The sequence below is a fragment of the Brienomyrus brachyistius genome, unplaced genomic scaffold (genome assembly GCF_023856365.1).
Source record: "Brienomyrus brachyistius isolate T26 unplaced genomic scaffold, BBRACH_0.4 scaffold69, whole genome shotgun sequence".
Taxonomy (NCBI): domain Eukaryota; kingdom Metazoa; phylum Chordata; class Actinopteri; order Osteoglossiformes; family Mormyridae; genus Brienomyrus; species Brienomyrus brachyistius.
The window spans coordinates 511498-642500 of NW_026042344.1; the positions used below are offsets into that span (position 1 = coordinate 511498).

The following is a 131003-nucleotide window of genomic DNA, read 5'->3' on the forward strand; positions in this document are numbered from 1 at the left end:
CCTCGTCCCTTTGTTCCTCCCATCTCGGCTCCTCCTCCCCCAGTGTTCCCTCCGTTTCCCTGTTTCTCATCTGTCTGTCTGCCTTCCCTGTCCTATGTCAGGTCCTGTCCTGGTTTCTTCCCTTGTGCCAGTTTTGTCTTTCTGTTTTGTTCCCTGTACTTCGTTAATGGTTTTGTTCTTCTTTTCCAGGTCCCGTATCCCTCGTCTCGTCCGTCGCCTCCCCTGAGGCGCACCTGGAGAGCGCGCCTTTGGGAGGGGGTTCTGTCATGCCCGGCTCGTACAATCCTCGTGTGTGCCACGCCCCCTGATTATCCACGTGTGCTTCCCTGATTGTACCCAGCTGTACCCTGTTGTCTTGCGTATTTCAGCCCATGTCTTGCCTTAGTTCTTTGTCCGTCATTGATGTTTGTTTGCGTCAGTGCTAGTGTTCCATTCTGCCCTGCCCGTACCTTTAATAAACCCCCGTTTTCCCCGTATTCCGCCTGCCTGCCTACTTCTTGCCCGTCTACTTGCTCATGCGATCACCCGTTTAACCAGCGATTGTGACAGTCATTCCCTTTGCATTGTTACTCTGACAATTATAAAACAAATATGAGAAAACATCATATATACACTGCGTTCCAAATTATTATGTTTAGGAGTGATAAGGTAAGAATTTTTTTTGTTTGTCAGTTGAACTCATGGATGGTGATATGTGTCGGGGCTCTTTATATCACTGAAAGCAGTTGCAGACACCTGTGCTACTTAGTTTGGCAGGTGTGTCCAATTAAAGGCAACACTACTTAAGAAGGCTGTCCCACATTATTAAGCAGCCTACATTTTCAACCAAAATGGGAAAGAAAAAGGACCTGTCGGCTGCTGAGAAGCAACAAATTGTTGAGTGTTTAGGTCAAGGCATGACACCAATCAACATCGCCAAGACACTTCATCGCGATCATCGCACAATCAAGAAGTATGTAGCTGATTCAGAGCACTCACATGTGTGTGCTGATAAGGGAAGATCCAGGACTCTTTCCAACAGGCAATTACATCGGGTTAAAAGAGCAGCTGCAAAAATGCCTTGTCTTAGCAGCAGACAAGTTTTTGAAGCTGCTGGTGCCTCCAACGTGCCCCGAACAACAAGATGCAGGGTCCTCCAGAGGTTTGCAGCTGTGCGTAAGCCATCCTTTCGACCTCCCCTATCCACTGCACACAAGCAGAAACAACTGCAGTGGGCCAAACAATACACGAAGACTGACTTCAGAACTGTTTTGTTCACCGATGAGTGCCGTGCAGCCCTCGATGGTCCAGATGGATGGAGTGGTGGATGGCTGGTTGATGGCCACCCCATGCAAACAAGGTTACGGCGCCAACAAGGAGGAGGTGGAGTAATGTTTTGGGCTGGAATCATGGGGAGAGAGATTTCCGGCCCCTTTAGGATCCCTGATGGGGTAAAAATGACATCCATAAAGTATGTGGAGTTTCTCAAAGCGCAGTTCCTGCCATGGTTCAAAAAGAAGAACCGCAGCAAGATGATTTTCATGCATGATAATGCACCGTCTCATGCTGCAAAGAACACATCTGCATCTCTGGCTGCTATGGGCATAAAAGGGGACAAACTTATGGCGTGGCCCCCATCCTCCCTTGACCTCAACCCTATTGAGAACCTCTGGAGCATCATCAAAAGGAGTGTCTATGATGGTGGGAGGCAGTTCACATCTAAGAAACAGCTCTGGGAGGCTATTCTGTCCTCATGCAAAACAATTGAAGCAGATACCATCCAAAACCTGACAAATTCAATGGATGGGAGAGTTCAGAAGCTCCTTTTGAACAAGGGGTCCTATGTGCAACTGTAACATCACCTATAATAAAGTTTTGACTTGAATACTGTTTGATTTCAGTTTGTAATAACCTGCTAATGCTTATAATTTCACAAATGACCATTTTTTGTTCTTTATAAAAATGAAAAGTTTGGAAACTCTGTTGTGCATAATAATTTGGAACATGCATTTGAGTGCATTTTGAGTGTTTTATTTTTTAAAAATATACTGTTATCATTGGCCAGTTTGTTCAAAAACCTTTCAATTGTACTCTAATAGTTGATGACTGGAAAATTACAATGACTGCAATTCATATAGGTAATTTGGAAAATCAAAAAAAAAAATGTTTTGCATAATAATTTGGAACGCAGTGTAATGTTTTTTAAATCTTTTTGAAATAGAACCACCGATACCCTAGCAATAAAAGTGAATTTAATATATTCTAAAATATTTCTTTTAATTTATATAAAGGCACAGGTGTCATGAACTGGTATTTGGGCAAACAAGCAGGAAGCGGGGAAGCAGGTACACGATCCTGTACAAGCGTCATAACACTACAATGACAGAACTGGGGAAACAAACTCTGATGTGGACTTAAATACACCGAACTAAAGTGGACATTTCAAAACAACTGGTCAATATGGGGAATCCACACAGGGTTAAAGAGGGGGGCATGGCACAAAGGAGGACCAGACAAGCGGGTCATGACAGAACCCCCCTCCAAAGGCGCGTACACGGGGCATGCCCCATGGAAGCGAAGAACGAGACGGGACCGGAACAGTACCTGGGGAAAACAGAACACAGGGAACAAGATCAACACACAAAACAGGCAGAAAGACACCAACTCAAACAAGAAACTACAGTACAAACCACAGGGAATGCAGACAGACACAGGGGCACCAAAAACGGGAACACAGAACCCAAGGAAGGAGACAATGATGGGACAAAAGGGCCGAGAGGGAACGGAGGAACAAAAGGACCAGGGGTGAACACAGGAGGGGCAGAGGGACGAGGAGCAGAGACAGGAGGGACAAAACGGGGAGTCTAGATGAGAAAGGAAGGGGGACAATAGGGAGCCTGATGGAGCTGCAGCTGGTAGAAGACGGCAGCCACAGGGGCAGCAGGTGACCGCAAGGCCAGAGCAGGGGGGGGACCTCAGAGGGAACGAGGAGGAGGACGGAGGGACAGACAGAGGCGGCGAGGAGAAAGTCGGAGGAGATTCCAGGTGAAGGCGAGGAGGGAGGGGAAGCCGCAGCAGGTGACGGCACAGCCACAGCCAACGAAGGCGGTGTTGATTGACGAGCCACAGTGGGGGAACCTGCAGGTGACCGACGAGGCAACGGAGGCGGGGCTGAAGGCGGCCGACGACCCACTGAAGGGGGGCTTGCAGGTGACCGCCGAGCAGGAGCCGGAGAATGCGCAGGCGCCCCTGGAGCCACAGCCAGGGAGACTGAGGGAGAACCAGGGGGCAGGGCAGGCAGGACGTGACCCCTGTGCCAGTGTCCTCTCCCCTTCTGGGAGACTGACAGGTCGGACCCTATTCAGGGTCTCCCCTGCAGAGAAAGAGAAGTCAGAGGGGATATCAGGGATATCCCTGAGGGGTCCCATTTGAGCTCCTCCTTCTCCACTAAGGGAGCAGGAGCGACCGTCCGGCAGTCAGGGACTTCCTTGGGGACAGAGGGCATGGGAGCAGGGTCAGGAACTGGGATGGTTGGAACCTGGGCTGGGAACTCAAGTGTGGCGGAGCCTGAGCCAGAGCGTGAGGCACAGGTGAGCAGGAGCCTTGAGAGGAGCATCAGGGACAGCGGAGCAGGCAGAGCAGGAGCCTGGGGAGGAACCGGGATAGGCCATGGGTAGAGTCGGGATTGGTATGAATGGGCGGAGCCAGGACCGGCAGAGCAGGCGCCTCAGGTACGGGCTTCCACTGGAGCAGCTTCCTCAGGGTCTCCTCCGCACTGATCAGCTGCTGGAGTGGGGACTCGGGAATAATGGCAGCGAACTCCCTCCACAGCTGTTCTAGGACCAAAGCTGCCTCTGGGGAGTCTCGCACCGCTGGCTCGTCCATTATTCGCCAGAATAGACCCTGGAGGGCAAAAAAATGCTTATCCAGGGTCTCAGGTACAAGCGGAGCTGAAGCAGGAGGCGTAGGAACCACGAGGGGCGCTGTAAAAGGCACAGGAACCATGAGGGGCGCTGCAGAAGGCACAGGAACCACGGGGGGCACTGCAGGAGGCACAGGAACCACAGGGGGTGCTGTAGGGGATTGCGCCTTGGCCGTGGGCATTATCTTTTTAAAAAGTTTGAGGACCTGCGGAATGGCGTCTGCAAGCGCCCTTGCCCCTTTAAGGGCGCTGCAGGGGATTGCGCTTTTGCCACAGGCATTACCCTTTTAAAAAGCTTGGGGACCTGCGGAATGGCGTCTGCAGGCGCCCTTGCCCCTTTAAGGGTCAGGTGTGTTCCCACGAATGGGCAAGCTACTAATGCTAGCAGCAGACCGGTAGGCGGACTAGCCTTGGGCTTCCGCTCAGGCGTGATGATGGCGATGACATCCGGAACAAACACCGCCGGATTAAGCACCGGGAGGGATTCCTCCCAACACATAGCAGGGCCAGCTGCGGAGACCGAGACGGCTCTAATGAAGAGCGGGTCTGGTCCGTCCTCCAGTCTGTTCCCCCATGTCCTTCTCCTTCTGTGCGCTGGCGCTGCGAGGCCAGGCAGCTCGGGAGCCGGCATCGGTCTCCAGTTAGCATCCGGCAAGTACAGGCTGGGGTAGCAGAATATGCAGTTATCAGTGATTATCCTTGGGACCCTGGGAAGATCCTCTGACAGCTGGTGCGCTGGCGAAGTGCTTGGTCTCGGTCTATTGAGTTCTGTCATTCTGTCATGAACTGGTATTCGGGAAAACAAGCAGGAAGCGGGGAAGCAGGATCAGGTAGCTGGTATTCCAAATATACAGAGTTTTAATAAGAAAGCATGGACAAAAGGGACAGCACAATACAAGCGTCATAACACTACAATGACAGAACTGGGGGAACAAACTCTGACGTGGACTTAACTACACCGAACTAAAGAGGACAATTCAAAACAGCTGGTCAACATGGGGAATCCACATGGGGTTAACGAGAGGGGCATGGCACACAGGAGGACCGGATGAGCCGGTCATGAGAACACGACGTATTAAACCTCCCAAAACCTGAAAAAAGTGATGCGGTGATATATTACGGGTACCATCCAAAGAGTGAGAAATACCATTTTTTAGGTCATTTTGCCCACCCCTACTCTCTAATTACGTTTTATTTTTTATGTCTGCCCCAGCTGGTACTTCTCACCAAAGTGGAAGAGGCATGTAAACTTGTAGGAGGGAGCGTGATGGACATGTAACACAGTTGCTCTATTTAAAGGAAGGTGAGCTCTGTTTTATGACATTAATTTAACGGATTATTTTTGTCTTAGCTATTGTGGAATGAACATTGTATTTCCTCTAGTGTAAGGATACAGATGACAGGGTGAAAATCAGGTTTCAGCTTACAGCCTTCATGTCTCAAGGTGTTGCTGTAGGTAACTCATGTTCAGCAAGTACACAGATCATTTCAGATTTTTTTAAAGAAGTGTTATTAAATGATGACACATTCCTTGGTTTGCAAACAAGTTGTACATCCCATCTTAGAGATCTAAATTTGCAGTCGACAGGTAATTTTTATTAATGGTACCCCACAGGTCCAGAAGGTAAGTGCTCTTCTGGCAATATGTGTGATCTGAGTGGTTCCAGAAGAACTGCAGTGAAGAACTGCTCCCACGAGCTGGAGCAGAAGTGTGACATCCTTCTGCTCAGCATGGTATAGCAAATACTAAGCTATCCAAAGAATTGTTCTGATGAAATGTGCTGACCAAATGAGAAACAGAGATTGGTGTGGTGAAATCATGTAATATAATCTCTTTCCAGACAAGTACAGCATTATTTACAGAAACGCTTAGTGTTTCTTATGCATAGTAACATTAGCTTTAGTTTACACAACCTTTAAGACATTCAGGCCAAGCATGAGAGACAGAATGAAGATGTTTGCAGCAAGAATGACCTTGGCTCTAAGGCAGGTGCAAAGCCATTGTTTTGCAAATCATTGTTGCTGTTACAGAATGTCGTGCTCAGCAAAGGTTCTACTTATAAAACAGACTCCAACTCTCAATCAGTCATGCTCAGTCCGAGGTTAGGTATCAAACACGAGTCACCCCAAGATGTCTGGATTCCTTCTGGCCCAACCATTGTCTTAATCGAGGTCAAATCATTATGATATGACTTGGATATTCGGGGAACCAGGATTTTTTGCATCGTCTAACCACTGTTACTGAGAAATCAGAACACCAATATAGAGCATCGGTGAAATCTTTTATTTGAATAACAGTTGAGCATTATTTTCGATGATCATGATTATTGAAGGTTAATCATATTTATAATTCCTCAATTGACCCTCCGGTCACCAGTCACTTCTGCTGCAGCCATGGATGGAGCTGAATCTGCTCCAACGTCAACCTATCTGCCGCCTTACGCCTCAGGCACCGGCGAATTAGACTGCAGCAGCCTGTTAGAGAATAGAGTGGCAGAGTCAGATAGTTAGTCAGAAAAAGAATACTCCCTGTCAGGAGACTCTAGTCATAGGAGAAAAAGTAAGCTACTCACCAGGAGAGACCCATCCATCCATCCATCCATCCATTATCTTCCGCTGGATCCGAGGTTGGGTTGTGGGGGTAGCAGTTTCAGCAGGGAAAACCAGACTTCCCTCTCCCCGGCCACTTCATCCAGCTCCTCCGGGGGAATCCCGAGGCGTTCCCAGGCCAGCTGAGAGACATAGTCCCTCCAGCGTGTCCTGGGTCTTCCCGGGCCCTTCTCCCAGTGGGACATGCCCGGAACACCTCACCAGGGAGGCATCCAGGAGGCATCCTCAAATTCAAATTCAAATTTTATTTGTCACATACACAGTCATACACAGTACGATATGTAGTGAAATGCTTACATGACCGCCAGTGACCTTAAAAGAGAATTAAGCTTGTCGTAAGAAATAAATATGAATAGAAGAAATACGATAGAAAAATTAAAACTTAACTAGAATAAGTAGAAATAGAAATAAAAATATAAATAGAAGTATACTGTACATAAAATAGAAGTAAAAATATAAATAGAAGTATACTGTAAATAAAAATAGAAATATACTGTACAATAGAAATTCTTTTAAATTGAAATTAGGTGGAGGAAGTATGGTGTGCAAGTATGCATGGAAAAAGTGTCTTAAGATGCCTTATTAAAGTGTCTTTGTGCAAAGGTTCAGAATGTAAACATAACCATGTGAGTTCAGATGTGAGTGTAGATGTGCATGAGAGTGTCCATAGTGTCCATTGACGTTAACAGGTTGTATTAGTTCTGTGTTTGTGTGTTGTTGAGAGACCTTATCGCCTGCGGGTAGAAGCTCCTCCTCAGTCTCTCTGTGTTGGCCTTCAGGGAGCGGAAGCGCTTCCCTGACTGTAACAGAGAGAACAGTACATTGTTGGGATGGCTGAGGTCCTTCGCGATCTTCCTGGCCTTGGTCCAGCACCGCTTGGTGTAGATTGAGTGCAGGTCAGGGAGCTTGGTGCGGATGATGCGCTCAGCTGAACGCACCACCCTCTGTATAGCTCGCCTGTCCTGCATGGTGCTGTTCCCGAACCAGGTCGTGATGTTTCCCGTCAGGATGCTCTCAATGGTGCAGGAGTAGAAATTCCTGAGCACCTTGGAGGGCAGTCTGAAGTCTCTCAAACGTCTGAGGTGGTACAGACGCTGCCGGGCCTTTTTCACCACGGTGTTGATGTGACAGGACCATGCCAGGTCCTGCGTGATGTGAACACCGAGGTATCTGAAGCTGTCCACTCTCTCCACTGGGCTCCTGTTGATGACGGGGGTCTGGTAGTTCCTCTCCTGCTTTGTACTAAAGTCCACTATCAGCTCCTTTGTCTTGCTGACGTTCAGGAGGAGATTGTTCCTCTGGCACCAGTTCTCCAGATTTCCAATCTCCCCCAGGTAGGCCGTCTCATCGTTGTTCGTGATCAGGCCGACCACGACAGTGTCGTCAGCAAACTTGATGACGGTGGTGGAGTTGGTAGTGGGCACGCAGTCGTAGGTGTATAGAGAGTACAGGAGGAGTACATTATAGAGAGTACTTCAATAATCATGATCATCCTAATCAGATGCCCAAGCCACCTCATCTGGCTCCTCTCAATGCGGAGGAGCAGCGGCTCTACTCTGAGTCCCTCCCGAATGACTGAGCTCCTCACCCTATCTCTAAGGGAGAGCCCAGCCACCCTGCGGAGGAAACTCATTTCGGCTGCTTGCACTCACGATCTCGTTCTTTCGGTCACTACCCATAGCTCATGACTATAGGTGAGGGTAGGAACGTAGATCGACTGGTAAATCGAGAGCTTTTCCTTTTGGCTCAGCTCCTTTTTCACCATGACAGACCGATGCAGAGCCCGCATCACTGCTGACACCGCACCGATCCACCTGTCGATCTTCCGCTCCATCCTTCCCTCACTCGTGAACAAGATACCGAGATACTTAAACTCCTCCACTTGGGGAAGGACCCCCTCCCCGACCCGGAGAGAGCACTCCACCCTTTTCTGGCTGAGGACCATGGTCTCGGATTTGGAGGTGCTGATTTTTATCCCAGCCGCTTTACATTCAGCTACAAACTGCTCCAGTGAGAGCCGAAGGTCACGGTCTGATGAGTCCAACAGCAGAGTCTGCAAAAAGCAGAGACCTAATCCTGAGGTCACCAAGCCGGACACCCTCAACGCCCTGGCTGCGTCTAGAAATTCTGTCCATAAAAGCTATGAACAGAATCGGTGACAAAGGGCAGCCCTGGTGGAGTCCAACCCTCACCGGGAACGAGTCCGACTTATTGCCGACAATTCGGACCAAGCTCTGGCACCGGTCGTATAGGGACCGAAGAGCCCTTATAAGGCAGCCCGGCACCCCATACTACCGGAGCACTCCCCACAGGACTCCCTGAGGGACGCGGTCGAATGCCTTCTCCAAGTCCACAAAACACATGTAGACTGGTTGGGCAAACTCCCATGAACCCTCCAAAACCCTGCTGAGAGTATTGAGCTGGTCCACTGTTCCAAGGCCAGGGCGAAAACCACATTGCTCCTCCTGAATCTGAGGTTCGACTATCTGATGGACCCTCCTTTCCAGCACCCCTGAATAAACCTTCCCAGGGAGGCTGAGTAGTGTGATCCCCCTATAGTTGGAACACACCCTCCGGTCCTCCTTCTTGAGGAGGGGGACCACCACCCCGGTCTGCCAATCCAGAGGCACCGCCCCCGATGTCCATGCATTGCCGCAGATGCGCGTCAACCAAGACAGCCCCGTGACATCCAGAGCCTTAAGAAACTCCAGGCGGATCTCATGCTTGAGGAACTCCCAGCCACCGAGGAGCTTTTTAACCATGTCAGCGACCTCTGTCCTAGAGATAGGTGAGTCCACCCCCAAGTCCCCAGACTCTGCTTCCTCATTGGAAGGCGTGTCGGTGGGATTGAGGAGGTCTTCTTATTATTCCTTCCACTGACCCACAACATCTCAAGCTGAGGTCAGCAGCGCACCATCCCCACTATAAACAGTGTTGATGCTGTACCGCTTTCCCAACCTGAGCCGCCGGATGGTGGACCAGAATCTCCTCAAAGCCGTCCGGAAGTCATTCTCCGTGGCCACGCCATACTCCTCCCATACCCGAGTTTTTGCCTCAGCAACCACCGAAGCCGCGTTCCGCTTGGCCCGCCAGTACCTATCAGCTGCCTCCGGAGTCCCCCAGGCCAAAAAGGCCCAATAGGACTCCAGGAGAGACCCATGAGGGGAATATCAAGCAACCTGAGATGGTTGCCCTCTTGTCGCGGAAGGGCATGTAACCGCACACTAGCTCATAAAGTGTCAGACCTACTGACCAGACCATGGTGGGGCCAGCTAGGTACTCCCCACTCAGGAAGTCCTCTGTCCCTGAAACAACAATGCAAATAATTTACTGCAATGAATTAGGTTAGGACTGAAGAATACACATCCAACTCCACTGCAGGGAGTTATCACAGGTCCAGGTTACCCGCTACTTGCTGTTGAAACAGGGGTTAGTTTGACAGATTTTAATTAGCCTCCCTTACTGACCTGAATATTCCATATAGGGGGTATCTTTCCATTTATCACCACAGCAAAAATCGTTCAGCTTCACCTCCAAAGTGTCTGTCCTGATCAACAGATTCTCTGCTTTGAGGTAGCGATGGAAGACGTCTGAATCCTGGCAGTGATGCAAGGCCCAGAGCACCTGCACCAGCATGTGCCTTGCAACATCTTCTGAGAGGAACCCCTTTGCTATGGCAAAATTGATATAGATCCTGACATGCATCTGGTCTTTCCAGGATCATAATATAGTCTTGTGGTCCATTGAACCAGTCCATGAGCTTCAGCACATTAGCACAAGATGACTCATGGCTGACGAGCATCATTAGCGCCCCATCCAGTGGGATGGGACCGTCAAGTCCAGGCTATGAATGGGAGGGCAGGGTGTACATATATTAAGGCAGAAATTATTGCAAATAAACCAAGGTCCATGAATGAAAACACTTACCAGTTCTAGCTCCTCATCATCCTTTTGGGCATATTTGATGGCCACCTAGAGGGAAAAAAATCACAAATTTAGTGTAATCTGTATTGAGAAAGCATAGGCTTTTACAGGTGCATGTAACAGGTATAATGAAAGGGATCTCTGGAGAGATATAACTATGCATGTCACGACTTCACCATTTGGAGACTTACTGGGAAGACATTGGCCTTGCGAGTACCGGCATAAACGGCTCCATAACCACCTTCTCCGAGTAGCTCCCTCTGGTGGTACAAGTTCTACAACATTAAGCATGTTCATTTCAGAAAAAGAGCCCACACAGCATTTTCTACACGATAACACAGTTTCAAAAACTTCACTATTAACATTAAATACCATGCATTAATATTTATTTACTGCATGCCTCCCCTGAACTTGGTCCTTTCATTCAGTATTATCTTTAGTTTGCCTATTACATGCTACAGTCAGAATAAGCTCAGGTTCAGAATAAAAGCAGCCACAATATTAAATCAATTTGGGTACATGTTTGTTTTCAAAACATTCAGTGGTAGTTTTTATCAAGCAATGAATTAATTATTGCATTTATTTATTTGTTTAATCTATAAGCCAAGCACACTGTTCACATCTGTTCTTGCAGCAAGCCTTATTAAAGAGATTCACATGGCTTTCTTAATAATAAATAAGTTATGTATAATTTTCATGAACTATCAAAGCCAATCGTCCAACCATTGCGGGACCCCTTAAACCACAATTCACCAAAATTCACCGGATAGGTGAGCATCATTCGAATATTGTAGAATCTAGAACCACGGACGTCATCATGCACGGGTTTTCCTGGGCTGAACCCCAGAGCCCCCCCCCCCCCTTGCAAAATGGAAAAAAAGATGTTTCAAAATATTATTTAGCAGAAATATAATTTGTTGTAAATTTGCATATTCTCCCCTGTCTTTGTGGTCTTTTTTTCCGGGTTCTCCGGTTTCCCCATAATCCAAAAACACGCTGTCATGCCAAATTGTCTGTCGGGATGATTGTGGATTGTGTGTATAAAAGGTGTGTGTGCCCTGTGATGAGTTTGCATTCCGTCTTAGATTATACTTTGCCATGCGCCCGTTGCTTCCGGGTCAGGCTGTGGAGCCCCGGATGGATGGATAATTGTTAGTTATCTGTTCTCTAATAAGCCGTGGTTCATTCATTCTAAAGCTAAATGTATCTCCAACTAGTACACTAGAAATCATGAAGTGACATGGAATCTGCCATTGCAGTTCTGTCCAGCTACAAGTGTCAGGGTCAGCCCCAATTGTTCCACTCTATGTCCATTCCCCGTTTGGCCAGCAAGCATTGCTGGTCATCCTGTCCCTTGTGTTGTCAGTCTTTGTGTTTTCCCCTGTTTCATCTCAGCCAGATGGCTCGACTTGTTGAGCATGTGGTTCTCTGTATCCCTTTGCCGTGTGTTCAAATCCCACTTCCTCTGTTTTTGTATTTTACTCCTTAGTATTTCATTTGTAAGAGTTTTTCTAGTTCTTGTGTCTGGTGATTTTATATTTGGTTTTACTTTCGTTCCTTGTGCCCCTTCTTGTGTTTTTACCTGTCTAATTCCCCAGTTTTAGATTCTGTTTCCCTGTTTCTTGCTTAGTTTTTAGTTTCCCTGTTTTAGTTCCTTACACTTAATAAGTTTCATCTGTGCCCTGTTTTCCCAGTCTTTGTTAATCAGCCTCACCTGTCCAGTGTTAGTCTCATTACCCCTTGGTATTTTAGTCCCTGTTTCGGTTCAGTTCCCGAGTGGTTCGTTGCTTGTGGATGTTCTGTTGATAGTGTAGTTTTGAATATTTAGTTTGTAGCCTACCTGTCTTGACCCTTTGTAAATTTAGTCTTTGTTTGTCCCCTTTTGTTTTTGACTCCTCGTGGTCCTTTGGTTTTTGTAGTGTTCTTAGTGTTTTCTATTTTGTTAAATAAACCTCTGTCTAGTGAGCCACAAGTGGGTCGTCCACCATTTGTGCCTGCGCCGTGCCTGCGCCATGCCTCGTTCCCACTGAAAAGCCGCCCGGATCCATGACAAAAAGCAGCCTAACGTTTCTGGTTCAGTCATAAACAGTGTAGCTGGTTTGGCAGAAAGTTTTACAAAAAAGATTAAGGAGGAAAAAAGTGAACAGGAGTAGATCACCGAAAGCCAGTCGTATTCCTCTGAATGGAAATACACCGGAAACCACTTGTAATGATCACATTTGTCCAGGTGAAATTGATCATTATACTGCATGAGGCTGGTTTTTAGTACCGTCTTTTACCATCTAATTCCATTTGTATATTTATTACATGAATATAAGGACAGCGTCGCTATTTACTTAATTTTATTGACAATTTCAAAATACAAATGTTTCAAACGCTTTTCAAATTACAGTACGATACAAATTAAATTACTGAACTGTGTATAATTCAAAACTGCTATAATACTATACTGTACATAAAATTCAGTCTTATGTTACAGCGCATTTTCACAACTTTACATTCTCAAAAACCACTTGTAGTTTCACTGCTGCATCTCGATGGCTTGTTTTTGGTGGTTTATCATCAGCTTTCTTGAGTCTTTGTCATTGAGAGAAAATGAGATTCTTTTTTGCCATCATGTTTTCTGTGGGTGCCACATTACCCTTAGGTAGGTAGCCAGAAGCAGAAGGGTTACAGCAAGGCAAAGGGATGATCAAAATAAAGTTTAAAAAAAAAGAATTATCACAGTTATGGGAAAAGATGAAGAATATAAGCAGACTGCTTGATTACTATAAGCCAATTATTTAAACAGTATTAGTACAGGAATGATTCTGTCCCAAGCTTCTTGATCCATATAAGCAGTTGATCACTATAACCGTGATCAGTATACGAGTGTTCCACTATATTTAAAAAGTATTTGTATAGAAATTATTCTGTCCAAAGCTTTTTTTTTTATCCGTATAAGCGGTTGATTAGTATAATATGATCATTGATGGACGTGATCATTACAGGCACACCTGTGTTCGTCCCCAAATCATTATGTTCATAGCCGATAAAGTTTTATATGTTTGTAATATTAACATTTTCAATTGACTTTCCCTTCAAATGTTCAATGTTTTAGCATGCTTAATTTGAAAAGGGCAAATTTCGGCTCGCAGCAGGACCAGTGCTTAATACGGGATGAAATTATTTTTAAACAATGTAAAGTTTTGTGTAGAAAGTGTTCTTAACTTTAAGGGAAGAGGTATTAATTTAAACTCCTCACAGTTATGATTATTTGTGGCTTGATTTTTTTTTATTTTTTTTAAATATATAGTCGGGTCACTAAAGACCTGAGGTATATAATGGGGCTTCCTGAATGTTCTATATATACAAGGGGCAATATAAAGTATGTGTGGCTTAAGCAGTGTCAGGTTACGGGCAAGAAGGGAGACAAAGGCAGATGTGGGGAAAACCGAAAAGCAAGGCTAAAGGAAAAATGGGGAAGGGAGAATCAGGGAGACCAGAGGACTCAGGGCAGACTGGGGAGCACATGCAGGCAGCAACATCAATTACTGGACTGGGGAGCTCAAGACGGGGAGACACTACTGTATATACACCACTGACGAGGAAGCGGGGAAAAACGGGGCGGGAGGTGATACAGGGTGTAACATGCAATATTTTCATGCCTGCTTTTGTAGGCTTTTGCAAATAGGTCCTATGATTGTTTTCAAATTGAGTTTGTCCTCGGTCATTCTATAAGTCCCACAGTGTTGAAATAGGATGGATGGATGGCATGTTTCATGCTGCTTGTAAAAAGATTCTTGCTGTTGTCAGGCTTGTCATTATACTATATTTACCTTTGTCTCTTTGACAAACCATACATATTTTGTTTTAGGTTTTGTAATGGTTTAACTACTTAAGTCTGGTAGTGGTCCATGCAGCAATGCCTAATTAAAAACATATGCTTTGATACAGCATACTTTGTCTCACATAATTTCAGATTGAAGTTTCACCAACTAATTACCATAATTCAACTTTGAGAATAGTGAGATAGTATCCAATCAGAATAATCCATAAAAATAATCTGCCAGAATTATCCATGGGATAAAAAGTGAGATTCATGAGTGTCACTTATCAGCAGTGTTCACAGTGAACTAGGCCGAGGACAGAAGGGATGATAATCTTCAAAATTCATTACAAGCATCCATAGAATAATCCACTAAAAATGGCAAGACTATCTGAGGCTACATCACACAATTCAAACCTTTGGCCACAAAATTATGAAACATGAGACTAGCTCACACAATGATTGCATCCAATAAAATGACGCACAAGATTAAAAACACTAGAAACGCACAACTTTTTTTTCCCACAGTAAGGCGACTGTTTTTTCAGTTAAATGTTTTCTGTGGTCCCAGAAATCTTGGATATGCAGAAATTTAAATCACCTATGTGGTAGAAATATTTTAAATATAACACTTAGAATAAAAGTCGGACCTCTCAGTTTGAGGTAAAGAAAATCTCTTTTATTCCAGCATTCCAACGAAGCACTCTCATCACACTCTGGCACTTGGTACCAAGTCGCACGGAGCACACAGAGCAACCAGTTGATAAACCATAACTCCCAATTCCCAATAAGGACCTCTAAATCCTGATTGGTCACGAAACACCAACCAACCAAGCTCAAACGTATAACAAACACAATTCTCCTGCTCTATTGGTTTACCTTGGTGACAAGGTAAAATCTACCCATCTAGCTCAGTTTACCAGAATCTGTCTCGGCTTCTAGACTCTACTTGAGATATGTATATAGATATTGATCATATGACATTGAATCACTATTAATGGTTGGGTGTTCTATTGATTAATGATTAACATATTGACGTCCTTGTCATTAAATCACTGCAAATACATGGTTAGCATGATTAGTATGATTAACATAATCACTTATACATTTGCACTACCGCATAGCTTGCTATTTATTGTCTGCCACAACTATTTTATGAAGCTATAACTCACTGTGCTGTAAACCTTGGCAGCTTCAGCCTGTTGCACATTGTCTAACTAGAAGGTTGATAATATATTTTCCCTTTAACATAGTGATAAAATAAACGCTAATAAAATTGGATATTCATAGATTCAGGGCCAACATACTGTAAAGTAGCTACTCAATTGATTACATGGTATTGAGTACATGTAATGATTACATCATGGATATTTGGCATACTTTTCAATATCATAATACTTATATTCTACATTATATAGTGCTAAATAATATTCCATACAATGTCCCATTTGAAAGAAACTCAGAACGTGTCAAAGAACTCAGATGCCAACACGTCCAGGTGAGTTTGACCAATACAGCACACGCAGACATTTACTCTTTCCACAACATAGTAAATTATGCAATTTGTGACTTTGTGTGTTCTTAGATTTACTGAAGAGTTATGGAGCTTGAGGCGAGTGAGACTGAGCATATGTTCATCTTTCTGGATGAGGCTGGCTTCATTTTAGCAAAATACCGCCGCCGTGGAAGAAATGTGATAGGAAGAAGAGACACCATTGATGCTCCAGGTCAGCAGATTCTGCAGAAGGACTGCACCTGCACAGGGCTGTAATTGGCCTATACAACACAGCCCTCCTGGTTACTTTTCTTCATGAACTGTGGGGAAAAAATGTATTATCCCAAGAGATCAAGAAATGCAAAATTTACCAACATATGCGATTTGTATTGGACAATGTGGCCTTTCGCCACTCTTGACAGGTCACTGCATGGTTTACAGACCACCTAAGGATGAGGCCATTATTCCTGCCACTCTACTCACCTTTCTTCAATCAATGAGGAATTTTTTTCTATATGTAGTGTACATGGAAAGCGTATGACCACCGCCCACATGATCATATGTCATTACTAGATGCAATGGTGGCTGGGTGTATGGACATAACTGCAGAGGACATCCAGGGTTGGATGAGACACTCTAAGAGATTCTGTATTAAGTTAATGACAGAGCACATCATCCGATGTGATGCTGATGAAAATCTATGGCCAAATGCTGAGGATTTCAAAAAAGGGGATAGAAGTAATTTGTCTAACTATAGGCCAATCAGTCTAACTTGTATAACTGGTAAAGTTATGGAGGCTTTAATCAAAGAGAAAATGATAGATTACCTGGACTCCAATAACATTTTGCGGGATAGCCAGCATGGATTTAGGAGAGGTAGATCCTGTTTAACAAATCTGTTGGAGTTTTTTGAGGAAGCTACTCAGGAAGTTGATGATAAGAAGGCCTATGATGTCATCTACTTAGATTTCCAAAAGGCTTTTGATGTTGTCCCCCACAAGAGGCTCCTACTTAAACTCAAAGCGACTGGTATTTTAGGTACCGTAGCGACCTGGATTGATAACTGGTTAACAGATAGGAAACAGCGAGTAGTTATAAGAGGCACAATGTCACAGTGGGCTTGCGTTCATAGTGGGGTACCGCAGGGTTCGATTTTAGGACCACTATTGTTCCTAATTTACATAAATGATATGGATACCAATATATACAGTAAACTGGTGAAATTTGCAGATGACACCAAGGTGGGTGGTGTAGCAGATACTGAATTAGTGGCTCAGCAGCTACAGCGGGATCTTGATTTAATTAGTGACTGGGCCGATACCTGGCAGATGAAATTTAACGTCGATAAATGTAAGGTACTCCATCTAGGGAGCAGAAATATAAAGTACAGGTATTTCATGGGTGTCACTGAAATAAAGGTAGCTGATCATGAGAAAGACCTTGGTGTGTATGTTGATGCTTCCATGTCCCATTCTCGCCAGTGTGGGGAAGCAATATAAAAGGCCAATAGAATGTTGGGGTATATCTCCAGGTGTGTGGAGTTTAAGTCAAGGGAGGTAATGCTAAGATTATACAATTCCTTGGTGAGACCTCACCTAGAATATTGTGTGCAGGTTTGGTCACCATATCTTAAAAAGGACATTGTGGCCTTAGAAAAGGTGCAGCGTAGGGCCACAAAAATGATTCCTGGTCTTTGAGGAATGTCATACGAGGAACGGTTACTTGAGCTAAATCTGTTCAGTCTCAAGCAAAGGAGACTGAGGGGGGACATGATCCAGGTATATAAGATTCTAACAGGTTTGGATGCTGTTCAACCAAATAGTTACTTCAGAATTAGTTTAAATACACGAACTCGTGGCCATAGGTGGAAATTAGCGGGAGAACATTTCAAGCTGGATTTAAGGAAGCACTTCTTTACGCAGCGTGTAGTCAGAGTATGGAATAGCCTTCCTGATAATGTAGTGCAAGCTGAATCCTTGGGTTCCTTTAAATCAGAGCTAGATAAGATTTTAACGACTCTGAGCTATTAGTTTAGTTCTCCCCAAGCGAGCTTGATGGGCCGAATGGCCTCCTCTCGTTTGTATAGTTCTTATGTTCTTATAGAATGGATTAGACCAGTCCAACAGTTCTACATTCTGTGCAAGGTAGAGCAGGGTGTGAAGAATATCCACTTTTAAGGCCAAGACCTTACCTTAGGAGGACAGAGACCTGGACTTCCACAGTCCGATCTTCCGCCTGGCGATCGCCAACCGCTCCTCCCAGTTCAAACAGGCGGCACTATCCGAGAGGAAGTTGACCCCCAACACTTTGAGAGGTCCGTCACAGAAGATGAGACCACCTGCGACATCCTCCCTCACCTTCCAACTGCCTCCTTCTAATACTTGGCCACCGACTTACTGAGGTTGAGCGTCGCGCCAGAGGCCCTACCGAACGCATGAACGAGGCTCAAGACATGACCAAGAGACTGATCCAAGCAGACGAAAAGCATGGTGTCGTCTACAAACTGGGTCAGTTTAACACTAGGTTTGCCAAATCTTCGGGTATTTGCGTAAATTCCCTGGGCCTAACACCTACTAGCATCCCTGCTGAGAGTTTCACGGGCCATTGTCCTCCTGCTTTTGTTGTGCAAACACACCCATTACCTGTGAGGCCTGGCACATTTGCATTTTTTTACTCAGAGTAGCTAAAATCCAAGGCAGGCTAAACCTCTGTGTGTGACATGGAAACCTTCACAAAAGTCTGCCATATCTATACCAAATATCCCACACACTGACTGACCTGCAAATATGAAAGACACACATTCTCAAAATATATGGAAGCGCAAGTCTGTTTTATGAAAAAATTGAGTGTTTCAAACTTTGCAGTGTTTGCAGACCCAGTGACCATCATCCCTGCATTTGTCGCAAGTGAATTTGTAACACTTTGCACTGGTAAACCTGCTGCGGTTTCTGTTACAGTTCTCCTGTACCTGCCACTTAGTTGTCCATACAAGTCCTGGCACAGCAGCAGCCTTCCTCTGTCCCCATTGCCTTTTGTGGCATGAATTGGCAATGGAGTTCCTTGGCTAGATGACTCAAAAAAAAAATCTTCTTTAGCTTTCCCACCCTGTACATGCCTTGTACAGAACGTAGGAATTTGCCACCACCAGGTCAAGCATGTTGTAAAATACAGCTACTGGCCACCTGCATGTTGCTGCTCTTATGGAATACATGCGCGCCATTTGGTCCAACACATTTACACCACACTATAACAGCAGAGAGAGAGAGAGTCATGAGTGTATTAGAGGGGACATCCCTGCCTTACTCCACTCAGCTGGGGAACCAAGTCACTCAGGAAGCCATTGATAACGACATGGCTCCCAACTTCGTTATACAAAGTGTGTAACCACCCCAGGTAATTGGGCCCGAAGCCAAACTTACCCAATACTTGAAACAGGAAGCGGTGATCTACCCGGTCGAAGGCTTTCACCTGGTCCAAGCTGACCAGCAGGAGAAGGAGGTTTCTATCCTCTACCCAGGCAATGGCGTCGTGGATGAGATGGAGATTCCACGTCGCCGATCGACCCGGTACTCCACACGTCTGGTCGCTGTGAACCAGATGAGCCATGGCCTTCTTCAGGCGTTCGGTAAGGGTCTTTGCGATGAGCTTTGTGTCTACACAAAGCATGGTCAGGGGCCTCCAGTTGCCAAGGTCGGCTGATCGCTGTTCTTGTTCAACAATGAGAGGACCCTCGACCTCATGCTCCTAGTGAACAAACCCCGGCACTGAACGGCCTCTACAGCCTGCAGTAATTCCGGCCCAAGGACATCCCAAAAAGTGGAATAAAATTCCACCGGAAGCCCACCAAGGCCAGGTACCTTGCGGCGGTTCATCTTGCCAAGCACTGCGGTCAGCTTGGCGAAGGTGATGGGGGCTTCTAAGCCGTCCCGGATGTCACTGGGAAGACAAGGTGAGATGTTATCTAGGAAGCGCACCCCAGCAACCGGGTCCGTGTCCCTAACATTAAAAAGGTTAAGGTAAAACAATTTAGCAACCTCCAGCATGTCTGATGTATCCGTGACTATATTGCCATTTGAGGCACGGAGAGAGCTAAAGCTCTTCTCCTCCCGGGCTTCCCTGGCTCTGTGGAAAAAGAGAGTTGCACTTTTCATTGTTTTCCAAATGAAATATTCTGTCGCGGAGCATTTGGGCCGAGGCAGCCTGTTCATGCAGGTGCCTCAGCTCACCCTTTATGTCAAGCAGCCGCTCGTGGTTGATGGTGCCCCCGTTGTTGTGAGCGGCGTATTCATCCCGCAGCCTTCTCTCCAGCTGCAGAATGGAGAACTTCTTCTCCATCCTGCGCTGCTTGCTGTACTGCATGGAGAAGGTTGGGATCCTGTCCTTCACACTCTCCCACCATTCGGCCATGGAGGGGAAGTTAGGCTTGTCCTTCTGCCACTCGGAGGAGTGATCTAAAAAAGGTGTCTAAAGTCGCTCTCCTCCTGAATCTGCAGGTTCATTTTCCAATAGTTGTTCCCATATACAACGGCGTCTATGGAAACAGTGGCCTCCACTGCCAGATGGTCAGTGGGCCACTGTGGGGAGAAGGACACCTTTTTAAAAGCAACGGGGGGTGAAGCTAAAATGTAGTCGATGCGGCTGCTGGCTCCGCGACTATTATGCCAGGTGAAGCCTGGCATCCTGGGGTTGCATGTTTTAAAACCATCAATAAGTTTAGAGGAACGAATAAAATGGCGAAAATGCCCTGAGCTGACATCCTGTCTACCCTCCAACGAGATGTTAAAGTCCCCTCCTAAAATCAAGTGTCGATCTGTGACACAGAACGGGGACAACTCTTCAAAGAGAGTTATACGGGACGAGGCCTCCACTGGAGCGTAGACACATATGGCCCAGAGGCGCTGTCCCCTCCATATGGCATCCACTCCCAAAACCCTGCCCTGAAGGACGGTAAACGCACTTACTACTTCAAAGACGCGGTCACCAAAAAGGAACCCGACGCCTGAGGAGTGGACACCACCTACGCTCCAGTAGGATCTACTCCGCTTCCAATGTCGTGAAAAGAGAGCCTCGTCCCGCTGGTACCGGAGGTGGACTGCCAGCTGATTAAAAACGGATGTGCGTTTTAAAACGTTCCTCAGACCCCTTACATTCAAGGTGACAATTTTAAAATTGGCCATAGAATGTTAAAATAATAAAATACAGTTTAAAACAACAAACTAACATAATAAAAGCCAGCCATTAAAAACAATACTGTCCTACTGCCCCCCACTCAGTCAGCCTCAAAAGGTCAGTCAATTCCAGCCACCCCAGATACTCCTGTTCATTAGCTGTGTCCTGTTGACCACTGTACTACTGGGGGGGGGGTGCAGGGGACTGTCCTATGTCCCACACCAGGCAGGGGGCCTCTAATATCGGGGAGGGGGGACAATGTTGGCCACTGCTGGCGAGGTGGCAGCCGGAGGGCTGGATGCGTCGGGTTGCGCCTCCCTTCTGCTCTTCTTCCTGCCCCGGGGGGATGCACCGCTCTTCTTTCTCCTGCTGCTGACGCCTGGAGCCAGGGCGAGCTGCTCCACCTTGTTCGGAGACCCCTCCTGCATAGATGTCGCCATCAAAGGGGCCTCCTCCACCTTGACCTGGGCTTCTACTCCTGTCCCCGTCGCCGGCTGTTCCTGCCCTGTTGTGGGGGCTTCAGCTCCCCCACCACTCTCCGTGCCGACTGCTCTGTTGCCCGACAGAGCGTCGGCATATGTGGTCTTTCTCTGCGGGCAGGAACGAGCCAGATGGTCCTCGCCGTTGCAGTGTATGCAGCGACGGGGGCCCTTGCAGTCCCTGGCTATGTGCCCCGACTCCAGGCAATTGCAGCAGCGCAATTCCCTCCAGGGTGTGTCCAAAGCTGTGGCACTGACGGCAGAAGGGAGGTTGTCCAGAATAAAAAAGGTAAGCCCTGCAAATTAAAATAGGCTGGGGGGTGGCTAAAACCGCCTGCCCCATTACCGTCTGGGCGCAGGCGGGCCTGGAACTGGCATCAGCTCGTCCAGATCCCCAGCTCATCCCGGATGTCCCTGTGGCCAGGAAGAAGGTCAACATACTTCTTTAAAAACAGGCAGACGGACTAGGCGGTAACATGCGGGTTAAAACAGTGGACAGTAATAACCTGCTTGTCGGGCCACCACAGCAGCTCGATGGTATACCGTCTAAGGAGAGGGTGCTGGGCCCTCTCCTTGCTCCGCTCCAGGACCTTGTTATAACTCTCGTCGGTGGACAAGGTGACCTCAAAGAAGCGGAAGGGCCTATTCTGCTGTACGCAGAGAATGCCCTCCATGCGAAGGCCCAACGCTTCAAAGGCCACCTCCCGAACGAAGGCCAGCCAGTCGGGGAAGGTGCCCACCTCCTCCTCAGCCCTCCAGCAGCAATGCAATGCAATTTTATTTATATAGCGCATTATCACAACATTACATTGTCTCAATGCGCTTTACATTTCTGCCACGTAAAGACCCCCCAGTGAGTAAGCCAAAGGCAACGGTGGCAAGGAAAAACTCCCTAAGAGGAAGAAACCTTGGGAGGAACCAGACCCATAGGGGGGGCCCATCCTCCAGGGGCCGGCAGAAGAGTCAAACAAAACAAGATTATATAATTTAAGCTAATACAGGGCTTGAAATTTCAGTCTCGATGCAGGGGCAGACCGGTGCAGGCACGGGGTGCTTAATGCATGATGGCAAGATCAACAGTGGCACAGCAGCAGGGGAGGAAGGAGAGGCATCCGTGAGCCAAGGGCAGGCAGGCTGGAGGGTAGTTGCCGGAAGTGGAGGTAGTGGTCTTGCAGGCAGCAGAAGCATAAATTCCTCGATGTTATGGTTCTCCAGGCAGCACACCCCAGAAGGGGTGGGGGAGGAAGTAAGAAAATAGTGTATTAGCCAGACTTGAGGAAACTAGAGGCAGTGCAAGCAAAATGATTGAGTGCAATATTCATCTAGGCTCCGGCAGATCTGGCTATAGCAGCATGAGAAAGAGGGAGAGACAGGCGGGAACACAGGCATGGGGACTCCCTGAACATCAGCACTCTAGTGTACGGCCAGAGTGACAGCACTGACGCATCAGTTTATCCAAAGCCAAGGACACCGATCCCCACCCAGCTCTTCACCTCATACTGTTAGTCTAACTGGGAGTGAGCGACTAGCTGGAACTAGAACTAGAACTAGGTTTCCTATACGCTAAACTATACAAGTGCGTTTTTAATCTAGACTTGAATAGCGAGAGTGTGCCTGAATCCCGCACATCCGCCGGGAGACCATTCCACAGCTGCGGAGCTCTGTAAGAGAATGCTCTGCAGCCTGCCGTAGTCCTGTCTACTCTAGGAACTAATAGATATCCTGCTCCTTGTGATCGAAGCAGGCGAGAAGGGTTGTAAGGGACCAGAAGATCATTAAGATATTGTGGTGCAAGGCCATTCAGAGCTTTGTAGGTTAATAGCAGTATTTTGTAGTCAATCCTAGATTTGACTGGTAGCCAGTGCAGGGAGGACAGGATAGGGCTAATGTGATCAAATTTTTTAGTCTTGTGAGAACTCTGGCTGCTGCATTTTGTACTAACTGAAGTTTATGTAGGGATCCAGATGGACAACCTGAAAGGAGGGCATTACAGTAGTCCAATCTGGAAGTTATAAAGGCATGTATTAGTTTCTCTGCATCTTGAAAGGAAAGCATCTTCCGAAGCTTGGCTATGTTCCGTAGATGGTAGAATGCTGTACTGGTAATGCCATTTATGTGAGCACTGAAGCAGAGGTCGGAGTCTACCAGGACACCAAGATCTCTGACCACTGTTTTAAACTGAGTAGGGAGGCCGCTAGGGTTGGGGTTTACAAACTTATTACGAGCATCCTTAGGACCGATTAAAAGAACCTCAGTTTTTTCTGTATTTAACATGAGGAAATTCCTTGCCATCCAACAACGAATGTCTAGCAGACAGTCGGCTAAAGAAGAGAGCTGGGATGCGTCGCTAGGTTTGACAGATACAATTGTATCTATCATCAGCATAACAATGAAAATTAATACCGTAATTTCTAATAATGTTACCAAGTGGTAGCATATATAGATTGAACAGTAGTGGGCCCAACACTGATCCCTGTGGGACACCATATCTTACTTTAGTGGCTTTGGATGACTCATTGTTTACATGGACAAACTGGTAACGATCAGTTAAATAGGAATGAAACCACAGGAGTGCTGTCCCTTTAATGCCAATCAATGTTTCCAGCCGGTCCAGAAGAATATTATGGTCTACAGAATGCTGCAGTTAGATCCAGTAAGAATAATAGCGATATACAGCCACGGTCGGAAGCCATAAGCAAGTCGTTCATGACTTTGACTAAGGCCGTTTCTGTGCTATGATTGGGTCTGAAACCAGACTGATATAGTTCGTTAACATTATTTTTTTGAAGAAAGGAAGACAGCTGGTGAGCAACAACTTTCTCCAGAATTTTAGAAATGAAGGGAAGATTTGAGAGGGGTCTATAGTGTCCTAAGTCACTAGGTTCAAGATTTGGCTTCTTTAGGATAGGTCTATTAACAGCCATTTTAAAAGATATAGGAACATATCCAAGCCTAAGAGATGAGTTTAACAATGTAGTGCTAATCAGTGGTGCGATTTCCTTAAGTAGATTGGTGGGTATTGGGTCAACAAGGCTAGTAGTGGGTTTGCCAGAGGAAATTAACTTAAGGAGTTCTGTCCGCACTACAGGAGAGAAACATTCAAAGGTGTTATCATTAGTACCAATAGCACTAGCACTAACAGAAGATTGGTGGTTGTGTGCAGCTGTGGGCGTGCTAGTGATGGTATGTCTAATAGTAGTTATTTTATTATTAAAAAACGCAATAAAGTCATCACTCTTAAGAGCATCTGGGACTTGTGAGTTTAACAATGAAGGATTCTTTGTTAACCTAGATACAGATTCAAACAGGAATTTAGGATTGGTTTTGTTCTCTTCTATTAGTTTAGAGAGATACATAGACCTAGCAGTCACTAGTGCTTGTCTATACTTAGACAGGCTCTCTTTCCAGGCAGATCTAAAAACTTGTTGACTGCCATTTGCATTCTAGCTTGCGTGAAGCTTGTTTAAGTTCCTGTGTACGGTCAGAGTACCAGGGGGCAGGTTTCTTATCTCTGTTTTATTTTCTTGAGTGGTGCTACATGATCAAGAGTGGTACGAAATGATCCCACCATGTTCACGGATACCTGTTCAAGTTCATTTACACTTGACGCTTCAGAGGTAAGGTTGAAGGACTGTGGGAGCTGATCGAGAAAAGTTGCGGCGGATAATGAGGCTATGGAACGTCTAGTATTGTACCTCTGACCTGGGGCCTTAGGGGGGTTATGTTGTATTTGAAATGTTAAAAGGTAATGATCCGAAAGTAGAGGATTCTGAGGGATAATTGATATGTGTTCTACCATGACACCATGACTAAGTCCAGGGTGTGGTTACAGGCATGAGTCGGCCCAGTTACATTCTGATGTACACCGGCAGTGTCAAGAATGGTAGTAAATGCTTTTGTTAATGGATCACTATCATTTTCCATATGAATATTAAAATCACCAACAATCACGGCCTTGTCGGTAGTAACCACCAAGTTTGTTAGGAAATCTGCAAATTCCTTAAGAAAATTGCTATAGGGGCCAGGCGGTCTATACACAATAGCAATGATGATTGGAGGTGTAGAACTACACTTAGATATGCTAGCAAGACTAAGAATAATAATTTCAAACGTGCTAAAGCTATAACCACTATTTTCATGCACTCCTAGGTCGGTCTTAAATATTGCAGCAACCCCGCCACCTTTGCCATTGGGTCGAGGATTATGCTTATAGCTATATTCAGCTGGAGTGGATTCATTTAGTGCCAAGAACTCGTTTGGTTTAAGCCAAGTCTCAGTAAGACATAGGGCACCAAGATTAAAATCAGTAATGATTTCATTTACGAGCAATGTCTTAGGAGCCAGCGATCTAATGTTCAGGAGTCCAAGTTTTAGGTTTACATTACACCTACTATCCAGAAGTGAATTAGGTCTAATTTCTCTAAGGTTTTTAAGACATGCACTATGGTGGAATGAACCCCCACGATTAAAACCGCGGGGAACAGACACAGTCTCAATAATATGAACCCTGGGTGACGACTTTAAGCGACTAGCAGGCAGTCGGTTAAGCCGGTTTGCCTGCCGCCTTGGCTTGGCTCTGGTTAGTCAACGATCTGCCTTAAGACTATGAGCTATGCTTTTTGACAGGAGATCGGCGCCAGCCCACGAGGGGTGAATACCGTCCCTCTTCAAAAGCCCAGGCCTACCCCAGAACGTCCGCCAATGGTCTATATAACCCACACCATTTATCGGGCACCATTCCGACAGCCAGCGATGCAGCGACGATAATCTGCTGTACATTTCGTCGCCACGTCTAGCAGGGATGGGGCCAGAGCATGTTACTGACGCGGACACCTTCTTCGCAAGGCTGCACACCTTCATGAAATTTGCTTTAGTGATCTCCGAGAATCTGTTGGAAACGTGAATGGGTGAATGGTGCCGGTGTGAGTCCTGTTTGGACTTGCGGCTATGCCGCCGGGTCGTCACCCACTCGCCTTGCTGCGAAGGCCCTGCGGCTGGAGCGGGGGGAGACTGGCTCACTATAGCGGACATATCCGGAGCCGCTAACACTGCGTCAATAAAACTCTCACTCTCCTGAATGTCCCGTAACGTCCGGATACGTCCCTCTAAGTCTGCGATCTTCTCCGTCAGCCTGGAAACTAGCTGACACTTATCGCAGACAAACGTACCACTAATGACGGGAGAAGAATAACTAAACATACTGCACTCGGAGCAAACGACAGGAGCCATAGTGATATACTTACGTTTAGCGGGGAAAAACTCTGGGGGCGGAGGCGATTAATCCGTCGTGGTTTGGAAGATTATCAGGAGACTACTAAGCTTGCCAAGATTTTTCTGATTGCTTAATTCTAATTATTATTTAGGTAATAGCTATGGTTTAAAAGTTCGCGCGGTAGCAACCAGTTTCGCTCATGCAGGAAACAGCACACGTGGCTCATGGAAAAGTGTATGACCACCGCCCACATGATCATATGTCATTACTAGATGCAATGGTGGCTGAGTGTATGGACATAACTGCAGAGGACATCCAGGGCTGGATGAGACACTCAAAGAGATTCTGTATTAAGTTAATGGCAGAGCACATCATCCGATGTGATGCTGATGAAAATCTAAGGCCAAATGCTGAGGATAGAATGGATTAGACCAGTCCAACAGTTCTACATTCTGTGCAAGGTAGAGCAGGGTGGGAAGAATATCCACTTTTAAGGCCAAGACCTTACCTTAGGAGGACAGAGACCTGGACTTCCACAGTCCGATCTTCCGCCTGGCGATCGCCAACCGCTCCTCCCAGTTCAAACGGGCGGCACCATCCGAGAGGAAGTTGACCCCCAACACTTTGAGAGGTCCGTCACAGAAGATGAGACCACCTGCGACGTCCTCCCTCACCTTCCAGCTGCCTCCTTCTAATACTTGGCCACCGACTTACTGAGGTTGAGGGTCGCGCCAGAGGCCCTACCGAACGCATGAACGAGGCTCAAGACATGACCGAGAGACTGATCCAAGCAGACGAAAAGTGTGGTGTCGTCTACAAACTGGGTCAGTTTAACAGTTGTCCCCCGCCTTCCTGGGATAAGAAGGCCATCAACCCCGGAGTGGCTGCGAATGGCGCACGCCAGTGGCTCTACATAGAGCGCGTAGAGGAGGGGGGAGAGGGGACATCCCTGCCTTACTCCACTCAGCTGGGGCACCAAGTCACTCAGGAAGCCATTGATAACGACATGGCTCCCAACTTCGTTATACAAAGTGTGTAACCACCCCAGGTAATTGGGTCTGACCCAATACTTTGAACAGGAAGCGGTGATCTACCCGGTCGAAGGCTTTCTCCTGGTCCAAGCTGACCAGCAGGAGAGGGAGGTTTCTATCCTCCACCCAGGCGATGGCGTCGCGGATGAGACGGAGATTCCACGTTGCTGATCGACACGGTACTCCACACGTCTCCTTGGAAACTCGATGAGCCCATTTGACCGAGGTCCATGGAAGGAATGTCATCTTCTCCTGGACTGTGAGTGCTAATGTCTTGAACAAGATGCTTTTGTCCATCAATTACATAGATCCATTCATGGTAGTTTTGGTGGCTTGCATATAATTGGCTGAGCTTCCATTGAGAACCAAGTGTCCCGGTCATAAGCACAGGTCTGCTGGTTGCCCCAGTGGCCTAAAGCCTAACGCCCTGACCTTCTGAGCTGAATATCGTGTGTTTAAATTCCATCTGGGGTCTTACTTTTCCCTGCTGCCTACCACTTTGGTCTCAGAACAAATATTGCAATAAGACCAAGTGATGAAAAGCTTCATCCTCATACCAGGACTGAGACTTGGAATGGCCTTGTTCTCACTTTGTCCATGGCCAGCAGCTTTTACCTGCATGTCATGCTTAAAGGTAACATCTATTAAAATCTAAGCAATTTATCCATCCATCCATCATCTTCCGCTTAATCCAGGGTCGGGTCGCGGGGGCAGCAGTCTCAGCAAGGAAGCCCTCTCCCCGGCCACTTCATCCAGCTCTTCTGGGGGGATCCCGAGACGTTCCCAGGCCAGCCAAGAGACAGTCTCTCCAGCATGTCCTGGGTCTTCCCCGGGGTCTCCTCCCAGTGGCACATGCGCGGAACACCTCCCCAGGGAGGCGTCCCGGAGGCATCCTAATCAGATGCCCGAGCCACCTCATCTGGCTCCTCTCAATGTGGAGGAGCAGCGGCTCCACTCTGAGTCCCTCCCGAATGACTGAGCTCCTCACCCTATCTCTAAGGGAGAGCCCAGCCACCCTGCGGAGGAAACTCATTTCGGCTGCTTGCACCCACGATCTCGTTCTTTCAGTCACTACCCATAGCTCATGACCATAGGTGAGGGTAGGAACGTAGATCGACTGGTAAATCGAGAGCTTTGCCTTTTGGCTCAGCTCACTCTTCACCATGACAAACCGATGCAGCGCCTGCATGACTGCTGACGCCGCACCGATCCGCCTGTCGACCTCCCGTTCCATCCTTCCCTCACTCGTGAACAAGATCCCGAGATACTTAAACTCCTCCACTTGGGGGAGGACCCTATCCCCAACCCGGAGAGAGCATTCTACCCTTTTCCGGCAATTTAAAAACACAAAAACATTGAAAATACATGAGATGTTTTCGCATATATGGCATGCTTACCTCAATACTTTCATAAACAGACATTAAAACGACTGAGAAACAATCTAGCTATAAAGAAGCGGGTGACGTCATGATTTCAAATCAGTGGGCAACATGGGGGAACATAAGGGAGCTGAATTTCCCAGAACACTCTACGGTACTGGACCCCCTCAAACTGTGCGTCTGAGGCATGAATGCATCCATGTATTTGGCTAATTCTTGAGCCAGAGGAAACACAAACTGTAACACATGATCTTATTTCTGATTTTTTTTTTAGCTCTAACTCCCTGTTTCCTCCTCTGTCACGGGCTCCAGTAAACCAAGATGGCAAGCTCTGCTTCATTTTGGTTTGTACTAGCTGTCAGTCTGTTCCTCTTCAGTCCATCTTCAAACATGTAAAACACAGACAGTATGCTTAAGGTGCAGTTAAACTTATGCGCACACACACACACAGCCAGAGAGAGAGAGACCTACAGTATATTCATATTTTTCTGGCGACTATCCATTCATTTGTATGGGAAAAACCAAAATGCAAAAATAAGAACCTTAACCCCATACCCAGCCCTAATCTTAACCATAAGTAATGAAGCAAAATACAAGTTTCTTGGCATTTTTAGTTTTTTGAGTGCAGAATTTTATAAAACGGAGGTTTATCCTCATAGAGACTGGAAAAATGGTGCCCACAATGTCAAAATTACAGGCATTTATCATGTTGTGCGGACATTTGGTCCCCACAACTTAAGGTATAGCTAGATACCCCCCCCAACACACACACACACACACACACACACACACACACACACACACACAGGGGTTGGACAATGAAACTGAAACTCTGGTCAATAATGTTTGAGGTTTCACACCTATATATGCATGGCCTGGGGGCCAATCACTGACTGTAAGAGCAGAGTATGAAGGTTGAATTAGCAGAGCAAAAGCACAGCAGTACATACAATATTGCAGTCCACACAAATGGTGATATAACAGAGTTCAAATGAAGACAAATTGTTCATGAGTCTCTCAATGGCGCATCTTTAACCAGGACAGCAAATCTTTGTAGTGCATTGAGAGCCATGGTATTCAGGGTAATTTCGGGATACCACCACAAAGGATGGACCAGAAATAAGAGAGGCTGTTACAGTAGATTCCATGATCAGTCAGGAAATGGTGTTTACTTTTTCACCTTTCCAATGTGTATGAAAACAGAAGGGCAGCAGGCAGAAAACAATTCTTATGTTCATCAATTTTATAATGTCTGAATATGCACAACAAACCAATAAAAATCATGGTATTATTGATCAGAACTGAAAAAATGTGGATCAGTCCATCCCAACAGCTCTCATTTATTTCTGGTTTTTATAATTCAGTCCAATTTAGTAATCTTTTGACCTATAATTGATCTTTGGGCACAAACATAACACTTAAATTATTCAATGTAATTATGTGAAATCTTATAACTTCTGGAATACCCAAATTATCCAGTCACAACTTTTAAAAAAAAATATTCTGCAGGCATCAATTTCAGAAAAAAAACATCCTAAAAAGCATGTATACCAGCCATGTGCACTGGTGTGTTGGCTAAAAAAACAATGCAAAACATCAAAAACTATTACACATATGTACTGAAAGTTTTATTTTACGTTGTAAAATGTAAATCGCTAAATCTTACATAGAAAAAATACATACCTAACAAGTTAGCTGTACAGTAGTCACCCGTACCCGAGATTTACCTCGCTCCCAAAAAAAGTGAAACGTGTACGGTTTTTTTCCCTTATTCCTTCGTCATTTGAATGAAATGTATAAAATGTCTGATTTTCATAGCTGTCATCCCTTGATACAAGATATTCTTCATTGCTCTATTATCTCTTCCTAAAACGTCACAATCTCTTTCGTTCGTTCGAGAAAATAAAGTTGTACAATACTGTATAATGATTCATGTATTTTATTAGTTTGTTTAATGTTGATAATGCCGTAATGGGCTGAATTTATCGATTACCATATGTAGGTACACAATACTCACGTTATATATGGGGTCTATGGATGGTTAGCTTTATCCGCGGCTTCTGCCATCTGCAGTAGGTCTTGTAACGTATCAACAGCAGATTCGGGAGATTCGCAGATTACTAATGTAATTATTTATTACTTAATACTACGGGAAAACTCATTCCCAAAATAAGTCGCATACAGAGCATTTAACTGACAAAAACAAATGTTTTCTATAGCTTAACCTGCTAACTACTTACATTAAAAGGAGTGAACGCTGGCGCGTTTTTGCTGCCGCTGCTCACCGGTATTCTTATTTTTAATTTTATTTTTAAATATTTTTAGTAAACACCTTTTATCTATTTATATTTTCTGACACTACTGGCGGATTTTGCAAGAGTTTGAGTATTGGGCCTAGTTTAACCTACCGGTTTGTTTTGGCTGCGGTCTCCCACGGACTACAATATCTGACGGATTCATTTTACCTGGCTGCCTGGTTTTCCGGCGTCTTCCCCTGTGATGTTGTCTGGTAGGACCTGTGTACTGTTCGTGTTTGCCTGGACTCTCATGTCGTTGGTCCATCGACCTGGTTTTGGCCTTTACCAGTATACAGCTGATGCGCTCCTCCGACTTCGCTTTCACCTGGCTGCTCTACCGCCGGCTGTGCTTCATCCTTACACGGACATCGCATTTTTCCCTCGCCGAAAGTATATTCATCGGGGCTCTCGCCGGAACTTTCATTATGACAACGCCAAGCCAATACAATCTTTCTGGTCCACTTCTCGTTGTTCTCCACTGAACTCTGACCGGGCTGTTAACCACAGTGTATTAGCCAGCCTGGCCAGGTCGGCTAACACTTTCGCCAAATCTGATAGCACCTGTGTCAACTTCGGTCTGCTTAACATCCGCTCGCTTACGAGCAAGGGACATCTCGTTCAAGACCTCCTCACCGACCGTAAGTTTGATTTTTTCTGTTTGACTGAAACGTGGCAGCAGCCCAAAGATTTCTCCCAGCTCAACGACTCCACTCCCCCGGGGTTTGTTTACACCTGTCAACCTCGGGAGTCCGGCCGTGGTGGAGGTCTTGCGGTAATCTATCGTGAGAATTGGAAAGTTCGGTCGTTGTCGGTACCTATCTTTAGTTCTTTTGAATCCGTTGTTTGTCAACTCTCGGGACCTGTTCCAACTGTTGTAGTTGCTATCTACCGTCCTCCAAAGCCAAATTCTGATTTCATAAGTGACTTTGCCGATCTGTTGACCCACTTGGCTACTATTTCTCCTAATATAATACTCCTGGGTGATTTCAACATACATATGGACAACAGTAATCATCCTCTCACCATAAACTTTTCATCCTGCCTCGACAGTTTTGGTTTCAATCAATATATAAACTTTCCCACTCATACTAAGGGCCATACTTTGGACTTAGTTTGCTGCTCTGGATTAACTCCTTTCAACTGTAAGGCTGACGAACTGCCAATCACTGATCATCTGTTACTCTCTTTTAATGTTAAAATGACCCTTTCTGTATTAAAGAATCCTCGCACCATTTCTTACCGTAACATCAAACAAATTAATTCTGACACCCTTTCTGTTGCTTTTTCAAGTATTTTGCATTTCAATAACTTGCTCACTTTAGATGATCTGGTTTCTCATTATAACAGTAGTCTTAATAGTATTTTAAATTCTGTTGCTCCTATAAAAATCAAATCTGTATTATTTTCTCAGTCAGCACCCTGGTATACAGCTGAACTCAGGCTTATGAAAGCAAAGGGTCGACAGCTTGAACGTCTGTATAAAAGAACTGGTCTCACAATCCATAAAGAAATGTATAATAATCATATTTCATATTATAAGGAATGCATTAATCAAACCAAATCTACTTATTTTACTAACATTGTCTGTTCAAATGAAGATTCTACTAAATCACTGTTTTCACTGCTTAACTCTACTTTCAAGCCACCAGATTCTCTACCTATTCACCTCTATTCATCTTCCTTTTGTGACTCTCTAATGTTATTTTTCATTAACAAAATTCACAAAATCCATCAAGACTTGGTTCCTGATGTTTTTTGTAGTACCTCTCCTGAAATTATGTTGCCATTACATTGTTTTTCTGCTTTTCAGCTTCCCTCTGTTTCTGATATTTCAGATCTTATCTGTAAGTCAAAATCCTCCACCTGTCAGTTAGACCCCATTCCTACACCTCTAGTCAAAGCCTGTCTACCCTCTCTGCTTCCCCTTATTTTTGCAATCATTCATTCTTCACTAACCACTGGAACCGTTCCTGTTTCTTTCAAAACTTCTGCTATCACCCCAGTATTGAAAAAAACAGGTCTTGATCCTAATCATTTTGATAATCTCCGCCCTATCTCAAATTTACCATTCCTTTCAAAAATTCTTGAAAAAATAGTTGCAACCCAGATTCATTCTCACTTAACTAATAACAATTTATATGAACAGTTTCAGTCCGGTTTTCGCCCTCTTCATAGCACTGAAACAGCACTCATAAAAATAACCAATGACCTTCTTATGGCAGCTGACTCTGGGTTTCTTACCATTCTTATTCTCCTTGATCTGAGCGCAGCCTTTGACACTATCTCTCACTCTGTTCTTCTTAGTAGGTTAATCTCCATTGGTCTCTCCCATACACCATTAGATTGGTTTAAATCATATTTGTCTGACCGCACTCAGTTTATCCAGCTTAAATCTTTCACTTCTCAGCCTTCCCCTGTTGCCACTGGTGTCCCCCAGGGATCTGTTCTGGGGCCCCTCCTCTTCATTATTTACCTTCTTCCTCTTGGTCATATCTTCCGTAAATATAATATTCATTTTCACTGCTATGCCGACGACACCCAGCTTTATTTGTCTACTAAACCTGATTCCACTCTTCCTCCACCTTCCCTTAGCCTCTGTTTAGCTGAACGTAAATCATGGTTTTCTTCAAACTTTCTTAAACTTAATAGTACTAAAACAGAGTTTCTTCTAGTAGGCTCCAAATCAACAATATCCAAAACTAATTGTTTTCCCATTGCCATAGATGACTCTTTGGTTTCCCCGTCCCCATATGTGAAAAGCCTTGGTGTCATACTAGATAGCACTTTATCTTTTAATTCACATATCAATAATATCACTCGGTCTGCATATTTTCATCTGCGCAACATTAATCGTCTCCGTTCTTCTCTCACCCCACACGCCACCGCCATTCTTGTCCATAGTCTTGTCACTTCCCGTATCGATTACTGTAATTCACTCTTATTTGGTCTTACTCAAAAATCCATCAATAAGCTCCAACTTGTCCAGAACTCTGCTGCTCGCATTATCACCAGGACCCCTTCTATCCACCGCATCACTCCTGTTCTGCAGCAGCTTCACTGGCTACCAGTTAAATATCGCATCAATTTCAAAATCCTCCTGTATACATTTAAGGCCATACACCACCTCTCCCCTCCATATTTGTCTGATTTGGTTCAGGTCGCCATTCCATCTCGCTGCCTCAGATCCTCTTCCTCTCTTCTTCTCTCTGTCCCTTCCCACCGTCTTGCCACTATGGGGAGCAGGGCTTTCTGCTGCTCTGCTCCCCGGCTCTGGAATTCGCTTCCTCCCGACATTACTAACATTACTTCTCTTCCTCTGTTTAAATCTAGACTCAAAACTCACTTGTTTAAAACTGCTTATTCCATATAACCATTTTTTGAATCTGTCTTCTTATTTTGGATTGTTTTTTAAGGATTATGTTAATTATCTCCTTTTATGTTTGTTTTATCATTTGTTGTGTACAGTGCCCTTGAGTGTCTTGAAAGGCGCTTTTAAATAAAATGTATTATTATTATTATTATTATTATTAAAATAAAAAACTTTTGCTCACCTTCCCTTCTTGCGCCTGTTTTCCCGCCCACTCTTGGCAAATTTAGCGTAACCAGAAAATCGAAATGTCTTATTTATTCATAATTTCAACGTGAGTCAATTTTAATAATAATAAATGAGTATGCCTACTTTTTTTTTTTTTTTACAGTGGAGGAACCTCTTAATTTAGCTGTGATTCAAGTTTTCAAGTGTATCTGAATAAATTTTACCAGTATATTATTTATACCATTATATTTTGTGGCAGTGTACCATTATTGAATAAGCAAATATTATAAATCAATAATTCATAATTTATAAGAACATGGTGTACTAAATTTGTTGAAGGCAATGGCGTTTGAAATACCATGAAAGTTTTTGTTTAACAGATTTTGATGAATAAGAATGCTAGCTAGAAGCATCTACCTTAAACATATATTCATTATGTGTTGACTGATGGTCCGTCAAAAATGTTCATTTTAAATGTAATTTTTTATGTTTTATTTATATAAAAATTTTTGATTATTCTAGCTCTTATCATTGAAGTGTAAGCTACCTACGTGACGGTTTTTTTCTAGGTTCGTATGCCTATGGTTGTCGGCAGGCACAATCAGAACAGCAGCCTGCTGTAACATGTGCAGAACCCATTTGTGACCCATATAGAATCCCAGTTCCAAGAAAGCTGAGTCAGTATGGAAAATGCTAGCAAAAACAAAATTTAGCGATTTGTAAGTTCCACATTCACCCTGTAAAATATTAAAAACACTATTTAATGTTTTACCATATAAATTTCATAGTTTTTTTTTGTAAATGTATAAGAACATAAGAACTATACAAACGAGAGGAGGCCATTCGGCCCATCAAGCTCGCTTGGGGAGAACTAAACTAATAGCTCAGAGTCGTTAAAATCTTATCTAGTTCTGATTTAAAGGAACCCAAGGATTCAGCTTGCACTACATTATCAGGAAGGCTATTCCATACTCCATACAGTCAGTCATGTCATTTCAGTGTGGAACCTATATTTTTTCCCTGAGGTAAACATACATTCAAATAGTCACTATGAACCCTGTTGAAGAAAACAAAAGCAAAAACAAAATTTCCATTACAGCAATAGATCACCAAACAGATTACCAAAACAAGGCATCCTGGTCCCTGGGAATTGTGATCAGAATAGGAATCAGCTTTATTCGCCAAGTGTGCTGGGGCACACAAGGAATTTGGTTTCGGCTGCTAGTGACTCCCTAGTACACAGACAATTAATGACATTGTACAAGATATAAAATTTGAAATATAGACACATGGGTAACACTGTACAAGTATAAGGTGCGAGGTTGAGTGCAAAAACAGTTTAAGGGGGGAAAATTTACAGAAGGCAGGTGACACAGTTTAGCTGTTTAAGAGGGTGATGGCCTGAGGGAAGAAGCTCCTCTGTCTGGTGGTTTTTGAATACAGAGTTCTGTAGCGCCTGCCAAAGGGCAGGAGCTGGAAAAGATTGTGTCCAGGGTGTGATGGATCTGCAATGATTTTATCTGCCCATTTCCTAGTCCTTCCGTAGTATAAGTCCTAGATGGAGGGCAGGGGGGCACCGATGATTTTTTCTGCTGCCCTCACTGTTAGCTGCAGTCTCCCTTTGTCCTGTTTAGTGGTTGCTCCAAAGCACACTGCGATTGATGAGCAAAGGACAGACTCAATGACAGCAGTATAGAACTGGCTCAGCAGCTCCCGTGGCAGACCGTACCTCCTTAGTTGCCACAGGAAGTACATTCTTTGCTGGGCCTTTTTGAAAATGGAGTTGATGTTGGGCTCCCACTTCAAGTCTTGGGAAATGGTTGTTCTCAGAAACTTGAAGGTCTCCACCATTGCCACATGCTTGTTGGATATGGTGAGAGGAAAAAGTGCCTGACAGCGCCTCCTAAAGTCCACTGTCATCTCCACAGTCTAGCAACAATATCCAGCAAGCCAGATAGCATATCCACTATGGGATATGGGCAGGAATGGAGCTCCTTCTTCACTAATAATAATAATAATAATAATAAATTGTATTTGTATTGCACTTTATATTCTAGAAATCTGAAAGTGCTACAAAGTAGAAGAGTAGTGTAATAAAAATACTATAAAATATAATAATATAAATGATAAAAAATACAAAGACTAGACTATAAAGAGTAAAAAGTAAAAATACTCTAAATGTCTTTCTAAAAAGATAGGTTTTTAGATTATTTTTTTTTAAAACATCAGTCGACTGTGGGGCTCTCAGGTAGTCAGGGAGGGCGTTCCACAGCCTTGGTGCCACAGATGAAAAGGCCCTATCACCCATGCTACGGAGCTTGGTTCTGGGGACGTGGAGGGTGTTAGTGTGTACAGAGCAGAGTGTGCATGAGGAGGTATGGGGGGTGAGGAGTTCTTGTAAGTAAAGGGGGGCATGTCCATAGATGCACTGATGGGTGAGAAGGGAGACCTTGTACTCTATCCTGAGCGGGACAGGGAGCCAATGAGGGGTTTTCAAGATGGGGGTGATGTGATCATGCTTTCGCACCCTCATCAGGATCCTGGCAGCGCTGTTCTGAATATACTGAAGTCTCTTTATATTCTTGCCAGGAATCCCAATGAGGAGTGCATTACAGTAATCCAACCTGGAGGAGACAAAAGCATGGACGAGTTTCTCTGCATCTGCCAGGGAAAGCGTTGGGCGGAGTTTAGCGATGTTCTTGAGGTGGTAAAATGATGACTTACAGAGGTGTTTGATGTGGGTGTCAAAGGTGAGTTGAGAATACATTTTAACACCCAAATTGGCGACAGCTGTAGAAAGGTGGATGTTTTGGCCAGAGAAAGTGATACTGGTGATGGTAGAAGAGCGGAGATGGTGTGGTGTGCCTACTAAGATGTTTTGGATTTGTTCAGCTGAAGGAAGTTGAGCCTCATCCACGCCTCTATCTCCTCCAGGCAGGTAATTAGTGTGGATGTTGGCAGAGGAGCAGTAGAGGAGGTGGGGGTAGTCCTGAGATAAAGCTGAGTGTCATCGGCATAGCAGTGGAAAGATAAACCATGCCTGCTAATGACATTTCCAAGGGGGAGTATGTAGATGGTAAAAAGGATGGGGCCTAGCACAGAGCCCTGTGGGACACCACAGGTGATGTTGTGGATGTGAGATTTTGCGCTGCCAAGGGTGACATGTTCGGTTCTGCCAGTTAGGTATGACGTGAACCAGTTATGAACAGTTACTGAGAGTCCAATGGTGCATTGCAGGCGGTGAAAGAGGATGTTATGGTCTATTGTGTCAAAAGCAGCTGTCAGGTCAAGGAGGATGAGTATAGAAGGGGAACCAGTATCTGCCGTCATCAGAAGATCATTGGTGACCCTGACCAGGGCTGTTTCGGTGCTATGGCCAGGGCGGAAACCGGACTGAAATTTTTCAAACAGGTTCTTCAGTTTATGGTGATCATGAAGTTGTGCTGCAACTGTTTTTTTCCAGAACTTTAGAGAGGCATGGAAGATTGGAGATGGGCCTATAGTTAGAGAGAACTTCAGAGTCCATGGTGGGGTTTTTCAATAGAGGTCTGATGACAGCAGTTTTTAAAGTAGAAGGAATATGGCCAGTCAGGAGGGATTGGTTTATGATCCTGGTGATGAGTGGAGAGACGGCAGAGATGTTGACCTTTAGCAGGGCTGAAGGGAAAGGGTCCAGGGAACTGGTAGATGGTTTCATTTTCCTGATGACGTTCTCCACCTCTTCCCGTGTGGTAGCAGAGAAGGAGCAAAGTGGCTGGACCTTCTCAGGTAGTAGGTCGACAGTTGGAGGAGGCAAGATATTCGTGATGGAGAGGTATGAACGGATATTATCAACTTTTTGTCTGAAGAAATTGATGTGCATGTTGCACCTCTCCGCGGTAGCCTCAGAGTGGGCAGGTGAAGGAGGTTTGAGAAGGTGATTTATAGTTGAAAATAGTATCTTGGAGTTTCTGGAACTGTTGCTGATGATGGTGGAATAGAACCTTGACCGTGCAGCCTTCAGAGCTTATGCATACGCCCTCTTGTGTTCCCTGCAAGCCTGTTTGCGGACAGTCAACCCAGAGGGCTGGAGCCGCCGCTCAAGGACACGCCCAGCCGCCTTCATTTTTCGTAGCACGCAGATGTACCAAGGTGCTGAGCACGAGAATGAGACAGATCTAGATGTTAAGGGGGCGTGGAAGTCCAGGAGACTGCTCAGGGACTGGTTGTAGAAATCTACGAGGTCAGCAACAGAGAGGGAGCTGACAGGTTCAGAGGAGAGAAATTTAAGGTCCAGGGCCAGGGCATCTGCATTGATGGTCTTCAGATTTCTGAAATGGATCTGACGTTTTGGTTTGATATGGGGGGAGAGAAAGGGCAGCTCCATTGACACTACTTTACGGTCCGAGATACCAAGATCATATACCTGTAGATTACTGATGGGGGCGAAGTTTGAAATGACCAAGTCAAGTGTGTGACCCCTGGAATGTGTGGGGACATCAACATGTTGTTGTAGGTTGAGGGAATCTAGCCGCTCCAGGAAATCAGCAGTGAGATAACCGGAAGTGGGCGTAACAGCCTAGGAATGTCGTCGACACTAGAAACAAAGTTCCTCAGATCAGAGTTGATGAGTAGAGTAAAGACATAAAACTAGCATCAAAACAGGCAATGTACAGAAACAACTACAATCATGTTAACATATTAGCATCAAAACCAGAAGTCGGCATCTCACCAGCCTAGGAATACCCTAGAGATTAGAAACAAAGTTCCTCAGATCCGGCTTGATGAGTAGAATCAAGTGAAGAAACTAGCATCAAAACAGGCAAAGTACAGAAAAAACTACAATCATGTTAGCATATTAGCATCAAAACCGGAAGTGGGCGTAACAGCCTAGGAATGTCGTCGACACTAGAAACAAAGTTCCTCAGATCAGAGTTGATGAGTAGAGTAAAGACATAAAACTAGCATCAAAATAGGCAATGTACAAAAAACTACAATCATGTTAGCATATTAGCATCAAAACCAGAAGTCGGCATCTCACCAGCCTAGGAATACCCTAGAGATTAGAAACAAAGTTCCTCAGATCCGGCTTGATGAGTAGAATCAAGTGAAGAAACTAGCATCAAAACAGGCAAAGTACAGAAAAAACTACAATCATGTTAGCATATTAGCATCAAAACCGGAAGTGGGCGTAACAGCCTAGGAATGTCGTCGACACTAGAAACAAAGTTCCTCAGATCAGAGTTGATGAGTAGAGTAAAGACATAAAACTAGCATCAAAATAGGCAATGTACAAAAAACTACAATCATGTTAGCATATTAGCATCAAAACCAGAAGTCGGCATCTCACCAGCCTAGGAATACCCTAGAGATTAGAAACAAAGTTCCTCAGATCAGAGTTGATGAGTAGAGTAAAGACATAAAACTAGCATCAAAATAGGCAATGTACAGAAAAAACTACAATCATGTTAGCATATTAGCATCAAAACCAGAAGTGGGCGTAACTCAACCTAGGAATGTCGTCGACACTAGAAACAAAGTTCCTCAGATCAGAGTTGAGTAGAGTAAAGACCACTTCCGGTTATCTCACTGCTGATTTCCTGGAGCTGCTAGATTCCCTCAACCTACAACAACATGTTGATGTCCCCACACATTCCAGGGGTCACACACTTGACTTGGTGTCAAGTGAGGCCAAGCACAGAGCCCTGTGGGACACCACAGGTGACGTTGTGGATGTGAGATTTTGCGCTGCCAAGGGTGACATGTTCGGTTCTGCCAGTTAGGTATGACGTGAACCAGTTATGAACAGTTCCTGAGAGTCCAATGGTGCATTGCAGGCGGTGAAAGAGGATGTTATGGTCTATTGTGTCAAAAGCAGCTGTCAGGTCAAGGAAGATGAGTATAGAAGGGAAACCAGTATCTGCCGTCATCAGAAGATCATTGGTGACCCTGACCAGGGCTGTTTCGGTGCTATGGTCAGGGCGGAAACCGGACTGAAATTTTTCAAACAGGTTCTTCAGTTTATGGTGATCATGAAGTTGTGCTGCAACTGTTTTTTTCCAGAACTTTAGAGAGGCATGGAAGATTGGAGATGGGCCTATAGTTAGAGAGAACTTCAGAGTCCATGGTGGGGTTTTTCAATAGAGGTCTGATGACAGCAGTTTTTAAAGTAGAAGGAATATGGCCAGTCAGGAGGGATTGGTTTATGATCCTGGTGATGAGTGGAGAGACGGCAGAGATGTTGACCTTTAGCAGGGCTGAAGGGAAAGGGTCCAGGGAACTGGTAGATGGTTTCATTTTCCTGATGACGTTCTCCACCTCTTCCCGTGTGGTAGCAGAGAAGGAGCAAAGTGGCTGGACCTTCTCAGGTAGTAGGTCGACAGTTGGAGGAGGCAAGATATTCGTGATGGAGAGGTATGAACGGATATTATCAACTTTTTGTCTGAAGAAATTGATGTGCATGTTGCACCTCTCCGCGGTAGCCTCAGAGTGGGCAGGTGAAGGAGGTTTGAGAAGGTGATTTATAGTTGAAAATAGTATCTTGGAGTTTCTGGAACTGTTGCTGATGATGGTGGAATAGAACCTTGACCGTGCAGCCTTCAGAGCTTATGCATACGCCCTCTTGTGTTCCCTGCAAGCCTGTTTGCGGACAGTCAACCCAGAGGGCTGGAGCCGCCGCTCAAGGACACACCCAGCCGCCTTCATTTTTCGTAGCTCGCAGGTGTACCAAGGTGCTGAGCACGAGAATGAGACAGATCTAGATGTTAAGGGGGCATGGAAGTCCAGGAGACTGCTCAGGGACTGGTTGTAGAAATCTACGAGGTCAGCAACAGAGAGGGAGCTGACAGGTTCAGAGGAGAGAAATTTAAGGTCCAGGGCCAGGGCATCTGCATTGATGGTCTTCAGATTTCTGAAATGGATCTGACGTTTTGGTTTGATATGGGGGGAGAGAAAGGGCAGCTCCATTGACACTACTTTACGGTCCGACATACCAAGATCATATACCTGTAGATTACTGATGGGGGCGAAGTTTGAAATGACCAAGTGTGTGACCCCTGGAATGTGTGGGGACATCAACATGTTGTTGTAGGTTGAGGGAATCTAGCTGCTCCAGGAAATCAGCAGTGAGCTTACCGGAAGTGGACGTAACAGCCTAGGAATGTCGTCGCCACTAGAAACAAAGTTCCTCAGATCAGAGTTGATGAGTAGAGTAAAGACATAAAACTAGCATCAAAACAGGCAATGTACAGAAAAAACTACAATCATGTTAGCATCAAAACCGAAAGTGGGCGTAACACAGCCTAGGAATGTCGTCGACGCTAGAAACAAAGTTCCTCAGATCAGAGTTGATGAGTAGAGTAAAGACATAAAACTAGCATCAAAATAGGCAATGTACAGAAAAAACTACAATCATGTTAGCATATTAGCATCAAAACCGGAAGTCGGCATCTCACCAGCCTAGGAATACCCTAGAGATTAGAAACAAAGTTCCTCAGATCTGGCTTGATGTGTAGAATCAAGTGAAGAAATTAGCGTCAAAATAGGCAATGTACAGAAAAAACTACAATCATGTTAGCATATTAGCATCAAAACCAGAAGTGGGCGTAACAGCCTAGGAATGTCGTCGACACTAGAAACAAAGTTCCTCAGATCAGAGTTGATGAGTAGAGTAAAGACATAAAACTAGCATCAAAACAGGCAAAGTACAGAAAAAACTACAATCATGTTAGCATATTAGCATCAAAACGAAGTCGGCATCTCACCAGCCTAGGAATACCCTAGAGCAGGGGTCGGGAACCTTTTTGGCTGAGAGAGCCATAAACGCCACATATTTTAAAATATAATTCCATAAGAGCCATACAATATGATTAAAACTAAATACAAGTAAATGTGTGCATTTTATGCAAGACCAACACTTTTAAAGTACAATAAGTCTCTATATTCTTTTTAATAGCGTTGTTATGCTGTTGCTAACCAATGATGAATAAAGTATTTCCTACCATTAATGTGACTTCTGGTGCTGCATGGTTTTACTGATGGCTTTGTAGTCTGGTTGATACGTGGTGAGGTTAAGCTTCATGCAGGCGTTGAGACTTCCATCCATTAAACGTGATCGTAGGTTAGTCTTAATGTTCTTTAGATGTGAGAAAGACTGCTCACATACATACGTAGAGCCAAACATTGTCAGTACAGCAATACTCACATGCTGCAGTGTGTGGTATGTAACAGGAAGCGCGTTCCAAGTTTTGACAATCAGCTGGTCCGCAGGTTGAAGTTTTTTCATTTCTGCCCACTTGTGTTTGCTCGCCAACTCTGCTTGCTGTCGTGCAAGTCTTTCCAAATCTTCATTCAGTGACTTGAACTTATTCACCCACATGTCTGAGGCCTTCAGGTCAGCAGCTTGTAGCTCAAAATCTCTGACGGAGACACCGGGGATGTAACTCAGGTCGCCGCTGTCCACTGCACACTCGTGTGGATGGGTGATGAACTTAAAAAGACAAGTGCGCTCACGAAATTCTCCAAAGCGTGCTTTGAATGCCTGCAGGAGATTAGATGTGAAGTCCGCTAGCTGCTGAAGATCAAGATGTTGAGCAGGGTCACTTGCTGTGCATGCATCTTTAAACTCTCCCAGTTTTTCAAAGTGTAGCAAACGACCTGTTTCAATGTCAGCGATGAAGAGTTCTAGTTTGTTTTCAAATGCAAACACTGCTTGTTGAAGGGATAAGACCGTATTTCCAGTGCCTTGCATTTTCACATTGAGCTGGTTCAGATGCTCAGTCATGTCCACGAGATAGTAGAACTTCAGAAGCCACTCAGTGTTAGCTAACTCAGGATGCTCGACGTTTTTCATTTCAAGAAAAGTCCGGATTTCGCTCAGACAAGCCGCAAAACGGCTGAGCACCTTCCCTCTTGATAACCATCGTACATTGCTGTGCAGAAGCAGACCAGGATAATTATTCCCAACTTCATCCAGCAGTGTTTTAAACTGCCGATCATTTAAAGCTCGGGCAACAATAAAGTTGACCACCCGAATGACCAGCGACATCACCTCACCAAGCTGCTCGCCACACATCTGAGCACAAAGTGCCTCCTGATGTAGGATGCAGTGAAAACTTAGGATGGGTCTCTTTTCATGTTCACGAAGAAGTGCTACGAATCCTCTGTTTTTCCCCACCATGCACGGAGCACCATCAGTACACACCGAAATAAGTTTATCCATCGGTAGATTTTTTTTTTTAGCGAACTCAGTGAAAGACTTGAATAAATCCTCCCCTCTTGTTGTCCCTTTCATAGGCAAAACAGCAAGACTTTCCTCACGCAGTGTGTCACCGACAGCATACCTTGCAATCACGCTAAACTGGGATAAATGGCTTACGTCTGTTGACTCATCCAAAGCGAGAGAAAAGAATGGTGCTGCATTTATGTCCTTCACTTGTGTTGCCTCAATTTGATTTGCCATCATGATGGTACGATCGTGAACAGTTCTTGCCGACAGAGGCATGTCTTTTATTCGTTTGATTATCTTGTCTTTATCCGAAAAATCGTCAAAAAGTTCATTGGCAACATCAAGCATGAATGTTTTGGCAAACTCCCCATCTGTGAACGGCTTTCCGTTCCTCACAATTGCTAAAGCACCAGCAAAGCTAGCCGAATTCCAGTCACCTTGTTGGGTCCAAACACGGAGTTGCTGCTGACTAGCTTGCACTCTGCACAGTAGCTCTTGACATGCTTTCTTCCTGCTGTCCCCCGCAGGATATTTCGATGCAAATGTAGTATGGCGTGTGTCGAAGTGCCGCTTTATATTTGACCGTTTCATCGATGCAATTTTATCATTGCATATTAGACACACTGCAGAACCTGCTCTCTCCACAAAGGCGAATTCCTCTGTCCATTCCTGCTGAAAAGTACGATACTCCTCATCTTTTTTTCTTTTAGTCATCTTCTTTTTTGATAAAAGGGTTTCTGAAATTAGCTACCTGACTACTTGATTAAAAGGAGGGAAGTTTATTTCCTGACCTCACAACGACCCGTGTACGTTACGCATTATCCAATAAAAATTTGGTGCTGTCCCGAAGGACAGCTGTGATTAGCTCCAGCCACCCGCAACCATGAACATGAGCGGTAGGAAATGAATGGATTGAAATACATGAGAATGTTTTATATTTTTAACATTATTTATTTACTTATTTATTTTTATTAAAGATTTGTCTGCGAGCCAGACGCAGCCATCAAAAGAGCCACATCTGGCTCGCAAGCCATAGGTTCCCGACCCCTGCCCTAGAGATTAGAAACAAAGTTCCTCAGATCCGGCTTGATGAGTAGAATCAAGTGAAGAAATTAGCGTCAAAATAGGCAATGTACAGAAAAAACTATAATCATGTTAGCATATTAGCATCAAAACCAGAAGTGGGCGTAACTCAGCCTAGGAATGTCGTCGACACTAGAAACAAAGTTCCTCAGATCTGAGTTGAGTAGAGTAAAGACCACTTCCGGTTATCTCACTGCTGATTTCCTGGAGCTGCTAGATTCCCTCAACCTACAACAACATGTTGATGTCCCCACACATTCCAGGGGTCACACACTTGACTTGGTGTCAAGTGAGGCCAAGCACAGAGCCCTGTGGGACACCACAGGTGACGTTGTGGATGTGAGATTTTGCGCTGCCAAGGGTGACATGTTCGGTTCTGCCAGTTAGGTATGACGTGAACCAGTTATGAACAGTTCCTGAGAGTCCAATGGTGCATTGCAGGCGGTGAAAGAGGATGTTATGGTCTCTTGTGTCAAAAGCAGCTGTCAGGTCAAGGAGGATGAGTATAGAAGGGGAACCAGTATCTGCCGTCATCAGAAGATCATTGGTGACCCTGACCAGGGCTGTTTCGGTGCTATGGCCAGGGCAGAAACCGGACTGAAATTTTTCAAACAGGTTCTTCAGTTTATGGTGATCATGAAGTTGTGCTGCAACTGTTTTTTTCCAGAACTTTAGAGAGGCATGGAAGATTGGAGATGGGCCTATAGTTAGAGAGAACTTCAGAGTCCATGGTGGGGTTTTTCAATAGAGGTCTGATGACAGCAGTTTTTAAAGTAGAAGGAATATGGCCAGTCAGGAGGGATTGGTTTATGATCCTGGTGATGAGTGGAGAGACGGCAGAGATGTTGACCTTTAGCAGGGCTGAAGGGAAAGGGTCCAGGGAACTGGTAGATGGTTTCATTTTCCTGATGACGTTCTCCACCTCTTCCCGTGTGGTAGCAGAGAAGGAGCAAAGTGGCTGGACCTTCTCAGGTAGTAGGTCGACAGTTGGAGGAGGCAAGATATTCGTGATGGAGAGGTATGAACGGATATTATCAACTTTTTGTCTGAAGAAATTGATGTGCATGTTGCACCTCTCCGCGGTAGCCTCAGAGTGGGCAGGTAAAGGAGGTTTGAGAAGGTGATTTATAGTTGAAAATAGTATCTTGGAGTTTCTGGAACTGTTGCTGATGATGGTGGAATAGAACCTTGACCGTGCAGCCTTCAGAGCTTATGCATACGCCCTCTTGTGTTCCCTGCAAGCCTGTTTGCGGACAGTCAACCCAGAGGGCTGGAGCCGCCGCTCAAGGACACGCCCAGCCGCCTTCATTTTTCGTAGCTCGCAGGTGTACCAAGGTGCTGAGCACGAGAATGAGACAGATCTAGATGTTAAGGGGGCGTGGAAGTCCAGGAGACTGCTCAGGGACTGGTTGTAGAAATCTACGAGGTCAGCAACAGAGAGGGAGCTGACAGGTTCAGAGGAGAGTAATTTAAGGTCCAGGGCCAGGGCATCTGCATTGATGGTCTTCAGATTTCTGAAATGGATCTGACGTTTTGGTTTGATATGGGGGGAGAGAAAGGGCAGCTCCATTGACACTACTTTACGGTCCGAGATACCAAGATCATATACCTGTAGATTACTGATGGGGGCGAAGTTTGAAATGACCAAGTCAAGTGTGTGACCCCTGGAATGTGTGGGGACATCAACATGTTGTTGTAGGTTGAGGGAATCTAGCAGCTCTAGGAAATCAGCAGTGAGAACCTGTGGGATTATCAACATGGATGTTTATATCTCCCAGGATTATAATGTTAGTAGAGGTAGCACAAAGTGTTGAGAGAAGATCAGACATTTCCGGGATGAGTTGGGTTTTGGAGGTGGGTAAATTAGGAGAACAGTCAGGGGAAAAGGGGGCTTACATTTAAATACAAGGCACTCACATGAAGATGGTGCAGATATCGAAATGGGGACAACCGCAGATCCTGATGGTGGATGATAGCTAGGCCACCACCACGCTGCGTGCTACCTCCAAGTAACTGTGACCAGGTGGGCAGGCTTCATTTAGGGCAGAGTAAACCTCTGGCTGGTGCCCGGTTTCTGTCAGACACATGAAGTCAAGTCCTTTCTCCCTGATGTGTTCTTCGATCAATGTGGATTTATTGCTGATGGATTGAGAGTTGAATAGTTCAAATTTGACTAATTTCTGCGGAGTAAATCTCTGTACAGGTCGCAGAGCACTATAATCCACTCCACGCAGCTTAGTCCGCTCCACAAAGTAAATTCAACCGGGAATGTGAAGATCTCGCAGTGTTTTCTCTCAGTGGCTCGGGTATTTCCCATGCTTGAGTGCTGAGATCTCGCAATACTTCGAGTGTTGATAGTAGTTAAAGCGACGGCGCTCTGATGACGCGTCAGATGTGCGACCGGCGACCAGAAAGATGGAATGTTAGTAGCAGAGCACTTTGGCAGGTTATGGAAGATAATCTTTCGCCCGGTCCCTCTGTGAATGTAACAAGGACGGCGAAGGAGTCCAAGTTTTTTAATGATGGAGATGTTAATTCCTGGAGTGATTGCGGGATTTAGTCGGCGGAGTCGGTGGAGCTGAGAACTGGAATAGATGAACGCCATACTGACCTAAAATCCGTAAAATTCAAAGATCCAAACCAGGCGGTAAAACAAAACAAGAAAAGTTTCCAAAAAAGTACGAAACTTTCTAACAAAAACAATTTTACTAGAAGTAAGTAGTAAATTAAAATAAATAATAATAAAAAAAAAAAATTGTAAAATAGTAAACAAGTAATAATTGGTAGTATTAGACTCCGACTCAGAGGGAGAAGCGGCGAGCAGTCGATGCCAGCGTCCTCCCCCACTGTAGCAAAGACGACCCGTTTCTTAGCCACCGTTGTAGTGAAGTCGGGAAAAATCGAGATCCTTCTGTCCATGTAGCAAAGAGGGGAAGCCTCTCCAGCTCAGCACAGAATTAGGTTCTGGACTTGAAATAAATTTACCCGAACAACAATTGGACGAGGAGGTTCACCATTTTTGGGCTTAGCACGTAATGTGCAGTGAGCCCGATCCAATATGGGTTTTTTGTCAAGACCAATTATTTCTTGTAGAAAATTGGCCATGAACTCGGTGGGGCGAGACCCCTCAGGCAAACCCACCAGACGAACATTGTTCCATCTTGAACGTCCCTCCAGGTCCTTGCATTTCTTGGACAGTGACTCGATGGTGCTGGTTAGCTTGCGAACGTTCGCTCGGAGGTTGGATAATTCGGTTTCGTGAGCATTAGCTGAGCACTTGAAGTGTGACATCCTTCTGCTCAGCATGGTATAGCAAATGCTAAGCTATACAGAGAACTGTTCTGATGAAATGTGCTGGCCAAATGAGAAACAGAGGCTGGTGTGGCAAAGTCATGCAATATAATCTCTTTCCAGAAAAGTACATAATTAACACGTAGCGTTTCTTATGCATAGTAACATTAGCTTTAGCTTACACAACCCTTAAGACATTCAGGCCAAGCATGAGAGACAGAATGAAGATGTGTGCAGCAAGAATGACCTTGGCTCTAAGGCAGGTGCAAAGCCATTGTTGTGCAAATCATTGTAGTTGTTACAGAATGTGGTGCTCAGCAAATGTTCTACTTATAAAATATAACAGACTCCGACTCTCAATCAATCATGCTCAGTCCGAGGTTAGGTATCAAACACGAGTCACCCCAAGATGTCTGGATTCCTTCTGACCCAACCATTGTCTTAATTCAGGTCAAATCATTATGATATGACTTGGATATTCGGGGAACCAGGATTTTTATATATATAAAATATTCTTATATATATATATATATATATATATATATATATATATATATATATATATATATATATATATATATATATATATATATATATATATATATATATATATATATATTCTTATCAATGCTTGCTTGCGTGTATGGTACTGCAAAAATATCCAATTCTGATTTCATGCACTCTTCCGACATGTTGTGAATGAGGGCCATAGTTATAGAAAATGTATCTTCTTTGTGCTTTTTTGGCCACCTTCTTCTCTCGCTTCTATTTGACTACTGTGCCTCTCTTGGGTATTGCTTTGCGTTTTTTAGCGGAGGTAATTCGATCCCCAGGGGGTCTATGCCGCTTGCCACGAGCAAGCACCATGGGCCCCGAGCCCTCTTGTGGCTGTGCTGTCAATTGACCCGTAATGGCGCCTGATACCACGTCTTTAACGATATTTTGTGCGGCCGATTTTAAATGCGGTTTCGCCATATTGAAAGTCCTTTTCAGAAATGGCACTGCCATTCTGAGGAGTCCTCGAAAAAGCCCTCCCAGACCCCCACCGTACATAACGGGGGCGCCATTGTGTCCGGGTAGCCCGTTACCCGGCTGGTTTCTGTAGTATTCCACATATCTATGTGGATCTGAAAAGCCGTTGGCGCTGTACATTATTGGGGGTAGTACTGCTTAACCAGCCTGAGATGCAGTTTTATGATCGTTTTCCCATATCGGAAGGGTATCGCCTTGTTCTGGTCAGACTTTAACTCGATGACTATGTTATCAATGTGATTCTTGCAGAGCGACACGTGATGAATCCTGTCATAATTTCAAAGAGGTATGCAACCTTGCGAAGAAGATGTGTGTGTCAGAAACGTGCTCTGGCCCCATCCCTGCTAGGCGTGGCGATGAAATGTACAGCAGATTATCGTCGTTACATCGCTGGCTGTCGGAATGGTGTCCAATAAATGGTGCGGGTTATATAGACAACTGGAGGATGTTCTGGGGTAGGCCTGGGCTTTTGAAGAGGGACGGTATTCACCCCTCGCGGGCTGGTGCCGACCTCCTGACTAAAAGCATAGCTCGTAGTCTACAGGCAAATCGCTGACTAACTAGAGCCAAGTCCAGGTGGCAGGCAAACCGGCATAACCGACCGCCTGCAAGTCGCTTAGAGTCGTCACCTAGGGTTCATTTCATTGAGACTGTGTCTGTTCCCCGCGTCTTTAATCATGGAAGACTATTCCACCGTGGAGTGTGCCTTAATAACTTAATTAAAATCACAATGAATCCATCACTAGAAAACAGTTTTGATGCAATATTTAAACTTGGACTTCTGAATATAAGATCACTGGCTCCTAAAGCACTATTAATAAATGAAATAATTACTGATTTTAGTCTTGGTGCCCTGTGCCTTACTGAGACCTGGCTTAAACCGGATGAATTCATGGCACTAAATGAATCTACTCCAGCGGAATACAGTTATAAGCATAACCCTCGACCAAATCGCAAAGGTGGTGGTGTTGCTGCAATTTTTCAGTCCACCTTAGGAGTGTCTGAGAAATGTGGTGTGAGTTTCACCACATTTGAAATTCTTGTTCTTAGCCTTGCTGGTTCATCTCTTTGGAGTTCTTCACCCCAAATCACCATTGTTATTGTGTATAGACCGCCTGGGCCGTACAGTGATTTTCTTAAGGAATTTTCAGATTTTTTTAACAAACCTGGTGGTCAGTACTGACATAGCCGTTATTGTGGGTGATTTTAACATTCATATGGAGAAGGATAGTGATCCTTTAAAAATAGCGTTTGCAGCTATTCTTGACTCTGTAAGTGTATGTCAGAATGTAGTCGGGCCCAGGGACGGATTATGGGTTGTGTGGGCCCCTGGGCAAAACGTTTGTGAGGGCCCCCCCCCCCCCCACCACCACCACCACCACCACCACAACCACAATTCAAGGGCCCTTGGCAGCCAAACGCCCTCCCTATAGGGTCAGGGGACCTTGTAGGCAGAGGATCAAAGAATGTAGGCCCTCTAAAATAGACAAACGAAAATACATTGTTGATAAGCGTTGCAAATTGTTTTGGGCTAGGGGCCCCACGGGCCCCCTGCACCCCAAGGGCCCCTGGGCAGCGGCCCCGCTGGCCCGGTCCGTAATTCGTCCCTGGTCGGGCCTACTAATGTCTGTAACCATACCCTTGATTTGATCATTAGTCATGGCATCCTGGTGGAACATGTGTCTATTATGCCACAGAGTCTCAGATCATTAATTGTTAACATTTGAAATCCAGTATAGCCTCCCGTTGACCACCACTCCAAAGTATAGAATCAGATGTTCTATTAACGCACTAACTACAACAACATTTATGGAACAACTTCCACAGTCCTTCAGCCTTACATCTGAAGCATTGTGTGTAGATGAACTTGAACAGGCAACTTTAAACATGGAAAAATCCCTTCGCAGCACTCTAAATCTTGTAGCTCCATTTAAGAGGATAAAGCATAGCAATAACAAATCTGCCCCCTGGTACTCTGATAATACACGTGAACTCAAACAGGCATCAGGCAAGCTAGAGCGAAAATGGCGCTCAACTAAACTAGAAGTTTTCAAATCTGCCTGGAAAGAGAGCCTCTCTAAATACAGACAAGCACTAGTGACTGCTCAGTCTCTGTATCTCTCCAGATTAATAGACATAAATAAACCAATCCTAAATTCCTATTTGAATCCGTGGCTAGGTTAACACAGAATTCCTCATTAAACTCGCAAGTCCCGCAAGCTCTTAAGAGTGATGACTTCCTTACATTTTTTAATGGTAAAATAACTAAGATTAGACAGACTATCCAGTGCACTCCCTTACCTACTTACAGCTGCCAGCCTCCTGCTAGTCTTATGCTTACCAATAATGAGACCTTTGAATCATTCATTTCTATTACACACTCAGAACTTTTGAGCTTAATTTTCTGCTGTAAATCCTCTACTAGCCTTGTAGACCCAATTCCTACAAAATTCTTCAAGGAAATTGCACCACAGATTGGCACTACCATGTTAAATGTGTTAAACTCTTCTCTTAGGCTTGGATATGTTCCAAAACCTTTTAAAATGGCTGTTATTAGACCCGTCTTAAAGAAACCAAATCTTGAACCCAGTGTTTTAGGAAACTATAGACCTATCTCAAATCTTCCTTTCATTTCAAAGATCATGGAAAAGGTTGTAGTTCGTCAGTTGGCCTCTTTCCTACAAAAAAATAATACCAGTGAATTATATCAGTCTGGCTTTAGACCAAACCATAGCACAGAAACTGCTCTAGTCAAGGTAATGAATGATTTACTTGTGGCTTCTGACCGTGGCTGTGTATCTCTGTTGGTATTGCTAGATTTAACTGCAGCGTTCGATACCGTGGACCATAATATCCTCTTGGACCGGTTAGAAGGTGTAGTTGGCATAACAGGGACAGCACTTTCTTGGTTCCGTTCATATTTAACCGATCGCTATCAGTACGCCCATGTGAACAATGAATCATCCAAGGCCACCAAAGTTGAATATGGTGTCCCACAGGGATCAGTCCTGGGCCCGCTACTGTTTACCCTATACATGCTACCTCTTGGTAACATTATTAGAAATCATGGTATTGGGTTTCATTGTTATGCAGATGATACACAGTTGTACATATCTGTTAACCCTGATGATACATCACTGCTATCTCGATTAGAAGACTATTAGATATCCGGTGCTGGATGACAAAAAATTTCCTTATGTTAAACACAGAAAAAACAGAAGTTCTGGTAATTGGTCCCAAGGCTGCAAGAAATAAGTTTCACCACCTCAATGTTGGTAGCCTTCCTACACAACTTAACAAGGTAAAAAATTGTATTACAAACACACATAGGGTTTAAAAAATACTACTGAGGAAGATTAAAAAATTGTCTTACACAGGTATACTAATCTGCTGAGGAAAGCAGATTATTATACAGTCATATTAGGATTATGAGCAATAAAAATGATGTGGTAGTTATGGGAGATTTTAATCTACCAGGTATGCAGTGGGACATTGTCACTGGCTCTTCTGAAAATGAACTGGAGATGGTGGAATTAGTACAGGATTGTTTTTTTACTCAGTTTGTTAACACCCCTACCAGGGGAGATGCCATTCTTGATCTTGTTCTCTCTAATAACCAGGACAGGATTGGTAAATTAGATGTTTTAGAACACTTGACAGTAGCGATCATAACATGGTCAAATTTGAGGTTAAGTTTAGTGTTCGAAGAGCTAAGTCCAAATCAAAAATATATAATGTTAGGAAGGCTGATTTTAAGTGTATGGTGTATGACAGTGTTTCCCAACCTTTTTTGAATTGTGTACCCCCTGAGAGATTTTCTCATACCACAAGTACCCCCTTTGTCAAATGTGTTGATGATTCAATAAAAGTAGAACGTACAACTGATTATCAAATTTAAAACATTTTATTAAATCTCCATAACTTGAACATTTAATTATTGGGCATTTTATTCTTTTCAGTTTAAATTTAACATAAATATATATGTTGCCACGAAAGTGAATGATAAATCTGAAAATAAATACTAAATTTAAAAAAAAGTAAATAAACCTCCCTTTGTTATAACAAAAGCTGAATGAGTCCCCTTTAAACAGACATTTAAACTTAGAACATCAGGAGCAAAACACTAAAATAAATAACCATATCAGTTTTACTTTGTTTTCATCATTCAACTTAGTTTAGTTTAATGAGACACCTGAGCTTGCTTATCTTTGATAAGCTCTGATAGATCTGGGGGCAGTGTGGAAACAGCTGTTACCAGGCTGTTCTCCACATCCAGTCTATTCCTCTGCTTGGTTTTGATGTGTGTCAAAGCTGAGAAGGTCACCTCACACATATAGGTAGAACCAAAAGGTAAAAGTTCAAACAGTGCATGTTTTCCCAGTTCAGGATATTCCTTCTCCACATCACACCAAAACTCAGTCAATGTCTTCTCAGCAAATGCTATTTTCAGCCCACGGTCAGATGACAAATCCATGAGATGCTCCTGCAGCCTTGCATGAAGGTTGCTGCTGCTCTCACTCACAATGAATGGGTCCCTCACCCAGTCCAGTCTTTCTGAATTTTTTTCAATGTCCTGAAAATACTGGCTAAAATACATGCTGAGTTTGGACAGATGTGCTTTCACCAGTTTGACCACTGGACCCCGGGCAACATCAGTGGTGGCAAGATGGGCATCAAGTAGTGGGAAACAGCTCACATCTCCCTCATCACATTTCCTCTCCCATAGTTCGAGCTTCTTAGTGAATCCTTTCACTCTGTCATACATTTTAAGGATGTGTGGCTCCTTCCCCTGAAGTGATTGGTTGAGCTCGTTAAGTTTGGTAAACACATCAACGAGATATGCAAGGCGTGCCACCCAGTTTGCATCCTCAAACACCACAGCAAGAGGATGCAGATGCTCCTTGAGGAACATAAAAACTTCATTGCGAAGCTCATAGAGTCTCAGGAGCGTTTTTCCGTGTGAAAGCCAGCGCACGTCTGTGTGGAGCAATAGCTGTTCGTGCTCTGCGCCATTCTCATGACAGAGAGTTTCAAACAGTCTATGATTCAGTGGTCGGGATTGGATGAAGTTTATCATCTTCACAGCATCATCCATAACAGCACATAAATCAGGACAAACCCTCTTACTAGCGAGTGCTTCACGATGAATAATACAGTGCATCCATTTAATGTCGTTGTTTACCTTTTTGATGTGTCCGAACAGTCCCTTCCCGCTTCCCGTCATCACAGCCGCACCATCAGTACAGACGTGGCTGCATGTATTCCACTGCAGATCATGTTCTTTGAAAAAGCTGTCTATAACCTGGAACATTTCTCCTCCGGTTGTCTTTCCTGGCAGCTTTTTACAAAATAAAATATGCTCATTTATGTCCGACACATCTTTGTAACGAACGAAAGCCAGGAGCTGAGCATCTCCACTCACATCTGTCATTTCATCCAGCTGCAAAGCGAACTGACCGGCTTGTTTTATTTTCTTCACCACTTGTCCAATAATATTAACTGACATATTGTTGATCCGACGGGACACAGTGTTGTTCGACAGGGGGACTTTTTTTAGTGTGTCAGCTGCTTTCTTGTCAATCATAATTTCAGCCATAACACTAGCTGCAGGGAGAATGAGCTCTTCGACAATTGAGTGTGGCTTTTTTGACTTAGCCACAAGCAGGGATACGGCGTATGATGCCTCCAGTGCTTTGCTTGATACAGACGTAGCTTTCATCATTACAGTCTGACCTGACCTAAATTCCGATAACTTTCGTTTGTAAAAAGCCTCTGTTTTACCGATACTTCCCGAGTGTTTGGTGCTCTGATGTCGTTGTAAATGGGCCGGCTTCATTGCGCTATTTGCTAGGATTTCCCCGCAAAAGAAGCACTGAGGCTGTGGCAGGTCCGCAGACGTAGAAGTGAACCCGAAGAAAATATAATTGTCATTGTACTGCCTAGGTTTACGTTTGGTTTCTATTTTGCGTGTCTTGGGGTCTGCTGAACCCTCTCCTGGATCCAGAGCAACGGGACGTTTCAGCCATTTATCCATATTTGACTGTGGCTGCTTTGACCCGTCAGTGACTTTTGTCTGTCTTGTACTTTCTCTCATGCCCTCTGTCGGTAGCGGAGCGTCGTGCAGATGCACAGCCCTGCTCTAGTCTTTCCGTCATGTAGTTGTTGTTTATGTCTTTTTTTGCTCTTTTCATTGATAAAAGCTGGGTTTGTTATTCATTAAGCAACACATCCCAGATAGATTTTCTTTCTATACCAGGGCACAGCTAATGGAATGGCTGATAATATTTACCCATCATCAGGGAAATTAAATATAAAATTTTTTTCCACGTACCCCCTGTAATGTGCTCGCGTACCACTAGGGGTACGCGTACCCCCGGTTGGGAATCACTGGTGTATGAGACTAAAACTAGAAACTGTGAATTGGATGGAGTTAAATAATAAAACTGTTGAAGAGCCCTGGGAATTTTTTAAAAGCACATTATTGCAAGTGCAAGAGGACTTCATACCTGTTTCCAGCAAGAATAAATCTAGGAAATTGCAACCTAGGTGGTTTACTAGGGATATAAAGTATAAAGTAAGGAGGAAAAGGGCTTTGTTCCAGCAATGGAAAATAACTGATGGTGACAGAATAAAGCAGAAATATCTAAGTCTACAGGCTGAGTTAAAAAATATTAGACGAGCTAAAAGAAATGTCGAAAGGATGACTGCATTGGAAGCTAAGGATGACGTTAAAAGTTTATTCCAGTATTTTAACTTTAAAAGAGCTCTAAAACTTGAAATTACTAATCTGCAGGATAGTCAGGGTCTTACTATTGTAAACAACATTGATATAGTAAATGAGTTCAATGATAGTTTTGTACGGGTATTCACTGTTGAGGACATTAGTAACTTAGCAGTTCTTATTACTGATCCAGCATCGTCTATAACTAATATATATATAACTTAAGCTGATGTTTTGCAAAGCCTAGCTAAGCTCAAAATAAATAAATCACAGGGCCCTGATGGCATCTTACCTATAGTGTTAAAAGAGATGAGGGATATTATTTGCCGACCCTTAACTTTACTTTTTCAAAAATCCTTATCTGAAGGTGTGGTACCTTCTGATTGGAAGCATGCCAACATAACGCCCATTTTCAAAAAAGGGGATAGAAGTAATTTGTCAAACTATAGGCCAATTAGTCTAACTTGTATAACTGGTAAAGTTATGGAGGCTATAATCAAAGAGAAAATGGTAGATTACCTGGACTCCAATAACATTTTGCGGGATAGCCAGCATGGATTTAGGAGAGGTAGATCCTGTTTAACAAATCTGTTGGAGTTTTTTGAGGAAGCTACTCAGGAAGTTGATGATAAGAAGGCCTATGATGTCATCTACTATAAGGCTTTTGATGTTGTCCCCCACAAGAGGCTCCTACTTAAACTCAAAGCGACAGGTATTTTAGGTACCGTAGCGACCTGGATTGATAACTGGTTAACAGATAGGAAACAGCGAGTAGTTATAAGAGGCACAATGTCACAGTGGGCTTGCGTTCATAGTGGGGTACCGCAGGGTTCGATTTTAGGACCACTATTGTTCCTAATTTACATAAATGATATGGATACCAATATATACAATAAACTGGTGAAATTTGCAGATGACACCAAGGTGGGTGGTGTAGCAGATACTGAATTAGCGGCTCAGCAGCTACAGCGGGATCTTGATTTAATTAGTGACTGGGCCGATACCTGGCAGATGAAATTTAACGTCGATAAATGTAAGGTACTCCATCTGGGGAGCAGAAATATAAAGTACAGGTATTTCATGGGTGTCACTGAAATAAAGGTAGCTGATCATGAGAAAGACCTTGGTGTGTATGTTGATGCTTCCATGTCCCATTCTCGCCAGTGTGGGGAAGCAATATAAAAGGCCAATAGAATGTTGGGGTATATCTCCAGGTGTGTGGAGTTTAAGTCAAGGGAGGTAATGCTAAGATTATACAATTCCTTGGTGAGACCTCACCTAGAATATTGTGTGCAGGTTTGGTCACCATATCTTAAAAAGGACATTGTGGCCTTAGAAAAGGTGCAGCGTAGGGCCACAAAAATGATTCCTGGTCTTAGAGGAATGTCATACGAGGAACGGTTACTTGAGCTAAATCTGTTCAGTCTCAAGCAAAGGAGACTGAGGGGGGACATGATCCATGTATATAAGATTCTAACAGGTTTGGATGCTGTTCAACCAAATAGTTACTTCAGCATTAGTTTAAATACACGAACTTGTGGCCATAGGTGGAAATTAGCGGGAGAACATTTCAAGCTGGATTTAAGGAAGCACTTCTTTACACAGCGTGTAGTCAGAGTATGGAATAGCCTTCCTGATAATGTAGTGCAAGCTGAATCCTTGGGTTCCTTTAAATCAGAGCTAGATAAGATTTTAACGACTCTGAGCTATTAGTTTAGTTCTCCCCAAGCGAGCTTGATGGGCCGAATGGCCTCCTCTCGTTTGTATAGTTCTTATGTTCTTATGTTCTTATCATACCTCAGCTGTTGCTATCGCACCTTATCCCATTCTATCTTACCTTAGCCGTTCCTATCCTACCTTATCCCATTCTATCTTACCTTTAGCCATTCCTATCCTACCTTATACTATACTATTCTATCATATCTTAGCCATTCTTATCCTACCACATCCTATTCTATCTTACTATACCCGTTCCTATCCTACCTAATCATATCTTATCTTAGCCGGTCCTATCATACCTTAGCTGTTCCTATGCTACCTTATCTTATTCTATCTTACCTTAGCCGTTCCTATGCTACCTTTTCCTATTCTATCTTACCTTGAGCCATTCCAATCCTGACCGTGCTTAAAAAAAAAAAAAAAAAAGACAAACGGAGGGAAGCGGCTAATCGCCTGGCAAGCGGCGCAGGCTCTCGGTCTGACAAGCGGAAAACCGATCGGCTCTGTATTTCAACAGCAGGGGGGAGTATAGGTGCACCGTTCCCAGAAACACTGCAATACCGGGTCGATGCGTGGAGCGGACGGGGCAAGCCCCACTTCCGGCTCCCTGTTCCAAAAATCCGATTAATATGTGGTCCCCTCCATGGGGGACGTATCAGATATTAAACTGATAACAGATTTTTTTTCTATGCTTTATTAAACAGTTCTGCACATTTAAATTCACACAATAAAAAAAAACACCTTTTAAAATATACACTGTCAACAATGAGCTTAAAACAACCTTTTCCTGCTAAAACACTAATCACTACATTCAGGATTAATCATGATGGTAGAGATTTTGCCCATATAATACATATCAGTGCCAATAACATCAATAATTAGTTAGAAAACATTTAAATCAATATTAAACAAATAACATATCACAGAACCATTCACTATAATATAAACAAAACGTAACAGTAAAAACAAGTGATACATATACACACTTTAAAATCTGATTACAATCATATGTCCATTAACATAATTAAAATGTCACCTCAAATGCAAGCCATTAAAATATTAAAACCTTAAAAAAGGAACAGACCCGTAGACCTCAGGCCTCGGCACAAGGGTCGGGTTAAAACAGGGTTATACACAATCCTAAGACACCTAAAATCAATTACTTCGGGCTAAGAAACTGGTTAATCACAGACATGGCACAGCACATAGAATAAAATGTTAATAAATACAGTTCATGTTAATACATAAAAGTGCTAAAAGTGACCAACCACAGCCGTGCACAATTTCAGTACATGCAGTTAATTAAAAAGAATATTTCAAACACCATACACGCACAAAAAACAAAGCACACTTACCTAAAACCCAAAGTACCTCCTGTGTGCTTCAGGACAGTGCGTCATGTCGACCCTGTAGGATGGAGCATCACCACCTAAATGAAACGGGGCTAAAGCCAAAAGAGGCCCTTCCACCTCTCCTTGGCCTCGTGGTAGCCCCGTTGGATGACGTCGGTCTCCATCCTGAAACCCAAATCGGCCCGGATTTTGCGGAATACCCCTTGTGCCTCCAGACGAACCCCTCTGCGGATGAGCGCGGTCCTGGCATTCCAAAGCTCTCGCTTGGTAATGCTGACCAGCAGCCACATCCAGGGGCCAAAGGGGTTATGGAGGTTGGGGTCCCACCCCTTCAACACCTTGTCGTAGGTCAGACCGGGCTGCGGGTCTACATGTTCACACAGGCCCGCTACCAACCCCCAGACTCTCTGTGCATGCCCGCAGTCCCAAAACACGTGCTTGATGGTCTCATCCTCGCTGCACTCGGGCCTGGTCAGCTTATGCCTGGGCAAGACGTCCCTGACTGGCAGCTTACCATGAAGGCACTGCCAGTTCAGGTCCTGCAGCCTGTGATCCAAACCCTTAGGCTGGATTCTCACCCATGTGCCTTCCTCCAGGCCCAACATGGCCCGAGTCTCCCTATGACCAAGCAAAGCCTTGTAAAGCGCTCTGTGCTTGGTCAGGGCCTCTGTCTTGACACCTGCCGGAATAGACTTACTCCACTTGACAGCGTGGCTGTAGTGGAACGGCAGGGTCTCAGCCTTGGGGCCGAGGTTGGTCCACGACGCCACCAGGCGTCTCATGGGGAGAGCCAGCCACAGACACACAAAGTGCTGATGGGGGTGCTCGAGGGGAGCTGCCAGGCGTGTGCAGAGCTGCGAGAAGAACAGGCAGTCAAGCTTGAGAGGAAAGTCAATAACGTCCCTCCCCCCACTGTCCTTTCCGAGATACATCACTTCCCTACGCACGTACTCGTACCTGCCCCCCCAGACGAGGTTAAAAACATCCCTCGTCAGGCCCCTCCGCATGAAGCGGGGCAAAGGGTACACATGTGCAAGGTAGAGCAGGGTGGGAAGAATATCCACTTTTAAGGCTAAAACCTTACCTTGGAAGGACAAGGACCTGGACTTCCACAGTCCGATCTTCCGCCTGGCGATTGCCAACCGCTCCTCCCAGTTCAACCGGGCGGCACCATCCGAAAGGAAGTTGACCCCCAAAACTTTGACAGGTCCGTTACAGAGGGTGAGACCACCTGCAACGTCCTCCCTCGCCTTCCAGCTGCCGAAATACTTGGCCACCGACTTACTGAGGTTGAGCGTCGCGCCAGAGGCCCAACCGAACGCGTGAACGAGGCTCAAGGCATGACCGAGAGACTGATCCGAGCAGACGAAAAGCGTGGTGTCGTCTGCATACTGGGTCAGTTTAACAGTTGTCCCCCGACTTCCTGGGATAAGAAGGCCATCGACCCCGGGGTGGGTGCGAATGGCGCACGCCAGTGGCTCTATATAGAGCGCGTAAAGGAGGGGGGAGAGGGGACATCCCTGCCTCACTCCACTCCGCTGGGGCACCAAATCACTCTGGAAGCCATTGATAACAACATGGCTCCCAACTTCGTTATACAAAGTGTGTAACCACCCCAGGTAATTGGGCCCGAAGCCAAACTTACCCAATACTTTGAACAGGAAGCGGTGATCTACCCGGTCGAAGGCTTTCTCCTGGTCCAAGCTGACCAGCAGGAGAGGGAGGTTCCTATCCTCCACCCAGGCGATGGCGTCGCGGATGAGGTGGAGATTCCACGTCGCCGATCGACCCGGTACTCCACACGTCTGGTCGCTGTGAACCAGATGAGCCATGGCCTTCTTCAGGCGTTCGGTAAGGGTCTTTGCGATGAGCTTTGTGTCTACACAAAGCATGGTCAGGGGCCTCCAGTTGCCAAGGTCGGCCCGATCGCCCTTCTTGTGCAACAATGAGAGGACCCCCGACCTCATGCTCCTAGTGAACAAACCCCGGCACTGAACGGCCTCTACAGCCTGCAGTAATTCCGGCCCAAGGACATCCCAAAAAGTGGAATAAAATTCCACCGGGAGCCCATCAAGGCCAGGTATCTTGCGGCGGTTCATCTTGCCAAGCACTGCGGTCAGCTCGGCCAAGGTGATGGGGGCTTCTAAGCCGTCCCGGATGTCACTGGGAAGACAAGGTGAGATGTTATCTAGGAAGCGCTCCCCAGCAACCGGGTCCGTATCCCTAACATTAAAAAGGTTAAGGTAAAACAATTTAGCAACCTCCAGCATGTCTGATGTATCCGTGACTATATTGCCATTTGAGGCACGGAGAGAGCTTAAGCTCTTCTCCTCCCGGGCTTCCCTGGCTCTGTGGGAAAAAAAAGAATTGCACTTTTCATTATTTTCCACATCAAATATTTTGTCGCGGAGCATTTGGGCCGAGGCAGCCTGTTCATGCAGGCACCTCAGCTCACCCTTTATGTCAAGCAGCCACACGTGGTTGATGGTGCCCCCGTTGTTGTGAGCGGCGTATTCATCCCGCAACCTTCTCTCCAGCCGCAGAATGGAGAACTTCTTCTCCATCCTGCGCTGCTTGCTGTACTGCATGGAGAAGGTTCGGATCCTGTCCTTCACACTCTCCCACCATTCGGCCACGGAGGGGAAGGTAGGCTTGTCCTTCTGCCACTCGGAGAAGTGATCTAAAAAAAGGTGTCTAAAATCTCTCTCCTCCAGGATCTGCAGGTTCATTTTCCAATAGCCGCCCCCATATACAGGGACGTCTATGGAGACAGTGGCCTCCACTGCCAGATGGTCAGTGGGCCACTGTGGGGAGAGGGACACCTTTTTAAAAGCAACGGGGGGTGAAGCTAAAATGTAGTCGATGCGGCTGCTGGCTCCGTGACTATTAATCCAGGTGAAGCCCGGCATGCTGGGGTTGCATGTTTTAAAACCGTCAACAAGTTTAAAGGAACGAATAAAATGGCGAAAATGCCCTGAGCTGACATCCTGTCTACCCTCCAACGAGATGTTAAAGTCCCCTCCTAAAATCAAGTGTCGATCTGTGACACAGAACGGGGACAACTCTTCAAAGAGAGTTATACGGGACGAGGCCTCCACTGGAGCGTAGACATATATGGCCCAGAGGCGCTGTCCCCTCCATGTGGCGTCAACCAGGATCCAGCGACCACAAAGTCAGGGAACGTGGAGCCACTTTCACCCCAGTCTCCAGATCCATGGGGACTGACACAATCCTCATAGCCATCCCTGTCAGTGCTAGTGGTCGGATTGAAGTTACCCATGATGAGTGTCACCTGGTGGGCACCCTTCAACCACCAAGCTAAGTTGCGAGTAAAATATCTCCCTCAATGAGGGATCACTCACCGCGATCAGAGCATACACTGAAACAACAGAGGAGACTCCCAGGGAGTGCCTTAGCCTGAGTCTCTGTTGGGGAAAGCGCCCGGCGTTTCCACCCCAACTCCACCTTTTATTGAGACAACACACTTTATAGTTTTTACTTGCAAGGGTACCCACACTCTCTGCAATGCAAACTACAGCAGAATGTGTTACAAAGGGTGGTTCCCCTTGGCTCCTTTATTTATAGTCAGTGGGAGGCGCAAGAGTCATGCAGAATAGGGAGGTGAGAACAAGAAAAGTTTTTTACCTAAGTGTACAGCTGTTGAGCACATACTCAGGGTACGTGCAAGCTAAATACTATTATTAATATAATCTAGAGTATGAGGTTAGAAGAAGACAAAATAATGTATATACATATTTACACTCATAGCTAATCATACAGGAATGATAACAAAATGATTAATAACAGTTTCTTCAACCTAACAGTCTCATGATACGGTCCTTGAAAGGAGTAACATCAAACACCATCAGAAGGAGCCGATCCGCTACAGCAACAGCTATTGGAGTATGGCAGCCGTCAGTCCGACCAGACCAAAAGTAGGTATACCCCTCTACAGAGAGGTGGCCACCCCCCAGTCTGCCACCAAAAAGTTTACGAAGCTCCCTCGAAGGCATAGGAAGATCATCTCCAACAGGGTCATCTTGCTGGAGAGATGAGACATTCCACACATCTCCCCGGATGTGTCGCCTCAAACTGGGACCCAAGTGCTGCCATGCAGTAGGCGACACCTCAGCACGACACCAGCCTTGATCCCCAACAGGCCTAACGCTATTGGCTCTCCAATGGTTTTGACTTGCCTGGGGATGGGGCTCCCGAAGATTTTCCCTCATCCCCTTCATGGTGTGTGCAGTCTTCCTCTGGGCAGCTGCAACAGAGCTATACCCACGAAGAGCAGAAAAGTATCACGCTCGTGTAAATCGATCAGTTGTGAGTTGTTTTAAGGTGGCTGGAGTGCCAATCTCGTCTCCAACGCACAAAGAAATTGTTTCCCTGCAAGTTGGAGGACCACCTGCAGGGCTGGGTGCAGTTTAACATTATACCCAGGATACAAATGTATCAGTTCTATCAATAGTTTTAAATATCACAATAAACCACATACTGTCATACACAATGCTTACATTATTTAAATATCCCACCAGTGTATTTAGCACAAACAAGCCTAAACACAAATATAACCAGGTATCCCCCACTAGGAGCGTGGCTGGAGACTTTGGGGCCCATGAATATCATACTGGGTCCCCAACCCAACCAATCCAATCAAAGTTTACAGGGCCCCCTATCACTCTGTAATCATCCTAAAAGCCCCCTGGCTAGAGATTTTGGGACTCATAAAGATCAGACTGGGTCTCCAACCTAGACCAATCCAGTTATGTTTTAAAGTTTACAGGGCCCCCTGTCACTCTGGAATCATCCTAAAAGCTGTCCCCCCGTTCCTGACAGGGCCCTATGTCCCACATGCAATGACAAATTTACAATTCTGTGATTTTTGAATTACAAGATGGAAAGTATAAATTCCATATAACAGCTAATAAGTAATTGATGATGGGGATGGACATGAGTGATTATAAAATATATTAAATAGCATTTGTGCAAAGGTGTAATTTTCTCATGCATGTGCAAACTAAAATGGAAGTGACATTTGTACCTGATGCTCCACATGACTTTGGGTCATGTTTCATCACAGCTCATATGTATTCCCAGTCGATTCTATCAAAAATATTCTTGGTATTAAGAGAGAATTTATCCATTCAGTGGGGGAGGGTCTCAGTCAAGGGTAAGCAGGGGAGTTGCTAGGGCCCCATAAAGGAATATCATATTGGGACCCTCAGTCCAATTCAAAAATGGAGCAATACTCGCCATAAATGATCTAAGGCAGTGTCCCCTTTCAGATCCATCCATCCATTTTCCAAACCACTTATCCTACTGGGTCGAGGGGGGGTCTGGAGCCTAGCAATGGGCAGGAGGCAGGGAGCAACCCAGAATGGGGGGCCAGCCCATTGCAGGGCACACTCAAACACCAGTCACTCACACATGTACTTCTATGGGCAATTCAGTAACTCCAATTAGCCTCAGCATGTTTTTGGACTGTGGGGGGAAACCAGAGTACCCGAAGGAAACCCCACGACGACATGGGGAGAACATGCAAACTTACACACATGTAACCCAGGCGGAGACTTGAACCCGGGTCCCAGGGGTGTGAGGCAACAGTGCACCACCATGCCCCCCCCCCCTTTCAGATAATATTATGAATTTATTTAGAAGTGGTTCAGTTACATTTACTGAGACCCTGGCAGTCAGTTTCAGTCCACAGAGATTATATTATTTTTGGATAGATCTTGTGTAGCAGACCTATGCCATAAAAATGTGTGTGATCCTTATTCACTGCATAGTTAGTCAGCCTCTTCTTCATGGATGTTATTCACACTGTGCCTCCTGTCCAGGGATTTATGATAATCTGCAGGTTATTTGTCTGAGGTCTGCAATCCCCTTGATACATTATGACTTAGAAGGGATTATTAGCGTCAGTGAGGGTAAGTCCCACGAAGTCCACTCTGAAGACCTCAATATTCCCCGCTTTCACAAATTTAGCTCATTGTTATTATTTTAATGTACGTTTAATGATATCTAATTATGCTTATTTTATTTTGAAACTTTAATAGCTTTGATGGAGCCATTTTCCTTTTAAGATTTGTTTAAAATTTTTAAAGAAAGGTTAACCAATTTATGGGGGTTACTCCATTTTTTACGATGACATCACGATAGTGAGGACTGTAAGAGTAATACAATTATTTTCAATTAAGGAACTTACCTCTCTTTGATGGTAAGTAAAGACAATCTTTTATGTGCAATTATTTCTGCCATCATGCCTGGTGCCACTTTGGATCAGACGCTGAATGAGCCCCTTTAATTGGTATTGGGCACACTAAAAATCATGACTTGGGTTTGCTTTGCTCATAAAAATTTATAAATTTACCTAAAACTAGCGAGGGCAAAAATGTTGCCTTAATTAATTTGAAAAAATCCTATAGGATATTTTTTCAGTGTGGCAGTATAACAGTAACTACAGTACTGTGCAAAAGTCTTAGGCAGTCCAAAGAAATGTTTAAAGCTGTTTATCTGGGTAGCAAGTGTACTTTCCTTAGAATAAATAACACAATTTAACATTATAACATGTGCAAATTAAGAGTAACACAATAAAAACTAGTAATAATTTCTTCTGTTTCCTAAAAAGTTACTGATATCTAGTTGGATGGTTAGATGAACACCGCTTCAGTTCCCAAACTTCTCCTCAGGGGCACCTCAGCCGTTCCATGATTTTGTTAAATTTCACCAACAGCTCAATTAAATTATTAAATATATTGGTTTAAAAAGTCAGTGAGAGATTGACTAGCTGTATGAGGCGTGTTAGTGGCCAAGTCAAAAAATACATGGCTGCACTGGACGGTCGATACAAATACTAGGATGATTTTAGCAGAGGTTCTGAAATGGCTAAGCTGACACACTTTGACAGGCATAACATCATAGTTTTACACCAACACGAGGATAATCTAAACATCATTTTCTTTGCCTGCCTAAGACTTTTGCACAGTACCGTATAGTAGATTACAGTAGATAAACTGTAAAATTAGCAGTAAACTACTGGCAACCCTGCTGCTGGTAGTTTACTGTTAACTTACAGGACCATTTTTAGAGTGTAATTGCTCTGTTCTACCATGTATACATTTATGTAATACATTTGCAGCTCATAAAGGATTGTAACGTAACCCAGATAACCCAATGCATTTAATTATTTGAATTTGTCATAACAGTGGTTTGATAGTTTTTAAACTATCAACTATTTTTAAATTTATGTTTAAAACCTGTTATAGAAATAATAGAAGTGATGCTTAGGAATTCGAAATCGAAATCAGTTGCATGGCTTTCATCTGCCTACCCATTTTCTGTAATTGCTTGTGCAGATGGGTGGCGGGAATTAAGGTGCTCCCGGATTTCTTAAGGGTGAGCTGATATATGTAAACTAGAAGGAAATTATGTCAGAAACAATGCCCAAAAATGGAAATTAATCAAGTAAAAGCACTGTTTTTTACACGATAAACTATCAAATCCCCACAGATATCCATCCCTTCTATGTTCTCATCCATGGTCTTCTGTAGTTAATAAATGCAATCCTCATCCCTCTGCTGGGTTAAGCTTCTCTCATCTGCTCTCTCCCTCCCTTTTTTTTTTAGGCTACCAGGCTGCCTGCTAGGTGAAAACATTCAGGGGGCAGTGAGCACTAAGCCTATGAGGGGGGCATTGGGACAATGCTCCGGCAGTATCATTTGTCCCATGGCTTAACGCAGAAACGGGCGGCTCCTGACGTCAAGGACCATCAGCTATTCTACCTATTCTGCAAAGCCTGGTTCCACTTTTTCCTACTCGCCGTGCTGGTATCTCCCTGCAGGACCCAAATGGCCGTATTCAAGGTCGGTGTAGTGGGCCCATGGTCATGTGACCCTCTCTTTGCTAAAGCACTACCCAGAACAGCAGCACAGATTGCTGTGGACAGGATCAACACGGACAGCTCCCTGTCCCTGGGCTCCACATTCGAGTATGTCATCCTTGAGGAGGACTGCCAGACTTCCAGGGCCCTCAGTCGCTTCCTGGGCTACCACTCCCAGGTGTCTGGCTTTGTGGGGCCCACCAACCCAGGCTACTGTGAGGGTGCTTCCCTGCTGGCTAAGAGCTGGAACAAGTCTGTGTTCTCCTGGGCTTGTGTCAGCTATGAAATGGATGACCCCCGCAGCCACCCGACTTTTGCCCGCACCGTGCCTCCGCCCACGTGGGTGCTACTTAACGTCATGCGCCATTTCCGCTGGGCGCACACGGGCATTGTCTCATCAGTGGAGGAGAGCTGGATAGAGACAGCCAACAAAGTGGCCAGTGCCCTGCGGAGCCATGGCATCCCCGTGGGCGTCATGGCGACAACTGACGATGACCCAAGTAGCATACGTCACACGCTAGCAAAAATCAAGAAGGCAGCGGAACTGCGCAGTGAGTATAGTATAAAAATACTAGTGAGTAGTTTTTGTGCACTATATTACTGAAAGAAAATTCTCTGAAATCATAGTCCTTTATTTTAAATAAGCTTCTTCAGCACACAATATGGAAACCAAGTAGGAGATACAGAGGTCAAATAAAAGGTCAGACTGAATTACAAAGGTAGGATCATGGACACCTGCAACTGTACACTAGAATGCATTGTGTGTAAAGTGACATGTTTTTTTTTCCTCATCATGGCTGCAATAGGAACATAAAAAGATCAGTAGGGCTGCATGATTCTGGGTAAAATATGAATCCCTCAGATGCAAGATCATGATTTTCTCTCACAGTTCTTGAGCAATACAATTCTCTATTATTCTACATTACATTGTCTTTATGTATGGAGCAGAATCACAGAATCACATCACCTTAAAATGCAAACGCGACTTCAGTGTGTTTTACAGTGCACAGTACACAGAAACTGTGCCATGTGATAATGCAGTGTACAGGAGGCATTGCTTTTCCATGAGTGTCATGATGAGAGTGAGACGCAATGAAAAGCAAAACCATTGCTTTGCATCTTATTTAACTACCATCCAAAAAAACTGTTAGAAGGGTTTACATTGCACACAATTAAACGAAGAAATCGTGCCACACTACACCAAAATGCAATGGCCGTCTTTGCTCTGCTCCACTGGCTTTTTTTCATTTACAGAAAGTATATGCTGAAATTGTGCCACCACAAAATGTAATCACTGTCCAATCACAGCTCTCTAGGAAGCGGAGTGCATGGTCACAGAAAATGGGCTGGGACAATCACTTAAGATGTAATCGATGAGATGACAGCCACTATATGGCAGGCTATGGCCACAATCGCTACACCCCAGCTGCGCCCAGTTGCCCAAAGTAGCGGCTTATGACATGTTTAATTCATTATTAAATATGGCCCATAGTTCAATAGATAATATATACAGAATCAAAAACAGTGTAATGGCATTCCATTAATCTGCACCCTTGAGCTCGGTAATTTTCACAGACAGATCCACTGGCTTTGCTATAATGAACATTCAGCATGACATAAAAGTTGATGGTGAGGAAGTGCTACAAGAATTTGATAAGACCGGGAGACGAAGAATCAACTTAAAATAGGCTGGGAGGAATGTAATTCATTAATTGACAGGTCGGAATGGGCATTTGTTGGGCGGGGGCGGGCGCGTCCCCTCAAAAAAAAAAAACACTTGATGCCCCTGGTTGGATCCCTACAAACCAGAGGCTGTTCCAGCTGCTCACACCATTCCTAATTCCCACAGTAGTGATCCTCTGCATGCATTCAGCTCTGATCGGCGGGAAGACACAGAAGCTGCTGTTGGAGATGGCCCTGGACATGCGCCTGACTGAGGGCTCCCTTGTATTTGTGCCATATGACACGCTGCTCTACAGCCTTCCCTATCAGAACGTGAGCTACCCGGCTCTGCACACCAACGGCAAGCTACGGCGTGCCTATGATGCTGTCCTTACCATCACAATGGACTCCCACGAGAAGTCCTTCTTCCAGGCATATCGGGAAGCCATGGAGCGTGGGGAAGTGCCAAGGAACATAGAGCCCGAGCAGGTATCACAATGGATCCCAAATGGATTTCAAAACATGGATCTATATATATGTTGACCAGCAGTTTTTATGTTGATATTGTTCTTATTGTCTTGTATTTGCTGCCACTAATCTGAAGGATACATGTGAATTCACAGTGATTCTTCAGACAAACTGCATGTCTGTGCTCCTTGTCCTGCAGGTATCTCCTTTATTCGGGACCATCTACAGCTCCATCATGTTTATGGCCAAAGCCATGCAAAATATGCGGGATTCCAGGACATGGCTGTCAGGAAGCAACCTTGCACACCACACCACCCACCTGTCCTTCGGCGGATTCAACCAGCACTTCCACACGAATGCCTCTGGTTTCAACCTGGTGGATTATGTGCTCCTGGACAATGATGGCCTCTCCTGGGACTTATACCCAACCTACCGTGTGGATTTGAAGACCGGTATGATGGCGTTCCTGGGCCAGCCTATTCACTTCCCTGATGGTTTCCCCCCCAGGGCTGAATCCAATTGCTGGTTTGCCCGTGGAGCATTCTGCGCTGGAGGTGAGGAGGACCAGGCCACAGAGAGCTAGCTTTGAGGGTTATGAATTCATGAAAGTGAGCCTAATTTACAGAGCGGGCAAATTAGGCGCAGAAAGTTAGCATCCATGTGAGGGATGGTGTGAATACACGGAGTAAGGAATCAGGGGTAGAAGTCTAAAATTTCTAGACTTGGGGGTTGGGGAACTAGCATGCAAATTGCAGGATGCATCAAAAATCATGTTGGAGTTCTGCACTTAGAAGAATGTAGCTGGGTGAAGGTTTGTTTTACGTGAAAATTTGATCAAAATAATGAGAGATTTCTAGGTTGTGGAGGCTCTTAGAGATAAAGTTATAAATATGTAAATAAAGTTGCGTTTAATTATTGAAACAAGCTTTAATAACCCAATTTTTCCTGTCTGTCAGGTGTGGATCCTTTTTTTGTTATCACAGTGTTCTTAGCTGCCTGGATGATTTTCACCTGTATTGGACTTTCTTACTGTATAAGGTACTGAAGTACATATTAAGCTCAGATTAGTACAGCACTAGATGAGAATGGAGGGGAGAATGGTGCATCCAGGTTGCTGATTATATTGGCAAATTGCTTGTTCATATTTTGTTTTTTGATTCCATGTGTTTTTCTATCTGACTATAAAACCATTACATCATTACCTAAATCAGTACATAAGTATAAAATAAACATATCTACTATGAAATCATTTTAATTAAGTAAATAGATTTATTTACTAAGAGAATTCAGTTACTCTAGTCATTTTTCCTTGCGGACAATTTATTTGTCCAATATACAGCCGCGGAAAAAATTAAGAGACCACTCTATATTTTTAAACATATCTGCATTTTAAAATCCTGGTTTAAGCATAGTTCTGCTGGCAGATGGTGACGCTTCTAGGTAAATTTCTAACACAGCAGTACACAGGAAGAAACTGAAGCAGGAGGCACCGAGAATGCCAGCCAGGTAAAGGGTGGAAGTGACATTCTAATGCCAGAGATGAGCATTAACTTATCCGACTGTTTCTCATGAGGAACGGGAAACATTAAGTGCAGGTGTGAAGTGCACTGCTAGGACAGTTCATATCAGGCTCCTAGAAGCAGGACTGAAGTCCAATGAAACGAGGAAGAAGCCCTTCATTAATGAGAAACAGAGAAGATCCTGGCTGCAGTTTCTAAAAATATATATTATTCACAGATACACACCCAGAAATTGAGAAATGAGTCAAAAAAAAATTATCCTGTGGTCACTTAATTTTTTCCACGGGTGTATATGACAAGTCACCCTATTTTTGCATCCACTAACTAGTAAGGACTAAACTATTGCAAGGTGAGTATTATCTACAAGAAATCAGTTAAAGGATACATGACAACTTTCAGAGCTTTAATATAGAGGAAGTGCCTGAAATGTAACAACTTCCATGAAGTCAGCTATTCTTTCAGAGGGTAATCTGGACAGTCTGCCCTCATACGTTACTCTTACTCGACCTTAATGCTGGTCTTAACTTTCAGACGACGCATTGGCCAGATGCAGATGGTTAAGGGCCCAAACAAGATTCTGCTGACTCTGGAAGATGTCACCTTTATCAATCCATCCCTCAGCAACAAGGTTAGTGGGTAAGGTTCAAGGGAAAATTTCTCAGTGCAAATTAAACCTAATATCAAAGACAGAGCCACTGAAAGTTTTTGGTTGCTTGGTAGCTGCTCGTTTAAATTCAGTAGATAATTATATAAATACTGAAACAGCCATCAGTTCATCTTCCAACTACCTCTCCAGCACATGAGTATGGGACACTGGAGTATAGATGCAGCAAATCTTATTTTTATTGGCTGCAATAGGAAAAACTGTTTCAGTATTTTATTGCTTCCTTGTCATAATTATAATCAGCAAACTTGATCTCCTAGTTACTACTGTTAATGAGCAAATTACTGTCCATGTTATATGCTATTAATTTTAAGACCCCCGTGGTGGTGTGAGTCTTGCTCCGATCGAGATGGTTAACAGATATGCCTGACAGGGGGACAGGAGGTTGGAATGGGGTTTTTATTTGGGAATAGGCTTAGCAAAATAGTGGAATGGAGGAATGAGATCAAAAAACCGCAGGCCTAGCAGAGGGGAAACCCAGGAAAAATAAATGTGCCTCTGGTGTGAGGAGGGCAGCAACACAGGCAAGGTCTTCTGTTTGTGATCCTGAAAAAAGAGAAGCATGGGTGACTGGACTGTCAACTCAGGCTGTCCCTCTTTACACATGCCACCTTCACTTTTATGTTCATGTTCATTAATATCAGTTTGTTATTTTACAGACGCACATCATCATTTTTAGGGAGTAGGTCTGTATAGATAAGGAAACCGCTGGATTCTTAGCTGTATGAGGTAACCAATCAACATGTAATTCTAGCTTTGTTTATTGTTTAGTCAGTCGCAACCAGATTCACGGCAAATATTATTCGGGGGGGGGGGGGGTGATTGAAGTTACTATGGTAAAAGTTAAAAGAAAATACAGACGCTACTCTACTTACAAATGAGATACGTTCCGAACAGCAAATACGCAAATACAAAAAACTAGGATGCTAGGAGTACACACGATACGCTGCTGCGCAGTGGGCAGAAGTTGTACTAGGTGGAAAAAATTGATGTTGTGGACAGGAATTAAATGCTCGTAAGTAGAGGAGCATCTATTATCTCGACCCACCTATTGAGAAACACTATTAAGGTAAGAAAAGTGGAATTCTAGTGTCCCTTGATAAACTTTTGCCATGCAGCCTCTCTGAACGATTCTCCAGGTTTACCCATTGCATACATGTCTGTCCGCATCGATACAGAAGCTGAGCCTGGATGACAGCAAAACCAGCGAGATAAGGAGGAGTCACTCAGAGACAGAACGCAGCCTTAAATCTCCCTACTCCACCTCCAGCCTGACTGCTGCCACCCTTGAGAACTCCAACGTGGCCATCTATGAGGTGCAGGCTTCCACTTTCCTATACATTATTCATAAGTATCGTCAAAGCAAAGCAGCCTTGGCTAGTGTCACCCTGGTAATATCTCCTGCTTTACTAGGGGGACTGGGCATGGCTGAAAAAACTCCCATCCGGAAACTTTGCAGCTATCAACCCAAACACCTGTGACATCTTCCATCTGGTTGGTGTTAGCATTGTTATTCATTAAAGTCACAATATTTTGTTCCATTTCACAATTTCCTTTTTCCTGAATTAAATGAAAATACCAGCTTTTTATGCATATAAAGCTGATGTGTGTATGTTCGCCCTGTATTTTCAGATGAAGGACATGCGTCATGAAAATGTGAACCCATTCCTCGGATACTTTCATGACTGTGGTGTCTTTGCGATCGTCACTGAGTTCTGCTCGCGGGGGAGCCTGGAGGATCTGCTGCGTAATGAAGATGTCAAGCTGGACTGGATGTTTAAGTCCTCGCTGCTGCTGGACCTCATCAAGGTACATTTTTCCGTCAGTATTTGGGTTGCAACATCACATCCAGAATCTTACTCCGAGCTGCTGCCAGTTACTGTTTCAGTAAACTCAAACTTCATTGATGTTCTTGAATTTAAAGCCTTTTGAAAAAGCAAAACGTAGAAAAGCATTACAATTTCAGCCTTTGTGTCATCCACATGATCAGATTCTGCCTTACCAAAAGGCAACAGCAAAATGTCAGGTCATTAATAAACACAAAATAATGTAAGAGACATTTATGCAAAGTATGACATTACACAATATACAGTATATCAGTGAAGGTATTTATTGTATAATTGAGGACTGTTTGTAGCAGTGAAACGCTACTTTTTATAGTGCCATTAAAGAAGAATGGGCACATTTTAGTCCAAGACTAAATTCACTGTGTAAGACTCATTCACTGTATTGCTGAAGTGTGCTCATGCTGCCTTAACTGCAGTATTAACAGATGCAATGGCAGTTACATCCTTTTCTGGTAACTCAGAGTCTGCAGTGTTCACACACTCCATGACAGTCACGTTCTCTGCTGGTAACTAGAAGTCTACAGTAGTAACAGACTCGATGACAGTCGCATTCTCTGCCGGTAACTCGGAGTCCTGCCTCTACGGTCAATAGGGCATGAAGTACCTACACCACAGAAACATGTGCCATGGCCGACTGAAGTCCCGTAACTGCGTGGTGGATGGCCGCTTCGTGCTCAAGGTGACTGATTATGGTTACAAAGAGGTTCTGGGGGCTCAAAAGTTCCCCTACGAGGAGCCGCCTGTAGAAGGTGAGTCTCACCTCACAGTTACATTTAACATGTCCATATCAAACCTACACACCCCTGGATATTGGCTGGCAACCTTAAGTCATTCTAATGTCCAGGCTTTGATGATACACTTTTTGTAACATGGATAATGTGGGAATATGTGCTTGTGTTTGATATCTACTTGTGGGCTCCTACACTGGCACTGTGGCTGTGATGTTAACGGCGTGTGCCAAGGCATGTTTGAAAACATCTCTGAGTGGACGTGTGAGTGTGTGTGCATTTGGGTCTCTGACTGTTCTGTCTCTGTTCACTGGCTTTTCAGAGCTGCTCTGGATAGCCCCGGAGATCTTGAGGGGCTCATTCCCTGGGCTGCATTGCACCATGCAGGGTGATGTGTACAGCTTCTCCATCATCATGCAGGAGGTGGTTGTACGAGGCCCACCCTTCTGCATGCTGGACCTCTCCATCCAAGGTGACAGCACAAGCCTATGGATGTGGCTGCAAACATCATGAAAAAATAGAGATATATCCTGATACTATTTCACACATCACCAGGTGCCTGTTTTCACAATAATACCTTTTTAAAATGCAATACTCTTTTAATTGACTGTAGATTATCTTCATCACATGATTGCCTTTAATCAATAGCCTTATCTGAAGTTCATAAGTATCCATTGAAGATTTGTGTAGTCAGCTGTATGATCTAACCATGTGACTTGTTGCTTTCTGCGTTTCACTTTCCTTTCAGAGATTGTGCAAAAGATCCGGAAGCCCCCGCCCATATGTCGGCCCATTGTGTCTCCAGACCATGCCCCTATGGACTGCATTCAGCTGATAAAGCAGTGCTGGAATGAGCAGCCAGAGAGGAGACCCACCTTTGATGAGATTTTCGACCAGGTAAGTGCCCTCAGCCCAGTGGTGGCCACAGTTAACCAAAAATTTAGCTTCGATAACTACTAATCTGCTAACTACAAAGTTTAATTTCATAATGCTAAGCTGATGAACTGCTTCAAAAAAAATTGCGGAAGCTAATGATAATGGCTTTTACTTCTAACTTTTATTACATGAATTTAGCTTCCGTTTGATTTTTGGCTATGACACCCTCAAAAACATACCTAGATTTTAGTATGTTGTAGGTTAGACACAGAGCTTTCCAATAGGGCATGGCATGCCAAAATCAAATGATCAATGTTTACAAAAAGAATTAAATGAACAAATAAAATTAGACATTATGTTACAGTTATCAGTCTCTGTAACTGTACGCTGTCGCTGACGTTATTAGGGCTCATTCCCACTATGTCCATTGCATTGTGCTTTTCATCAACGCACGCATTCAGCAATTCGGTAGAACATCATGTGTTGAACAATGTATGGTGTTCCCACTAGTGCGCTGCATTGCAGTGCATTTTCAAAACACTGCACTAAAGCTAAAAGAAACTCTGAATTTATTATAAAGCAAAATGTAGTTAGAATATGATTCCAAAAACAGGGTGGTCTGCACGCCAAAATCTCCAACCTCTCTCCTCATAATCTCTTCATAAACCCACACTACAATGCCAATATGTCATCTAGATTTTTCAAATTTTCTGATTTGCATGTTTCAATATTTATTTATATACAATCATAAAAATGCATAATAAAATGCAATATTAAAAACACACAAAATGAAAATGCAAAAAACGTATGTGGAAAAAATGGCAGTACAATGCGTTGAGATTTTCATTGCATTTTCTTGGCTTCCCTAGTCTGTTCTGCTCCTGATTTCATCCCAAATTGTATTTAGTGCATATATTTTCAAATTGAGGCAGTCTCATAAAACTATGTCGGTACACCAATGTGAATATAAGTGGACCAATTACAATTCTTGTAGTCTGCATCACTGCAATGCCTATTTATATTTTATGGGAGGTGTGTATCAGACTATGTACAGTATCAGGCTATGGCACAGGGTACATGGCTACGACAGACCTACGGTGTCGATACAATGCAGAATTATTAAGCAGCATTTAGGACTGTAACGTCGTAAGTCAGCTGAACTGCAGAGCTATGCTTACCCTGCTCAGCTGCTACTGCATCAAGCAATCTCATCTTTTGACTGTCAAATTTTATTTACGTTACCTGCAAAAAAATGTTAGCGGATTTACAGTTAGCAGAACTAAATTTAGTGGCAGCTAATTGGTCCACTAACAGTTTTCAAAGTTAGTGGAAAAGCTAATTTCCTAACAAAGTTAGCTTTCTTAATTAGCGGTTAGGGGATTAATGGATCTCGGCATGAGCCTTTAGATTTACACATCACCTCCAGACAGTGTTGACGGAGATTCGGTGCACAAAAAAAAATCGCCTACAGTTCAAAAACATCAACAAGGGGAAGAAGACCAACATTATTGACTCCATGCTGAGGATGCTGGAGCAGTACTCCAGCAACCTGGAGGAGCTGATCCGAGAGAGGACAGAGGAGCTGGAGGTGGAGAAGCAGAAGACTGAGAAGCTTCTTACCCAGATGCTACCACCGTGAGTGCTAGACAAGCAGAAGAACCCATTGAGCCTTGCAAAACACAACCAACATCCTACACATCATCCAGCATACATACAGCATGTGCTGCAACCTTACCAAGCATACATACAGGATGTACTACGACCACGCATAGCATGCATACCACATGTACTACGACCACGCATAGCATGCATACCACATGTACTACGACCATGCATAGCATGCATACCACATGTACTAAAATATGCTGATACTCCATGCATACATGCACAAATATAAAATACATAAAGTGCAGAATGATACCAGAACCTGTAGAGAACCAATTGACAATTACACACCCACATGCAGTGCAATGAATATTACAACTGACTAGCTGTTAGCGGGCTGTTAAGGGCTGTGTGAATGAACAAATGTTGCCTGTGGCTTCGCAGGTCTGTAGCCGAGGCCCTGAAGATGGGCTGCACCGTGGAGCCTGAGTATTTCGACAGCGTCACTTTGTACTTCAGTGACATTGTGGGCTTCACCACCATCTCAGCCAATAGTGAGCCCATCGAGGTGGTGGATCTGCTCAATGACCTCTACACTTTATTTGATGCTGTCATTGGAAACCATGATGTCTATAAGGTATATCCTTTCTACCTGTGCCTATCTGGTGTCTTTCATTGTTTTTATCTATTACTTGTATTTTATCGGTGTGCAATTTAAGAACCTTCTTTGATGGCTCAATAGTAGTACCCTACCAGGGATTCAATCTGTTAATGCCCAGATTGTAATTCATTATCCTTAAACACCCAACTACCTGTTGGCAGGCCAGAAACATCACAGTGGTCATTTACATGTTACCATTCGGCAGAAGAGGACTACCCACACAAACCATTTAAACCACATTTAAGCAGTCGGTTGTCATCTCTACACCCTGGCTGATACTACTTTACAGTAATGCTCCCTTTTGTAAATTATAAATAGTGGTAAGTCATTAATAAAAATTAAACTGTTATGACTTGTTTATAATTGTCTATTAATGATTTACAACCTAATTAATAACCTGATTATAAACCTTTCATAAATCCTTTATATGGGTAGTTTTCTCGTATAGTGGTACCCCTTGGTACTTACTTAAGAATAAACCGTTACATCCTAAGAATAAAAGTAATAGTATTTTGTAATAATATAAAAATTTTAGCTTAAAAAAAGAGACACATATTTAAAAATGTAAAAGCTATGTCACACTAACTGATAAAACGAGGCATATATCAGTTCTGGCTAAATGATGACAGTGCTATCCTGCATTTTTACTTAAGTTTTGAAAGACACCCCAGTCTAAAATAATAAAACAGAGTGTTTACCCTTTATTCTAGCATGGTGACCACTACATGGCACATCTCAGATCCATCCTCAACTGGAGCGATCAGGGAAACCTCTTTGAGAACCCAGATTCTTCCTTATGAAGCTTGTTGTCCCTTGTGATGTCTCACCCAGGTGGAGACCATTGGCGATGCCTACATGGTGGCGTCTGGACTGCCCATGCGCAATGGGAATCGACACGCCACAGAGATCGCCAGCATGGCCCTGGATATCCTGAGCGCCGTCGGCACGTTCAAGATGAGGCACATGCCTGACGTTCCTGTTCGCATTCGAATCGGCTTGCACACGGGTTGGGGCTGCACACATCCTTCTCCCCTCATTATGCACAAGCACATGGAGCATTTGCACCTGAAGCTTTCAGTCTGCCTACCCAAGCAGCATATCAGCAGAAATATCAACAGACAGAATATACTGTAAAAAACTGTAATAAATCTTTACCGCTATTCTTTCAGAGATGCTTATATCCAAAGCATCGTATGAGTAATGCAAATGGAACATGATGAGGTTGCAGCTGTCAAAGAACTAACTGCAGTATCAGTGTAGTTAGGCTGAGCTTCTAATGAATGACTAGTAACTAGGGCAAGAGCTATACAATGTGTGACCACTGCTGGTGGGGAGTATTAACCAGGCCTTTCACACTGTAATGTGTCCAGGACAAATACATACAGTATTATCTGGTACAGGCAGTCTTCATTTTACAAACGAGATCCATTCTTTTAATCTGTCATTAAATCGAATTTGTAGGTAAGCTGGAAAAATAACACAGTATATAATAATTATGTCCTGGGTATGATGTTAAACTGCGTCCAGCCCTGCAAGCGGTCCTCCAACTTCCAGGGAAACAATTTTTGGGGGTTGGTGGCAGGATTTGCATTCCAACCACCGTAAAACAATTCACAACTGCTCGATTTAAACAAGATAGAAACTATTCTGCTCTCCGCAGGAGTAGCTCTGAGGCAGCCGCCTGCAGGAAGGCTGCACGCACCAAGAAGGGGATGGGAAAAAACCTTCGGGAGCCTCATCCCTGAATGAGTCAAAACCGTCGGAGAACTAATAGGGTCAGGCCTGTTGGGGAACGGGGCTGGGGTAGTGCTGAGACGTCACAAAAAAACAGCAAATTTATTTTTGTATAGCACATTATTGTCTCAAAGCACTTTACAGCATCCCCACCCAAAGCCCCCAGTGAGTAAGCCATAGGCAACAGTGGCAAGGATTACACCTGCTGCACAGCGCCACTTGGGTCCCAGTTTGAGGCGACCCAACAAGTAGGCACGTGGACCATCATGTCTCTCCGGCAGGATGACCATCTTCCTCTGCTGTCAGAGGAGCTTCAAAAACTCCATGTTTTGGTGGCAGCACTCTCTGAGGTATGCAGACCGGGGAGTAGCCAGATCTCTGTAGATGGGTATACCTACTTTTGGTCTTGTCGGTCTGAAGGCTGCCATACTCCTGTAGCTGTTGCTATAGCAGATTGGCTCCTTCCGATGGTGTCTGGAGTCACTCCTTTCAATGAGTGTATCATGAGACTCAGGCTAAGGCCCTCCTTGGGTGTCTTGTCTGTTGTCTCAGTGTATGTTCTGACCACGGTGAGTGATGTCTCATTGAGGGAGACATTTTACTTCGCTCGGTGGATGAAGGGTGCCCACAAGGTGACACTCCTCTGGTCATGGGTGACTTCAATGTAACCACAGGCACTGACAAGGCTGACTATGAGGATTGTGTCATGTTCCTTGACTTTGCAAAAGGTGAGGGGCTGCGGGTTGCTGGATTCTGGTTCCAGCGCCTTGAGCTGCAACGTTGGACTTGGTCCTCCAATACTGGTGGTGCAGTGAAGGAGATCGATCATATCATCATGGGCAGATGCTGGAGGCTCCTGCAGAACTGCAGGGTCTACATAAGTGCCCAGATTCTGAATTCTGACCACAGACTTGTTGTTGCTACTCTGGAGATTCGGCTTAGATCCAGTAGGCTACCACCTACTACAAGAATGAGGCTGGACTTAGACAGACTCCAAGATCAAGCTGTTTCTGATGAGTTTGCATGCAGTGTGTATGAGGAACTTGTAGAGCTGGGTGCGACGTTGAATGTTGCTGATGGTTGTGTTGGTGTTGCTGGTGTTCCCAGAAGGAGGTGTTTCATCTCGCAGGGCACCCTGAATATTATATAGAGAGGAGTCGCAGCACAGGACTTGGTGGCATCTCCAGTCTATACCGGGAACTGAGAAGGATGACTGCGAGGGCTCTGAGGACAGATAAGGAGGCGTTTGTTAGACGAATTTGTGAGCAGGTGACACATCATCTGTGGTCTTGTGACCCACGTCCTGCTTACAGAGGCATTACGCACATCTGACTCTGTTCCTTGGAGATTTGCAGTCAGGGGGGGTGATGGGACAGTCCTTATGGATGACACTGCAGTTACGCAGGCTGGCTACTTTGAGCAATTGTTTAAAGCTGACCCTCCAGCTAGGATGTTGGACATCTCTGGGTCCACGGTTCTCGAAGTTGATCGTCCTATCAGCTGTGAACCACCCAATCTCACTGAGATTGCATGGGTGGTGAATCAGCTGGGGGCAGAGAAGGCTGCAGGGATCTGTGGTATCTGGGGTGAACTACTCCAGGCTGGTGGTAAGGTGGTAATGTCCTCCTGGCATTGCAGGCAATCTTTGCTTCCATTTGGGAGTCAACTGACTGGAAAATGGGACTTGTACTCCCTATCTGGAAAGGGAAGGGTGATCACCTGGATTGTGGAAACTACAGGGGGATAACACTGTTTTCAGTGCAGGGTAAGGTCCTTAACAGGATCGGTGATCACTTGCTTGCCTGTCAGCGACTGGAGCAGTCTGGTTTTATGCCTAAGTCTACTATTGACCATATCCTTGCACTGAGGGTTCTCATGGAGTGCTAGTGCGAATATGAGCAGAGGTTCTTTGCAGCCCTTGTAGATTTTCATGAAGCGTTTGACTCAGTTGATCGAGTTGGCCTTTGGGACATTCTGAGACTTTGCAGGATCCCCCCCGAAGTTACTGGATGTCATGGCCGTCCTGTACACTGGTACTGTGAGTGCTGTGCTGAGTGGAGGGAGTTGAGGGAGCTGATTCTGGGGTTGGCCAGGGGTGTGTTTGGGCTCCTACTCTGTTCAATGCTTGTATGGACTGGGTGTTGGGCAGAGTCGTGGGGTCCAGCAGCTGTGGGGTGTCCGTGAAAAAAGATTTACTGATCTTGACTTTGCCGACAATACCGTGATCTTAGCGGAGTCAATAGAGGCTCTAATTGGTGCTATGGAGAGACTGAGTGAGGATTCTGAGTGTATGGGATTGCAGGTGTCCTGGATAAAGACCAAGATGCAGGCATTTAATCCTCTGGGGACAAGGGCATCGTCGGGAATGCCACGGGAATGTATCTCACTGAAATCTTTATGTAAAATCATGAAAAAATGCTAAATGCTATTTAAATCCATAATCTGTTTTCTTTTCAAAACGTCTATTGTCGGAAGTATTAAAGTTTTTAAAATTAGGTTAAATAAGCAAAAAGTTGCTAAATTGCCCGTAGGTGTGCATGTGTGAATGAATGGTGTGTGAGTGTGCCCTGCGATGGGCTGGCCCCCCATCCTGGGTTGTTCCCTGCCTCGTGCCCATTGCTTCCGGGATAGGCTCCGGACCCCCCCGCAACCCAGTAGGATAAGCAGTTTGGAAAATGGATGGATGGATGGATGAAACCATGTCATCTTACTTTGTTTTACCTGCATGGGGGCATGTAGTGCCGCCCTCTCCTGAAGATCACTATTTGCTTTCTAAATAGCTGCATTAGCGTGTATTAAAACCGCATGGTAATTTGATGAACAACGCAACGGTGAAACATGATCCAGATACATTCCCATCAGCACCATTAAAGTGGGGGGGGGGGTAGGGGGTGTGTGACCAGGTGTGAATGGCTCATGCATACACATGAGAGCTCCTACATATTCAATGGAAGGAGACCAGAAATAGTTATATGAGTCAGGTTTTTATTATTTATCTATCCAACTGAATGTTGCAACTACACCATTTAGTCATCTTCATGCAGCCAAGACTTTGGTGATCAGATATCTGGGACCAAAACAAACTGTCACCATTGCTTACTATGTACTTTTATAATGTTTCTGCAAGTGATCCAAACTGCATTTTGCAACGTCTGTACTTTGATGTCAAATTACAAACAACATAAATCTGAATATAGAAGAAATAATTTATTTGTCATGAATTTAGTTTATGATATTGATAGAAATGTGTGAGCATGCCTCAGTCAGTGAAAGTGTGTTACCTACCCCTAGACCCCAGAGGGTTAATGACTTCTTAGGCACAGCCATCAGTAGTGTGTCTGTCTGCAGGGAGAATCCTTGGGTACCGCTGGTTTGACTTTGTGCCGAATGAGCGGTTGCTAGAGGAGTCCTGAAAGAGGCACATTATCTGCATTGTGAGGGATCATCAGTTACCACACTATGGCCATGTGGTGCGTTTCCCTGAGGGTGATCCAGCTCACAGAATCCTCAGTGCTGAGGACCTAAGTGGCTGGACCAGGCCAAGGGGATGCACAGTTAACACCTGACTGCGGCAGATGGATAGTCATTTCCAGAAGGTGGGACTGGACCATGTATCTGCCCGGGGGATCGCCTGCTGCGATCCTGAGGAGGTTCGCTGTGTGGTGGGTGTGACAATGCACTGCATCAGCGCCTGCTCCCCTACCTGACCTGACCTGATAATAATAATAATTATACAATAATAAAGTAACTACATATGGTACTGTACTATAGCCTGAGCCGACGAACCGCTGAAGCCGCTCAGTGTTTTCATGAGTATTATAAAGTCATGCATGTATTCGGTATTATGAACCATTGTATTTATCCCAAATAGGCTTTATGGCAATACGTTCATTCGTACGAGCTGTCCATAACTCAGACTTTCTTAACTCAAGGACTGCCTGTACAACAAGTACTTAGTACTACACTGGTAAAGCTCCATGCCTGTTAATAGACTTCCTAGGATGGCAGCGAGCTGCTCATCTCTGTGTTTCGGCTGTAGGTCCATGTGTGGCTGGGGTGGTGGGGCTGACGATGCCCAGGTACTGTCTGTTTGGAGATACGGTGAACACTGCCTCACGGATGGAGTCCACCGGCATGCGTGAGTAAACGGGAGAACTACACTGGCAAAGGCGCCACTCTCAGACCTTACTGGAGGAAGCGACAATATTACTAATGAAAGACATATTGACTTTCATCAGCCCTGCATAGATAACAGCATACATAGAGTGAAACAGTCCTGCTCTGTGTTTATCAGTAGCGGGCGGCCAAGAACACAGCATTTAATAGGCCTCTTACCTGCAGCATATCGCATCCATGTCAGTGAAAGTACTGTGAAAATGCTGCGGGAGCTCAAGGAAGGATACAGGGTGCAGCTGCGAGGAAGGACAGAACTCAAGGTAGGCTGGGCTCAGCCAAGCATGTGCACCACACATCACTGAAGGCGCTTTACAGTAAAGAGACTATTTTTGAATGGAAGATCCTCATTAGATATGTATGTTTGTGTGTGTGTGTGTGTGTGTGTGTGTGTGTGTGTGTGTGTGTGTGCACACGTGCATGCGACATGTGCGCATGTGTGTGTGTTTGGGTTTGCAGAGATCATATTTGGGGACAAAAATGTCCTCAAAGTTTGGCAAAACCTGAAACTTCCTTACTTTTGGCAGCGTTTTTTCAGATCCCCATTTGGACAACCTGAATTTTATATAAAAAATCTGTATTTTGGTGGGATACTTATGGTTAAGTTTGGGTTATGGGTGTCGTGATTGGGATTAGCGTTTTTCCCTTAGAAATGAATGGACAGTCCCCATTTAGATATGAACGCAGGTGTGTGGACACTGGGTTTGTGAGTATGCAAAATGGATGCATATTGCCTTAAAGGGTTAATTCTCTAGAATATGATGGCCACACAGCCATGGAGCAAAATGAAAATGGTGAATATATTAGAAATTAGTAAGTTTATAATATATGTTCATGTATAGATCACGGACATGTGTCAAACAATCAGTAAACACAAACGATACAGGTTTCCAGTTATCATAGAGTATCTACATTTATAGTACTTTGAAAGGGACTGTATTTAGAGATCCAATTATTCTTTGTGATGATAAATATTGAAAGACTTATTATTTTGTTAATAATAACAATCTCAGAAATGAATGGGTCGAGTAGACTCTACTCATATCGCTCTTGACTTATCTTTCTTTTGTTCTTTTCTTTTCTTTCTTTTCTTCCCCCTCCTAATATGTCCCCCCTCTTCGGCCAGCTCAGCCACTGTAAAATTTTATATGTGCTAAAAATAAAATAAATAAATAAAATAAAAAGAAATTGATCAACATGAGGGGCCTATACAGAGTTTATAGAGCCCCTCATGGTAAAGCAAACATGTTTGGCACAGCAGTGCATTCAGACCATGATTCTGCTTGCTAGAGCTGCCGGACAGGACAAGGGTAAAACAAAAAAGAAAGAAATGAATGGGTCATAGATGTTCTGCCAAAACAAACGATTGCCACTTAATTTTCCAAAACAATTCATGTTCGTTGATCCCTAAAAGTTGATTCATCCTGGCTCCTCTGTACTAAATTTCGTACGCCTCGCTGCTCTCCTTCATACAGGGGAAAGGCATGGAGGAGACATACTGGTTGGTTGGCAAGGAGGACTTCACCAAGCCACTGCCCATCCCACCAGAGCTGAAGCCAGGGTAAGCTGGGCCCGGTTGGTCCCCTGTCCCTCCTCCCCCATGTGTCACCACTGTTTATCAATATGCATACTTGACCATTCTTATGTTCTTGTGTACCCGTTTCACAGAAGTACAGAGGACGGTAAAAATCCTCGGGTGTCATTCTTGCTCCACCCCAAATTTCAATGATGCATCAGTTGCATCCTCGCTAATAAGATCAATCCCATGGTTCATTGCATCTCAGGTTCGTTCTTGGGGGACAAGTTAGCAAGAACACTCTTGCCAAGGACACAAACATGTTCTTTGCATTCTTCGTATTGAGGAACACCCTCTAATGTCTTACACAGGCAGCTGGCTCATGGCTTGCAGATGGAGGAAATAGCCCAATATAAACGTCGGAAAGCAGAAAAGCAGCTCGCCAAGAAGAACTGACGTACCCTGATGCACAGGAGAGCCCTGGTCTCAGCATCGGCAGGCAGGAAACTTCAGCAACGCTGTCATTTTCACACCATGAATCATGTTTCCCTTTCTGGTTCTGCAGATGCAGCACCAATTAGATGCTGATTTGTGTCGTTTGCTGATATTAGCTCTGTATGAGAGGTTATTGGATTTCAGTGTGTCCATACAGTACAGACTCATTTTGATTTTAAGACTTTTGTTCTTTTAGCCCAGTGGTGAAGATATTGAAATATTTACAAATTTAGAAGATATTGTCATTGTTCTGATAAAATTTATTTATATTTCTGTTTTGAAAATGTCTGTTTAATGGTTCATTAAAAACAAAATATAAAAAATCACTTTATTCAATTTCAGATTATGAATGTTCAACCCCCTGCACAGCTTCACTCATGAAAAATTCCAGGGTTTGGTTTTAGGATTAGGATTATCTTGAAAGATGGATGGATGGCCAGCTTGTCACAGCATAATCCAACAGCATCACCCAGACATCCATTCTGCTTTCTTGCATATCTGAAAAACACACTCAGCAATGGCACTAGGAAGTGCAGAAAATTTTGCACATGTCGCATATGAGTCATCTGATCACCCTGACTTTAGACCCCGGTGAGGGGAAGGTGATGCTCCATTAGCAGGCACTCTGTGGGCACCGCATGCAGCTGACAGGAGGAGGCAAGGGGCTGATCCAGTGACATTCTCACCATAGTGACCAGATGGTTCTTCTCTGCATCCCATGTAGTTCCTCTAACACCACCCCTCCTGTCTACCGCTAGACAGCATTTACAGTTGTTGCAAATAAACACTGCACATCTCTTCCATGCCAGAGGGTGTTTGGCCAAATGTACCTTTCTGGAAATGGGATCGGGCTGGAGTGCTGGGTAAAGGAAACGCTTATGATGTGCTGGGAACACGGTGTGTAACAAGGCACCTGCACTCACTGTATACCATTCATAGCTTTATATTGCATGGAGCTCCAAAAATGTCACATGAGCTAAAACAGGGATTAGCTCGGTGATGTACACAACAGATGACTTGCTAAGCTAAAACAGGGATCGGCTCTGTGATGTACACATCACATGACTTGCCAAGCTAAAACGGGGATAAGCTCTGTGACGTACACATCACATGTCTTGCCAAGCTAAAACGGGAATCAGCTCTGTGACATACACATCACATGACTTGCCAAGCTAAAACGGGGATCAGCTCTGTGACATACACATCACATGACTTACTTTGTTAAAACGGGGATCAGCTCTGTGACATACACATCACATAAGAACATAAGAACTATACAAACGAGAGGAGGCCATTCGGCCCATCAAGCTCGCTTGGGGAGAACTAAACTAATAGCTCAGAGTCGTTAAAATCTTATCTAGCTCTGATTTAAAGGAACCCAAGGATTCAGCTTGCACTACATTATCAGGAAGGCTATTCCATACTCTGACTACACGCTGTGTAAAGAAGTGCTTCCTTAAATCCAGCTTGAAATGTTCTCCCGCTATCCACCTATGGCCACGAGTTTGTGTATTTAAACTAATGCTGAAGTAACTATTTGGTTGAACAGCATCCAAACCTGTTAGAATCTTATATACCTGGATCATGTCCCCCCTCAGTCTCCTTTGCTTGAGAATGAACAGATTTAGCTCAAGTAACCGTTCCTCATATGACATTCCTCTAAGACCAGGAATCATTTTTGTGGCCCTACGCTGCACCTTTTCTAAGGCCACAATGTCCTTTTTAAGATATGGTGACCAAACCTGCACACAATATTCTAGGTGAGGTCTCACCAAGGAATTGTATAATCTTAGCATTACCTCCCTTGACTTAAACTCCACACACCTGGAGATATACCCCAACATCCTATTGGCCTTTTTTATTGCTTCCCCACACTGCTGAGAATGGGACATGGAAGCATCAACATACACACCAAGGTCTTTCTCATGATCAGCTACCTTTATTTCAGTGACACCCATGAAATACCTGTACTTTATATTTCTGCTCCCCAGATGGAGTACCTTACATTTATCGACGTTAAATTTCATCTGCCAGGTATCGGCCCAGTCACTAATTAAATCAAGATCCTGCTGTAGCTGCTGAGCCGCTAATTCAGTATCTGCTACACCACCCACCTTGGTGTCATCTGCAAATTTCACCAGTTTACTGTATATATTGGTATCCATATCATTTATGTAAATTAGGAACAATAGTGGTCCTAAAATCGAACCCTGCGGTACCCCACTATGAACGCAAGCCCACTGTGACATTGTGCCTCTTATAACTACTCGACTTACATGACTTACTATGTTAAAATGTGGATCAGCTCTGTGACGTACACATCACATGTCTTGATTTCCATTCAAAAGAATGGTGCTTTTACATCACTGAACTCATCCATGGCCAATGTGTATAATGTCATTTCATTTTGATGCCAGCGTTTATGTTATCAACCTGTTACCACTTTGTACATTATTACAGAAAGACAATATTTCCCAAATACTGCACTAATATTTTTAGGTATGTGTGGGCTCTTTATTGGTTAATTTTTTCCCTGCAAAAAATGATTCCCTGATGACATTAAACAAAGTTATTAACTTATTAATGATTAAAATACATGCTCATGAATAGTGCATTTATAAATAGTCACCCCAAATAAAATTGCAAAAAATAATGCAAAAAATGTTATAAAATCTGCACAATAAGGTCCTATATTTATGCCTGCAGTATTGTTTACTTTTACATGAAATGTTTAGCAAGGGAATATAGAATTGCTAACAGCACTGTGGGTAAGGTCAAAATTGGCTGGTTCATGGCCCTGCAGGAATCCTTCTGATAAGGTACTTAGTGGATACAAAAGAGGCTTTTAATGAAACTGCCAGCCCAGCAAACCTAAATCATAAATCTATGTAAATTCTTTAAAAAAACGAATGTGTGAAAACATTTTTTGAGAGCTCTAACTGACACTGCATCAGTGTAGAGGTAGCAGAATCTGGGTAGGGAACAATTTAACCATTGAGGTGCCCATATTGCCTCTTGTGGTTGAGAGTGAATGTGCACCAGATGGCACCCTAAATGCAGCCTGGATTATCCACGCAGTCTTTAAGAAGGACGTAGACTAGGGAGGTCACTGCTAACCGGCTTAAAATCTCTATAAAACCTGCTCTTCATCAGCAGACAGAATAACATCAGCTGTGACAATTCTTTCACATGCCACATTAAAGTCATTTTATTCCTCCTGTTGGTGATTATAGTGTCACAAATAAAAATCAGCTGTTGATAGACAGAAAATGTCCCTTCACACCAGATCATACAATGAACCAGCTCTTTCTGAAACAACTAATAAAAGAATTGCACTATTAAGAAGTTACAAATGAGGACATAATTTAATCTTTGTAACAAGACAATAACTTTATAGTCACTGTATGTGATAGCATCTTTGTATATTTGATGTCCTATAGTGATATAATTATATAAGTTTATCACACGTGATATTAAAATATCAAAATTATTTGACTATATAATATGACTATATAAGTGCGTGTTTGGATAATATGATGTAATGATGAAACTGTAAAACAGGAATATGTTCGAATACAAAAAAAGAAGTTAATAATGAAAAAAGACATACTGTAGATCGTTAGGATACACTCGCTTTGTGTACCGAATTCAAATCGAGGGCTAGTTTTCAGCGACTGCTGGGAGGAGGGGGGGTACTTAAGTACAATACTTAAGCTGCATAGAAATCCAAAATTCATTGACAATAAAACCACGAGAGGGAGCCAAACACCCACATTGCAGTGCCGGTTCCCTTTATAAAGCGGTACAAACTGTGTATTAAAATGTTAACATTGATTTTTTTTGTGTGTGATTGTTTACGATGTTACTTCCTGTGCGTGTATAAATTTTGGAAAATGTGAGTATTAAACAGAATATTAATATGAAAATGAACAAATGCTATAGTTAAAGTGTGCTTAATGGCATCTTTAATTCCGTATATATAGAACCGTGACGCCTGTATAGTTGTGTTTTACTGCCAGAAGATGGCTCTAAACACCTTCATCGTAAAAAGGTTTTTATATTTTGTGAAAATAAATGAGTTTTTAAAAGTAAAACTAACCTTTTTGATGTCAGAAAAATATCTCAACGAAAAAAAAATGTATATAATCTATGTAACCGATTAATAAATAAAATATTCAGCTAAATATGTATCTACACACTTATTGGCTTACTATATAACTTGTCTTGATCCAATGCATTTATCTTTATCAAATGCAGTTTAAAACTTTTTAACTATGTTGCTGAACAATTACGTTAACTGCTACAACCTTCCGATTCCATTTCCTGCATCATTTCATCTAGCATTCTTAATTTTGGAATTACGAACTTTTCTCCCATTAATGGTCATGTTTCTTCGTTTTCTGGCAATTTTTGATAATCATTACAAATTGGACTGCATAAACTCACAGAACAGTTTAATGTTTTATACGAGTTGTAGTCGCGACTATATTATAAAGCTAATTACATAGTGAAACAGAGCTACCAAATATCATTCGTAATTCGAATGACAGGTAAAAGTAAAAGTGTACCTTGTCAGATGATTCATCATACTTAGTCATTAGTAAATAATACATAGAATTAAGGATCAAACAGTCCGTTGGCGTAATGCTGCTTACAGTGGAAATGGAAAGATGAAAGGGATGTTTTATGAAAATAAAATTAAATGAAATGCACAACAGCCTTAACAGCTTCTTGTATTTATTTAATTGTTAAGTCATATCTTGGGTACAAACACTTTGTTTACATCAAGAATGGCTTTACACGCCCACCATACACGTACCCACTGTAAGAAAAGACCATATCAATGGCACTTTACTGAGAACAGGGATTGGGCGTCACCATTGTCACTTAAAAACGTCGTCCACACAGCATAGCAACTCTGAAACTGTTCGTGGATCTTATCTTGCAGTTGGATTAAATCCGCCGTCAATCAATACCAGTCTCAGCCCATTTTAAAAAGAACTCTAAGTAATCTACTAGTTACCAAAATGACATTGTGCAAAAGCCCGACACTGATTGGTTTTTGACGTTGTCAATTTAGTTGAATTTACAAGTTTTATCCAATCGAAACTACGGTTTCTCCTGCGCTGCTCCGTCCACGGACTACGCAATGGTCACGTGTTGTTTTTGCTTGTCTGTAAAGATGTGTACAGAGACTGGGCGAGCGGAGATAATATACGGGGTAGATCGTTCGCAGAATTGGCTGCCTTCTGTTAGTATGTACCGCTGTTTTTCTGCTGAATCTTGGCCGATTTTTTAAGCCAACCTATGCGGTTTTGCCCGAACAGAAAGGATAACCGGTTTGGAAGCAAACGGCAGTACTGAAATACCCTTTTTCTTCCCTCAAACAAGAATGGGGTCTTCGCCGACGCAGCGGAGGTAGAGTGACCTTTAGTTTTGTTCTTTTCATGGCAGATTTGCTGGATTTGCAGGGAAGCGGCGGGGCGATGCTGATGCTGGAGACGCCGCGGCGTGATATCGGTACAAAAACAGCAGCTGCAGCAGCAGGCAGCGCAGACGGCGACAGCGGTACCGGTGCACCCACTTCGCCTTTACTCATTGTCGGCGGTGCTCGCCTCTGTCAGCACGTACTAGAGGAGCGTGATCAGCAGGCGGACTGCCCGGCCCAGCGGCCCGGACCAGCCGAGGACACCCTGGAGGCGTCGCTGAGCAAGTCGCACTCCTCCCTGAATCTGGTACCCTGTGACGCCTCCGTAAATAACACGCAAAGCGACCCTGGTGCATCCGCCGCCCGATCAGAGGGGGTGGATGGCGATGTGTGGAAATGTGGCTACCTGAGAAAGCAGAAGCACGGCCACAAGCGCTTCTTCGTGCTTAGGGGACCCAGCCACACGGGCCCCAGCCGTCTGGAGTATTATGACAGTGAGAAGAAATTTCGGAACAGCCTGCGCTTTGCCTCCACCTCTAGCACTGCCTGCCCTGCGAAGAGGGTGATTTATCTTTATCAGTGTTTCACCGTTAATAAGAGGGCGGATGCCAAGAACAAGTACCTCATCGCTCTGTACACCAAGGATGAATGCTTTGCCATGATTGCGGAGAATGAGCAGGAGCAGGAGGATTGGTACCTGGCGCTGAGCGACCTGATGAGTGAGGGCAAGAAGGGACACTTGGAGGCAGATGAGCTGGATGACAGCTATGGTGCTGATGGTCCTGGGGCTGTATTTAAGGAGGTGTGGCAAGTGAACGTGAAACCCAAAGGCTTGGGGCAGACTAAGAACCTGACTGGAGTGTACCGACTGTGCCTTTCAGCAAAGACCATGCACCTGATGAAGCTTAATGCGGAGACGCCTTGTGTGAATCTACAGCTGATGAACATCCGCCGCTGTGGGCACTCTGAAAGTTTTTTCTTCATTGAGGTGGGTCGCTCCTCTTCCATTGGACCTGGCGAGATCTGGATGCAGGTGGATGACTCCGTGGTGGCACAGAGCATGCACGAGACCATCCTGGAGACCATGAAGGCACTGAAGGCTTTCGCGGAGTTCCGGCCCCGCAGCAAGAGCCAGTCATCTGGCTCTAATCCCATTGCCTTCATCACCACCCGTCGCCTCCTAGGCAACCTCCCGCCAAGCCAGACAGGCCTGCAGCGCCGTTCACGGACTGAAACGGTAGTGGGGACCCCTCCAGCTGGGAAGAGCTCCACTGTGAACAGCTACCGATTTCGCACATCAAGCGAGGGTGAGGGCACCATGAGCCGGCCTTACCGCTCGGTGACGGGCAGCTTGATTCACCTTAACTCTGCCAGAGCCAACCTGGCTCGGCCAGAGGGCGCCGGCCGCTATATGCGAGCCATACCGAGCTCCAACTACCACACTCGCTCTGCCTCTCTCCCAGTCTCCCACTTCCCCTCTAACAGCAGCCCGGTCAGTGTCTCCAGTAGCAGCGGGCATGGCTCAGTCTCCGAGGCACTCACACGGCCCTCCAGCGCCTCCATCTGTGGATCGCCAAGTGATGGTGGCTTTGCCTCCTCCGATGAGTACGGCTCCAGCCCCTGTGACTTCCGCTACTTCCGGGTGAGGAGCAACACCCCGGACTCCTTGGGAAATACCCCACCAATCCGCGAGGAGAACAGCTTGAGCGACTACATGGCCATGGACAGACACCGTGAGGCAGTGGGAGGAGCAGAAGGTCTCCAAGATGAGACTGTGTTTGAGGAAAGACCCACTCGCAAACTGACAAGTTCCTCCAGGCCTCCAAGCAGTAGCAACAGCGGTGTATCAGCTACATATCAGAAGACAACCCAGACAACCCCATCTCTAGATGAGCCGGATGGCAGCTCTTTCGGGAGGAGATCTCTGCAGGCCTATTCATCTCCCACCAAGACTGGCAATATCCTTTTCTTGGACCAGTACTGTGAGACTAAGCCACCTTCGCTCCAGGATGATCCACAGAAGCCCAAAGATGATGGCTACATGCCAATGATGCCAGGGGTAGCATCTTTGCGAGACACTGACTACATGCCGATGCAGCCACACTCTTGTCTCCCCGCATCCTCCTCCCAGCAGATGGACACCCAGGGCTACATGATGATGCTCCCCCGGGCTGGCCCCTTCCCGGCACAGACTAGCCCTCGTGGTGGTGGGAACAGGCCGAAAGATGGTGAGTACATGGACATGTCCCAGGGTGGGGGCACGCATCAGGCGAGGGGTGACGGGTATTACGCGCCAACTCCCCCAGAAACCCCCAAGTCCTACAGCTCCTACTTCTCCCTGCCACGGTCCTATAAAGCCCCTGAACGGGACAGCCATAGCGAGTATGTGCCCATGTGCTCCCCAGCGAAAGTGCTTTATGCTGGGGACGAATGCATCAGCAGCAGCCCTGTGAAAGACCCGCCCATACCCCTCATGTTGCACAATGGCTGCGGTGAGCTACACCATTCAGACAAGCATCTAGTGCGACCCACCCGGCTCTCCCTGGACCAGCAGAAGGCAAGTGAGTCCCCTGATCCTCCAGCCCCACCAGCCAGCCCAGGGGAGTACATCAACATTGATTTCCGAGACAGGCCAGCATTCACACCCTGCTCCATGTCCACCGATGGCTCTCCTTCCTCTTTGGGTTCCGCTGGGGAGCACCGGCGCTCTCCACTTCATGAGGATTACATGAGCCTGGAGACGGACAGCCACCCAGACCAGGCTCTCTCCCCACAGCTCTCACTTGTGGCTCCTTGGAATCCCCCCAGCTACAACAGGTCCCCAGTGTTGGCCTCAATGCTGTGTAGTGATGGCCAAGTGGACGACTACACGGAGATGACATTCTGCTCGAGTGAGAAGGGTTGCAAACTGGTGGTTCAGCCGTGTGATGTGGGATGTCGCTTCCCACAACTGCCCCCTACCAGTCCAAAAAGAGAGCCGAAAGTCATTCGGGCTGACCCCCAGGGTAGGCGGAGGCACAGCTCGGAGACATTTGCCTCCACGCCGGCTGGGATCACATGCACCAGTAGTAGTGCCCTAATGCCAGCGGGTCCCCATCTGGCAGATGGTGCAAAGTGGCACAGCTCGGTGTCATTTGACAGTGTCTGGCTGCACATGGAGGCTGCCGCCACACCTGATGCAGGCTCCTCACCAGCTCCTACTGAGGCAGGCTGTGCCCCAGGAGGACGCATATTCCGGAACACCTCTGCTGGCTACCAAAATGGCCTCAATTACATTGCTCTGGACCTGAGGGAGGAGCCCCAGCCCAACTGTGGTGGCAGTGGCGCCCCCCTCGCAATTCCTCCCTCGCCGCCGGCCTCACTGTCCCTTGCCGAAAATGCGCCCTACGCTAGCATAGACTTCTCCAAGTCAGAAGTGCTGACGTCCATCTCAAAAGGTTGGTTCTGTTTCTGCCTCCCTGTGTGTTACAGGTCCCGAGAGCGAGAGTAGAGTGCCTCCCAGTGTAAATGCTGCTGCTTCTGTGCCCTCCCGGCTTGCAGAGAGGACTGTGACATTCCCTTCAGATTTAGATGGAAATGATGAAATATTTATCTTTAGGCCTGGGATTTTGAATGGAGGTTAACCACAAATTGGATTTCACCCGTTATCCTTGGCTTCCTGTTGGCACAGGAAGCCATCTGGTCATAGGCTCAGTGAGGGTATGATAGACACCCAGCTCTGTTAGTCATTTCTTGCTCCTGTGGGACGGCACCCTTCGTTTTTGCTAATCGCATTCCTAGGTCATTTATGCATTGTCTAGAAGCTTGCTGTTCGCAACTCCTGAAGTTGCATGCTTGCATGTTTGTTTTGTCTAATTTCTGCAAATATTATTTCTTCCTGGTAGCACTTAAATCCATTAAGTTATTCAAGTTATGTGAGTGAGTAGTTTTTGTTTGTGTGTCACTATTATGATAAACTGAGGCTCAATACACTCCTTACAGCAAAAGTTGGCCTGCCTTCAGTTTCTGTTTGGGGGATGACGTGGCTGTGGGGAACCACACAGGTGTACTTATAGCAGCACTCTGTTTCTCTGCGTTTTGACCTGAGGAGGTGTGTTGGGGTTGTAATGTATTTCAGCACATGTGAAAGGAGATTCCATTTCTGATCATGTCAGAGCCTGTGGGGGGGGCTGGGTATTCAGAAGCCCTTACGCAATTAAAGGAAACCCCCATTTATAATATAACAACTGTGTCATAACCGGTATCCCTCTCAGGGAGGCCAGCAGTTTTCTGGTGTGAAGCCTCATAAACAGGCTCTGCTCTGTTGCCTCCTCTGGCTGGCTGCTCTGCTGTCAGATTGCCCGGACTGACGTTGTCACCAAAAATACTTTTGGTTCATCTCTGCCATAAAACACAGGTGACTTCGAGCTGCATTCATTAGCCATAGGGTTTTGGTCAATGCTAGTCACCAAGGCCCCCCCCCCCCCCCCCACAAAACACTCATACTCTCCACAACCTCAATGTGGGCCAGTATTGGTGGATACTGTGCAAACGGCAGCCTATGTTCACTACAGGGCCCGTCTGACTCATTTGTTTATTGGAGAAGTTACGGTACAGATGGATGCTTGCGGGGAGCTGGATGGGAAGTATTGTTTGAGCCACACATACCGTGCTGTGATTGTTGTCGTTTTAATGCAGTGTTTCCCAATCTGGATCTTGGGAACCACAGACAGTCCACATCTAAATTGCTCTCTCCCAGCTCCTAGTAGACCGGCGGCCAGGGGGGCTCTTCTGCAGCAGCCGATCCCCCTTAAATATGAGACATGTCTGTTTCTCATAGAGTGTGGGGGAGAGAAATCCATCAGTGAATAAGTGATTAAATGAGCCAGGTTTGCAGGGCCTCACTCACCAAGGTAACCAGCAGCGGTGCGCAGTTTGAGGTGTGTCGTGGGCACACTGCCGTATGGTGAGTACGATACTGGGGCCAGAACGAGACGTCCAAGCTAGGAGTAAACGGCTGGAACCAGGAGAGAGAGGAAAAAGGAGAAGGACAGAGTCACAGTGAAGAGGCTCTTTATTTGACCTCTTTAGAGCGTCAGCTTAGGATGAGCTTCCTAAACTCACACTGTCAGAACAGCACTCCTGAAAAGGACTGATAGCTGTACCTCTGTCTGTCTGCCTATCTCACTGATATTTGTCCATCTGTCTGTGTCAATCTGTCTTTTGTACTGACAGCTTTCAGAGCCTTCAGCTATGAAGAGTTCCTCCCTAATTCTATAACGATACCACATGCCACATTTGAAATAATTTTCGCATGCTGTGTTTGGCAACCTATCTGTCAGTTTTAACTTAGCTACTGGGAAAATTTGCTGTCAATTTTTGCAGTGATTCTTTCATCTTCCTCTTCAAAGGTCCACATTATCCAAGGTGTTTGCTGCATTTCTGGGAATCTCAGACTCAGCTTAACATCTGTTTTGTTGTAGACCTTTTTTTGTTTTAACCACTGATTAATCTTATTTAAACTGAGTCTGAAAATAAGGCAACGTGTTTGGGAACATTATATTAGATGCAAAATTAGATTTATAACAGTGGTTTTTGGGTCAGCGGTGCAGCGTAGGTCCTCTTTAAGAACTGGAGAGACCAGCATTTTGCTGACACCACAGAAACAGTCTGGTAACCTAACTGTTAGCAGGAGCTATTTCTACATGAAAGGTCAAAGGTCTGAAGCCATGCCCTCATGACCCCAGCCTGATGTCTGACAATTTGGATGCAGGAGCTGGGGCTGTTTGCCGTTTACCAGACACCACCTGTCTCTGCATGGTGAATAGCAGGAGGATTGATGGGGAGAGTAACTGAGCCTCCAGGATGCCTAATTGCAGGCATCAAAATGAACGTGTCCCCAGGATCATACCATATTTCATCTGATTGATGTTTCCAATCATGTAGGTAGTCGACTGAAGACGACTTTGCTTTGGATTGGTTTTTGTGCTTTTATTCACAGCATTCTAATTGGGTTTATGCAGAGTTCATCTCCAGATTTGATCCTATTCAGGTATTGGATAGTTGCAGGTTTTCTAATAGGTAATTTATATGTGTTTAGCCCTGTGTCTCTGTAAACTCGGTTTTAGGTGGATGTTGAATGTGGGGGTTCAGAAAGAACGGCGGGATCTTAGGATCTCCTCACCCTGGGCTGTAGACAGTCCTCACCCTGGGCTGTAGACAGTCCTCACCCTGGGCTGTAGACAGTCCTCACCCTGGGCTGTAGACAGTCCTCACCCTGGGCTGTAGACAGTCCTCACCCTGGGCTGTAGACAGTCCTCACCCTGGGCTGTGTTTATTGGAGGTGTTGCCACAGATCACCTCCGAGTCTCTATTAGGTAACGTACAAATGAAAATTTCCCTTTGATGGAAGTGCAGTCAAAAAGGCACATTTTGGAGAGTTTTAACACCACAAGACAAATGACACGATTTGGCCTCATAAAATGTTGCTAGCCGCTTACTAGCTACTTGAGCTACCTCTGCCACTGCCCTTGTTTACCACGCCTCAGTTGCATTACCTGGCCTTCACTTGATTTCCAAGCTGTTTGTTTTTTTTTGTTCCCTTCTGATTCTGACTCGTTCCCTGCCGCCTCTCCTGGAAAGCGGATTCGAGGCTGGGGTCTCCCTGTCATTTGACTGGTGCTTGAGTGTAACCCCGCCCCCCATTCACTGCTTATAAGTCATCTGGAGCTCAGTCATCCTGTTTGTGTGCATGTGTGCTTGTGAACATATGTGTGGAAAAAAAACATTTTATTACAAGTAACTTTTACAAGTTATTGATGTGTTTAAAGGACCTCCACTTAGATTTTATCCTCTTAAAACTCAACATGTCACAGATTCCACTGAGACCCCAGAGTACATGCACGCCCCCTCCTGGCTGCCATGCCATTTGCCCATCAAGGTTCGCGTTGCTGCCTCCTCCTTAGTACTGTAGATTATCTGAGGACCACTGTGGACATTTAAAACATGCCATATATAAGCTGCCGATATATGTGACTGTCACATAAAGACTGAACTTACCACTATTAGATGAAGCAGTGAATGATTTCATAATAATAATAATAATAACAATAAATAATAATGGGTGTCCTGTACACCTGTTCACTTCCCAAAAACTCTGGGGCAGAAATCGAATTCCCGGCTCAGCAGGTGTCAGTCCACATGGCTCCGCAGTGGGTCTGATGGATGGATGGATGGATGGATGGATGGCTGGCTGGATGGCTGGATGGATGAAGTCTGATTATTAATACATGGTGCAATTTTCTCCTCTGTTCATTACCTCGTCTGCAAATTCAATGCTTCATTTTTGCTCAAGTCCGTAGATACAATTGGGGCATATGAGCAGGTATGCAACGTTTACAGCATAAAGTGCTAATTCAAGTAGTATGAAAAAACACCATAATTATGAAAATACATAAAACAAATATTTCATATGAAGGAAAAAAACACAAAATGTGATAGGGCCCAGTTCAGTGTGACCTGAGCCAGGATTGCACTGTGAGGCGAGGTCATCAGAAGAATTACTGTGACAGGATGACAGTGAGTGGTTCCCGTGGGGTTCACCCATCCCTGGGGGTTCCCTGCTCCTGCTGCTCAGTGATTGTTTTAAGATAGTCTGCCTCAGCTGCCCGGCCATAGGCGGTTAAGGGTCCGTGGGGAGGCTCGCTTCTCACCTCACCATGAGCTCCCGGCCTCTGTCTGTGGGTGTGTTTTGCCAAACACCACAGTGGGCTTAGCATAGCACCTGCTTGAAGCCAAACTTGCGTGGGATTTTAGGGAGCTCATGTTTTGTGAGGTTTTACGCCGAATAAAGTTTCATTAAAGTAAAGTGTGGGCCTTTTTTATAAAATCCGTGACCATCAACCTGCACTAACGTTAGGGTTTGGGGGGACGTTGCTGCCTGGGTAACACCTTGGCTGTGAGGAGGTGCTGTCTGCAAATCAAGCTTCCTGACATCATGTTACAGTGCACCATTGCCCTCTGTTGCTGAGCCATCCAGCTCATTACATACGCTAAACGTGGCTTGTAAGACTTCCCCCATGGGAAGATTAACCCCTAGTCAATGGCCAGTTGTCTGACATAAAGATTCCATATTAAAGAACAGTCATTTACACTCATACACCACTGTGTTGCTTGAAACCACAACATCAGGGCCTCAGTTGTTTGCTAGCAGACATGTTGGATGTTGATTGCTTTAGAGGGACTCTCACCCTGTTTGATGTTGGAGCTGAATATTCTGATTAAGCGAGTCACACAGTGGCACCTCATTGCCGGCACATGCCTGTGTATAATCCAAATGTGAAAAATCCTGTTGGTCATCAGCTTTGCCCTTGTTGCAAAATACAAAAACAGGGTTTCTCAGGAACCGATGTAAAATATTCATGATTAAATGCTACTTTAAACAAATCTGAAGCAATTTTCTTTAGTTTCACTAGCACAGTGGTTCTCAATCCTTTTCCTGCCCCCCTGCCAGAATGTTTTCATTCCATCCCCACGTTACTCAGGCTCTGATGGTCCTTAATAGGCTAATAATGAATGTGGCAGGTTGAAAGCAGTGTGGGTTGGAATGAAAACATTCTGGCGGGGGGGGGGGGGGGGGTGCCAGGAACAAGACTGAGAACTACCACATTAGCACAAGCATTGAGTCTAATGATCCAACACGCAACCTGTAGGCAGTTGCTGTACATTCTGTCTGCTTTGCTACAAGATGCAAGTATCACGGTTAAAATAAAACTGGAGGCCAGTGGGGCTGATTTCCAAGAGATCCAGCTGCTTTGTATGAGTGTTCGTTGCGGGGTGCAATACTACTTAATCCAGGGGTGGCCAATCTTATCCGCAAAGGGCCAGTGTGTATGCGGGTTTTTGGGACAACCTTTAGGTCAGCTGTTCAAACCCAGGTGTGAGGACTCTTCTGCCAATCAGTCCTCCAATTAGTAATCTAATTAGGAAGTTGCAGCAAAAACCTGCACACATAGCGGCCCTTTCTGGGTAAGATTGGCCACCCCTGAGTTAATCTCTGAATATTGTAGTGGTTTTGCTAACAATCTAAGTGGCTGTGGTTAAGGATGACTGGCTTGATCTGTGGTTTGATAACAGTGCATTAACTTTATAAGGTTGTTGCAACATATTTTTTAGGGGTGGAATTCTGTAAGAATTTTTTACTGAGAAATCCAGTAATAATATGGTTTTAAAGCACATGGCTCATCGGACCAGAATCTGTGCGTAGATCCATATCTTTACCATGGCTTTTGTAAGACTTTCTTTGTTATCAGTACCACACAGGGAAATGATAGGCGTTCAGAGATTCCTCATTCTGATTTTGTGGAACCAAAAAGACTAAATGGGAGTAAGCACGTGGTGGGGTTGCCTTATTCTGCTGAGCCAGCGCTGATCCCTCTTTGAGAGGACATCATGGTAGAAGTGCTCATGTCAGTGTTATTTAAGAGCCTTTTGCCAAAGGCTCAGGTATGAGTTTTGATACTAAGGAACAGGATTTTAATTTTGTTGTTTGTGTTATTGATACAGTCAAGTTTTGTAGTGATGGTGTTGTTGAAAGTTGTGAAACCAACTGAATTCTAGGTGTGGGAATATTAGTTATGTGAAATAAACTGGATTTAAGAAAAATCATCATGTTTTCGTGAATATATGTTGACATAAAGGGGAATGTTCTAGTAGTTGTGTTGTTCCTGCTGTTTGGAACTCTGTTGGTCCCAGCAAACTTGGCACTGCTGTTGTAGCAACTTCTTAGGGATGGACAGAGGGTGAGAGAGAGAGAGAGCGAGAGAGAGAGAGAGAGAGATAGAGAGATGGAGAGGGAAGTGGCAGGCTGGCCTGCTGGAATGGGGCTGCTCTGGAGCACACGGCAGTGGTGGCAGTCAGACACTGTCTGATCACAGGCTCAGCAAGGGAGTCTCACGGGTGCCTCTAAGTTCCGGAACATTCCATAACCAGCTGGAAGTGGAAAAAAGCTCACCATCCTCCAGGGTGTGTGTGCTGTTTACGGTCATCGGGGTGTTAGGATGGAGCTGTCCTGTGACGTGTGTTTCACACCCGCAAACATTCTCTCTCTCACACAGCCAGTAAGAGTGTTTAATTAATCCAATAATGCTAAAACATGTTGTGGATATCAGACTGGGGGAATTCCAGGCTGCGGTGAAAGGTTAAGCAGCTAAGGTCAGACAGACTTGTCCGTGGATGCCATCCTCAGCCCGGTCTGCTCCTGGAGCTCCACACGCTTCCCAGGCAATACAGCTGCCCACCCCATTTGCAGTCCACATTATTCCTGGCAGGTCATTGTCTCACGTAACAAAAGCCTTCAACAAATAGCTGACAGCAGAGACTGGGGTCATTCCCGGCTGCCAGGGCAGCTTAGTGGAGTCTGCAGATCCCGTGGGACACAGGCGACAGGTCAGGGAGGCCACTTCTCAAATGGATATGAAAGAGCTTGCTGTACTCTATGGCTAGTGTGAGGTTCAGCAGGTTAGGCCTGTGCTTGTGATTGGAAGGTCACTGGTTTATATCCTGTTTTCAGCAAGAGTGGTTGCATCACTGGTGGGCAAGGCTCTTAATCCGAGAAATACTCCAGGGGAGCCGGATGCTGGCCGATCCTGTGTCCAGACCTCAAGATTTACTCTCCTTTGAATATGCTTGTTCCTCAGGAGAGCATGGGATATGCAGAGACTAAATTTTTATGTACTTGCCATGTGTGCAATGACAATAACAGTATTATGTTCTGCTTTATTTATTTGGCAAAAATTAGGTCTTGTTTTGCCTCAGAGGTAATGAGGCTGATTAATGATGCAAGTTCATGAAGTAAGTGTGGTTCTTTGTAAAGCTCCTTAATGAAACATTAATTCCTGCTTTCTGTACTGCTTTTCCAGAATGAAGACGGAGAGTCCTGGAAGGTGCACTGTGAATCAGCATCACCCATCGCTGGTGCTCCAGTCTGCTCAAACCCCCACCCCTCCCCCCAGTTCTGAAGGAGGACCCTACCCAGCACCTCCCAGTAACATTGGACTCTTGCTTTGCATTTTTCTGGGAGCAAAAGTAGCAGCAGTGTGTGGCTCCACCTCCCTTTGCACCTCCTATCACTGCTCCCTTTGCACCTTCTTGTGCTCCTCTCTACCTCCCACTGCTCCTCCTTCCATACCTTCCACTGCTCCTCCCTTGACCCCTCCCTCTGCTCAGTCTCTGCGCCTCCCTCTGCTCCTTCTTGTTTAATTTGCTGTGATATTTATCACCAGCCTGGGGATCGGGTATCGCTGTCCACAGTGATCGCAGAGCTTTTAAATCTCGCCCTTATGCTGATCACCACCTCAGCAACATGTTCATTACTCCAGTATTTGCAATGCTCTGAAGTACAGCGCCAAAAATAGACCAATGATGTGGAATTTGACCCATCCGTAACAGAGCAGTCGCGCTTTCAGTACGCATGTCGTTGCAGGCTCAGGTCACCTGCGGCATCGCTGTTGCTACAACTGTCAACCAGCAGGTGGTGACGTAAGGGGTTTCCGGGAACTCGAGCCTGGCATGCTGGGCATTTCTGCTGGCTGAATCGGCTGTGGAGATGGATATCAGCTGGCAGCCCAGCATCCCCCCGCTTACGTACACTGCCTCTTTACTTTCCTCCTCTAGTCGCCAACTATGTCCTAGATGCACTTGGGGGGAGGGGGGAGGGGGGAGCAGGGCCAGCAACGGGAGAATCCGTCAACTGAAATGGTGACCTGCTTGGGTTGGCATTGGTACGAGGGTGGACGAGTCGCCCATCAGGATTTAGCCAATTTCTGCGTCTTTGCCCTGTGGTGTCGTCAGCCAGGATCTGGATTTGCCGGCCAATGGGAGCAAAGCTAGGCGCCTCACAGCCTGATAGGAGGAAGCCCTGCTTTCTGTTTGAACGAGGCACTTTGAGCTTAGAGCAGTACAAATCGGATGACATACATTGGATTTTGGCTTCTGTTACCTTTAGGTTTTCTAGTACATGTTGAAATGGTACAGAATCTAAACAGCATGCTGTGGCCCGCGTTCCACATGTTCTTTGGTTCTTTGGCACACTGTTTTTACCTCATTCCCATAATACAGTAACACATGAATTTTTCTTTAAAAGGGTCTGTTTTCCACAAATGGCCAAATGGGATTAAACATAGAGATGTGTAGATGGTGGTGTCCTGTTTAAAAACAAATGCTGTGCAGAATCCAGTGTTTTATACCAACTCGCCATCCGTGTTTTTGATGCTGACCCTCTTGGGGGTGAAGTGGGTGGGTCTCTCACTGTGTAATCTTGGTTACACTTTAATCATAAAAAGTGATTATCTCGGAAAGGGAGGGGGCACCACATTGTCCTCTATGATATGGTACCCAGCTTTTTAGTTACATATGAGTAAGGCTTAAAGGTCTTCTTAAATCGCACCCCCTGCCTCCCCAACCCAGTGGTACATGCCAGTGCGCAACCATTATGGTACTTGTACTAACACAGTTATTGTTGTGGGATTAATGCTGTTCAGTGGAAGCCCTTATCTTCTGGTGGATGGTTCTGATGAAAGTCTATGTGGCTTGTTACATCTTATTCTGGACAGAGGTGTTGATGAAAAGCGATACAGTAGCTTGTTAGCTTTATAATGGCAACGCATGTTGTCAGTTTTGGGGGGGCGGGATGGGGATTGGTATATGACCAGTTGTAAATGTATAGTATATTTAACAAGTTTGGCCTTTGATATGCTGTTTTTTTTTTTGTTCTGTTAATATGCATTTAGATATAATGCCAAGATTTGGAGTAGTTTATTGAAAAATTATGTCATATCAATTGAGACTCGCAGGTACATTATGCAACTTCTGTTTTTTTTTTTTTTTTTAACTCTTTTGTATTTCGTTTACAAAGCAGAAATATTCTCAATTGTTTGGTATTGTGTTGAATAGTTGCATCTACTGGGTGAGGGGGCAGTTTCCACACAAAAGAGAGGCATACAGGGAGCGGGCAGACACTCTCAGAGAGTGTGCCAGCATCCTGCAGTTTTATAATCCTTCGCACACTGTTTTGTAATTATTAAGAGGTATTTGCTGCTCTGTGGTACAAATAACAATAACTGATGCTGGTGATGCCAGTGCTGGGAGAAACATCATTTTTGTGTGCCCCTTGATTTTTTTTTTGTAGCGACTCAGAGTGGTAGTACAAGTCTACAGAGAGGTACTCCACATATGTGCATTATTTCTGTGGTATATGAAATGAGGAAAGATAAAATCTGAATTGTTCAGGCTGTACTTGGCTGTGTCTTCCACTGTAAATAATGATTGTTTTTCTTACATTTTTTTTCTTTCAAGGGATCAGGGGTTACAGCAGAAGAATTTTCATCATTGTATAATGTTTATATTTATCTGACTTTTTTTTGCTTTCAATAGAAATATTGCAATAAAATGTGTTAATGTATCCGCCGGAGGTCATGTTGGGAAGTGTTTCATTTCTGTGTTTGTGTGTGTCTATTTTGAAAGGTCGTTTAAGACATCCATCCATTATCCTCCCATCTTCCAACTGCTAATTACATTGGGTTGCCTGAAGTGAAATTAAATATTTAAATTGCACTCAGTTGATTTTCGGAATGGTGAGCGGTGCCAATAATCCACTATTGCCTCACACCTCCATTTTTGTGTTTGAATCCCATTAGCTCACACCTCCAGGGCTTAGTGTCAAATCCCATGGACTTACAACTCCAGGGTTGTGGGTTCAAATGCTGTTGCCTAACACATCCATGGTTGGAGGTTTGAATCCTATTACCTCACGTCCATGGTTGGGTGTATGAAACCTATCACCGCACACCTCCATAATTATGGGTTCGAGACCCATTGTCTTGCACTTCTAGGATTGTGGGTTCAAATCCTGTTGCCTCTTACCTCCAGGGTTGTGGGTTTAAATGCCATTGCCTCACATCACCATGGTTGGGGGTTTGAATCCCATTGCCTCATAGCTCCTGGGTTTGGTGTTTGAATCTTATTGTGTCACATCTCCATATTTGTGGGTTTGAATCCAACTCTCTCACACCTTCAGAGATGTGGGTTCAAATCCCATTGGCTCACACCTTTAGTGTGGGGGGTTTGAATCCCATTGTCACACACCTTCATGACTGTAGATTCAAATGCCATTGCCTCAAACCACCATGGTAAGGGGATTGAATCCCATTGCCTCATACCTCATATTTGTGGATTCAAATCCTATTAGCTTACACCTCCAGGGTTGTGAATTCAAATGCCATTTTCTTCCACCTCCAGGGTTTTGGGTTCAAATCCCATTGTCATACCACTATGACTGTGGGTTCAAATGCCGTTGCCTCACACCACCATGCTCGTGGGTTGAAATGATATGAGTTTGAATCCCTTTGCCTTGATCCCATTGTCTCACCCCTCTAGGGCTAGGGGTCTGAATCTCATGTTCTGTGTAAGTTAGCATGTTCTCCCTGTGTTGTACAACTCTGATTCCTCCTGATTCCCTGTGCCGTGGTCCAGACTTCTGTCCAGGGTGCCCTCTTGCCATGTTGGAAAATGGAGGGATGGGTGATTTTTAGACAGAATGAACAGTACTACAAAGTACTACAATATATCTCCAGGTGCTGTTTCTTCTTTAAAGACATTGGTTAGAAGTTCTCTGGCATCATAGACTATATAAAAAAAAAAACAAGTTGTAGGATACGTAACACAGGATGCACTGTTACACGGATGGGTAAAAGCTCAAACGGAAAATCCACTATAAATCAGATTTTTCGGAATTAAACTAATACAGTGAAAATCCATTATCATTTTGAACCACCCCAAAAAAAACTATTTACAGAAGTCAAAAACAGATTTAAGGGTCACACTGAAAATCCCTCAATTCAGAACACAAGAAATGAGCATCCAGTTTTGGCAAATTACTTGAATTGGCCATTTTAATTGACTGAATCAGCTTTATGGAGTCTGGTAGATTTATGAAGTCTGGAAAAATATGTTTGAGTAATGATTACAAATTAATAAGATGATTTATTAAATGATTTCGGCTTCCTGCAAAGCTTCTGGTAAGCTTGCTGGTTTTGCCAGTAGGGGCCCGTGATGCACATGTGTTTTCTGAGTGAGAGATACACTTCAGGGTTTTCATACGGGTCCAAGTCCTGACCTGCAGGTACTTTGTACACTCAAAATGGCCCATGCAGCCAGAATCTGCATCATGGTATGTGGACAGTGGGCATGGCCAGCTGCACCGAAAGAACAGCAGACAGACAAGAGAGGCAGTGTGACAAACAACCCTAAGGAAATACACCATAAAATGCTAAGTCATTATTATACTGAACATGATATCATCCGACTGACAATTTAAGGCTCAATTCAACTTATTTTTATAGCGGCTTCCACAGCACTGTCACCCAAAGGTAGCAAACTATTATTACATCATTTATACAAAATGGAGCACAAAACAGAGAAAAGGGGAAGAGAGAATGCCAGACGAGATGGAGGGAGGAACCAAAAACTCACAAGTAAGCAGGAAAAAACCTCTGGGGGTCCAAGGTCAGCTGGCTGCCCAACCCCCCCTCAGTTGAGATTTAAAATCTGAGACAGATTCCGCATGATGAACATGACCAGGGAGTCCATTCCACAGTGTAATGTAGCAGAAGGTTTTACCACCACCTTCATTTATATATAGCATGGTACGGAACCCTGCATTCTATGAACTGAGTGAACAATGTGGCTTGTACGCATCGTTCATTTCTGTTGGGGAGGCAGGTGTTAGACTTTTAGACTTTTGCTAGACTCAGGAGAATTTTGAAGTCAGCCCTGAACCTAACAGGAAGCCAATGCAGGTTATGTGTTCAAACTTCCTGCTCCTTGTGACAATTCAAATTCGTGCCTTTTTACTGTAAATTGGTTAATGTGTGGAGTTGCTCACCTTCATTAATTAGAGAATTCTGTCTCAGCTGATTAAATGAGTGGTGATTTGAGGAAGTAAAATTTGAATTAATATTAGGCATCTCTGTTGTGTCAAACAGGTGCAATTTTTTATTGACGTAATGATTGTGAGGAAGCTGTTTTTATGTCATTTGCATTAGTATTTCCTAACAGAAAGAAACAACTTCTGTAGATTAGGTTTATATTTATTGTAATATTCAAATAGCGTTTTGTGTTTTTATTCTGCAATGTAATGTCATTCATGGTGTCTAGGGTGTACCCAGTCCACTGGGATAAGCTCCAGGCTCCATAATTCTGACCAGGATAAGTACTTGGATTGAATGGAAGAAACTTTTATATTTACTTTACACTTATTCTGGAAACTTTCTGTGCCACTATTAAAACTTAATGGCACTTGTAATAAAGCTGTGTGTATGTGTTTGTTACCTTTGAATGCTTCACCTTTGAAAACCCACAGCCAGTTTCTAAAACACTTGGGATAATAACTGAAATTGTCCATCGTTGCACTATAGATGTCCCACAGCAATCCCCAATCTGAGAATGTCCATCGCCACACTATACCACAGCAGTCCCCAATCTGAGAATGTCCATCGCCACACTATACCACAGCAATCCCCAATCTGAGACTCTCCATCGCCACACTATACCACACCAATCCCCAATCTGAGACTGTCCATCGCCACACTATACCACAGCAATCCCCAATCTGAGACTGTCCATCGCCACACTATACCACAGCAATCCCAAATCTGAGACTGTCCATCGCCACACTATACCACACCAATCCCCAATCTGAGACTGTCCATCGCCACACTATACCACAGCAATCCCCAATCTGAGACTGTCCATCACCACACTATACCACAGCAGTCCCCAATCTGAGACTGTCCATCGCCACACTATACCACAGCAATCCCCAATCTGAGACTGTCCATCGCCACACTATACCACAGCAATCCACAATCTGAGACTGTCCATCGCCACACTATACCACACCAATCCCCAATCTGAGACTGTCCATCGCCACACTATACCACAGCAATCCACAATCTGAGACTGTCCATCGCCACACTATACCACAGCAGTCCACAATCTGAGACTTTCCATCGCCACACTATACCACACCAATCCCCAATCTGAGACTGTCCATCGCCACACTATACCACAGCAGTCCCCAATCTGAGACTCTCCATCGCCACACTATACCACAGCAGTCCCCAATCTGAGACTGTCCATCGCCACACTATACCACAGCAATCCCCAATCTGAGACTGTCCATCGCCACACTATACCACAGCAGTCCCCAAACTGAGACTCTCCATCGCCACACTATACCACAGCAGTCCCCAATCTGAGACTGTCCATCGCCACACTATACCACAGCAATCCACAATCTGAGACTTTCCATCGCCACACTATACCACAGCAGTTCCCAATCTGAGACTGTCCATCGCCACACTATACCACAGCAGTCCCCAATCTGAGACTGTCCATTGCCACACTATACCTCAGCAATCCCAAATCTGAGACTGTCCATCGCTGCACTGTGGGAAGCAGTTCTAAATCTCAGAATTCAAAATTACACTTTACTATAAGATTCTAAAATAACTGCTACAAAATTATGAAGCAGTGTTTTTAACACTAAGAAAATAAATCCATACAGACATCCCTCCATCCGTCTGTCTATCCTGGTCACATTGGAGTTAATATTAATGCCAGTATAAATAAGGAAGTGTGTGGTGTTCGCCACCTCATAATAAATGTTGGCTTTTTAAATAAGAACCAGACATTTTTTTTTGTCTTAACTGAATAATCTGATTCTGTTTTTGATATGGTCAAAACACTGATAAAAAACAAACCAGTCCAGCTTGGTGCTGTTATCACAGCCTCCTGTTTTTCAAAATGCCCATCTTCTGCGGAAGTACTGTTATTTATTTTTCAAGTTTTCAAACTGGCAAAAGTCCGGAGGAAAAAAAATAATGCTGGCGTGTAATTCGAGAGGAAAGTTATGTAAGATTATGGATTATAAGGATCATAGCACCTGCAGCAACTTGTGCTTCTGAGTGGATGTTTAACTACATATTTAACAAGGATGACTCAGCGCTGACAGTAAAAGCACTTCTTTCTGGTGAATAGCCCCCGTCTTTCTCAATGGGAACCTAGTGGCCTGATAAATCACCAGAGCTTTTTTCCCTGATTGACGGAATTTGCACTTCAGGCCAAGACAGACAGAAACACTCCTAAGAATGTTCCATTGACAGTTTATTAGCAATCTATCCTCGAATGATGTATCAATCTAAGCAAATTAGGAGGGTTAGCTGGAGTCAGGTGGCAAAATCAAACATACTTTCTTAGCAGAGCTGTGAATTTAGACTGGAATCAAGCTTTGATGCCTTTGCAAAAAATATGTTTCGTTTCTGAAAAGCAGCACAGTGTAGTTTAGTTAATTTGCTTTTTTGTGCGTAACCCACAAGAGAGTTATTCACACGAGCCTAACACAAAAGAAGAGGGGAAAAATGTGTAACAAACCTCAGGGAACAAAGGTCTTTGGGGAAGAAACAGGCTTTTATTTGCAAAACAGAATAAAGTCCACAGGCAGGGGCTGCACATGTTGCTGTTGTCTCCACATTGACTGACAGCTGCAGGAAGTTAAACAGAGCCTGGTTATGTAAAGAACAGGCAAAAGACAAACAGCCAGGAAGCCTATCTATAAAGGGACCTGCTTTTGGGACAGGCAGCTGGAACGGTAAACACAGTGCTGATCTGTATTGTCAGCGGTCAGTGCAAATCAGTGCAAATTGCTGCAAATCTGTTTGATTTAGCCATAGGAAGTCAGAAATTCACAATGTGAGCTCTTAGTTGTCTAGTTTGCTGGTAATTGTTGGCTCAGTCATTTTACCCACCTTAATCCTAATAAGGCAGTGTAGGTATCCACAATAAATGCACTTGTAAGCAGTTTGTCTTTTCTACACTTTGCAGAAAAATGGTCATTGTTCAAGTAGAATAGACATCATTAAAGAAAAATTGACCGCACAGAGCATTTTGATATGGTCAGTCCCATTTTACTAGCCCAAGCTAAATAAAAGCTTTTAAGGGGTATTGGCCATGAACTGATTTCTGTGGTCTTCTTTTATTATTATTATTATTTAATATTTTTAAATTATTTTTATTATGTGGTCTTTAATCTCACCAATATATGTGGTTTTCATTAAAATTGATTTATTGGGAATTTCAGCCTTCAGTGGTGCACACATTGGTATTAGAAGTCACATGTACTTCTTCGGAATAGCCGTACAACCGGCCAACATCCTGAACATGAAGGGAGGTTGAGTTCCTTGAGCTCCTGGGTCTGTAAGAGGAACGCTGGTGGTTCCCTTCCAGGAACGCCTCATGGCGTAGCACAGGAGTCAACGCGAGTTTCATTACTGAGTCAGAGCATGCCCACAGTTCTCCAGAGAAGCTTTACCAGTGACTTGGGTTTCAAAACAAAGCTCCTGAAAAGCTGGCTTTACAAGTCGCACAGCCAAGGAAGTGGTGCTTGACGCACGCGCGCATGTGTGGGGGCATGCACCCCCAAGTCAGCAGGCCACCTCCCCAGCTGTCTTCTCATGGGACATTGACACACAGTCATCACCTGGCCCCCCAGCTATGCTTGACATGTGGGGTCTGGCCACATCGCCCCTGCGTCAGCGTCGCATTGACACGGGCCATGAGAGTCACTATCCAGCACGGTATATGCAACATGCTCAAATAGGGGCAAAACCTCTGGGCCATCCCAAAACAACCCCATGGCTATAAATGGGCACCACCAGTCAGGTTTAGCGAGCACACATTTCCTGTTAAATTTATTTTTATATCTGCTTTGTAAACTGGATGGACATACAGGTGAAGTTTCAATAGTTGTTTCCGTCCTCCATCACCCTGCTAAGGTTGGGATACAAAACGAGGAGGACTGTAACCAGAGCTAAGAAGAGTGTGCTGGTGGGTCTCTTACAGCAAGGACAGAGGGGGAGTGATATATTTTCTGTTTGATAGGCCTCACATTGCAGGTCCACCTAAAGAATGTTGTGGTATAATATGACATTAAGAAGCCTGAGGAAATAAGCAAGGGTAATACAGAGACACAGAAGCCAGTATATCCATTCTGCTGATGTAGTAATAGTATACATTTTTTAAAAAAGATGTAAGTGTTCATGTGATTCTGCTCACCTCCTTAAAAGGAGTCTTTCAGACTTAAACATTTTTTTATTATTATTGTATGACTACTATTTACTGTTCCTCACCATTATTGAGCTAACTAATTAGGTAATTATACAGCATGTTTAATTAATTCTAGGGCTGCGGCTATTAACATACAAACGTCCATAAATTAAACTTGTTCTTACACAGCTGAGGTGTCCAGCAGTTTGTCTCTTAGTGGAAGTAGAAATGAAGCTTCGTCCTTTAGGAGTCGAACTGCCCTGACACACTGTTTTGAGAACGGGCACAGAGACGTCTCATAACAGCTGCAAATCTGCAAATTCATGTTTACTGCAACCCTGTAATGTAAAATATTGGCTTTAGCTACAATGTTAATACAAAGAACTAAATAAAAAAATATGAAAATAACACATGGTCAGATTCTAAGCATTGAGGGGATATTTAAAAGGTTGTTTCAGTTTTGGTGCCATGTCCTCTTCAATATAAGTGCCTTGCAGCAATAACAAATCATAAAAAAACATCATACAGCCATGTATGATCATATAAATATTCGAAGTCCAGGAAAACCAAACTTCTGTGCCTGTGATCAAAAGGTCACCAGTTCAAGCCCAGACTGGGTACAATAGTCAGATGTCTGTGGTTCCTTGAGCAAAGCCCTTAACCCCCAGCTCCATGGGCACTGATGCTAGTGGCTTCCATTCGCTGCCAAGCCTGCTGTCAGCTACATGTGTGTTTGTGTGTGATGGACAGCATGATGGGGCAGGCAAAATCAGAATTTTCCCACAGGGATCAATAAAGTGTCATTGTTTTTATTTTATCACGGTTTCCAACTCTATGTTTCAGACATGGTCAGTTGTCATGGAAGTCAATACAGTAAAACCTCGGATTGCGAACATAATTCGTTCCAGAAACGTGCTCGTAATCCAAAGCACTCGTATATCAAAGCGAATTTTCCCATAAGAAATAATGGAAGCTCAGTTGATTGGCTCCACAACCCAAAAATATTTATATGAAAATTATTAATACAAAACATAAAGTAAAAATACTGCGGCGTCGACCGGACCGAAGCATCGCGGGAGCAGAGACAAACACGAAAAGTCAACTGCCGGGGACAACACGCTCTTTATTAGTCTAGTCCTGAGAAGGGTTACATTAGGCACCCAACGAGCACCGAACGATTTACTGTACACATAGGAAACACAAGGTTGTCAGACGCCGAACTGTAAGAAGCATACACAGTGGGAGATTTACGTAAGCTAATTACAGACGAGGGTCGGACCTGGTACAAACAAGACACGGGCAAACATACGCGCGACAATAAGGAAATGAAACCATTAATAATAACAACACAACAACGGCTATTTATTTCCTGCTTAACCTCCACCGTAATCACCTTCTTCTTCTTCTTACCGCCTTTCTTTTCAACCTTTTTCTTGATGGGAGCCATTGTTCTAGTACTGTTAGAAAAGTCATTACACTTGAACACAAAAAATGCAAATGTTAAGAGAGAATAATTATCGTTTCAGATCACGTGACGCTCGGCTCACGAAGCGTATACGTAATACTCCTATTGCAAGACCTCGCTCGTTTATCAAGTTATAATTTATTTTTTAAAAATCGTTCGTCTTGCAAAACATTCGCAAACCGAGGATTGACTGTATGTGCATTGTAGTAGTACAAATAAGTGTAAGTTTACTGAAATGTTACGGGTCAGGGAACCTTCCTCAACAGCATAGCTAACAACTTTGTCACCTGCTTGGTTTATCTTTAACCACATCCACACTATTAATCAACCTATATACTGTAAATAAACTGGCTATTTATAGTAAACCGGTTTGCTATTTAACAAACATTGCATTTGAACTCAGGCACTGGTTACACTACAGCTGATGTTAATAATTAATTAGTGTTCTTCGTCTCAGGTGATTGTTTAAAGACGTCGATGTGATATGAGTGACATTTAGATCCTTAGTACCCCCTAGTGCAGGCTTATGAAAGTGCAGCATTCCCCTATCTACATTACAGTTTTTCTAAGTTGCTTTGATGCGTTTCTCACAACAGAACTGAAGTTCTCAAAACTGCTCGTTCAGTTCTCACAACCTCTAGTCAGTTGTCCACATCATCACATCATAACTCAGCTATATCAGACATCAGTGGTTGCTTATGTCAAATGATCAAAATGCATTGTGCTAGCCCTCTTTTGCATAGTCTTACACTCCAGATGAACTTATTATTTTGTCATTATGCAAGTCATTGCTGTCATAAGTGTTGAACAAGATATCATGGGCTGTATTTTATAGATTTCTCAAACTTTTTTGGTATGTATTCACAATACTAATGATTTCTTCAACGTTTTCATACACATGGACAAGGCTGGTTTCAACTTGGCCAAAGGAAGCAGACATGGCCGTAATCTGTTTGGACAGAGAGCTGCTGTTGATGTGCCAGGCCAGCGGGGTGGGAACATCACCTCCCTTGACTATTACCCACATATACAAATGACACTGCTGGCTGCCATGGAAGCTGCATTTGGGGATAAAACAGCAGATGCCTGCAGAGGCTGTATAAGACATTCTAGAAAGTTTTTTCCACACTGCATTGCAAAGGAAGATATCCGTTGTGTTGTGGATGAGAACATGTGGCCCAATATACAGGATAGACTGCAACTGTAGAAAGTATTTAGAGTTTCAGTATGTACAATATATATTGTTTCCATTTTTGGTTTTGTAATAGTTTTTTTTTTTCATTTCATATGTTATGCATACGGCATTGAAATGCATTTTTTTGCTAGACTGCAATTGCAGTGCATGGTATGTCACCATATACCTGTGCAATCAATAAAATGTTCTTCTAGAGTCAAGCGGTGTTTGTTTATGTTTACTGCCCTTGTCATTTAGATGTTTTGTCCATCAGAAAATGTTTAGATTGTGCCAATTTCATATTAATAACGACTTTACATTTTGGCTGCCATGTCCGTGGACGATGATTCATTGAATTGGGATTCTGATGGCACTGACATGTTCAGTGATGTAAATACTTGCTTTTGAGGCATGGACTAACAATTTTGAAGAGGTTACCTGCTTTTGCCGGTCATCCATGATGTTTTGCCATTTGCAGTAAGTGTTTTGAGAAATGCACTCGCTGTTATGCGAATGTTAAGTGTGTAGTGAGAAATGCACCAAAGCAACTAAGAAAATCTGTAATCAAGATTCGTGGAATGGCTCACCAGCTTCAAATTCTTTGGTATCCACATCTTTCATGGAGTCTCAGCAGCTCCTGAAGTTCCCAAGAAGACTGAAGACAGCCACCCTACCTCAGTGGCACCTGGTGAACTCCTATTGGTGCACCACAGGGAGTATGCTTACCTACCATAAAACAGCAGCTTAAGGTTTAGTTAGTGATGCAGCAACTACTGCCTGACTGACCCTCTGCCTCCTGGCACATGACAATAAGCGCACACACACACACACACACATACAGTAATCACATGACTGAATGCTGAACTGCATCAGTCACACAACCTCAGACACCAGCAACTCTCTCTTATATGTATTATTTTCATACTATGTATACATATTATGTTCATGCATATTATGCTTGCTTACCCATCTGTTACTAGATGCCGCTGATAATTTCCCTTTGATATGAAATGCATTTCATTGCAATAACATAGACTTGGGTATGGACTATGTCCAGTCCCTACCAATGTTGTGGGAGTACTGTCTGTGTTTTGGGGGGGTGGAGGATTGGGGCTGATTTGGTCATTACCAATGTTGAAACCCAAAGTGTGCCCTTGTTTTCCTGTGCAATAACAACGAGTAAGTTCAATGCATAAAAATGATTAGCGTCCTGTCATTGTAATTCCCCACCAATTTCTACGCTGCACCTCACTCACCCATAATAGACATTTATACTCAGTATTCCGTTCTGAATGACCACCACATTATACATTCATCTACACATAACACCACATTCTGAGCTGTCATTGGTTATCGCAAGTCTTTTTTTTTTTTTACATGATTTTGTTGTATCTTAAAGTGCAGTAATGCATTTCTATTCTTCTCATAACAGCTAAACTGTTACATAAAAAAGGTCCCTGTAAAATTTTGCTACAACTACTAAGACTTAGATTTCATTGAGATACTTATCTTGATATTTACCTAGACATCAAGATTTCATCTGTTCATAAATGACTAATTTGTCAGCAGCTGGTGGACTTGGATCTTCTCCGTTGTGTGCATTGCTAAAAGTGTGTATAATAGCCCAAGGAGCACCTGGTGCTCAGCTTTACCAGGAAATCCTTTTATATACACTGGGTGACAACAGGAAACCAAACAGTCATAAACTCGCTGCGGAAATGGACTGTCCATCTAACAATCTTCATATCCTGGTCCGAGTTGCTGTGGGTACCTGGAGTCTCTCCCAGGGAACAAGGTTGGGGTCCCCCCTGGACGGGATGCTGCTTCAGCAAAGGCCACATGACCACACAATTTATAAAAGCCAGTTGGCCTAACTGCATGTTTTTGTACTGCATTAGAAGAACATGTAAACCTTGTAAGCATGGAGCTAAAATAGGATTCTAACATACAGCTCTGGAGATGCAACAGTGCTACTGAAGCCAGATTCTCCTAAGTAGGGCTGGGTATCGTTCAAAATTTTTCAATACCTTGATTTTAATACCGGTTCCTGAACAATACTTTTTTCAATATTAGCATGTTTTTAAATCTATTTCAACACCAACAAGAATTCAATTCAATTTTATTTATATAGCGCTAGCAGGAAGAAACCTTGAGAGGAACCTAGACTCGGAAGGGGACCCCATCCTCCTCTGGGCGACCGGGGAGCATGAAACTGCATTTATACTGAGATTCATTTGAGTTCATATAGTTATGAAGTCCCAGTTGGTTTCATGTTGTCATCTCCAGGAGTAAAGGTGCGGGTTCACATGGTGTAGGGTCGGCTCGGTATCAGCTCTGAAAAGAGAACATGGAGAAGAGTTATTGCCCTACGCCTAACCTAACCTCAGGTAGGACTAAAGTAACTATGACAGCCTGGCTAAAAGAGAGACCTGGAAGGAAGCACAGACATGAGGCTTTCCAGGGGTTTTGGCGTCCACAGCTTATGTGATCAGCGAGAGTGGCAGGACGACAGCACCAATCCCCCCTTTCACCTTTAATCTTAAATGACTATGAACCTCCAGATTTCCCATTCACCTTAGAAAAGGGGATTTTACTATCCAAAAGATTGACTAAAGAGGTACGTCTTAAGCCTTGACTTAAAAGTTAATCGGCTAAAAAAGTTAATTTGGCTCTCAGCGGAGGCGGTCGCACTTCTCTCCCTCTCCCTCCCCTTATCTTCCCTGCTTCGCTCCTCTCGTCTCGTCTAGTCTACTGTCTTATACTTGAGAGACCCTCTCAGCCCTGCTCTCCAAACTACGTAAAACGATGGATTTGATCAGCTGGTCTCTCAACGCAATTGACACCATCTTCTCGACGAAAAGCCTAGGTTCGGGGGAACCTAACTGTCCAGCAGGAACGTATGCTGCTGGCTACACGATGGACGGATGGGAGCGGTGGAGGGTCGTGTGCCTGGCAGCTCTTTCCGTAGAGGACATTGAAGACATCTACCTATTCGGAACCATGATTACAGGTATTATGCTGATTGGATTAGACATTGCCCTGGTTTATCAAAGATTGAAGAAGACGGTGACAGCCGCTCAAAGCCCCACTAGGCTGGCCGGAATGATTGATGGAGTGGGCAGAGCTGTTAGCACTCAGACTGTGAAACTGGATAACATCATGGAGAAGCTCACAGCTTTGCAAAAATTATTGGATGGCGGAGACCAGCGTGGACATTAGTGGAGCTGGAAATTACAGCTTCTCGTACGGAAACCCAAACAACCCTATTCTATCAGGTTTTGGCTCCCCCCAATCAGCACTGGCTTCGGCCAAGGCCGCTGCTGAACTAACAACTCCTCCAGAAGAACAAGGCAGTGAGACTCTCTTGCATTCCTCTCCCCCGATCCCAAGGACTTACCGCACCCTCCCCCCCATCCAACGCCTTCGCCGCTTCATACCCCCAGCGTGAACAGGCGGGTCTGTTGACCAGCGCCTCCATGGCTGCAGGACTGGATGGCTGTCTGTCTCTGTTGGACTACCTCCACCACCCCTTTTCCTCCACCCATTGCAAGTCGTGTCATTTTTATGTTGTAAGGTGTAGTGACCATGTGCTTATGTTGCTGAGGTGTTTTTTTCGGTTCCTACAATGTCCTCCCCACTGGAGTACAGTCTGGGGGCTGTTTTTTATTCTCCTCCTCTCTCCTCATGTTATTCTGTTTCTTTTCTTCTCTCTTCCCTTGTCTCCCGACCGGTCTACCCCCTACTGTGATGTTTGTGTATATGTATGGTCGGTTGATGGCCTGTTTTTCGCTGGTACTCGTGACTAGTGACATGGTATATTGCAACAGCAATAAAGGGTTTTCATCATCATCAAAGCAGAGATTGTGTCTGAGTTCCGAACACTTATTGGAAGTTTATTCCATAACTGTGGTGCTTTATGATGCTATAAAAATATAATTATATAAATGCTCTTCCCCCAAAAGTAACATTCTTTATTCTGGGTATGAATAGAAGACCTACATCTTATTGAAGCGTACAATTTGGAATGTAATTGCAAATGAGGTCACTCACATACTGTGGTACAAGACCATTTACAGGGCTGAACGATTTATCGATTTCAAATCAAAATCACGAATTAAAACAACACGATTAGCAAGTCCCAAAGGCTGCGATTTAGGATATACATTATACAGCACGTCGGACTGCTGTGAGAATAGTTTTACAAATTCGTGCCGTGCTCCCTGTGTGACAATCATTCTCACCAATCACAAGCTCCATGCTTCTTACGTGCCAGTCATGCTCACCAATCAGAAGTGACTCAAGAAGGCATATAGGTCCATCCATCCATCCATCCATTTTCCAAACCGCTTTATCCTACTGGGTTGCGGGGGGTCCGGAGCCTATCCTGGAAGCAATGGGCACGAGGCAGGGAACATCCCAGGATGGGGGGCCAGCCCATTGCAGTTCACACTCACACACCATTCACTCACATGGGCAATTTAGCAACTCCAATTAGCCTCAGCATGTATTTGGACTGTGGGGGGAAACTGGAGTACCCGGAGGAAACCCCACGACGACATGGGGAGAACATGCAAACTCCGCACACATGTGACCCAGGCGGAGACCCGGGTCCCAGAGGTGTGAGGCAACAGTGCTAATCACTGCACCACCACCGCATATAGGTCCACAAACAGCAAATACGTGAAACCCAAGGAAAATGTTATATTCGCGGTGTGGAAAAAATGCTAATTCCGCTACTGAGCTATAAGTGAATTGGCTTCCTATTTCATGATCTGAGATTGTTTCAGAAAGGTCTTATCATCAATAGAACCAGTGAGCTCCTTTTAAACACCAGCTACAATATACTTCAGCGTATCACACCTTTTGTTTTTGTTAATAGGCAATAGCATTAGGATACCGCTAACCCATCAAAACAACAACGAGATAGTCAGTAATTCTCACAGTGACTCCGACATCTTTTATTGCAAATATCTTTTTGAAGTCTCATACATTATTAGTTCCATCTTCCTTACCTTCTCAATCCATAAACTGTATGTTGGGGGGTCAGATTGTAGCCATTTAATTGTGATACATTTAGTTGCTGCTGTAAGTAGTATATGCAGTAGATATTTGTCTGCTCTTCCGTCAATGTCCCCCAGCATTGTACCCAACATTGCCACCCTTGGGTCTCTCATGACGTTTCTGTGGAATATCTTTCCAAGGGCCTCAAACACGTCTTCCCAGAACTTCTGCACTTTAGCACAAGCCCAAAACAAGTGTATGGTTTGCCGTTTGTGTACCACAATGTCTCCAACATCTGTTTGAGTTTATTAGGCCCATCTTAATTAACCATAATTTCTGAAAATAATCTCATAATTATTTTCCATTTATACTCTCTCCATATATTTCAGTTAGTAAATGCGCTTCTGTACATATTTCTTCCCATATGTCCTGAGATATATCTGTAGCCATTTCTGATTCCCATTTCTCCTTCACCTTTGTTGTATTGGTCTGACTCATGTCTAAAAATATTTGATAAACACAGCAGATAACTTTACTTGCCTCGCTCCTTGTTTGGAGTTTTAAGAGCTCTTCAACTGGGGTTGGGTTCAATACTTTATTCCACTCTGTATGTTTCATTGGGAAGTCCCTGAATTGTAAATATCAAAAAAAAAATCTGTGTTTTGCATTTTGAATTCCACTTTTAATTGATCAAAAGAGTTAAGGCATCGATCCTTGAGGAGCTGATATAAGTTAGAAAGTCCATGTGCTGACCATCTTCGATAGCCTGCCTCTATATGAGATGGTATGAAGTCTTGAATATATCCTATATTGGTTAGTGCTGAAAGTGCTTTGGGCAGACTGAATGATGATTTTACTTTCCACCAGACAGGCGTAGTACAGGTCCATTCACTCATTTGGATTTTTTGAAGGGAGATATCATAAAATGTCAGTAAAGGGGTTGGACATGCACTTTCTAACTCTAACTCTTAGTCATTTCCCTTGCCATATATATTTTGAAATTAGCCTATCCAATTTATCAAAAGCACATTTAGGTATTTCAATGGGCAGCATCTGAAACAGGTATAGAAGCCTCGGGAGCTCATTCATACGTATACTTTCAATTTGGCCTAATAAAGACAGGGGGAGTGCTGCCCAGTGGTCCAGGTCTTTGCTGATTTCTCGGGTAATATGCTTGTAATTGGCATCATATAGGTTTTTTAGTGAGAGGGGGATTTGAATACCCAGGTATTAATGCCCGTTTTAGGCCACTTAAACCCACTTAGAAGCTTGAAGCCATGTGGAATTTTGCCTGCTATGTCTAGCCATGGTTTTGTCCATATTCACCTTATATCCAGAGAAAAAGCCATAGTTAGAGATGAAGCTCCTTAAGGACGGGATTGAGTGCTCTGGATCTGCTATGTATAAGAGGACATCGTCTGCATACAGTGACACTCTGTGTTGTTCTTCATTTATGGACAGGCCCTTTAAGTTACTATCGACTCTAATTGACTGTGCAAGAGGCTCAATGTTAATGTTAAACAGCAGCGGCGATAAGGGACAACCCTGCCTACGACCGCAAGTTAATGGAAATTGAGAAAGTGTATCCATTTACTTTCACAGTACCTAGTGATTTAGAATGCAACATTTGTATCCATTTTATGAATTTGGGGCCAAATCTGAATCATTTCAGTGTTTGAAGTAGGTATTGCCAGGATACCCGATCAAAAGCTTTCTCTGCATCAAGGGACAGAATCATTGCTGTCTTCTCTCTGACAGTCGAATGTGTCCTTAAATTTAATAGTCTCCTGACATTGTCTCCGTAATACCTTGCCGGTATAAACCCTGTCTGATCAGGGTGAATGATTTGTGTGATAAATTTGTTAACGCGTTTTGCCAGAATGGTCGTTAGTATTTGGACATTTGATAGGATCTTTACCCTCTTTAGGTATTACAACTACTGTCGCACCATTCCTGGAAGGAGCCATAACACTATATTGTAACACATGACGGTGTTACAGCAAGGGTGAGATATTTTCCTTAAATGTTTTATAGAATTCATTAATATACCCATCTGGACCGGGGCTTTTTTTGTTTTTCAGATTGGAGATGGCCTGTTGTATTTCCTGTCCCTTAATTGGGTCATCTAACTCATTCGGTATGGATTCAGTCAGTTCAGTTACTTTGATACCTGTCAGGAACTGAGCCAGCTTGCCGTCATCTGTACAAGTATCTGTGTTTTTGTATAAGGACTCATAATATTTAGCAAACGAATTTTATGATTTAGCAAACGAAATTTAGCAAACGAGCTTTACCGGTTTCCAGACCAGGAGGGGGTCCTCTGGATACTGGGCCGGGATCGACGCCGCGAAGAGAGAGCAGGCCCCCAGGAAGATCGTCGGCTCCTCTTCCGGTCAACGCTCTCTCCGTTCCTTTCCCCGTCTCCGGCGTGCGGCTGCCAGCGGAGATGCCGAGTCGGCCACCTCCTCCCTCAGCAGCGGGTCCAGGTGGCGCTGCCTCTCCATGATCCTGTCCCGAAGCTGCTGGAATGTTGCGCGTCCTCCTCTAGTGACATCCCCTCTGGATCGCGAGGCCCCAAGCCCGGGGATCTTCCCAGATGTTGGGCTGGGCTATGCTCTCACTTAATGATGCAGAAAAACTAATACATGCCTTCGTAAGTTCCAGACTGGATTACTGTAATGCCCTCCTATCGGGTTGCCCGTCTGGATCCTTGCATAAACTTCAGATGGTACAGAATGCTGCAGCCAGAGTTCTAACAAACACTAAAAAATTTGATCATATTACACCGGTCCTATCCTCTCTTCATTGGCTGCCAGTTAAGTCTCGAATTGACTATAAAATACTGCTATTAACTTATAAAGCAATAAATGGCCTTGCACCAGAATACCTTAGTGATCTGCTGACCACATACAACCCTCCACGCTTGCTTCGCTCTCAAGCCATGGGATATCTGTTAGTGCCTAGGGTAGAAAGAGCTACGGCAGGCTGCAGAGCTTTCTCCTACAAATCTCCTCAGCTGTGGAATGGTCTTCCACCGGATGTGCGAGTTTCAGGTTCACTCGCAATATTCAAGTCCAGACTAAAAACACACCTGTTTAGTTTAGCGTATAGGGACATTAGTTCTAGCCCTAGCTAACTCTTCACTCCCAGTCAGACCTGTAGTGTGAGGTATAGAGCTGGGTGGGGATTGGTGCCATTGGCTTTGGATAAAGTGGACTGTCAGTGCTGTCACTCTAGCTTCGCAATCCCTTGTGGAACTGGAGTGCTGACATTTCAGGGACTCCCCATGCCTGCATTCCCACTTGCCTCTCCCTCCTACTGATGCTGCCATAGCCATATCTGCCGGAGCTTGCACATTGCACTTCATATTGCACTCACCTAGCTTTTAGCACTGCCAATAGCCTCCTCTAATTTGCCTAATTGTACATTTTATTTCCCCTACTCCTCCTGGGGGGTGATGCCTGGAGACCTCAATCTATCAAGATATCCAGCACACCCGGCCACATGTGATGTCGCCACCACCAGTGACGTCCCTGCATCCAGCTCGCCGTTCTGATCTTCCATGTATGACCTGCTGCCTTACCTCTGGTTGCCTGACGATTGGAAGAAGACTCGGCATCGGCATTGGCTTGTCATCTTCCTTGCTCTCCAGTTATTTCCCAAATCTTATGATTGGGACAATGTGACTTGGCGCTTCCCCATCTCTGGCACTCAACCATCTCTCTATTTGACTATCCCTGCCGGCCCCTGGAGGATGGGCTCCCCCTTTGAGTCTGGTCCCTCCCAAGGTTTCTTCCTTCTAGGGAGTTTTTCCTTGCCACTGTCGCCTATGGCTTACTCACTGGGGGCTTTGGGTGAGGATGCTGTAAAGCGCTTTGAGACAATGTAATGTTGTGATAATGCGCTATATAAAAATAAATTTGTTGTTGTGATCCAGTACAGCACCTCATCGACAAGACCGAGGTAAGACTCCTCAGTCAAGGGGGATGGTTTTTTCCGGAGACTTGTCATTCTGTCAGGTTGCAGGGTAGATGGGCAGGCAGGCAGCGGGTATGGAAGAGGCAGGAAGGTGAGAATGAGGGAAAAATGGGTTTATTCAGGGAACGGGGAAGACAGCGACAAACTAACATTAATGATAAGTCTGGGGAAGACGGACTGAGACGCGGACTAAATACACAAGACAAGCCAGAAACAACAGGAAACAGCTGGGTACAATCAGGGAAGCACACGTGGATGATCAGGGGGTGTGGCACACACGAGGATCGGACGAGCTGGGCGTGACAGAGAGGGGTTCCCAAACTTTTTCATATGACTGTATTCCTATCATTTTGGGGACTCGATTTCTTTCTTTGGGCATAACCCTAGTACTAAACATGATAACCCAACGTTGACCATAAGTAACCAAACAGGACATTGGCTATTTTTGTTTTTTGATTGCATTCACAATTTAAAAATAGGTTTATAGTGTAAGGACCTGAAAAGTGTTCCCATAAGCTAAAAGGTACACACACAGGTTTGTAATTATAGAGCACTGTAGGACACAAAAACACATAAATCTAAACACCCTGACTGTGACCCCACAAAGGATATTTGGTTTGAAGATGGATTAATTGGCATTGTGAGATGGTGCAATTAAAAAACACATTTTCATTTATTAAGAACCTAAGTAATTTATAGAAAAAAAACATGTGTTATGATTTAAAGTTCCAAGGCCGAATCATGTACATTTTCTTTTTAAATATATTCATACAGAAAATACTGCAGAATCTATTGGATGTTTACTTTGTACAATATAAGTATGAGTGAATAAAACAGGGACCCAACACTTCTTAATACAATAGCACACTACAGTGTTTTACACAATTTACACATTACACAGGATGGAGTTATAGTTCAATTTCAGGTACAGCGGAGTCAAAAAGTGACATTTGAAATTGACAGAAAAAATACTAGAAAAAAAAAATAACAGAAGCGACATATCATGGAGTAAGATCTTCAGTGCACTGTGCTGTCTTTGACGCCTGAGGCAGGAGTGTTGATTTGGAAACACAAAGAAAACACAAAACGATCCCTTTGGAGTTTTACTCTCCTTGTTGAGGTATTAAAACATAAAAAACGTGTCTGGATTGTCTCTGACTGCACCCTGCCATGTTATCATGCCATTGTGCTGCTGGAAAGAATCTGTAGATGTCCGTTGCCGGGCTTCACAGTGACGTTCCAGGAGGCCGTTTTGCGTGGGCTCGGTGATGCCCGTTACGTCCTCTTCATGCAAACCACACAGCGGCTGACCCGCGTCTGCAGGTTCCCCACTTTGAGGGTCTCTCCTTGAGGCTTACTGTGCGGGGGGTAGAACCACACACAGTGCCGTGAATGAGTAGGATTGTTCATAAAGAGCGACTTAACGCAAGATAACTTTAAAGGCATTGCTAACAGAATTCAGATCTGATGTGCAGTTAACTGGTAACTTGATTACTGGCAGGTCACATTTCATGCAGCAATAACACAAGCAACATAAACTCAATGGCCGAAAGTATGCAGACACTCCTATTAATCAGAGTATAGTTGGTCCTCCATATCCATGGGCTCCACATCAACAGATTCAATCAGCCACTCATAAAAATGGGGAAAAAAATAGAATAAAACTAATATTCCAAAAAATAAAACTTGAATTTGCTGTGCGCCGAGCACTATGCTGAATCCACGCCAATGAAGTCTTTCTCCAGCACCCACTGTTTGAGCACTGTTCGTCTTGTCTCATTCATTCACTACTTCGGTTGTGTGTACAACTTTTTTGTCTTGCCATTATTCCCTAAACAGTACAGTATAACAATTATTTAAATAGAATTTCCATTGCATTAGGTATTATAAGTAATCCAGAGATTTTAAGTATACAGGAGGATGTGTGTAGATTATATGCAAATATGAAACCATTTCTGAGCATCCACGGATTTTGGTATCTTTGGTATCCATAGGGGCGGTGGGTTCCTGGAAACAATCCCCCATAGATACAGGGGGTCGACTGTAATTGGCTAATTAAGCCACACCCAACAATAATACAATTATACAATAAAGCACATAAGCACGTAATCTCCAGTAACTAACAAGGGAGGCAAGAGTGAAGGACAAAACTCCTGGGGACAACTTCAGTTATGAAGTGTTTGGCCACACAAGCTCACAGAAAATGACTTGATCACCCAACATCAATATTCAACCTGAATGGCATCAAATCCCACCAGTAATGTTCTAATGGAAAGCATTCCCAGAAGAGTAGAGGCTCACATCCACGTACTTTTGGTCATACAGTGTATCAACAGCAATATTGTTAAATGATACATATCTCACATCAGAAGTTAATATTAAAAAAAGTACTTGAATACTAAAAGGACTCCTTCATACCTGAACATTTCCAGGTCGTCCACAGTGGCCAGCCAGAAGCTGTAGGAGTTGCTGTAGTAGTTGCAGGTGCCCCGGCCATGGCACTCGATGAAGGGCGAGGCGCGGAAGTCCTCCAGGCAGGAGCCAGGGGACACTAGGGCCTGACCGGAGCCTGCCGCACCGGAGCTGGTGTGCTGAGAGTGGGGGACGGGGGACGGGGGCAGGAGATGTATCATATACAGAAAGCCATGCAGAGCCAGCGGCGCCCATTGTTAGTGTGAGTCCCACATGTTTATCCTTTTTCGACAAGTTGGGGGCATTTATTTACTGCCGCTGAGAAATGTGCCAGCTGAAGTGTGCTGTGTCTGGGCAAGCCGGACCCTGAAAAGCAAGCGGGAGGCGGTACCATCATGAAGGAGTAGCCAATCCAGAGAGTCTCCCAGTTGGCGGGGCAGGAGGGCAACTGGATGGACTGGCTGTGCAATGCGACCACCATGGTGGGGGCTTCACAGACCGAACACCTGTAGCGGGGTGCACACATGCACGCACGCACAGGTTTGTAATTGTATCTTTCTCTCCATTCATTTCTATGATAAAAACTAATCCCAGCATGACGACCTTAACCTACCCAGCCATAAGCTTAAGCCAAGTAACCAAACAAAATAGTTTAGAGGTGACAAACCCCCCAGATTGAAGGAAAATTGGTGTTCTGGTGTAACCAAATAAAATATGAGACTTGGCATTTTTCGTTCTTTGATTGCATTCAGAGATCTTTGTGAGAACCTGAAAAATGGTCCCCACAACATCAAAATAACAGGTTTTTATTACATTGTGGGGGCCATTTGGTCCCCACAATGTAATACATACATGGCCACTCTCACTCACATACTAGGTGGAGATAAAATCTGATTTTCGCTTTTAAAAAATTCAATAGTTTTTTAAAAACGCCAGCAAAACACTATAAGAGAGACAAAACCTGATGTCAAACAAAAGTTCTTGCAGAACATTTATACCAAAAAGGAGAGCAAAATCAGTGTTTTTTTCTGGAGCTTCTCTTTGTCAGCCCACAAGGCCCATACCCCACCCCCTTCTCCTCCCCTCCTACCTGCTGATGAATGGTTTGATGTTCTCCCCGGTCACAGGAGCCATATTAGCAGGCATAGGGTGCGGCGTGGACAGCCAATAGGAGTAATCATTGCGTGACGCCAGGTTGCAGACGTTATTTATGTTGCAGAAAATGAAGGGCATGGTGCTGAATCTGCGCATGCAGCTGCCCGCCGCTCCTGGATAGAAGGGGCATGGTTTGACAGGATGTGTGGGCTGGAGGGCGGCTTTACCTTATATGGATGTGGGAAGGGAGGCAATGACTGGCCATGACATTCAGAGCAGTAAGTGGTCATACCCAAGTCTTGACCGTGGGCCCGCTCGTTGCCCTGGACGTACAGCAGGGAGTAGCCATGGTATAAGAATCTGGTGCCATCGGGGCAGGAGGGGTCTTCTGTGGACTGGCTGTGGCGCGTCATGAGGAAGCCGTGTGCCGATGAGGATGAGCCTGGCAGGCCAGGGGGACCCTGCAGTCCGTCTGGTCCAGGATGGCCAGGGAGACCATGGTGACCTGGGTCACGACAACAAAGGACAGCCAAATTAGCACTGAAAGGCTAACAGCAGAAAGTGCAGGAGCACAAGCAGCTAAGTGTCATGGTGCAGGACAGCAGGGACGTCACTCCTAGACTCACCTGGAGGCCCAGGTGGGCCCATGTCTCCTTTCCGACCCAAGGGCCCGGAAAACCCATGGTTACCCATTGGACCTGAATCTCCAGATTCTCCTGGTTTACCTGAGGAAAAGTAGATTATCCCTGACTATCAGTCTCACATGGGATTTAACAGATACAAATTTTTCTTACTGTACAGTAAGTAGCTTGCAACTTAAAAAGTAAATAAAAACTCAGGTGTAAAATATCATCTATATTTTACTACTTGGAGAAGCATGATACAAATGTCTGCGGATAGAAATAAAAAATTAGGATAAAAGTCAAAGAAATTTCCACCAACCTGGAACGCCGTCTCTGCCTGGAGGGCCAGTGGGCCCCTGAGAGCCGGGTGGACCCGGGGAGCCCAGGGGTCCTCTTTCCGGTCTCAAAAAATATGAAGGAGTAATTGTTGGGGGGTCACCTGGGGACCCTTCAGAAGAAAAACAGAGGTATCGGCATCAGAAGTGGCGGGTGATTGAATGAATGATTTGCTGTAATGTGACTGAATGAATGATTCGAGCACCGGAAGACAGCAAACCTGGTGCACCCATGTCTCCTTTGTCTCCAGGCAGACCAGGTATTCCAGGAAGTCCCGGCTGACCCAGTCCACCTTTGTGATGTACAGGTACAGGAATACAGGGATAGAGAATATGTCCCTCAAGGTACATAAGACACACAGCAATTGGTCTCACGTTTACAGTCTGACAGTATCACACAATAATGGCTGTGCTTGCCTGAGGCAGCAGACAGACGGCAGGATGGCAGAGGGCAGGAGGCAGAGGACAGGATGGCAGAGGACAGGATGGCAGAGGGCAGGATGGCAGAGGGCAGGAGGCAGACGGCAGGATGGCAGAGGACAGGATGGCAGAGGGCAGGAGGCAGAGGGCAAGAGGCAGAGGGCAGGATGGCAGAGGGCAGGATGGCAGAGGGCAGGATGGCAGAGGGCAGGATGGCAGAGGACAGGATGGCAGAGGACAGGAGGCAGAGGACAGGAGGCAGAGGGCAGGATGGCAGAGGGCAGGATGGCAGAGGGCAGGATGGCAGAGGGCAGGATGGCAGAGGACAGGATGGCAGAGGACAGGATGGCAGAGGGCAGGATGGCAGAGGGCAGGATGGCAGAGGACAGGATGGCAGAGGACAGGATGGCAGAGGACAGGATGGCAGAGGGCAGGAGACAGACGGCAGGATGGCAGAGGGCAGGATGGCAGAGGACACACTCCAGCTGACCTGGGAATCCATGCTGTCCAGGGAATCCAGCGTCTCCCTTCAACCCTGCAGCTCCTGGGTCACCAGGATGTCCCTAATTACATGGAGGGGGATGATGTAAGTCCACTTGATATCAGACCAAATGAAAATATATAGAAATTGATAAGAATATGCAAAAGCACAGCCTCAAAAATGTGCAAAATGTGTCTGTATGATGGTGCGCTCAGTGTTATGTGCCTGAGGGGTGTGGACCGGACTCATTTCACCTCTCTCAGTGTCTGCATGACTGCATCATTGTAGGCTGGAGCACGCCAGTCACCCGGCCAAGTTCTGTAGCCATGCTGTAACCTCTTACCAGAGTGCCAGGAAGCCCAATGCCACCTTTCAGACCCATCGGGCCAGGTCTTCCAGCGAATCCGGGCATGCCTTTGTCCCCCTTCAGTGTCCCCAGGCCTGGGAGGCCTTGTGGCCCTTCAGGACCAGGGGAACCTTTACATATTTACACAGTAAACATTTAGTTATTAAGGTGACAGAAGACCAATATCCACAAAGCTCCTCAAATTGCTGCTACGTGTCACTTGTTTTTTATATTGGCTATTTATTTGCTTAAAAACTACAGTTATACCTTTTGCAGAATAGAATGCACAATACAATAACAATTATCAATAATTAATAGTGAAACAGCATAGTTTTAATACATCTACAAGGCAAATAAAAGTGTTTACTGCATCTTTATCAGGGGAATGACAGCGGCTCTCATCCTGTGATTCAAACCAACTTTAATGTTTAGCTGTTTTACAAACACAAATTTTGTGTAAGCATTTATTTCCTACAGAATGTTCATTATCAATATAACCTGTTACCAATGAAAAGGACCAAGTTTATTGTACCATAATTGAACATTGTTTTCTGTGAGTTCACTCTACAACTGTCATTTTACTTTGTAACTGTAACGTATATGTAATGTATAGAAAGTACAGAAATCAGGTCACCTTAAAGTCATATCCAGTCACTGTGTGCTCAAGCAAATGCCCTGAGAGGGTGTTGTATTGTAGATGTGAGTGTGTGTGTGTGTTTATAAGAGTAGAATATGTATTTTTAAAGGAACGGAGTGAATGAAAGGAAAGATGAGTCACGCCTGACTGTAATGAGATGCCAGAATTATTCTGAAAAGGGATGCAGCTCCCAAAACTGCATTCATTCTGTCCAGGGAATCCAGCATCTAACCTGAAGTCCAGAAGTCTAACCTGCAGGACCTGAGGGCAAAGTCAACAATGGGTCTAAGAAGGTAGGGCTGCAAGGAGGATGAATGGCAATGAGGCTATGAGAAGGAGGGGCCACGAGAAGGAGGAGGGGCCACAAGTAGAAGAAGGAGGGACAGCGAAGGGGGGGCACGAGGAGGAGGCGGGGCTGTGAATTGAAGGAGGAGGGACAGCAAGCAGGTGGACCAGGGGCCTTGAGGAGCAGGTGCCACGAGAAGGAGGAGGGGCCGCAAGTAGGAAAAGGAGGGACAGTGAAGGGGGGGCACGAGGAGGAGGCCGGGGCCGTGAGTTGAAGGAGGAGGGACAGCAAGCAGGTGGTCCAGGGTCCTCGAGGAGCAGGGGCCAAGAGAAGGACGGACAGCGAAGGGGAGGCATGAGGAGGAGGCGGGGCCGTGAGTTGAAAGAGGAGGGACAGCAAGCAGGTGGACCAGGGGCCTCGAGGAGTAAGGGGCCATAAGAAGGAGGGGCTGTAAGGAGCAGGAGGTGTGGCTGTGAGGAGCTGAAAGTGGGGCCCCACTGGAGGAGGGAGAGCAGTAAGCAAGAAAAAAATATATAGTTTTTCAGTATTTGTATTCTTTTTTTTCCCCCCGGCGATGACATACTGTAAGCTGCTGAAACAGGCAGCCCTATTCCCAAGGAGATCTCAAACAGACATTTCAGCTTTGCTGAGGTTCCCCTGTGGGGATCCCCAGCTATAGGGAGAGGAAAGTACCAGCTCTGACCTGCAGGACCCACCTGGGTCTCATTTCACAGCAGGATGCCGGTTAGGGGGGCCATGTGACGAGAGCTGCACCAGACCTCTCAGGTCAGTTGGGACCATCCCGCAGGAAACAGCCCGATGTTACATCTTCACTGTCCTCACCAGTATTTCTACACAGGCAGTTTCAGTGACTGGGGCATGATCACACATTTCGTTCAATATCATAAACTTAATTCATGGCAAATAAATTATTTATTTTATATTTGTTTTGGCATTACACTCATCTTTAATATGTCAGATTTTTGTTAAGTTTGTAATTTCACATCAAAGTATAGATATTGCAAAATGCAGTTTGGAACACTTGCAGAAACATTATAAAAGTACATAGTAAGCAATGGTGGAAGTTTGTTTTGATCCCAGATATCATGGGTACATGAAGATCACTAAATGGTGTAGTTGCAACATTCCGTTGGATAAATAAATAAGAAAAAGCTAACTTATGTCACTATTTTTGGTCTCCTTCCATTGAATATGTAGGAGCTCTCATGTGTATGCATGAGCCATTCACACCTGGCCACACCCCCTCCCCCTTTTATGGCACTGATGGGGATGTATCTGGATCGCGTTTCACTGTTGCGTTGTTCATCAAATTACCATGCGATTTGAATACGTGCTAAAGCAGCTATTTATAATGCGAATAGCGATCTTCAGGTGAGGGCGGCACTACACACCCCCGATGCAGGTACAACAAAGTAAGGTGACATGGTTTACTTTTTTGCCTATTTAATCTAATTTTAAAAACTTTAATAATTCCGACAATGGTCGTTTTTTAAAGAAGACAGATTACGGATTTAATCAGCATTTTTTCATGATTCTACATAAAGATTACAGCAAGATATAAACTGAGACAAACGATAAAGATACGCGGCATCGCTGACGATACCCTCGCCCCCAGAGCGTTAAGATGGCTATAACATCAGGAAGTTTTTACTACATTATTACTTGCTATTCATAATTTTTGTGAAAAAATGTAATTTTGTTGTTTGTTATTCATCAGGGGATACTGACGAAGCTATGACTGGACCATCTCTGCTGGCCTGATGATCTGGGGTTCCCGTGAACGTACACAGTTCCCACAGACTAACCAACAGCACTCTGAACCGAGCTAACTGAAATAAGCTTACAAAGTTAACCAAGCTAACTGAGCTAACTAAGCCCTCTTCTCTTCACCCTGCACCTTGTTATATTTGTGGAGGAATTTGTGGAGCAGCAGCAGCAGTGATATTCAGGCACTCAGCGAAGAGCCACAGCGAGGCTGACAAGCAACAACTTTGGAGTCGGCGTGTCGATTTGTCGCAGGTATATTGAAGAGAGGCAATCGCCCAAAGCTTGGCCGTCTGACGCCAGTGATAGAACGAGAACAGCAGA

General features: G+C 44.6%; 3 protein-coding genes, 2 long non-coding RNA genes and 1 pseudogene across 8 annotated transcripts in view; 2 read left to right on the forward strand and 4 right to left on the reverse strand.

The window, feature by feature from the left end:
- Nucleotides 1–58418: 58418 nt before the first annotated feature.
- Nucleotides 58419–58628, reverse strand: LOC125726081 (U2 spliceosomal RNA; annotated as a pseudogene).
- Nucleotides 58629–65505: 6877 nt separating this feature from the next.
- LOC125725660 (retinal guanylyl cyclase 2-like) lies at nt 65506–85364 on the forward strand. The gene is given in 20 exon segments (XM_049002527.1): nt 65506–65512; nt 67010–67056; nt 67058–67676; nt 68975–69276; nt 69455–69809; nt 70212–70293; nt 71307–71403; nt 72618–72755; nt 72853–72933; nt 73072–73248; nt 73879–74035; nt 74337–74486; nt 74763–74911; nt 76362–76525; nt 76940–77132; nt 77988–78162; nt 82930–83028; nt 83232–83326; nt 84539–84624; nt 84951–85364. Coding segments are annotated over 20 exon segments (3258 nt in total). The 3' UTR covers nt 85036–85364.
- A 4885-nt stretch (nt 85365–90249) lies between these two features.
- On the forward strand, nt 90250–103949 carry irs4a (insulin receptor substrate 4a). Its single transcript, XM_049002553.1, has 2 exons — nt 90250–93939; nt 101401–103949. The coding sequence occupies exons 1-2, from the start codon at nt 90522–90524 to the stop codon at nt 101403–101405; spliced, it is 3423 nt and encodes a 1140-aa protein (XP_048858510.1). The 5' UTR covers nt 90250–90521; the 3' UTR covers nt 101406–103949.
- On the reverse strand, nt 95214–96791 carry LOC125725684 (uncharacterized). Of its 2 annotated transcripts, none has more exons than XR_007387533.1 (3): nt 96689–96791; nt 95391–95498; nt 95214–95290 (listed from the first exon to the last, which is right to left on the reverse strand). It is a non-coding gene; the product is annotated as an uncharacterized LOC125725684 (long non-coding RNA). The 2 variants fall into 2 exon arrangements; XR_007387532.1 differs by having other exon boundaries at nt 96666–96768.
- Nucleotides 98784–112181, reverse strand: LOC125725683 (uncharacterized). 3 transcript variants are annotated; one of them, XR_007387530.1, is made up of 4 exons: nt 112035–112181; nt 110827–110979; nt 108971–109080; nt 98784–98849 (listed from the first exon to the last, which is right to left on the reverse strand). It is a non-coding gene; the product is annotated as an uncharacterized LOC125725683 (long non-coding RNA). The 3 variants fall into 3 exon arrangements; XR_007387531.1 differs by having other exon boundaries at nt 108971–110533; XR_007387529.1 differs by having other exon boundaries at nt 108971–110979.
- Nucleotides 112182–122913: 10732 nt separating this feature from the next.
- The window catches only part of LOC125725663 (collagen alpha-5(IV) chain-like), a 54537-nt gene continuing 46447 nt past the window's right edge, over nt 122914–131003 (reverse strand). The window contains exons 41-50 of the mRNA XM_049002532.1: nt 127969–128102; nt 127635–127707; nt 126946–127017; nt 126709–126837; nt 126393–126491; nt 126059–126271; nt 125762–125939; nt 125063–125177; nt 124678–124850; nt 122914–123616 (exon numbers count right to left, since the gene is read on the reverse strand). Of these exons, the coding sequence (XP_048858489.1) occupies nt 123535–123616; nt 124678–124850; nt 125063–125177; nt 125762–125939; nt 126059–126271; nt 126393–126491; nt 126709–126837; nt 126946–127017; nt 127635–127707; nt 127969–128102 (1268 nt within the window). The 3' untranslated portion in view covers nt 122914–123534. The remainder of the gene's footprint in view (nt 123617–124677; nt 124851–125062; nt 125178–125761; nt 125940–126058; nt 126272–126392; nt 126492–126708; nt 126838–126945; nt 127018–127634; nt 127708–127968; nt 128103–131003) is intronic.

Coding starts and splice junctions, on each gene's coding strand:
- irs4a (XM_049002553.1), top strand. CDS start 90,522: ATGGCAGATTTGCTGGATTTGCAGGGAAGCGGCGGGGCGATGCTGATG.